The sequence below is a fragment of the Amphiura filiformis genome, chromosome 1, assembly GCF_039555335.1.
Source record: "Amphiura filiformis chromosome 1, Afil_fr2py, whole genome shotgun sequence".
In the NCBI taxonomy this organism is placed as follows: Eukaryota; Metazoa; Echinodermata; class Ophiuroidea; order Amphilepidida; family Amphiuridae; genus Amphiura; species Amphiura filiformis.
The window spans coordinates 2,881,980-3,026,158 of NC_092628.1; the positions used below are offsets into that span (position 1 = coordinate 2,881,980).

The following is a 144,179-nucleotide window of genomic DNA, read 5'->3' on the forward strand; positions in this document are numbered from 1 at the left end:
ATTTGACCTTAGTTGCTTTTGTTTACATTATTAATATAAAGCATTTAAAACTTCTAGGGGCTGGATTCGACTACACTTGTTTTACTAACTACCCAAGGACTAACGCACAGGATCATAACGACCAAAATATTGGTGGATGGAAAGGTGGTGCCGAAACTGACGCAACAGTGAATTTTACTCGGGCGATAAACGTTGGTACGGGTGATGGGTTACCGACAGGTTCTTCACAAAAGGATCATCATCTGCACAGCAGTAAAGTGAGAATACTTGATATGCCTTTGGCAGGTGGTATTGAGAGGATTGGAGCATTCAACTGTGAAGCTGAAAAGAACGGCCATATGCATAGTATTACTTCCATCATCACACACACTGCAGGTAATACCATAGATGAACTCCTGGATGGGGCAGCTTTAATTAGCATGAGGCCGCATTGATATGTAAATAGCGTATTGTTATTTAAATTTGTGCCCAGACGTATTGAGGGCGACAGTCATGTTATCCAGACGGAGAATGGCTGCATAAGCCGGGCATGTCAAATTGCTGAGTGAAGGCTGATAATCACCTTTCTGTATAGGTAATAAGCTGGTATATTTCATGTACCAATTGGTTATAACAAAAAATGAGTATCATATTAAATATATTAAGTGTATAAACTTTGACATTAACATGAATTTGAAGAGCAGAGCTTCGAAATCTAGCTAAGTCAGGTGGTGTGAAATTCTGCTACGTGACCCCCTCTGCGTGGTAGAATTATATTCATAAAACATTGAATTTAACACAGATATCATGGGCAGCCAACCACGATTTATCAGCATTTAAAATATATGTTAATTAACAAAGATAAATAATAAAGAGTACAAATGGCAATTAACTAATAAACAAGCCTGAAATCTTAAAATGCTGCCACGTGATTTCCCGAACACATGATATGTCAACATGTGACCACTATTCAGATTCACCGTAAATATTTGGAGTTTCGCCATACTGCATTCTAGAAACGCTTGCTGTTAGAATAAGAAAAATTTTAATGCTGATTTATTGCACATTCTAGGGAAGCGTGGTAACCTTTTTAAAATAACCGAGTGAGAGGGTTTTCAAGAAAATATTGTTCCTGTCAAAACTTAAGCATCCTCTGTATAAAAGAAAATATGAATATTAACTGCACATCATATATAACGATTCGTGATACCCAATTGTAGCACATTTGATGTCATTTAAGAGGCAGAGAATTTTATTTCAATTCCAAAATATTTTTTTAATTGAGCAAGAATAAGGATAGAAAAAACGTTGAAAATTCTATGTGAATATTACATTAGACCCAACCAAAGATTACTGTTTCGTTTTTATGGTAATCTAATCTTTAATTTCCTGAAAAAACATTAAGGGTCTAATGTCGATTATTCACATACTTGATCAAAACATCGAACGTTTATACAAGAAAAATGGTAGGTTCCTCTATAGTATTTTACTGACCATGGAAATGTACTGACACACGAGCACGTGTCAAAATCGATTTAATGTATCTTTGAACAAGTTCATCTGGATTGTTGTTAAAATGGTTTTGAAGGTTCATTATATCAAATCCAGTAGTAAAAGATGGTATATTTACTCACGTATTCAGTGACGTTTCTATGATAATCTATCATCTTCTTCAGACTGGCAACCCATACCACTGCTCACTGTCCTTTTGGCGAACGCCATAGGGGGCGTGGTGATGAGTTGGTCGCGGTTGAAAAAGCTTGTTGGAAACTGCCCAAATCTGAAGCAGAGCAACTCCGCGCGGAAATCGTAGGAACACTTAAATCTTGCAAACCACCTCCCTCTAACATCAGCAAGGATGAAAGGCAAGCCATTAAACAACTTCAGGAGGAAGATTCCATTATTGTTCTTGGTGCCGACAAAGGCAGGGCTACTGTCATCATGGACAAACATGAATATGATGAAAAAATGCAAGCTCTCCTCAGTGATGAAAAAACATATGCAAAGTTGGACAAAGACCCTACGTCTAAACACAAGAAGGAACTGATTTCTATTCTTCAAAGACTTGAGAAAGAAAATAAGATCAGGAAGGAAGACAAAAGTTCTTGTATCCAACTACAGAAAATGTACCTCGCATGTACGGCAGTCCCAAGATACATAAAGAGGGGACCCCTCTGCGTCCTATAGTTGACTTCACTGGGTCGATCGGTTACAATGTTGCCAAGTCACTTGCTGACATTCTCGCCCCTTTAGTTGGAAACTCTGAACATCACGTTCTTAACTCCAAAAGCTTAGCTGATGATCTTAAAGATATCACCATCGAGGAGGATGAGATTCTGAACTCTCATGACGTTGTTGCTCTATTCACCAACACCCCAATTCACCTTACCCTCCAGATTATTCGTGAGAGGCTCGCTCAGGACAAAGATCTAAAAAACAGAACTCTGCTTACCATCGATGATATAATAGATATCAAATAAACTGACAGAGTTCAGTTTAGTTTCCGTCGCATATTTCAGCTATGGTGGTCAGATCTTTCGCCAATGTTTTGGTATGGCTATGGGGAGCCCTCTGAGTCCAATAGGCTGCAACATCTTCATGGAATGGCTTGAAGAAAAGGCCATTTCAACAGCTCCCATATCTTGCCGTCCCCGCATGTGGAAGAGATACGTCGATGACGTCCTAGAAATTATTCGCAAGGGTGAAGTTGACAATCTCACTGATCATCTTAATAAGACAGATCCCTCCAGCAGCATCAAATTTACATATGAACAGGAAAACGAAGGAAAATACCCTTTCTTGACACTCTCATAATAAGGAAACCTGACGGTTCGGTTAAACTCTGCATTTACAGGAAAAGTACTCATACTGACCAGTATCTACAGTTCACTTCCCATCACCCGCTCCACCAGAAACTTGGTGTTATCAGGACCTTGTTAGATAGAAGTGATACCATTGTCACAGAGGAGGATGACAAAGCGCATGAAGAGCAACATATCCACAAAGCCTTGTCAATGTGTGGCTACCCCGACTGGGCTGTGAAAAAAGTCAAACATGACAAAAAGAATCCAAAACCTAAGAAAACCACCAAGACCAACGAAGCTGATAAGTCCAAAGGCCTTGTTGTGGTCCCTTATGTTGCGGGACTTACAGAACGCGTATCACGTGTTTTTCGGAAACACGGTTTCTCAACAGCCAGCAAACCACATAGAACATTACGCAATATGTTAGTCCACCCAAAGGACAAATTAGACCCCCTTCAAAAAGCTGAAGCAGTTTACGAAATCCCATGTGCGGATTGCCCAAAATCATACATTGGTGAAATGGGACGCTCATTTGGTGTAAGACTCCAGGAACATCAAAAGGAGGTGCAAAAGTTTGAACTTAAGCAATACACCAGGGCGACTCGCAAATCCTCCATCGCGGATCAACACAAATCTGCTATCACCGACCATGTGGTGGGCACCAACCACAACATTGAATGGGATCAGGCAAAAGTTATAGACAGAGAGTCGGACAAAACTACTAGATGGCTTAAGGAAGCTATCTGGATTAGGAGGAGAGGTGACAATATTCTCAATAAAGACGAGGGGGCCTACAAGTTACATAACATCTTTGACCAACTCATCACCACGCCCCCTATGGCGTTCGCCAAAAGGACAGTGAGCAGTGGTATGGGTTGCCAGTCTGAAGAAGATGATAGATTATCATAGAAACGTCACTGAATACGTGAGTAAATATACCATCTTTTACTACTGGATTTGATATAATGAACCTTCAAAACCGATTTAATGTATTGTCCATATAGACGCCCATTTATCATGTTTATTGTTGGATTTTTTTTTGTATAGGCCTATAGAACACGCATCAGTTAACAACAATTGAGCGCTAATAATACACATTAATGTTTTTAGGTAAATAAAATTCCAAAATATGGTATGTTTTCTGCCTTTGCTTGTCACGTGGTAGGCCTATATTGAAGTTGCGATTATATCTTCAAATAAGTTTCAAATGGATTGCAACAAGACAAGTGGCCGAGTGGTCTAAGGCGCTGGGTTCATAGTGTGTCCAAAGTAGTGCGCCGTGAGTTCGAACCCCGCCAAACTTTAATGAAGTAAAATAAAAATAAAAATGTTACTTTAAAAAAATTTCATATTTGGGAAATGTGACTGGCAGAATTTATGTATGGCGTGGAGTGGTGTGATTTGGAGTATTGTTGCACGGCTTGCACATACACTGTGCATTTCTTTACCTCCGTAATAATCAATAATTCATGCTGGGAGCCAAGTAACATTCTGTCTGCTTAGTGCAGATTGGTATTTTATTTTACTTGAGAGCATAATAGAAATACATAAGACGAATAAGGCGCCATGATGGAAGGTCAGTTCGGGTATCAAAGGTTATCGTAACTTCAAATACTACTTGTATTTCACACCTTGCCTCTGTCACATATTTCCTTCATATTAATGACAGTCCTAATTTTGACTTTGCTATTGCAAAATATCATTTCATATCAAATTAGTAGACTTTCTTTGAAAAAACATATCACTGGTGCCTGATGGGAATACCCGTCCGCCATTTCATTAAACTGGATCGTTTTCGCCTGGTTTGTGCCCAGATGTATTGGGGGCGCGCTATACTTTCATTGAACAGGCAAAGTTCGCAAAACGAACAACGTTGTTATTTGCCAATATCAATTAACATGATCCAAGTGGTCGAACATGAATTATTCATAACGGATCGATAACTGGCCTCACTTTCTATCTAGTAAACCAGCGGAATTTTTCATAGGTTTTGTGTTGCTAATAGAACAACCGTGAATTTAGTGTCACCCCCTTGGTAATACGTTCCCCTGGCTTTTGTTATTTTATTCTAAACGTCATACATTATATATGTTATATTTGGTACAAACGTATAGCTATGGGTCTCTTCTATTCAGTGATACCAAAATAAGTGCAAACATTCCCCACATAATGTCGCTATGACGTCATAATGCGAGGGCGCCATTGCAAATTTGGGAAATTCTGGCGAAATGAAAATCATTGGGGCTCAACCCCCCCACTCTATGGCCATTTTGATGGCCGGTCCTACAGTTTAAGGTGCTGGGGTATACATTTTATCTCTAAAATGAGCGCAAAGGATGGATCTACGTTTAGCTTAGGTCGTATGGGCGTAAACGCGTGCAATTTTATGTCGGATAAAAAATATAAGGGCGTGGGGGTAGTTCTAGGGTTAAATTTAATTACAGTGTGTCCTAAAACTAGCCATAGTGCAGTTATAGTTATGCTGCACAGTAAACACGATTCGACCTTTGTAGTACTTAAACCTGTTTAACAGGACATTACTCCAGCAAAATCAATCGATAAAGTCTAGCCCATCCTCCACATTGAATGGTGGACTGCACTTATGCCCAAATATGGCTCTTACCAATCAATAATCACCCACTTGAAATCCCCTGACTCGCTCCACTGACCAAAGTTATGGACAGATATGGGAGTTGTTTTTGCTGTTATCTGTCATTTACATATCAGGGAGGTACGAACATTTGCAGATTCCCCACCTACTCAGTTTTTAGCCTACATGTAATATATACATTATTCTTGCAAGTTAGATTTAAACTGTCATTCAACACAACATATATTGAGATAGTTACCTCAATATTTCGATGTGTACAACACACATCCTCATCAGGAAGACTCCAATGATGAACTGATGGAGTTGAATGTCCTGCTCTCGACCTTTGATGTCTTTTCTATTGATCGGATTAGGGCATTATATAATGAAAAACGCTGTGGCTGCATATACCAGATTAACTGCACCGAATGCACAAAATCTTACATCGGACAGTCTGGAAGACAACTGGGACAGAGACTTAAAGAACATAAGTCCACTGCTCCCAGCAGGACACCATCTGCCGTGTCTGAACACAGTACAGATACTCATAGACGTTCGCCTTTTGCATCTCTTTCCTTGTTGGAAAGGTATAACGTTGTGGAGATAGGAACATGTACGACCATCCGGGACCTACTCTGCCATGTTTGGCTGAGTAACGGTAGATGAACACGGTCTTTTGTGCCTGTGTAAAATATCCTCTGACAGGTATTGTCATAGATGAACTCCTGGATGGGGCAGCTTTAATTAGCATGAGGCCGCATTGATATGTAAATAGCGTATTGTTATTTAAATTTGTGCCCAGACGTATTGAGGGCGACAGTCATGTAATCCAGACGGAGAATGGCTGCATATGCCGGGCATGTCAATTTGCTGAGTGAAGGCTGATACTCACCTTTCTGTATAGGTAATAAGCTAGTATATTTCGTGTACCAGTTGGTTATAACAAAAATTAGTATCACATTAAATATATTAAATGTATAAACTTTGAAAGTTACATGAATTTGAAGAGCAGAGCTTCGAAATCTAGCTAAGTCAGGTGATGTGAAATTCTGCTGCGTGACCCCCTCTGCGTGGTAGAATTATATTCATAAAACATTGAATTGAACAGATATCATGGGCAGCCAACCACGATTTATCAGCATTTAAAATATATGTCAATTAACAAAGATAAATAATAAAGAGTACAAATGGCAATTAATTAGTAAACAAGCCTGAAATCTTAAAATGTTGCCACGTGATTTCCCGAACACATGATATGTTAACATGTGACCACTATTCAGATTTACCGTAAATATTTGGAGTATGCTTGCACATCATGCACATACACTGTGCATTTCTTTACCTCCGTATAAAATGAATAATTCATGCTGGGAGCCAAGTAACATTGTCTGCTCAGTGCAGATTGGTATGTTATTTTACTTGAGAGCATAATAGAAATACATAAGACGAATCATGGCGCCATGATGGAAGGTCAGGTCGGGTATCAAAGGTTATTATAACTTAAATACTACTTGTATTTCCCACCTTGCCTCTGTCACATATTTCCTTCATATTATTGACAGCAAGTCCTAATTTTGACTTTGCTATTGCAAAATGTCATTTCATATCAAATTAGTAGACTTTCTTTGAAAAACATATCACTGGTGCCTGATGGGAATACCCGTCCGCCATTTCATTAAACCGGATCGTTTTCGCCTGGTTTGTGCCCAGATGTATTGGGGGCGCGCTATTCTCTCATTGAACAGGCAAAGTTCGCAAAACTAACAACGTTGTTATTTGCCAAACTCAATTAACATGATCCAAGGGGTCGAACATGATTTATTCATAACGAGCTAGTAAACCAGCTGAATTTTTCATAGATTTTGTGTTGCTAATAGAACAACCGTGAATTTAGTGTCACCCCCTTGGTATTGTGTTGAGAAATGACCCCACGACTTTCACGTGCTTAGAATTGTACCATTGACATTTATCAAATTTTGACGTTCGGACAACGATCGGATCTTTCTATATATGCAGATCATATTCGTTAGCAGATCATATTCGTTGGCCTTTAAACTTACCAATATTCTTCAGAAACTTGCTCATACATCTTTACGGCATGAAATAGACGACATTTGTGTGATATTGGCAATGTCAAAGGTTACGATAATCTGGACTATTCTACTTTACGGGGGAGTCCGAAAATGAACTTTGGCAGGGGCTGAAATGCATTTTTTACTAGCGCAATCTCTGTTTGTAACTAAAGCATTTGGAGTTCCAAGACAATCCAGCGTGTATTTTTTATTCTAACGGGCGGCCGGCCGGTCGGTCATGCGTGAGTTATTCTCGTTTTCGCCAGCCCATAGGCTGGTACCTGTTTCTGAGATGGGGTTTGTGTACACTAAAGATTAGCTAAGATTATAGCCTTCTTCTATTGGTATGAATTATTTTTTTTACTTCTCGTGGTGGAAATGTTTTTGATATCTGCTAATTCGATTTGCAAGGAAAAGAAAGTATGTTTTGCCGTTTCAACGAACGAAAACGATTGAGTATTGCCAAAGTTATGTTTGAATTAATTATGACTTAAAAAGTTATCATAGGTTAGGCCTACACATATAAACATAAACTTGTTCAGCAATCAGCATATCAAAAAAAATGACATGGTCAAAGCGGGGAATGATCACGAGGTCATATCAGTGGACTACTGAGCATAGCATGATGTTTGGTTGCCTGTGAGTGCATAATTGATATGTTGATAACAGATCTAATAATGTTGTAGAATCAAAATCTTCATTGGACCACATTGAAGTCAAAGTAATTATCTATCCTATCCTGTATCGTTTTATGGATAAAATTGACTCAAAATGTTATTGATGATATTATTGCTATCTTTAACATCAGTTTTGTCTTTTCAACGGGAAAAATCTGATTGAAAATAAAGTTTTTAGGGGCTAGCTATAATATTGAACAATATATCCCATATTTTGACATGCACTTATAGAAAATAAATAAATTATTGTCTTACTTTATAAATTATAAATACTGTAAAATGACACATAACTAAAGTGAGCCCAATTTCTATCTTTTTTATTTGATTCATAAAATTACATTCAACAAAATGATTGAAGACTGAGAAAACACACAATGCAGACTATTACAGAATGGAGTAGGTTAGATGCCATGTCCATAGCTTTGCAGGAGTTTCGGACTAACAATCAACACATTCAAAAAATACAGTTTAAAAGTGAAGATTATAGTGAATGATCAGTCCTTAAAGCATGTGCTTGCCACTATCTACTTTATAGTAAACTATATACATTGCGAAATAATATAAAATTATTTTAAAATAAAATGTGCATGTAAGTTGAGTTAACATAGCGAATTAACTAACAACTGCAGTGTATTTCTTGATTTTAATAATAAGCATGCTGGGTAAAAAGCAGTAAAGACAAAAATACAGAACAATTTGGAGTAATGAATTAAAGAGTTGACAGGAGTTATAGGAGTTAATGTTTTTGCTGTTTCAGTGTGCATGTTCTCACCATTGATGGTTTGGTGAACTGTCATGTAACATGGATGTAAGCGTGATCCTAAAAATGCCTTTCACGGTGACCCAAACTATTTACAAGACCTCTTCTGCATTGAGGCTGGCCTTCCCTTTTAAAGGGAATTTTTATATACAGGTGTTTTACGTTTCATGTTAATTTACTATTCCTAATCCACTACTCCGTTATTTATTCACCCTAAAGTAAAATGGACATGACGAGCCCGGGATGAGGCGAGGCCCTCACGAGGTCAAATATATGTCAGATGCCTACCCATAATACTAAGCGTATGATGGGCTATGTATCGTATCCCAAAAGCTACCACATAAAATCTCACGTAATCATGGTAATAGACTGCAAAGCATTCTTGGTAGGGAAGATTGTTGCAAATGGAAAAATTCAAAGCGCCCTCGCCGCATCAGGTAAACAGGTCAAATGATGTCAATGATGTAAATAACTGTAGAACCAAGCAATACCCTCCAAGTAAATGCAAGCGTTTTCACAGCAAATCAACAGGGATCGTCGAATTGAAGGTACACAAATTGGTGCAATATGATTGTCAATATAGAGGTTTATTTCTATAGGTAGGGAAAGTGTGCATAAATGTGAAAACTATGTTTTTTCAAATGGAATTTTACAGCTCTTCGGTAACGGTATGACACATACCAAGTGACCCAGGAACACAATGAAAAGGTCAATTTTCATCATTTATTTGTTCTGTTGCGTTCAACCATCTCCAACAATTTTGTCAATGTAAGTTCCTCTGGCCCTAGTGGAAGTAAAAACGGATACTATGGCCAGAGTTCTAGGGCTAGATACTCATCACCAAATAGACTGGGATAATGTCAAGGTTTTGAATCGTGAAGACAGAGAATACCCCCGCCTGGTGCGGGAGGCCCTTCAAATCAGAAAACACACTCCAGCACTCGACCGTGATCAAGGACTTGAGCTCCCTTCATTATATAATACCCTAATCCGATCAATAGAAAGGACATCAAAGGTCGAGAGCAGGACATTCAACTCCGTCAGTTCATCATTGGAGTCCTCCTGATGAGGATGTGTGTTGCACACATCGAAATATTGAGGTAACTATCTCAATATATGTTGTGTTGAATGACAGTTTAAATCTAACTTGCTTGATTATCTACCAACACGTATGAGCATACACAGTGATACATTATTCTTGATTGACAGCAAGTACAAAAAATATCCGTCAAGTGGTTTAGCTTATAATGCCCTTCGGAAGAGAGCGGTCCACAAGTGAGTGATAGTCACTAAAAGTTGCATTCGCTTTACACAGGGATCTTTGCAGGCCGTGGCATGCCCTTCTTTACTAAAACGCCAAAGTGCGAATATTTCCAGACATTTCTAAAAAATTAGGACATGTTACAAAACTATATTTTCTAGAATTTCAGAGAGTACAAAAAATACTGGCCGGTTATTTTTCACACAGTGGCGTTAACTAGGCAATGCCCTATACCTCTAACATACACTGTTTGTAGAGGTCACGCGTCAATGGTGAGAGCGCTGTGTATTGTGTATAGGAAAATGAACAGTAACTGCAGTATGCGGAGAGCCGTTACGGTCGCGGGTTATAATAAACACACGAACCCTATTTGGTCAGGGGTGACGTACAGGGCTTCAAAAGTGGTCTAAGTTTCATTATGATATAGGGGGAGAGGAGGAGGTCGTTATAAAATCCTTGAACATATTATGTTGAAGCGGAGCGAAAGTAGTGTCTTTTTGTTATAGCCATTGTAGTAAAACAGACCTACAGAAAGAAGTCTTTAAATTGCTTTAAATGGCTTTGTTATTGAGAAAACGAGTAATGCAAGCAGGGTTGAACGGAAAGTGCCATTCAAGTTGGAGGAAGAGTGCTGTTATACATACGTTTTAGGCCAAGTCATCCCTTTAAAATTCAGTCTCTGAAATATTATAATTCTAAAGGTGACCCACAATCAACACAACGGACAACGACCGCAAATGTTGGTGAGAGCATAATTCTAGAAGTAACTGCCACAAGATCTGATGTTTTATGGAACAAAGATGGAACACATAATGGCAATTGGGACAACCAAAAGCAAGTTATAATAGATCCTGTCGGCGTTGGAGATGCAGGCATTTATGAATGTTATTTCCAGGGAGAAAGAAAGCTAGGGACACAGGCTATAATGCGTCTTATAGTAAGAGGTAAGATTTTATTATATTTTACACACATTTTAGAATCGTTCGGCAAAGAATTATGCTAAACATCTAATTTAATCTGAAACTTACATTTGATAATATTTAGAGTGTTCTGCAAGGCTATGGAACCCACCTGCTTGTAACCAGAGTTGTCCATATTGCTACAACGGCGGTGTATGTGATGATAAAACGGGAGTGTGCATCTGTGCTCCTGGCTTCAGTGGAACAAGTTGTGAAACTGGTAAGAGACTAGCGCTTTTGTTGAAATAATCAAATAAGAAACCCAGAACATTGTAATAAGATTGTTATAACATTGGTTTTACAGTATTTCTCTTTTGAGCTATTTATTAACAACTCTTGATTCAAGGAAAGGACAGTACTTTTTTTTTGGGGGGGGTTAGAAAAACATATCAAACTGTATTCTGAATACGAGGGATGTCCTTCTGATATCAAATAATTTTGATTTTTTGGAAATTAGCGACATAATGCAAATTTTATGGCAAATTATTAAAAATTGATTTTTTTTTTCATATTTAACAGTCCTCGAAGTAAATTTATAAATCTAATGATAAATAAATCCAATTAACGTAAACCATCCACAGTAAAGTGCTCAATCAAGAAGGGAGCTGAATTACATTTAAAATAGACTTTAGACTTGGTGGTTTATTAAAGCATTATTAAATAATGGTAATTTTTGTCCATTCAAAAAAATCAAACTTATTTGATATCAGAAGGACATTCTTCGTATTCAGAAGGTTATTCGATATGTCTGATGTGCTCTCGTGTCCCACAAAATACTGTGCAAATGTTTATATCCCAGCCCTTAAGTTAGTTCTAACTGGCAAATTCGGTATACCAACTTGCCTAGAGGGGAACAAAACGATACAGTGTGCAGAGGGGGCAGCAAGAAATAAAGAAATAAACAAATGTAAGCATAGAAGTAGGTACAGTTGAATGGACAAAACTTACCAATTCCAAAGTCACCACAAGTGAAAACGTTTTTAAACATTTTGTGTGAAAACACAATATAACAACATTTTCAAAATGTTTTCAAAATGTTTTTGTAAAATATTTTTTGCAAACATATATAGTACGTATTTTGCTAAATATTCTATCAACACTTAAATAACGTTATGTGAGAATCTTTTGCAGTAAGTAATGTTTTTGAATATTATGAAACGCTATATACCCTTTATATACACCTTATTATTCGATGAGCAAATATTGATCATGCTTACAGGAGTATAAAACCTGCAAAAACAGTATGGACAAATACAAAAGTACATTAAAGTGCATATAATCAGACAAACTATACCAAACGACGTATCGAGCACTGCTCAGATTAAGGGACAAACAACATGCTATTTAATTAAAGAGCAAACAAAAAACTACATGTTGTATTTTGTTATTTATCATATAATAACTATATCAATATCAATGTTTCCATTTGTAAATTCATGTTTAAATGTGCTATGTGCGATGCGTTATTCATCTTTCCCTGTATATATCAATATAGTTATTCACATCACAAAGATGAGAGAATTAATATTCGCATATAAGTTCATAAGTGTTTATTATTATTATTATTATTATTATTATTATTATTATTATTATTATTAGTAGTAGTAGTAGTAGTAGTATTAGTATTAGTATTAGTATTATTATTATTACTTTCCTCAGCTTGGGGTAGAAACACTTTTGGCCAGGATGGATACTATCATTGCAGTGGACAAGAACCAAATTATTCCCCAGGATGTAGGAATAAGTTACTATGTCCTCTTGATCCAGTCGGATGTCTTTGCGCATCTGGGTTTATGGGACCTGACTGCTTGGATGGTTAGTACACATAAGTTTTTGAATACATTTACACAACGTGTTACATAATCAATTAGACAAGGTCTTTTAAAAACTCTGTTGATTCAGTTGGATCCATTTGTGTGCTTTCTTGGCTGGGATAATGATGTAGTATGTAGCAACCGTTTTCTTGCCTAAACTAATATCTACTACTAGCAATTTAAGGGGAGGCGATCTTTTGTGCGTAATTATAGAGGGCCAGGGGTCACTCTATCATTATAAAAAAATATTTGAAGAAATCAAAGAGCCCTAGGAATAAAAACTGTAGTGTAATTAATGTCAGACACAATTTCTTTTGATGAAAAAATGAAATTTTGTAATCGATCAAAAACCAAACGTTTTATACCAATTTTGAATTTAGCCTGAATCCGTAAATATGGCACCTCTCGCCTTTTTTAAGGTCAAGGCTGTTTTTAACATTATGCAGCGAACCATTGTTGAAGTTATTTCACATACATGTTCAAACCATTCAAGAGAAAGAATGTGACCATATACTGCTGAAATATCTTTTGTTGATTTCGAATGATAATGTCTTTTTTAAGGTCAAATTCATAAAATCAAAACAAAACATTGCGACGCAGATATTCCCCGACTTTTCATCAGTGTGTGTATTATTTGTTTGAGGCCTTTTCCAAAGGTTCGTGCTATTTATGCATAAAACGGCCAATTTATCTTTACAAAATGCATCATTTTTATGTCAACAAAAGGCTAAAGATAGCATATCCTTTATTATTACAGTCCTCTGATCATCTGCCTCCGTGGCCGAGCGGTAAAAACCGGGACTGATAATCAATGATGCTTGAAATCGTTGGTTCGAGTCCCATCATTGTTTTTTTTTCCTTCAAGATTCATGATCGCATTCCGAAATGAGTAACTTGTCGGTAAATCGTGTATCGTATCCTTAATGTTTGATTTCAGTTCCTTCTATAGCAGCCAAGAGAAAAAAATGTTGAAACTATTAAATAGTTACATAATTGTTAATACAGAGTGTCCAGAGGGATCATTCGGTGCTGATTGTACTCAAACCTGTCATTGTGCATCTGGAGGTAGTGACTGCGACACAGCTACAGGTGCCTGTATTAACCATGGATGTTCACTTGGATGGACTGGAAGCAACTGCCAAGGTAATCAATGGAATATTGTAGAGCTTTCTTTAACCCTAGAACAACTGAGCCATATTTTGTAACACGGACTACGAGGGGCACCCCCCCCTAATTTTCAATTATAAACCTCATTATACCGTTATATTTGATACCAATATCTATGGGTCTACCAAAATAAGTAGAAACATGCTAAAAATTGTCTCCAATGATGTCATAATGTGATCGCGCTCATGCAAATTTCCGAAATTCTTGCTATGTACAAAAGTATAGGCAAAATTGATTTTCGGCTGAAATTCTACGACTATGTGATTTTCACCGAATTTTCTCCTAAATATAAAAGCACTATTTGAACCTAAGTACAATTAGCGAAACTGGTTTTTGTTAATTGGTGTTAGCCCCGGTATCGATCGACGTTGAGGGCGTGTGCATTGGCCGTTGTCATCACAATTTGACTCCGGAATAGTTTTGATGGCCATTCTTTCAAATGAAAAATATAGTTTGCATAAATAACCACTTCTTAGGGAGTATCAGCAAGAACTTTGTTCAACTGAAGAAAGTTTAGTATCCATGGAATAAACAGGTACAATAACAGACTGGACAGTGGTCGAAATGAACTATATCGGTGTAAATTGTCAATCGTGCAGTACTCATTTGATCATACTGCATACAGTGGACATACGAAAGCACGCACGCTATAGAGTGTATGCAATAAACCCAAGCGGAACGAGAGTTGCTAAGTAACCGCTAACCGAACCATAAACACATGCATGATCAGAGAGCGAGTCTTCAATTTCCCCATAGCTTCCCACGTTGTACACACGTCAGTCGAATTTGGCGGTGTTCGTTTGTTTGTCCTCCAAGTTATAGCATTGTTCACTTTGTGTTGAACATAGTAAGTGGGCCTCACTAATGACATAAAGGTTACTGTTATATCATGTCAAGAGGCCACTTTCATGAATAAGCTAAACAGCCTATGTGGAGGAATTGTATGCATGAGCAATCACACCAATGACGTAGTAATGAATACCCTCTATAGTGATAACCGAGTGCAGCTACATGTACCGTACTGATACACATTGCGGTCTCACGACGGCCATGGCGGCTGTACAACATGCAGCGTACGTTAGATGTACGGCTGAAGCGGACCAGTTTCACCATACTAACACGGAGAAAAAGACCAGACTCATCGGAAAATTCAAAGGCAAAACAGATAAGTATTTGTCATTAATTGGTTAATTAATTCGTTGGTTGATTGATTGAATGATAGGTTGATTGAATGATTAATTGATTAATTACCATACCATAATTGGTTTGTTGATTAATTGGTTGATTAGTTGATTAGTTGATCAATTGATTAATATATAAATATGTAAATAATTTTAGTACACATGAAAAATTATCAAAAAAAAAAAATATGCTGAGAGAAAAGCTCATTCCCGTAGTTAGGAGAGCGATATTATTACACATTTATATTAAATAAATAGTTTATGATTGCTACGCTGTGTTTCACGTCTTCTCGTTCATCAGTTAATAAAGATATAAAGATAAAAATGATATTAAAAAAAAAAAAAATTAAAAAAAAAATAATAATAAATAAATAAATAAAGAAAGAAAATAAAGAAAAATAAAGAAAATAAATAGCAAATAATGAAAATAAAGTAATTAATGTTATTAAAAGAAAATCAATCTAATCTACGAATCAATCCAATCCTATATTATTATTATCACATAATTATTATCATTATTACCAATAATAAAAATGATTAATTAATAATAAACAAAGAAAGAAACAAGTATAAAATAAATAAAAACAACAGCCAAATCTACAACACGCTATTTAACAAGTTTACAATATACAACAAAAAAAAAATAAAATAAATAAATAAATAAATAAATAAATAAATAAATAAATACATAAATAAATAAATAAATAAATAAATAAATAAATAAATAAATAAATAAATAAAACGGGTGGTAAAAATGAAATAAAAGAAAAAGTGAAAAATCATCAGAGATCTAACATACTATTTAAGAACGGCGACACTTTGAACAGCTCCAAGTAGCGCTCCAAGTAGATTTAAAAAAAAAATCAATTATTCAAACAACAACAAAACAAAAAATAAATAAATACATAAATAAATAATAAACAAATAATCAAACTATTAACCCAAACACTCAAAAATAAAATTAATTTCAACTACACCTCACATTTTTTTTCCTATCAAAAAAAAAAATAATAAAAATAATAATAATAAATAAAATAAACAATAACAACATTAAAGCTCACTATTAACACTACACATCAATTTTATCACTATTTAATAACAACTACACCTCATCCCCCCCCCAAATAAATAAATCAATCAATTGAATATATGAATACAAAAGCCACCTAAGTCCATACTTTGGCCAAATTGAGTTAAGCATGGGAAATTGTTGCTATACATAGGCCTGTCATATGCATGAAAGAACAACTCAAATTCATTCTCTGTGTCTATTGGGCATGTGAAAAATAGCATGTATGAAAGAATCACCCAATTCCATGATTTGAGTCTTGTAACACATTGATTGAAATCCAGTATGTATAAAAGTCCACTTGTAACACATTCATTGCTAGAGAATGACTTTTGAACAAAAAATGGGTTTAATAAAGGAAAGTGTGTGGTTTATATTACATGGCAGAATGCTTATCGACATTATACATACCTGTGTGCTTTATTTTGTATTATCTTACTAGTGGTAATCTCATTCTAACATTGTTGTCTTTGTATATGATTCAAAAAACCACCTAAGTCCAAAATTTAAAATGAACCCCACGAAGTCCCTGAAATGCTAATCGTCATACCTAATACAGGTTAATCCACTCATTTGCACGTAAAACTTACCATATTGACCAGGTAAATCTAACTGAAGGAATTAAAACGATACACGGGTTTTTCTCTCAAAATAACTTCGCATGGACTTAGGTGGCTTTTGTATTCATGTATTCAATTGATAAATAAACAAAGAATAAATAAACTATTAACCCCCCCCAAAAAAAAAAAAAAAAAAAAAAAGGTTTTGCCATCTGAATTTTGAATAAAGATCATGTTTATCTCACAATTATCTCACAATAACGGTGAATTTATAAATCTGAAATATATTCCATTTATGGTCGCATGTCACTAATAGGTCACTAATGGGGGAGCCGTTAAATCAAAATGCTTTCCTCACATCTCACTTTTATTCTAAAAGTATAAAACCTATTGTAGAAAGTTTGGTGTCACTGAGTAGATCATTTTTTCCTTTGTCAATACAAAAAACCTCAAGTCAATCGGACAACTACTTTGTGATGCCCCCATAGGGTTGTACACAAAATTGGGAAAATATGGCAAACTTCAAAGCTTCGTATCTTAAAAAGTACAACTCGTATGGACCACAAATTGCACATATATCATCCTGGATTATAGATATACCTAGATCAATTATAGCAAACGATGAACTAATTAATTGCTTAATTAAATGCAGATTAAGACAGTTTTTCCAATACGTTACTGTAAAAAGTGTGCACGTAATGCTGCAACATTTCTAAATGCCCTATCTCTTGCCTGAGTCACCCGGCTTATTATTAAAAACTTTCGATTGATAATGTCATAAAAATCGTAAAAATTATTTGACAATTCTTAACCACCCTGTATGTTTAACACAGGGGATACCAAGCGACAGTGGACATCCCTAGTTATATTTATAATGATATCCATGTTCATGTTTGACAGTGGACATCCCTATTTATATTATTCTATAACGATATACATGTTCATGTTTGACAGTGGACATCCCTATTTATATTTACAATGATATCCATGTTCGTGTTTGACAGTGCACATCCCTATTTATATTATTTAATAATGATATCCATGTTCATGTTTGACAGTGGACATCCCTATTTATATTTATAATGATATCCATGTTCTTGTTTGACAGTGTTAATATTTATAATGATATCCATGTTCATGTTTGACAGTGGACATCCCTATTTATATTATTCTATAACGATATACATGTTCATGTTTGACAGTGGACATCCCTATTTATATTTACAATGATATCCATGTTCGTGTTTGACAGTGCACATCCCTATTTATATTATTTAATAATGATATCCATGTTCATGTTTGACAGTGGACATCCCTATTTATATTTATAATGATATCCATGTTCTTGTTTGACAGTGGACATCCCTATTTATATTATTTTATAATGATATCCATGTTCTTGTTTGACAGTGGACATCCCTATTTATATTATTTTATAATGATATCCATGTTCATGTATGACAGTGGACATCCCTATTTATATTTATAATGATATCCATGTTCATGTTTGACAGGGGATATCCCTATTTATATTATTTTATAATGTTATACATGTTCATGTTTGACAGTGGACATCCCTATTTATATTTATAATGATGTCCATGTTCATGTTTGACAGTGGACGTCACTATTTATATTATTTTATAATAAATTAAATAAATAAAAAAAAAATAAATAAATAAATAAATAAATAAATAAATAAATAAATAAATAAATAAATAAATAAATAAATAAATAAATAAATAAAACGGGTGGTAAAAATGAAATAAAAGAAAAAGTGAAAAATCATCAGAGATCTAACATACTATTTAAGAACGGCGACACTTTGAACAGCTCCAAGTAGAGCTCCAAGTAGATTTAAAAAAAAAATCAATTATTCAAACAACAACAAAACAAAAAATAAATAAATAAATAAATAAATAATAAACAAATAATCAAACTATTAACCCAAACACTCAAAAATAAAAAAATAATAAAAATAATAATAATAAATAAAATAAACAATAACAACATTAAAGCTCACTATTAACACTACACATCAATTTTATCACTATTTAATAACAACTACACCTCATCCCCCCAAATAAATAAATAAATCAATTGAATATATGAATACAAAAGCCACCTAAGTCCATACTTTGGCCAAATTGAGTTAAGCATGGGAAATTGTTGCTATACATAGGCCTGTCATATGCATGAAAGAACAACTCAAATTCATTCTCTGTGTCTATTGGGCATGTGAAAAATAGCATGTATGAAAGAATCACCCAATTCCATGATTTGAGTCGTTAAATCAAAATGCTTTCCTCACATCTCACTTTTATTCTAAAAGTATAAAACCTATTGTAGAAAGTTTGGTGTCACTGAGTAGATCATTTTTTCCTTTGTCAATACAAAAAACCTCAAGTCAATCGGACAACTACTTTGTGATGCCCCCATAGGGTTGTACACAAAATTGGGAAAATATGGCAAACTTCAAAGCTTCGTATCTTAAAAAGTACAACTCGTATGGACCACAAATTGCACATATATCATCCTGGATTATAGATATACCTAGATCAATTATAGCAAACGATGAACTAATTAATTGCTTAATTAAATGCAGATTAAGACAGTTTTTCCAATACGTTACTGTAAAAAGTGTGCACGTAATGCTGCAACATTTCTAAATGCCCTATCTCTTGCCTGAGTCACCCGGCTTATTATTAAAAACTTTCGATTGATAATGTCATAAAAATCGTAAAAATTATTTGACAATTCTTAACCACCCTGTATGTTTAACACAGGGGATACCAAGCGACAGTGGACATCCCTAGTTATATTTATAATGATATCCATGTTCATGTTTGACAGTGGACATCCCTATTTATATTATTCTATAACGATATACATGTTCATGTTTGACAGTGGACATCCCTATTTATATTTACAATGATATCCATGTTCGTGTTTGACAGTGCACATCCCTATTTATATTATTTAATAATGATATCCATGTTCATGTTTGACAGTGGACATCCCTATTTATATTTATAATGATATCCATGTTCTTGTTTGACAGTGTTAATATTTATAATGATATCCATGTTCATGTTTGACAGTGGACATCCCTATTTATATTATTCTATAACGATATACATGTTCATGTTTGACAGTGGACATCCCTATTTATATTTACAATGATATCCATGTTCGTGTTTGACAGTGCACATCCCTATTTATATTATTTAATAATGATATCCATGTTCATGTTTGACAGTGGACATCCCTATTTATATTTATAATGATATCCATGTTCTTGTTTGACAGTGGACATCCCTATTTATATTATTTTATAATGATATCCATGTTCTTGTTTGACAGTGGACATCCCTATTTATATTATTTTATAATGATATCCATGTTCATGTATGACAGTGGACATCCCTATTTATATTTATAATGATATCCATGTTCATGTTTGACAGGGGATATCCCTATTTATATTATTTTATAATGTTATACATGTTCATGTTTGACAGTGGACATCCCTATTTATATTTATAATGATGTCCATGTTCATGTTTGACAGTGGACGTCACTATTTATATTATTTTATAATGATATCCATGTTCATGTTTGACAGTGGACATCCCTATTTATATTATTTTATAATGATATCCATGTTCATGTTTGACAATGTTATCGGATGGGAACCCTATTTTTCTCGTTTGGGTTTCCGGTTGTCGCTTCTTGGGGTACCGGTGACACCTAACTTCGGTGCGTTGGTGGGAGATGTGCGATCTTGCACTCGATTCACTAATTTCAATTTTGGTCTGATAAATTGGGGGATGAGACTGTCAGTCGGACCTTCCACTTTTCATAATCCACATTCATGCTTATTAGGACAATAGCTAATTTTCTTTTTCTTTTCTACAGATAATGTCATGCCGAAACGCAAACAAGGAAGTTCAGCAAAGAAAGACGCAAACAAAGAAGTTCAGCAAAGAAAGACGCAAACAAGGAAGTTCAGCAAAGAAAGACAGCAGCAAGCGTCCGCTCTCATGGCGTTAGCGGCGCAGTTAATAACAAACCACTAAATGCTATAACACAAATCCACCAGAAATCACAGGACAGGCGTCGTCCTTGCCTGGTGAGCTAGGGGTGGTAGTACTGGGGGAAGTACTTGGACTGAAAGCGGCCCGCAACTGCCCGGGGTTAGGGCTGGTCAGGCAGCTTCTCCCACAGAAGGTTGATCTCCCATAGGGGAGAATGCAGCAAGGCGCATCCTATGCCGTTTTTGACACATCTATCAAACATGCACGAAATCAGGATGTACCCCACTCATGATATCAGGAACCATTGCATGCGCCAAGAGTAAGTCAATGCAACAGGGGCTTGTCATTTGTCTTTACGTATGGGAATGCCTCCATTTGAACAATATTGGTCTATACGCAGTTTATACTCACCATAAGGAGAGCGATCGAGTTGTTTTTGCTAGTTCAAAGGTCTTCTTTTATTAGGACTCATGGTTTCGGCCCTTGCGGGGTTGGTGGCCGGGAATTCTAATTGCACGAATCCGGATTGGCGCACCTCGAATCCCCGGTTGGCCCCTTCGGGAACAAATAGGGGTTGGGAAAAAAACTTTTAAGCTTTTAGGGACTATTGTGATTTGCTACAAATTGTTTTATTTAGTCGTCCGTGTAGTATGGCGACAGCATAAACATTGTGTAAGTACATGTTGAAAGTATATGTTTTTATTCGTTCGCCTGTGTATCACGGTGACAGTTGGTAATTTAGAATTGTGCTCTTGTGTTTAACATTGCACAGATAGCCTGTGTATATACGGCTTTGTGTTTTATGTGTTTTTTATTCAGTATTATTGAGCCATAAAATTATTCCGTGGTCATTCCGCACAAAAGTTTGGTTGTTTTGTGTCTTTCTTCTTTGTCGTCGATATCCGGGGCTAAGTACAATTAGCGAAACTGTTTTTTGTTAATTGGTGTTAGCCCCGGTATCGATCGACGTTGAGGGCGTGTGCATTGGCCGTTGTCATCACAATTTGACTCCGGAATAGTTTTGATGGCCATTCTTTCAAATGAAAGCCCACCCTACCCGCCCTTGTTTCGTTTCGGGAAAAAAGGGGTGGGGCGTTGAGGGCCTACTTTTTGGAGCCTGAGCGGTTTTCAGATTATTCACGTTGGAGGGGACGCGCCCCCTTTGGGAACAAATAGGGGTTGGGAAAAAACTTTTAAGCTTTTAGGGACTATTGTGATTTGCTACAAATTGTTTTATTTAGTCGTCCGTGTAGTATGGCGACAGCATAAACATTGTGTAAGTACATGTTGAAAGTATATGTTTTTATTCGTTCGCCTGTGTATCACGGTGACAGTTGGTAATTCAGAATTGTGCTCTTGTGTTTAACATTGCACAGATAGCCTGTGTATATACGGCTTTGTGTTTTATGTGTTTTTTATTCAGTATTATTGAGCCATAAAATTATTCCGTGGTCATTCCGCACAAAAGTTTGGTTGTTTTGTGTCTTTCTTCTTTGTCGTCGATATCCGGGGCTAACAAGTAAAACGTCAGTAGCTGGAATAAATTTACAAGAGCGAAATGCAAATCGTGAATTTTACTGTAGACTCGAGCGGTGGGTCGGCACTGGACCCATATGGTAATTTTTGATGACCGGTCCAACCCCCGGGTAAGGTGCTGCGGTAAAATTGGTATCACTAAAATGACCGAAAAGGATGGATCTACCATTAGCTAGGTCGTTTGAGCGTAAACACGCGCATTTTTTTTTTTTTGACGGATAAAAAAAATATCTTATTGAATCAGGCAAATTAACTATATTTGTAAATAGTCAGAGCAACTGGACTATTCCAGTTGAAATCCATCATACACCCCCTATGGAAAACATCATTAGACATTATATGAATCTTCCGCACAGGGAGTGTGAATTTTAAATGTGTGACTCCATTTGAAATCTACGCCCCCTGTGTGGGACATGAAGGTCATGTATAAAATTGTGTACGTATTTTTAAGTCCCACATAGAACTTCACGTTAAATGGCCAAATAGCCAGTGGGGTTTCTGTCACTTTGCATCGAAATTTCGGCTTATAATGCACAGAAACCATTCCTGATGACAGTAATTACTATTATTATTTCAGCATTGTTATTCTTTGTCTGCCTAAAATAATAGACAATCTGTCAAGTAAGTGATTATTATCTCTTTCACGATTTTTTTTTTACTTTTTCTTCTTTTCCAATTCATCATTCTTCGGATATCACAGAGTGTGGTAAGTAATTAAATTGTATGTAACATTATAAGTAAATCAGACACTTTTTGATATATAATTTCTTTCTTGCGTTCTTTCCTTTTTTCCGACAACTATCCATTTCTTCATCTTGAACATATTGTAGAGAGGCCGCACTGGTCATTACACAGTTCTAAATATAATTTATGTTATGTTATTAATGCAGATGCTAGTATAATAAACATTAATGCGTCTGCTGTCTCGTCAACATCGCTTCAAATCTCGTGGGGGACTACAGTTATGGCGGAGACCTACATTGTAGAATACGAGCTAACCAATATAGATAATTGCAAAGATGTACAAGGAAATCGTACAGTTTTTTCAACAGGACCAGAAACGTCTGTAACAATCCACTGGATTGGAGCCATATTCCACATATAATGTATTTGTTTCCTCGTCTGAGACATGGCCTCCGTGTGCTATATCCAGTGATAATACGATTGACGAAACAGGAGAAGGAGGTCAGTATAATGCATAAATATTCCTATTGTCCAAAATAGTCAGTAGAATATTTAAAGCCATAACGTACGATTTTCATAAAATCAAATGTTTACTCAAACAGCTAACATAATAAGGCAAAAAACAAGATTACGTAAAAGAAACCACGCTGGCTATTTTGAATGTTTAACAGGAAGTTCTGGGGGGGGGGGGACTTAAAAGCCCATTCAGTAATTTGCTCATCCGGACGATCGTAAAAGTCATCAAAATTCTGATTTTGCTATCTTTGTCATTGTCAAAGATGTACTAACATAGCCTGCCAGTGGTTCAGCCGAAAGCCGTGTATTTCCCAGCAAACACAAAACGTTTTCGACATCATTCGCAAAAGGTTATAAAAGGTGGTCAGAAAACGTTTAAATGTCGGGTTATATGAAGGGTATATTAAGAGTATAAAACGTTTTCATAACCTTAAAAAACGTTTTTTGATAATCTAATGCTCAGCAAACAGAAATGATTTACAGAAAACGTTTAAATGTCGGGTTATATAGAGGGTATAAAAACGTTTTAATAACATTCCAAAAACATTCTTGAAAACTTGATACAAAACACTCTAAACAGAATGTTATTTTGGGGTTGAAAACATATTTTGCGAAAAATGTTTGCCCAAAATATTTTTCAATAACGTTATAACCCGTTATAAAAGCCCGTTTTGGGGGAACATTTTCGAGAATCTTGCGTGAGAAAACACTGCTTTGTTACATTATCGATATCTTGATTGAGGAACATTAATTTTGACATCTAACTACCAACAATATTTCTCAACTGTCCGTCAAATACTCTACCATTTGATTTTCATTCCAAATTGAAGCTACTTTTGCAAAAAAACCCGAGTTTTTTCGTCATCGATGCGTCCGACTTTGCGGGGGCAATGCGCTTGTTTATCATAACAGCCTGTATGCACTATTGAATATCATAGTCAGTTTGAGACTCCATGGAAAGAAGTATGATATACGGTTGTTAAGATGATGACGCATTTCATCGTAATTTCTACTGACCAGATGGCTACAAACCGTATATTTAACATGTGGAGTGCTGAGCGACGATGGCAACAAAAGATATCGCGGCATATTCAATAGATCGTATAATTAAAGTTTAAAATTTGATAAACATAATCTTGATCATTCCAGTGCATACAGGTTGAATATACTTATATGCGTAGAATTTTCATAATAAAGTAATAGAAACAGGGACGTTGTCTAGCCAGTAAAACCATATTTAAAACCTATGTTTCATTTTTTTTTCTGGCGACAGTTACCCATAGTGTTGTATATTATCATAAAGAATAAGTCTTCAAATTATCTGGAATTATTATTATTATCATCATCATCATTATTATTATTAATATCGTCGGTCGCAACACATAGTGGCGCACGTGAAGGACAAAATACGTTTTCGAGCAATCCGTTTTTGAAGGATATGTTACTAGAAACAGAGTCAATACTCCTCCACTGTTATCTCCCAGTGGCCCGGTTACATTTGAAATTGAAGTTTAAGGTTCAAACTATTAAACTTTGTCTTTAATTCTTTGTCGTTAACAAGGAATAGATATTATAGGATAATAGCTAGCTTTAAAACTATACGCCACTATGTGAAACGGAAAATTTGGAAAATCACTCTACGCCACTATGTGTTGCGACCGACGATATTATTGTTGTTCTTGTTGTTGTTCTTGTTGTTGTTGTTATCACTTTTATTATTATCTTCATTATGGATATTATTAAGCCCCCTCGAAAGTACCTGGTAATATTCTAATAACTTTCCAAGGGACGACGACGTTAACATTTGCGTGGGACGAAGTGGAATGTGGAAGTAGAGGCGGAATTCATACTTACAAATACAGTATAAATACGGCACCACCAACTACTGGGACAACGACAAGTACCAGTCAAGTGATAGACAATCTGTTACCATGCACAACGTACGAATTCCAAGTAAAAGCGTCCACGTCAGCAGGGGATGGACCACAGACCAATATCACTGCATCGACTCAAGATCAAGGTAATTTTTGAACTTAATGTGTTGAATATCGAAACGGGTGTTGATGTTACTGTGTTGGTAAAACTTGTTGTTTTTCCCCATAAATGTTACTAAATTTTCCTCTTTATTCAGGGGAGTGGGGGTATTTAAATGGCCAATCTGATGATAGTATCTTCCTTTACAACCATATAACTATCAAATCAACCTTCTTGTCACTTCATGCTTCATAAATTGGCAAAGCTGCGTTGAGGAAAGGATGGCGCCTGTCTGCCGTATCTTTGCCCCCATTAAAAAGGGAAATGGAAACGAAGGGTGGATATGGCAAAATAGAAGAGGAAAAGGTGAAAAAATAGAAACGATATTAATGGATTGCCCTTAATTGAATTGGTCTGTGATATTTTTGGGGTAAAGTCGGCATCATTTCAACACCCGTACACACACCTGGAAAGTACACTTTTTGTTAAAAGCAATAGTACATAAGTTTTAATGTTCAATATCTATCAACTTCTCAGACTATTTTGGACACCGAATACACTTTTTGACTTAAGGGCTGGGATAGCAACGTTTGCACACTATTTCTCTGTGGGACACGAGAGCACATCAGACATATTGAATTGCATTCCGAATACGAAGAATGTACTTCTGATATCAAATAATTTAGATTTTTTTTTAAATCCACGATATAATACAAATTGTATTGCAAAGTAAAATATCTAAATCTAATTATATTTACTTAAAGATAAAGTGTATATAGCTGGAAGGGAAAGCCGACGATCATTTGAAAAGATATACATTTCTTTCCCAAAAAGAACTAAAAAAGTTTTGGAACAAATCTTCAATACGAAAGGTCAAATTTTTCAAATGATCGTCGGCTTTTCCTCCCAGCTACATACAATTTAAGTACATATCATTATATTTATAAATTTTACTTCGAGGACTGTTAAATATGAAAACTAAAAAATATAAATTTTTAATAATTTGCCATAAAATTTGTATTATGTTGCCTATTTCAAAAAATCAAAACTATTTGCTATCAGAAGGACATTCCTCGTATTCAAAATGCAATTATTCCATATGTCTGATGTGCTCTCACGTCCCACAAAAATACTGTGCAAACGTTACTATCTGATTTAGAGTATTTGTTGGTTAATATCCCCGTTAGAGATCCCATGCGTTTTTTTTTTATTATTTGACACTGGAGTACACTCTTTTGGGTTACGCAATACGAGTGTAAAATATTTGTAGCAAATGGCCTCAACTGGCCCTTCAATTTTGTCATTATTTGCTTATGCTGTTAACACCCGTACTCTTTTTGTTCAAAACAAAGCAACTAGTTCCACGTAATTGACTTTTTAATTTCAAACTAAGTGTGTGTGATAGTGGTGTAAAAATGTTCCACAAAATGACCTTTAGACAGCCCATGCATCTCACAAGAGTGACGCGATGGTGTCAATTTTTTATAAATGCTGCCTATGCCCATGCAAAAACACGTACTGATAAATAGGTAAAACAAAGCAATATTGATCTGATTACTATTAATTGTGCAGTGCCAGAGGTGTTAGGATTAATTGTATCCCAGGTTTCAGATGAATCAGGCAAACTTGACGTCAGTTGGGATCCAGATCCTTGTGCTGAGCAATACTCTGTTTACTACCAGCTTATCAACCGTGACCAATGTGACAACCAATATGTACCAATGGAACAGTATTGGGGTGGCAGCGAAACGTCGATTATTATCGATGGTTTACTAGCTTACTCTACTTATGATGTTATTGTACGCGCTATCAATAGTATGGGCTACAGTGAAAGTACGGCAATGGATACAACGTATATCACAGGTATTATAAGGTTTTGTGAGATTTTATGCTTAACTTAAGTCTTTAGAAACCACACATCCTATCTCCGGGCACGTTACCGCATCTGGAACTGGTATCTAATCTGATACTTCTAACTCTTTAAGCTTCGCTTCAATAAACCGAGTTTTATTCAAGTGAAATATTTCAAATATATTAAAATAAAAAAATTCAAATATTTTAACCTCACGATAAATTTGTGCGGAATGTACAAAACAAAAGAAAATCTTTTACTAGACACTAACACCCCGCCGCCAACGGCCAATACGCGTAGCGAGCTAGGAACAAAATCGGGTAATTCTGATGATATATGGCATTGTACAGAGAATTTCCCATATGACTTTGTCATGAGATAGCAAGATAACGGGGCGGTCATTAGCTCAAATAACCGGATATACATGAAGATAGATTATTAAAAAGCTTCGATATTGGCTATTGCCATATTAAATTTATACACAAAAATCTATAATAAATGATAAAGACGAACAAGAAAAAACTGGTTGTGGTGAGTGGTAGGCCTATATAATATGAAAACTAATGTCACAAATTAGTATCGGAACGTGTACTAGTGGAGCTTGGCAGTGCGAATGCTCTCGGGTTTTTTTCACAAAGCAGCATAAAGGGGACGATATTTGATATTAATATGTAATTTTAAAGACAATCCATATCAAAAACTAATAGTTTTGCCTTCATTTAAATGGAGTGTTTTGAACAATTTTATTCCCTTTAGAGAATTTATTATTGCTAATATAAATATGTAAACATTACTTTATCTTCATTTTCTATGGGGTGTGTGAGCCTGGGGGTGGGGTGGTCGTGGGGGGGGTGGTGCTGCATATCAAACCTAATACCCTTGAACATAGGCGCCATGGCTACAGAGCTATTATGTGCTCTGTAAGCAGGCGCACCTGTACGCCCTAATAACCCCAAACCAAGTCATGTAGTCACAACAGGCTCAAAAACCATTGCACATCTGGATTTGCCTGTGCTGTTATCAAAAAGTGCATCAAATGTACTTTGTACAGAGCAGTATTTCTTATATTATTTTTTTGGCCTTTATTCAACTCGTATCTCAAAATCTAGAACAGTTTATAAAATGACTCTTGAAGTCATGATGTCGATTGAGTTCAACCGGTTTTGTATTACTAAGTAACGCAAGATCTCAAGTTGCCTCTGCGAAGTAAACTTGACAAAGTTAGAAAACGTCGATGGATCCAAACAATTACATGTAACGGCGTCATCCTTACCGATACACAAGAATAACAAGACTAAACATTTTGTTTTTCAGCCCCCTCTGGGCCACCGGCAGATGTTCGGAACTCATCAAGAACGAACACGTCACTTTCATTTGAATGGGATAGGGTCCTGTGTGGTAAACGAGGAGGCCCAAACATCTTCCTGTATGAATTGAGGGATGTCAACAGTAATCCTATCAACTCTGGGTCCACGCCGGATATATACGTTACATTTATGGACTTAGATTCGTGTACGGAGTACCAATTTAGAGTGAAGGCTTCAAACGACGTTGGTGACGGTTTATTTTCAAATTATGTTATCTGGGAAACTGATAATGGCGGTAAGATGAATAACTAGACCTACTGTGGCTCAAGAACCACGAATATCAGGTGGTGACTTCTGACCTCATTTGGCCTTTAACATCATCTTGACGTTTTCATGTTCCCCTCACATCAAGGATAATTTTCACCAAGTTTAAGCACCTCATATCAAGGATTCTTTGCACCAAGTTTCGGGCCCATTTCAACATTTGACATCATTTAACCTTTGACCTCGGGTAACTTCATAACTTGAAAAGTACAAACATGATATTGCTATGGCGTAATATAGGCCAATTTTGTTATTTCTAGTTTAAAATCCTCGATTTCAACCGGATTTGTTGCTAAATATTACAGGGATGACTAATTATAACTTATACCAAGTTTAGAATATACAGCCGTAGGACAACCAGTAATTTCTACATAAAATCCACAAATCAATGATGAAGGCTATGGTTTACACGTTGTTGTGTACGTATTAGATCCCGCATATAACTCTTTATGTAGCGGTTAACACTTTTTGGATTTAGTCAAACAGCTGTAAATATATACCTGTTTTGAGGGATATATCGATTGTTTCAGAACATGCAAGTATTGTAAATAATTGGTAATGAAATGGTACCAGGATTTTCAAACGCCGTTTACTCATCACAGCAATATTGCGTATTCGGCACCCTGCCGTGTTAATAACGACATGTATAAAATCAACAATCTAATATTGTGGCAATGTTGAATTTATCAGGATCTAAATAAAGCACGTGCAAATTTTATGCTTCAACGCAAGGAAAGTGGGTCAACGATTGAAATACGTGATTATGTAGAATGTATTTGGATACATGTACTTATAATAATGATAATAAACACAGCCAAATTAAAAAGTCGCAACTAGTTCCATCCCCATTTAATCAGAGTGGTGACTTTTTTAATTTGGCTGTGTTTATTATCATTATTATAAGTACATGTATCCAATTACATTCTGCATAATCACGTATTTCAATCGTTGACCCACTCAAATGTATATGCATGTACATTCACCCGAACTGTCATTACTTCATTCCAATTCCAGTTCTTGAACCAGTACAAAATCTCCAGACAAGCGCGATAACATCAGGTACATGGACTCTATTGTGGGATGCAGACATTGGGAGCAAATGCAAAGCAGATGAATACTTTATAGAGTACGCACTGATTAACATGGACCAATGCGAGACCTACACGGATCCAATGCGAACTTCATTCGGAAGGGTCCCAGATACAACGGTAGAAATAGATGGACTGCAATCACATTCTACTTACCAAGTATACGTGTATCCTATGAATGATTTTGGGACTGGGGAAGAAAGACAATTGGAAGACTCTACCAAGGATTCAGGTAATATATAATACATCGAATATCAAATGCTCTAATAATTATATGTTTGATTTACGGACTAAAATGACCTTCGCATACGTAATCCTTTAAACGAGAAAGTGATTTCTACACCTATCCTTTATTTGAACCCAACGAGGGCGACAACCACCTAGCGAACTTAAAGTAAAATAAACTAATTTACTGTTACTTTTACCATTATGCACGCACATTTCAGCAAGTCTTCTATTTATTGATTAAAATATTATTATTCTCTGGTTACATTTAGACCACTTTCCAGACTATCTACTTATCTGTGTTGTCTACATCTCGTCTAATATCGGAAGCAATAATATGAACTATTGAAAGTAATACACAGTGCCTAAATATGGTTTTGAATCGAGAAGGTTTATTCCTTTGTTAAAGCTAATTCAATTTTGACGGCATTCTAATATTTCCAACAACATAAAATGAAGATACCTCAAAAACTACAATATCAATTCTTTACATGCCTCAACACTTTGCAAGAAAGAAAGAAAATATACAAAGCAACAAATTTCATATTTTGTCTGATCCTATCAAACATAATTATTCATATTAATCTCGCTTATGTTCCAGCTCCATCTGGAAAGCCCGAAAAATTAACTGTTGTGGAAATTGGAAAGACTTTCTTATCATACGAATGGGATCAACCACAATGCGGTTCTCGCAATGGAATTATCAGTCTGTATAAATATACACTTACACCTGGTGAGGAAGGATCCATAGATGAAACTTCTGTTAATATGACAAACTTGACTCCGTGTACTTTGTTCACATTTAGCATTTTGGCTATCAACGATCAGGGTGAAGGTCCGTCCCGTTCCGTCGAAAGAGCAACTAAGAGTGATGGTATGTTGACGTAGTTATTGTATTGTTTCTGCTGCTCTTGATTTGTTTAGTTCAATTAACCCTAACCGCCTAAGGGCTTTTTTGGCGACGGGAAGGGAAAGAAGGAAGGAATAAAGAGAGAAAAGAAGGAAAGAAGTTGTTTGCTCTGGTGGGATTCGAACCCGAGACCCCTCGCATGCCAGGCACCGGGGTCGGCGACACTTTGCCACGGGTCTTGGGCTTTGCTGGCCAGCGAAACCGTGCCTATATATCACTTAGGGCGATTGCGTCATCACACCACGTGGGATGCATGCACGAACAGCGCATATATCAAGTAGTATTTTGTAGTATACCGTCCTGTTAGGGTTAAGGAAGCCTATATTGAGTTTCGGTAGTGGTAACCTAACCCTAAACGCCTAAGGGCTTTTGGGCGACGGGAAGGGAAAGAAGGAAGGAATAAAGAGAGAAAAGAAGGAAAGATGTTGTTTGCTCTGGGTGGGATTCGAACCCGAGACCCCTCGCATGCCAGGCACCGGGGTCGGCGACACTTTGCCACGGGTCTTGGGCTTCGCTGGCCAGCAAAACCGTGCCTATATATCACTTAGGGCGATTACGTCATCACACCACGTGTGATGCATGCACGAACAGCGCATATATCAAGTAGTATTTTGTAGTATACCGTCCTGTTAGGGTTAAAGAAGCCTATATTGAGTTTCGATAGTGGTAACCTAACCCTAACCGCCTAAGGGCTTTTTGGCGACGCTTTGCCACGGGTCTTGGGCTTCGCTGGCCAGCAACACCGTGCCTATATATCACTTAGGGCGATTACGTCGTCACACCACGTGTGATGCATGCACGAACAGCGCATCAAGTAGTATTTTGTAGTATACCGTCCTGTTAGGGTTAAAGAGAAATGTAAAGAGTTCATCATCATAACTTATAAGCAACTCTTCAAAAAACTTTGGAAACTTTAAAAAAAGGGTTAGATATCAGATATTTTTGAAATCTATCTCCATATTGCTTCATATCAGTGAAAACGTTGTTCTTTCTTGTCAATAATGACACCACATTTGTGACGATACCCAGCAAACACAAAAACGTTTTAAAAACGTTTTAAATAAGTTATATTTTGGATTTTGGTTTAGGTAAAAACGTTTTAATAACATTATAATGTCGGGTTATATAAAGGTCATGATAACGTTTTAAAACGTTTTGTATGAAAACACACTACAACAATATTTTTTAATGTTTTCAAAAAATGTTATTGTAAACTATTTTAACAAACATTTTGCCAAATATTGTGTCAATACTTAAATAACATTATGTTAAAATGTTTGAACCCAGCAAACACAGAAATGTTCTTAAAATGTTTTTTCAAAACCTTTTAATAACATTTAAATGTCGGGTTATACAAAGGTCATGAAAACGTTTTAAAAACGTTATTGAATATATTTTGGGCAAACATTTTCGCAAAATATTTTTCAACTCCCAAAATAACATTCTGTTTAGAATGTTTTGTATCAAGTTTTCAAGAATGTTTTTGGAATGTTATTAAAACGTTTTTATACCCTTTATATAACCCGATATTTAAACGTTTTCTGTAAAACATTTTTTGTTTGCTGAGCAGTAGATTATCATAAAATGTTTTTTAAGGTTATAAAAACGTTTTATACTCTCAATATACCCTTTATATAACCCGACATTTAAACGTTTTCTGACAACCTTTTATAACCTTTTGCGAATGATGTCGAAAACGTTTTGTGTTTGCTGGGTAACTTATTCCACGGCTGAGTAGCGTTCTTTGAAAGACAGAGAGGTCTCAACGAAAATGTGCCAAACTGACACTTACCTGCACTAATCTCATTGCTTTGAATGAATGAATAAATGAATGAATGAATAAATGAATGAATGAATGAATGAATGAATGAATGAATGAATGAATGAATGAATGAATGAATGGGTTAATGCATGAAAAGTCGTTTGCAGAATATCATTTATGCAAATCCTTGGACCGACCCTGTTCTACATGATGATAACGCTCGACCACACAAGGCCTATAAATGACTTCCTGCAAGAAGAAGGAATTGGAGTGGCCAGCCAATAATCCGGACTTAAATCCTAAAGAACATCTCTGTGGCCAACTTGGCCGGGTTGTGCGCATGAGTGACAGATCAAATCACCTTGGCTGGTTTAACACAGACCTTGTTTGAAGAGTGGAATGCCATCCCTCAAGAGCGTGTAACCAGGTTGATAAGAAGCATGAGAAGAAGACGTAATGCTGTTGTGAGCGCATATGGGTTCTCTACTCGTTACTGACTTTGTTTTAATAAAACAGTGTGATATTCCTTATTCATGTTTACTGATACAAATGGCGCAGACAATGGCAGTTTTGGCACGTTTTCTTTGAGACCTCCTTGTCTTTCAAAGAAAGTTACTCAACCATGGAATAAGTTATGGTGACAAATTTGGTGTCACCTTTAACTAGTCTCCACAGCAGCCAGTTTGGTTCCGCTCCCTCCACACAAACAGTCTGCCAATGATCACGAACTGGTCCTTTTTGATTCGCTAACGGTTTTCTGCCGACGTCATCCAGCTTGACGTCAAACAAACCTTTCAATTGGTCGATCGGCTAGACGGCTACTTTATTATTCATGAGCAAGTTTGACCCGCCATCTCGCCAGCTGACTGAGGTCAATCAAGTTCCCGTATGTACAGCTCTACGGCTACATTCGTGTAGCCAATCAGAAACGGCGTTATAAGTGGCAATTGGCAGACTGTTTGTGTGGAGGGAGCGTAACCAAACTGGCTGCGGAGGAGACTAACCTTTAACAGGAAAGAACAATGTTTGTATTGATATGAAACAATATGGAATTAGGTTTCAAATATTTCTGATATATAGCAGTTTTGGAAAGTTCCAAACCTTTTTGAGGAGTTTATATGCAATGGCATATTCCGTCAGTAGTATTGTGTTAATCGTGCAGTGCCCTACGCGAATCCCTGATCACGGGCAACGATAATTACTCAACCGGTTTGCACTACAAAAACAGTCGATAACGTCATCCTCTATTAGGCCTAATTATTGAAATAAATGGTAGACTATTTGTTGCGTAATATCATAAACCATAGGGATAACAACGTATAGTGGGCATCTCAAATCTCAACGCACTTGCCTTAAAGTCCCTATCAGTGATAAGCTAAATCAGACAATCATAAAAATCACCAGATTTTTGTATATTTCGTTTTGAGGAACAATGGTGTGCTAACATACGGATAAAATCAGAGTACAATGTCATATTTTGGTCAATGTTTGGCATGTTTTACGAGTTTATCCATACGGACACATGAACCTTAACATTTATCAGTAAAACATTTCTCCTAATTTTTGCTGATTTTATCATAATAAAATTAAACCATCATGACAATTGTATTACCTATCCTTCGCCACTATTATAGATTCTCCTACATTATTTGTTTAAATTTTCACGTTTTCGCTTTGATCACTGATAGTGTCCTAGGGCCACGTATGGATTTGTGTACACTCTAAACACCATTGCATTCTATTGAAAAACCATTACAGTTCCTGACATCCCAACTGACTTAAAACAAGAGGTGCAGATGCTGGAAGAAATGACAGTGACTTGGAACTTACCGTCGCCTGAATATTGTGAAATAACGAAGTTTACGGTATGTGGTGTTTTCACAATATAAAACTATTGCTTAATAGTTTGTACGTTTCAATCCAGATAGTATAACATCATGACAATTTTTGTTTACACAACGTTTTATTGTTTTTTGTGAGAAAGGTGACAAGACGAACATTTAACAAACCATACGACGAGAATTTTGAGCCTAACCCACTACCAGAAGAGGAAATAAGCGTCTTCGCGGATGTACAAAGTTATAGGTTTGTTGACCTACTGCCCTCAACGGAATACGAGATACAGGTTGCTGCGCATACTGAAACAGGCATGGGCGGGTTCATGAAGGAGAGATTTTACACGGCACCAGCAGATAACCCCGATTGTGAGTACACCATTTCCTACCATTTACACAACCATCTTACGTAATTCTTTACGCATAACTCTGACACTATTATATATTGTTTGGTTGTTAAATTTAATTTTTCCATAGACCCTCGATGTTTGGTCGGTCCTTCCTTTTTATATAATCAATTAATAATGAATATATGAATACAAAAGCCACCTAAGTCCATACTTTGGCCAAATTGAGTTAAGCATGGGAAATTGTTGCCTGTCATATGCATGAAAGAACAACTCAAATTCATTCTCTGTGTCTATTGGGCATGTGAAAAATAGCATGTATGAAAGAATCACCCAATTCCATGATTTGGGTCTTGTAACACATTGATTGAAATCCAGTATGTATAAAAGTCCACTTGTAACACATTCATTGCTAGAGAATGACTTTTGAACAAAAATGGGTTTAATAAAGGAAAGTGTGTGGTTTATATTACATGGCAGAATGCTTATCAACATTATACATACCTGTGTGCTTTATTTTGTATTATCTTACTAGTGGTAATCTCATTCTAACATTGTTGTCTTTGTATATTTTAAAATGAACCCCACGAAGTCCCTGAAATGCTAATCGTCATACCTAATACAGGTTAATCCACTCATTTGCACGTAAAACTTACCATATTGACCAGGTAAATCTAACTGAAGGAATTAAAATGATACACGGGTTTTTCTCTCAAAATAACTTCGCATGGACTTAGGTGGCTTTTGTATTCATGTATTCAATTGGCTGTTGTTATTGTGTATTATAACATATGAATCTTTGCATGTAATATTATTGACCAATACTTACCATTAATTTGGATTAATTAGTTAAAATTATTTGTGGTGCTTTACTTTGGTTGACGTTATTTAATTCTACATAATTGTGTCAGAGTGGGAATTAAACTATATTATGAATACAAACACAAACCCCCTAAAACCATTGGTTCAGAACTACAGGCTGAGTCAAAAAGAAGTAAACTCATGTTTGAGGGGCTGTAACTCGAGATCTGTAATACCACTGGAAAGAACAAATGCTACACGTCTAAATACAAAAAGAATTGTTGCAATTGCTCACAGCAAACTCAAGTTATACTCATTTGAATACAACCACCCATTTTTGTAGCTGCACACGGTTTCACTTCACAAGTAGGGGCCTACCTATTTATATGTATTGGTAAGGGGCGATATTCAAATGCAAATAAAGTTCTGTGGCATGTGTGGTTTCGATCAATAATTCCTACATGTTAAAGGGCTCTTTTTAATATGAATTTTACCTCATTGCACTACCTTATAATAAAACGGGCCAAATGGCAACATGGCACCACAATTACCGCACGGGAGCGCACGTTTCTGTCGACGAAGTATCATGAAACTAAGAGTCCCACTGAAGTTCAGCGTCTTTTTCGTGTCCAATTTCATATAGCTAACCGGGTTTCATGTAAGGGAGCTTTATATAAGAATGTGAACAAGCTCAATGTGTATGGGACACTAAGGAACAGACTGCCGGAAGCTTCAGCCAAACCACGAACTGCTAGATCACAAGTGAACATTACTAGAGTTAGACATGCGTTACAGCAAGACCAAAGATCAGCTCAATCCTTTACCCAACATTCCCCAATCAAGCTTCTGCCGTTTCGTTCGTAAAGACTTGAATTGGTATCCCTACAAACTATAGTACCGTCATGGACTTTCTTGTATATTAATTAAAAGCAAGAGTTGTCTTTTCAACAATAAATCCCGTTAGCACTTTGCTGATTCGTCGAAATTGAAATGGATGAAAATCAATCAGCCGTGTGCAGCTACAAAAATGGGTGGTTGTATTCAAATGAGTATAACTTTAGTTTGCTGTGAGCAATTGCAACAATTCTTTTATTTATTTAGACGTGTAAAATTCGCTCTTTCCAGTGGTATTTTCATTTTTAGCAGATTCTTTGTAGATCTCGAGTTACGGCCCCTCAAACATGAGTTTACTTCTTTTTGACTCAGCCTGTATAGGCCGGTTGCCTTTCTTGTTATTAAAAGTTTTGGCAAAGATTCCGCCAATATTGAGAACGCTTGCTCACAACAATCAATAGCTGACAAAATTAACGATTTAGGACAATAATTAAACTAAAACATTGTTTTACAGATTTGGGTGAACCACTGAAGAAACCGGAATCCTCGCGATACACTGCCATATCGGTGACAATCATTATACCACAACTGCCAGATCCAAAACCTACCTATTTGACGTATGTAAAGGCTTAAGAAATTGTCAATGAAATTTGATATTATAAATTTGAGTCACTTGGTCGTGATGGAGAGGATCGTGGAATTTCTGGTACATTTTGCGACAAATCTAGAAGAGCTATCGTAACAAAATAATACCATGTTGTAGCTGAGATTAACTAATGAAAGGGGACAAACATACAAAGAGGAGCAAGCCCTATCGTCTATATTGCACTTACCCTGATAACTAGTATCGTCTTCTCATTGTTGACGAAAACGGTGACTTTAATGTCATACTTCGTTCCATTCCTGCCCTTTTATCTCCTCCGATGTTGTCGTTAGATGTCTTACCTCTTCTACCTTTTCGCCCCTAATAACTTCCTTTCCAATTATATTTCTTCCTCATAATAAAACAAAATACTGCAGCTGTCTAGCTCTGACGTAATTTTTCAGTACCAATCCAGATCAAATTTCAATTTTTAATTTTGATGGATACATTTTGAGTTATTATCTAATAATCATGATAATAGAGTGCGTAATGAGTTTTTGGTAGATGTTTACTTATCTAGTATTCGTCAGTATATACTATTTTTCTCAAATAAATAAAATTAAAACACATTTGTTTTGCTATATTTAGAGAATATCAAATTCTTGTTGAGGAACCCGGCAAACCAGCATCAATCTACAGCCAAGACTTCAATCACAGAACCTACGCTGCTGGTAAGGTTGATACCAACGAGGTAGCTTCTGGGCCAGTAGAATTCACTGTTGGAGACGGATCAGAAGACAGCCAAAATCCACCTTTGAGAAATGGTGTCAAATACCTTATTTACATCGGCAGTTGTAGCGCAATAAGTGAAACGGTACGAGAAAGCGACGATTGCATTATTAACATGTATTGGACAAGTCTGGATATGCCAAAATAAAAACCACACTTTTCAGGAATGTCATTAGCATATTTAAAGGTGGCTGCGCTTAACCCCAAGCTCTAACTTAATACATGCGCAACATTAATTGCGCAAAACAACTCGTATTCATTCTTTAAGAACGTCATTTTCACATTCTTACTATTATTGTTTGTATTCTCCTACAGAAAGCTGGGTGTGTTTACTCTGAGTCACTGCGGCATCCACCAAATGGTAATACACGCTGCGACAATTATATGGTCATTAGTTGTACGCTAAATTATCATGAATTCTGCATTACATGCTGACAAACACGATATGCAGATTTTGATTCCTTATTTGATTAAAAAAGTAGAACACTTGAGAGCAGGAAAAACAACAAGCGCCATCTGTTTCATGAATTCATCTATAAATGTTTGACATTCTATAGTACTATTTTTTTCTCTGAATCTACTGTTTCTACTTATTATGTTATTTTGTTGTTTACCCTAATATTTAAGACAACAAATCTAATGATGATACTGCTTTGATTGTTGCTGTGGCGGTGTTGGCTGTCATTGTTGTCATCTGTGTGTCCGGTTTTATTGTGTTGTATATGAGGAAAAGGACAGCAGCTATCCCTGATGAAAATTTGAATCTTCAACAAAGAAACCAAAGTCAGGTAAATATTGAAAGTGTTATTATTATTTGCTGGGGATAGCAAAACATAATGTCCGGATAAAATATCATTTTATGCTAAAAAAGCAAAAGCAGGTTCTTGGTCATGATTTACACAAATAGCACTAGCGGAAATACGCCACATACCATCTACATGATCTAAGAATTAGTAGATACATTTAAATAATAGATCTTTTAACTATTATATATCCCACCATGCACTATTCCAGTGGGTCACATCTCCACGTGCGAGTGTCAACGCAATGTACGACTTTAGAACACGGAAATGAGAATATGACCTTCAATATTGCATTGTGGTATATAGGGAAAAGGTCTAACGAGTCATTAATGGTTGTAGGATATAACCAAGGATCCTTACACAAATCTTGGAATTGTAGACGAGGCTGTACCGTATGATGACGTATGCACACAAAATGTAGCATCGGAAAGTTTGAAATGGAAGATTCAGTGGACTGACTTAGATTTATCTGATACAATTCTGGGAAAGGGACATTTCGGGGAAGTCAGGAAAGGAGTATATAAAGGAGATGATAAGCACATACATGTTGCTGTTAAAACTCTTAAAAGTAAGTACAATAATTGAAATAACTGGTAAAACATGCTGCCCAGGCAAAAATAATTCATGGGTATTCCCAAAATTCGCTACTGGTTCCTATGCAAATCATGCCATAAACATGGCATGTTCATGCCATGAACATGGCAAGACATTCTGATTCTTTTGTTTTGCATATGGCATGAAAATCCTCTATCAAGGATTCATGAGTCGTTAATTTTGAACCCATTAAAATTGTAATTGACGCCCTTGACTAAAAATTAATGGGCATGGAAGTAGAGAAAATTTGACATTGCCCATGATTCATGCCATGAGTTACCCATGAATAAGGAACTTATGGGCATGAAAGTAGAGAGAATTTGTCATTGACCGCGATTCATGCCCATAAGTTGCCAATGAACATGCCCTGAACATGTCAAGGCTTTGACTACACGCGCGCATGACAAAAAAGCATGCAAGGGCATGAATATTAGCTAATATTCATGGGTGAGCATGAATGACCCATCAAAATTTCCCAAATTCATGAAAATTCATGCCCGTTGCTAGCGAAAATAAGGCATGTTCTTGGCATGTTCATGGCAAGATCTTGGCATGTTCATGGGCATGACTCATGCCTAAATTTTTGCCTGGGTGTATTTGATTAGATAACAATAATTATTAGTTAATTAGTTAAAAGTTCTGTGAAAATTGATGAATAGCATAACCCTGTTGCTGTACAATAAGTTGAAATATTAAAAGAGGTTTATAAAGCTTGGTCTGAGATATGTATTAAAAACGAGGATTGGCATACTAAAAGGATTCAAACAGTTAAAGTCATAATGTACGATCTTATAATATGAATTTGGTTATTTTTTTTCAAACCTGATTTTTTTGCATATTTCGTCGGCTGTATTCCATAGTGGCGTATAGTGATTTTTGGTAATTTTTTTGAAAATTGGCACATATGTTTTTAATGATGTTCTCTTTCATTTTTTCTAAGTCTCATCAGTCATAATTAGCTAATTAATTAGTAATTAATTAATTAAATGTGGCGTATAGTTACAAAGTGACATTTTTTGTATTCCATAGTGGCGTATCGACCATACGCCACTTTTTATACACATTTTATAATTATGAAATATCGCCAAAATGAAAAACATCGTACGTCATAGTGGCGTACACGTATCGGACCTATACGCCACTATGGAATACGAACGACGAAAAGTAACGCCATAGGGATTACACGGCGACCGAGGTGGCGTACGGTTAACGTTAGGTTAGGGTATTGCGTTTTGTTTGTTTTCCATAGTGACGTATAGTTTTATTTTCAGTTTGCCAGCAATAGTATGTATTTATTTCTTTTGAAAAATATATAACAATAAAATCTATTTAGTTTACTACAGAAATTTCACATCATTTACAAAATATAATGAATGTCTGATTTACACAACTCGATTTTAAATTGGCATTTCTTCAAACCCGATTTTCTCGAAAAGTTGTTTATTCGCGGCGCCCCACTGTACGCCACTATGGAATACAGACGACGATTTGTAATGTTTACACATGTCACAACTTGCACCTCAACGGAATCAGCCAAATTTGTTGTGTTTGTAGGTAAACAGAGCAAAGTTCGATATAAAGTCATAATTCAAGAAATTATGACTTTATGTCCGCCCATAGTGTTAAACAGCCAAAATAACAAGCAGTGTTTCTTTCACGTTACCTCGTTATTTTAACTCAAAATGGACAGAAACCATTCCCAATCATTATTACTAGTATTATTTCAGCATTTTGAGTATATAATGACACATTTAAAATTTGAAGGAAATCGTACATTAAGCCTTTAAATATGTGTTACATCTACATCAAAAAACAGGGCGTTATAATTTGTTCAGCTGATAATCGACTTTTGTAACTCTGCAATAATAGTTCCTAACTTCTCGCGTAATCTCACATAATCGCACGCCAGTCAGGCATCGTGCTGCGTCCATCTGCGTGCGCACTATTCCATGTCTATACACGATGCTATGAATCTCATATTTTTCGCCTATTATAATCCGAACAAACTGTACTAAAGTCATTTTACACCCAACAGGTAAGGCTACTTTGGAAGATAAGGCTGATTTCAATGCTGAACTTGAAACAATGAAACGAATAGGTCGGCATCATAACGTAGTTAGTCTGATCGGAGCATGCGGACACGAAGGTGAGTTCCTTTGCTTTCAATATTTATTTCATTTCAGTACGACAGGACACAAGCTTGTTAGACAAAATATGGTCCAACAAAATAAAGATGTATAAATGTCTTACCAACCTGACACTTAATTACTCTCAGATCAAACATTACCAGCATCTTAAAATGGAAGACTGACAGTACTGCAACTTACGGCCAGTGATCATTTTCTTATTCAGCACCCAAACTATGAAATCAACTTTATAAGTGTCTTAATCATATCAAGAGTTCACTAAAACTCATATTGAACTGAAGGCCTATAGATAATAGTATCACTGCTCTTCTCCATCTGACTTATTAGCTCAGTTTTCACTGGCTGTCATTTATGTATGTGTTGACTTGACTTAAAAACCTTGCTCATATAAAACTCATATTGCTAACATTTGCTGTGTATTGTGTTTGTGTAATTTAAAGTTGTATTTTAAGATTCTGTACAGCTATTTGGGTTCAGTTGTAGGCCATTCCTCTTCTCCTTCTTCATATGGCGTATTAAGCATGAGTTTATTAAAATTGTGTACCGAGCGCTTGGAAATATCGTATAGTTCCTGTAATAAGCTTCAATGATTGTATTTATCATTACAAGGAACGCTTTACGTAGCGTTGGAGTTTGTTACCTTTGGAGATCTACGCACGTATTTAAGAACAACTCGTCGACGAGACCAAAGCGGTGCAACACATCGGCTTCAACCAACAAGATTAATGAGCTTTGCTTTGGATGTTGCGAAAGGAATGGATCATCTTTCAAAACTAGGGGTATGGTTTTATAGACCAATGCTTATGGATATTAAAAATTGGTTACTGAGTAGTTTATTATCGACCAGTATTATGGCATACCGTGAGTTGGGATGACGCTTGTGTTTTTAACACCATTTAAAGTAAACACATGTCTTGCCCAAAACTATAATAGAAAACTATTAACTTTCTTCACACGTCAACTTCAAAATTTCAGTTTAATTAGAGGATAATAACTGAGCATCGGTTATTTGGAGGGCATTGTGAAAAATCTAAACATTTTGCCTTTGGAACCGAGGGATATTCCGAGGTCCAAAGCAAAATGTTTAGATTTTTCACAATGCCCGACATATTACCGATGTAAAGTTATTATTCTCATTCATAACCGTCACTTTGTTCTTTTCACTTTACAAAATAACACAAAATTGTGTATTGTTTATAAAAATAGATGATTTTTACATCTTCCCTTTCCAAAAATCGATCAGGCTAAAACAGGAAGACCAATAACAAAAGTGCGTATCACAATCTGTGCAAATATGGTAGCGCGCAATCCGAATACGGCAGCCAGTGCGCGAGTAGTTTGTTCGACGCACAATATGGCGCTCGCGGAGGTTACTAATATTTACTTTCGAACAATTACGCATTTTGCGGTCAATTGTGAGATATTAATGACCTCGATATGCGTTCGCGTTTTCACAAATAGTTAAATGTGATTGGATCGCACGCATCGCGTTTATTAATGAGGTTATGAATTGGGGTTAAAGGGACGAGGCTGTAAATAGTGTCACCCTATTGTTAAAGTTCTTAGATGGAAAACTGATTTACAAATCTGTACCAACATTTCAATCTGGTACGGTTACTCAAATGATGAAAAACACGAATTAATTTGTATTCCAAACGGATTTCATTGTTTCCCTTGATTAAGATATTGAATTTTTAAATGCCCAGTGTTACTGAAGTTCTCTTTGACACAACTCTAAAAGTGATTGTTATTGTTGTCATCATTTCATAGATTATCCATCGTGACTTGGCAGCCAGAAATGTTTTGTTAGATGATGATCTCGTAGCTAAAGTGTCAGATTTCGGAATGTCACGTGGTGAAGACGTATACGTCAAAACTTCAAAGGTACGAATCTAGTTGATTTAGTCCTTCCAAAAATAAAAGAATTATAGTTTTAATGTAATATGATTAAAATGATTTAGGAAAACAATCTCAAAAACAGCTTAAAAATCACGATAAGAAGTATTTTTGTCAAATATCATTAATATCAAATTATCATAATCATTCAAAGCCTTTGGTGAAAATTATTATAAATACAGAGGATAAATAATAAGAATAATAAGAATAATTGTGATATTTTGTTTTCTTAACCAAGCAACGTGTTCCTACCCGTTGGCTGGCGATTGAATCCTTGTGTTACAGCACATATACAACTAAGAGTGACGTGTAAGTATATGACTACATGTTTATTTAATTCATTATATCGTAGATATTTATGGGGAGGGATCTAATGAGGCATATGTGACCCGGCAGCACAAATGAGCCGGAAATTCCCTAAATTGTATTCTGAGTTACGGTGTAAAATGTGTACGAAGGTCGTATTCATCGGTAACTTAAGCTGGCCCGACATCTGTCTCATTTTGATAGTCAAAAACTAATCAATAATCCTATTGTTGAAATGGATAATAAGCTTCTACCTTAGATGGCTATAGAACTTTTAATAGCTCTGGTCTTTGTTTGCTTTTGCTAAATCCTGTTCAAGTGGTGGGTTACCAGGCATTGTATTTTGTACAGGTATGCATAACCAACAATTAACAATGAGAGAACTTTCTTAAACCTCGTTGACTAGTGGATGATTTGAAATGACCGCCATTTATGACTGTTTGATATTTATTGCCAGCAATGTGGAAAAAGAGACACATGTAAAAACGTAAAAAGCTATAATTTTGTTGAAGGAGCAAATTTTAACAAACCATAACCCCGCTTCTGAAAATCGTTTGAAATCAAATGATATACCATTTTAAAGTTTATGATGTTTATTTTTTAAACACGAAATAAAACAAAATTGACCGGGTGAGGAATTTACGGCTCATTCGCCGTGAACGGTCACATATATTGTCGCGAATTTAAAGTTATTTATCCCGGATGATTATTTTGATCACATCTGTGAATACATCGGCAAGGGTATTAAACCCTCTATTTTAACACTAGAATTAAGTTTTATCATATTGTGTTTTGTAAATCACATCGAATCATGAACAAAAAAAAAATCTGACTCTAAAGTTTGAAGTTTGATATTGAAGCTTGAACGTATTTCATGTTCCCTTCATAAAAAGGAGCACATCTTTCTCCTGATACCAATATCTCTATCTCGCAGGGATATATCTAGTCACATACCTTTAATGCCTTTGACTGCGTGCCCTTTATAGGCTAGTAAAAGTAAATTATTATTATTATTATTATTATTATTATTATTATTATTATTATTATTATTATTATTATTATTATAATTATTATTATTATAATTATTATTATTAGTGTTATTATTATTATTATTATTATTATTATTATTATTATTATTATTATTATTATTATTATTATTATTACAGACTTGACATTTAATATAGAATACTTTTTCGCAAAATTCCAAGCCTGGTCTGGTAGAGGTCTGCATAAACGACACGGGTTTTAAAATACTAATCAAGGTGTGTCGGGAGAAGGTGTAAAATAATTGTTTGACAGAAAATGTGCTTTCCATTAGTTAAATAATTTTATTTTTGAGGGGTAAAATGTCTGAATTTGAGCAACATTTATTCCGATATTATCAAATTTATAGAGGCTCTCAAAAGTGGTACGCACACAGAAAGTTTGAATGGTCCCCTGGGGCCGGCCCCTGGGGCTAAATGTTATAAACTTACTCTACACAAAGAAACAATGTGAGTTCATTGGACAACTAGGAATGCGCATCCGTAAGTTTATGACATTTGACTCTGGGGGTAGGCATTCAAACTTTCTGAGTACGTATAGTTTATAAGATCCCTCATTTTAAGCTCCTCCCTTGTTCAAAAACTTGGTACATTGTAAATGTATTTCAGCTGTGATGAATGCCAGTTGCTGACGAAGAAATATCATCTCAAACCCCTATAAATTTGATAATAATAGAACCACATTACATAAAGTCCGAAACTGTGTCCCCATAAAGCTCAAATTCAGCCTCATCATCATTGCTATTATTCCAATTAAATTATTATTATTATTTTTAATATTATTTTTATTATTTCAGCTGGTCTTACGCCGTTTTACTGTGGGAAATTGCAACCATTGGTATGTTTTTTTGAAGAATTATATAAAATAGTAAAACAAAAATAACTTGTTCGATTGAAAATTTTGTTGACACGCATTATCTACAGACTCATAGCCTATTCATGCCCAGTGGTTCTAATCCCGCAGGTGTTCTGATGAATGGGTTATCACACATGAATGAAGAGATTGGTGATTTCAAGACTCTCAAAAATTAGTATCCCCTTATAGGAGGATGGTTAAGCAGAATCACTATGTGCATCCACTTTCTGTCTGACCAGAATAGGGCAATTGTAATCGGGCACTTGGATTATAATCGAGCACCCGATATCTGGAAAACGTGCATTATATTCGAGTACTGAGGTTATTTTTTTGCAACTTCTGAATTAGTCAATTCTTTTAAATGTGTGCTCATTCAAGCATGAAGTCAACTACAAATATGAAATCGGTGCTGTTGATGCTATGAGTCTGCTGATGTTGCCAAAAATTGTTCAATTGAAGAAATACTTTTTGAAATATATATAGAAACAAATCCAAATGGGTAGTTTGAGGATTATAACGAATTCATAAGTACAATAGTTTCACTTAATTAAACCTGAAACGTTTTCTTGTTAACAGGTGCAACGCCATATTCAGGCATGGCAACCCGGGATTTAGCACACGAGCTATTGGAAGGCTACCGTATGTCAAAACCTGCAAGTCTTGACAACGCAGTGTATGTACCTTTATTTGTTAAAAGACGTCCAAACACAGGGCGTAATTCTTAGTACGTTATTATGTTTTGTTTCAAATATGCTCAAATCTGAACTGTTAGCTGGTAGTAGGCGTTTGGTTCCATTTCATAATAATACCAAAACCTGCGTCTGACACAGCGAGTATCATCTCCACAACTCCTGATTGACTGCATATATAATTTACATATCGGAATAATGAGCGAATCATCTTAGTTTCTCAAAGTTTAGGTTTTACTTTTATCTTTAAGGATTCACACAACTTCCAAGATGGGAATAAAGTAAGTTGGCGTAGGCCATAAATAGCATGCCCGTGATATTGACATATCTACATAGTATTGTTATAATATACTTTTTTTAATATGAAAATAAAGTAGATTAGCATTGCAGAACACACTATTAGTAAAGAATGAGGGCATAATGATAGATACAATAATGCATCTTGTTATAACGAATGATTACATAATATATTGACAGGTATCAGATCATGACAGAATGTTGGAATGAGAATCCTGAAGAGCGACCCTCATTTACACATATCACTGCTAAGTTCAATGACATGATCTCAGTAAAGGAGGTATGGTTATACACTAAACACATTCAGCAGACGACTGCTACTACATTATACTACATCACTTCTACTACTTTTTCTTTAAATCACCACCATATTCTTAGAAAACCCACACACCAAATTTCTGCTTTTCGGTTCCCAAATGTATTTTCACACTTTCAATTCATTTCAATAACGCTGTTTTTTGTTGTTGTTGCTGTTGTTGTTGTTCTTTTGTTTTTATTATTGGTATTAACCCATTGTTTTATGTTTTGTATCATTTTTATAGCACACATATATGGATACTGGTGTCTACGCTAATGTTCAATTCCCAACAATCGAGCCAGAGAAAGACGACTACTAAGCACTAAGCGATAACTAAAAGTCGTCCTAATGTAACCTGTGGAGCGCCTTTCGTGATTCGCCAAAGAAAGCGAACTTTATAAAAAATATATTCTTAGGTGATCTAGATGTTTACTTAAAATAAAAGTGATATGGATTATTCCATAAATCTTAGGTATAATTAGATTTGCTACCCAGTTAGCTCATGCCTCGCAGGAAGAATTGTTTCATAATACAAATGCTTTTTGTCTCTGTCCTCGTAGTTGATGTTAGTATGAAGAGAAAAACAATTATTTAGCAAAAGTTAGAGCACAATTTGTAACGCAAAGCATGCTATATAATATCGCATTTTTCTAATATTCAGATATTTTGAGGCAATAAGAGTGCCACATGTGTATATGTGTTATGTAGTGTATATGTACTTGAATGTTTATCCGAATATGGCTTATATGTAAATTAGTTGACTAATCAATAATTAGTATTATGGTTTATATGTAAACTCCTCAACAAAAGTTTTTTCAAGCACCCATATTTCAGATTATTTTTGACATGTTCACATCGTGTTGTATGTCAATGGATAGATACTTTATTTTCCTTTACAATGACACTGCATTTGAAACAATCAGTCTTCTTACGGTTTAGTACACGTCTTGCGATCTCAAGCAGAACGTGCCAAATAGACCATTATTCTGTGCTCAAACAGCAGTAGCCACTAACCTCAATAGCGGGTGGAAAAAACCATTCGCAGCCACAGCAGCCTGGCACGTCCTCCTCATGATGCTCAACAGCCTGGTCATACGTTGCTGTGGGATGGCATTTCATTCTTCAACCATGATTCGTCACAGGTCATTCAATGTGGTTGCATTGGCTAGTCTGGCACACACAGCACTGTTAAGCTGGTCCCGTACTTTCAATCGTGTTGAGGTATGGGCTGGTGGCAGGCATTTCCATTATCTCCCATATATTCTGTAGGTACTAGTCGTTGACTACCCTGGCTCATACCCTGGATTTGTCATAAAGCTGAATAGCTGTAAATACCCGTTTTCGTAGCTATATGTACAGGGTGATTTAAAATGAACTGTACCCAACTTCAAAAATTAAAATTAAATACTTACCGACATTTAAATAAGTTGTGCTTGTAAGCTGTAACAGGATATTATGTTTTGTATTATTGGTGAAAAAATCATATATTTAATTCTAATGGTTTTGAAGAAATAAACACTCTTAGAAAACACACCAAAAACGATGTTGCACACGGATGAGTATTCTATTCAAACTACCTGTTCTACGGCATTCTGCTCATTCAAACACTTTTAGTTCAACATAAATTGCGCGTGTTTATTTAGAAATGAAAATAAGATGAATTGTAATAAGTAAATACAATTAAAATTAAAAAGTTACCGACATTTTATATTACAAGCTGTAAGAGGGTAGTAGTCATGTTTCCTATCATTGGTGAAAAAAATCTCAATTACGAGTGTATGGCTATTGCACCAGCACCATTTCTATTTGAATTGAAATTCCCCTCTACAATTTCAAGTCAACGGGTCCTTTGTTCTCAATGTATTATTTAACATGTAATCTTTGCAAACCTGATATTGTAATTGAATATCAATTTTATTGATTTAATAATGCGAAATAAGATTTGTCTTGGTTTTGCTGTACATGTACGTAGTCATGGTAGTTGCAGTTTGTTACTGCAGTAAAGAACACGGATAAACCTAGTTCTGTGTGTTGGTCTAAAAATGGGATGATAACTTTGAAATGCAATATCTTCTGACTAAAACCACTTATTATCAAAATTCAAAATTTCTACTACAGCACACTTATCACTGCTCTCCACGATAGTTTTTTGATATGTACAATCTCCGCAAATAATGTAAAACAATTGGGTGAAGTTGGGTACAGTTCATTTTAAATCACCCTGTATATCAATTGTTTTAAATCATGAAAGTGTTGTAAATAAATACCGCTCAAATTCTACAATATAATGTGATGTGATGTGAAATCAGTAAAATCAAGCAAAATCAGTGGAAAGTTAGATAATTATGTTGATTTTTGGAAATACTTCAACTATTCCTATCTTTGGAACTAAATGTGCAATTAAAATGGGGTTTTCAGCAAAATGTAGCTTTGCAAATGATTAATGCAATCACGAAAAAAACCCTGAACATTGATTTTGCCTGACTGCAGACTAATTTTGCTTGATCACAGCACATATATTTCATAAATGTTTTCTATTGGTATTTGTATGGTATGGAATGGCACTACAATTTTTCAAAGGCCGTTCACTCAGAACAGCGATATTGCATATTGACAATCTGTCAAACTCACACCGAATTTTAACTACAGTAAGCCAAAAATTAAGGTACCAGTTGTGTTCACCCCTGTTTATCCTAAATAAAAAACAAGTATGTCAAAATTAAAAACAAGCAGCCAATACCTGTACTTTTTTGCTCTGATTTAAGACCTTATTTGTTGAAATTGGTTGAGAATTAAAGAAACGGTGATCTAAAACCTAATGAAGAAAGTTGAAGAAAGCACTTTTGTGCACTAATCAATAAAAGCATGCCGCTAGTTTCCACGTGCTAATCAATGGAAGTACGGCGCTAGTTCTCTTGTTCGCGAACGCTTTGTGTACAAATCAATAGGGCATGCAATGGCGCAAACTGCAACTTTTAAATTGGAGTCTTTCTTGGGTATTTGGATCGTCGTGTTTTTATTTTTAGAACAATTTCAACAAATGAGGTCTTAAATTCGAGCTAAAAGATGCAGCTATTGGCTGCTGATTCCAATTATGACATTTCTGTCTTTGTTTAGGATATACAGGGGGTGAACATAACTGGTACCTTATTTTTTTGGCTTACTGTATAACTGTTGTAGATAAGACAAATCTTACAATATTGCAAACCTTGTAATTATAACCATTATAACCCATTTACAAATAATTCGATGTACATTTTAAAGAATCGGACCAATTTAAAACCCCAAAATTTGACTTTAACCCCTTGTACGACGAAGTCCCGTGTTGATGCAACATTATGGAGACCCGGTGTGGAGAATCACAGGAGTAATTTGGTATTACTATAGAGCCTAATGATACCTTAGTAATGTAACAGTTTAAATCAAGTAATTATAGAAAGTCCAAGTCCAGATGGTGTTGCACCACTTCCACTTACTTCGTTGGCTGTGTTATAAACAATCATTTCGCAAGATGAACGCTAATAAAGATGTAATGAACATTTGATTAAGTACTAGGAAATTGTGTAGATTATTATGGATATCAAGCTGGTTTGATTCCTTGTGTCGTCTGTTCAGTGTGTTCATAGTGTTAAATTATGTTTGATGTTAAATTCTAAAACGGATAATTATAAACATCTCAAAAAGTAACTACCCCCCTTAAATAATGTTCATTATTCATAAACGGGCGATTGTATTGCAAATCTTGCGTTGGAAGCAAAATTTATTTCTGCGCATTTTGACACCTCATTTGTAGCAATTGTCTAACTATTGACGTCACAGCGTACAATCTAAATCAATGTAACCCAAGATTTCAAAGTTGCAGTAAATTCTATTGATTTGTATTCAGTATAATGGAAGGAAATCTTTGTAATGATATCTGAGTGTTTTTGTATTGTCGTAAGTGCAACTTTCAAATACGGACCTCACTACATTAAATTGACCGGTGTTTTATTGTTTACTGGGCTATCATATCAAATGAGGTATCAAAACGCACAGAAATAAATTCTGCTTCCAACGCATTTTACAGATTTGTAATACAATAGCCCGTTTTTGAATCATGGCCATTATTTAAGGGGGTTAGTTACTTTTTTTGGGGAAGTTTATAATTAGCCGTTTTTAGAATTTAACATCAAATATAATTTAACACTATGAACAAACTGAACAGACGACACAAGGAATCAAACCAGCTTGATATCGCAGGTGGCACGAGTATACCGTATTATCCCAGCAAACACAAAACGTTTTCGACATCATTCGCAACAGGTTATAAAAGATTGTCAGAAAACGTATTTCGGGATAAATAAAGGGTTATAACATTAAAAAACATTTTACGTGTTGGCAAAATATTTGGCAAAAATGTTTGCAAAAATAGATTACAATTATATTTTGAAAACATCTTACAAAATCGTTGCAGTGTGTTTTTATACAAAACGTTCTTAAAACGTTTTCATGGCCTTTGTTATAACCCAACATTTAATGTTATTAAAACGTTTTTATCTCAAACAAAATTGAAAACGTTTTTAAAATCTAGGTGTGTTTGCTATGATAGTATATTCATTCCTAGACATGTCTGATGTGGTCACATGTCCCACAAAAAATACTCAATCCAGATCCCTTAAGATAAGAATAAACTGTGTTGCATAACACTAGAACTAAGAACCAACCCCCCTAAGATTTACACCCAAACGACTTAAGCTAATCGTAGATTCATTCTTTGCGCTCATTTTAGTGAGAACATTTTTACCCCAGGACCTTGAGGGTAGGACTGGCCCTCAAAGATCACCATAGAGGATGGGGTTGATGAGGCCCTTAATTGGTTTCTACAGTAAAATCAATGATTTTCATATCACTCCTTTGAAATTATTCCAAGAGCTACTGACTTTGTACTTGCTAGTTATAGTCATTCCCTCTTATATTGAGGGAAAATTAGTTTAAAATCGTATTTTTGTAGAATGTTTAGCCGAAAACCAATTTTATGTTATGTGGGGCATGTTTGTAACTATTTTGGTATCACTGGATAGAGGAGACCCATATCTATATATTGGTACTAAAGATATAACGGCATAAGACGTTTATAAGCAACCCCCCTGTCAGTGTTACACAATATGGCTCAGTAGTTCTAGGGTTAAACAGCAATGACCGAACATTGCAACAAGGCAATTCAGTGCATATTATCTCAGGACTTTGTGACTGTAAAGAACCATGTGCACTCTTTGCAGGTAATCTTCAGGCAAATGGTTCCAATCAGATATCAATTAACGTTCAGTTTAGATTTCCTCATATCCGCCGTATTAAATTTTCCCCCTAAGAACCCGGTTTATATCAGTTTATCCTGACATACCAACGTACACTGAAAATGTAAGTGAAGATGTAGGTTTGGTAACGCTTTACACTTTTGCATTATTGCCATAGTAAAGCCCTGTTTAAAGGGCTTTACAATGGCAATGTGCAAGTGTAGCGCACGAAATGTTTACACTATTTTGGTGAAATGTGTTGTAAAGTATCTAAATGTAGGCAAAGAACCCTAATAATTGCGAAAATTGTTAAAGTAAGCCGAAATGAGGACAATTGTGTCTTAAACCGGGCAAAAGGAAGATGAATGTTTCACTGCTTTTGTCGATGTCGTCCCGCTATTTCGAGCCGGAGGGTAACTTCCCCTGCCCCGGCCGGTATGCCTCTGGGCCTAAGGCGAATCCTGTCATTACAATAACGTAGCCAGCATTTACCTTCGACAATTTATATTGTACACTAAAGGTCCTTGGTATTCATTGTTTAGTTTAATCACGGAGTTGATTTTTGTACTTTTATTTTTATAATGACCGATGGAATGGTACAAAGATTTTCAAACGCTTTTTACTCAGAACAGCCATTTTGCGCATTCGGCACTCTGCCGTGTTCGTAACGAGTTATTATCTTAAGGGCTGGGGTAGCAACGTTGACACAGTATTTATTTTGGGACCTGAGAGCACATCAGACACATCAAATTGCATTCTTAATATGAAGAATGTCCTTCTGATATCAAATAATTTTGATTTTTTGAAATTGGCGCTATAATACAAATTTTATGGCAAATTATTAAAAATTTATATTTTTAACATTTCCAAACGTTTTTGCTAAAAATCATTACTGCCGGCAGTAAATATGAACATTTTTTTCCGAAGAGCTTACAATTTTTATGCCTTTTGGGAAACTTTATTCATATCTTCAATACGGAGACTTACCTAGTTTTGGTGAAAATGTGCATTTTTGACATGACACTCGGGGCCGAATACAGCGAGAATATGATTAGTAAATATAACAGCTGAATGCTGAGAAGTTTGCACCCCGTCACTTTCACACCCAACCATTTACACATCCTGTCACACCCGGCGCTTTCGCGTATTAGTCATAACTCATTATGGCAGCAAACACCGCTGGGAGTGGAATGCACAGCATGGGGCCAAAAATATCTCACGTTTGTTTTGCTGGTGTGCACAGTTGTCTTTAAGAAATTGGCTAATTATTGTTTTTTTCTTTAGGCCTACAAAAATATTGGTAAAAGATGGGATGTTAAAAGAATTTTGTTGGAACTATAAATAGGCCTATGCCTACCAGATAACAATTGATTTAAATTTGTGACAATATTTCTCTAACAGAGTATCTTCTCTGATATAATACTCGTAATTATGTTTATAGGACTATCAATAACATTGTAAATAAGAAATCAGATTCAGAACTCATAATCGACCCAGGCCCCACAGCTGAAAGGCACCAAGCCGTGCCAAAAAGAAATAACAATTATCATAGTTGGCTCAGTGATGGTCTCCCGTAGAATACTATAGGCCCCATACAAAAATTGTGTTGAAAGTAATGTAGGCATATTTTGCACTTTCACTCTATACCTAGGTAGTGCACCCTCGTTCAAGTGCACATTTCGCTATATGGATATTAGGCTATGGGAATGTAGAATTAGTAGGAACCTATATTGAACTAATTTAAAATATATTTCCAGGGAAACAGCCCTTATTTATAATTTAAAATCTTCATTCATGAAAGCATACCTGCAATTTGAAATTAAGTGCAGAAAGATTTTAACATAAATAAATATAATTATAATGCTATGGAACTGAAAAAGATTTAATTTCCACATTATTATTTAGCATTATAAATTATATCACTAATGCTTTTAATTTCATTTATTTTTCATGAAAATGTAATGTGATCAATGGTCTATGCAACGAGTGTGTATTAAATAAACTGAAGTTATATGTGCATCGTATCATTATATCCACATACCGCAGTTAGTCCGTGCACATCGTGCATTAGGCCTACTATGTTTATGAATATGAATGTTCTTCATTCGAAGCACATCGTCCCGGAGCACATTATACATGTAGGCCTACCGGACATATAATCAAACCGGAGAGCACCATCAGCATTATAATAGGTCTGCCACTTGTTTATTAATACACACCTGGGCCGGGCTTCAAGCAATCGATCATGCCGCTACCCGCAATATAAAAAGGGGTGAAAAGTACACAGGAGTGTGTAATTGAATGGGAGTGAAATTGCGAAGGTCCGCATAGACTGCACGGTGTAATTACGAGTTACCAAAAATAGAGCGTACAGTGCAAAGTGAGTTCACGGGGTCACGTCGGAAAACTTGGATTTATTTATTTTATACTTTGAAACACTATATGTACTTTATAGATAGTTAATATAAGAAAAAACTTTTTTTGGGGAAGTTTATAATTAGCCGTTTTTAGAATTTAACATCAAATATAATTTAACACTATGAACAAACTGAACAGACGACACAAGGAATCAAACCAGCTTGATATCGCAGGTGGCACGAGTATACCGTATTATCCCAGCAAACACAAAACGTTTTCGACATCATTCGCAACAGGTTATAAAAGATTGTCAGAAAACGTATTTCGGGATAAATAAAGGGTTATAACATTAAAAACATTTTACGTGTTGGCAAAATATTTGGCAAAAATGTTTGCAAAAATAGATTACAATTATATTTTGAAAACATCTTACAAAATCGTTGCAGTGTGTTTTTATACAAAACGTTCTTAAAACGTTTTCATGGCCTTTGTTATAACCCAACATTTAATGTTATTAAAAACGTTTTTATCTCAAACAAAATTGAAAACGTTTTTAAAATCTAGGTGTGTTTGCTATGATAGTATATTCATTCCTAGACATGTCTGATGTGGTCACATGTCCCACAAAAAATACTCAATCCAGATCCCTTAAGATAAGAATAAACTGTGTTGCATAACACTAGAACTAAGAACCAACCCCCCTAAGATTTACACCCAAACGACTTAAGCTAATCGTAGATTCATTCTTTGCGCTCATTTTAGTGAGAACATTTTTACCCCAGGACCTTGAGGGTAGGACTGGCCCTCAAAGATCACCATAGAGGATGGGGTTGATGAGGCCCTTAATTGGTTTCTACAGTAAAATCAATGATTTTCATATCACTCCTTTGAAATTATTCCAAGAGCTACTGACTTTGTACTTGCTAGTTATAGTCATTCCCTCTTATATTGAGGAAAATTAGTTTAAAATCGTATTTTTGTAGAATGTTTAGCCGAAAACCAATTTTATGTTATGTGGGGCATGTTTGTAACTATTTTGGTATCACTGGATAGAGGAGACCCATATCTATATATTGGTACTAAAGATATAACGGCATAAGACGTTTATAAGCAACCCCCCTGTCAGTGTTACACAATATGGCTCAGTAGTTCTAGGGTTAAACAGCAATGACCGAACATTGCAACAAGGCAATTCAGTGCATATTATCTCAGGACTTTGTGACTGTAAAGAACCATGTGCACTCTTTGCAGGTAATCTTCAGGCAAATGGTTCCAATCAGATATCAATTAACGTTCAGTTTAGATTTCCTCATATCCGCCGTATTAAATTTCCCCTAAGAACCCGGTTTATATCAGTTTATCCTGACATACCAACGTACACTGAAAATGTAAGTGAAGATGTAGGCCTAAGTAACGCTTTACACTTGCACATTGCCATAGTAAAGCCCTGTTTAAAGGGCTTTACAATGGCAATGTGCAAGTGTAGCGCACGAAATGTTTACACTATTTTGGTGAAATGTGTTGTAAAGTATCTAAATGTAGGCAAAGAACCCTAATAATTGCGAAAATTGTTAAAGTAAGCCGAAATGAGGACAATTGTGTCTTAAACCGGGCAAAAGGAAGATGAATGTTTCACTGCTTTTGTCGATGTCGTCCCGCTATTTCGAGCCGGAGGGTAACTTCCCCTGCCCCGGCCGGTATGCCTCTGGGCCTAAGGCGAATCCTGTCATTACAATAACGTAGCCAGCATTTACCTTCGACAATTTATATTGTACACTAAAGGTCCTTGGTATTCATTGTTTAGTTTAATCACGGAGTTGATTTTTGTACTTTTATTTTTATAATGACCGATGGAATGGTACAAAGATTTTCAAACGCTTTTTACTCAGAACAGCCATTTTGCGCATTCGGCACTCTGCCGTGTTCGTAACGAGTTATTATCTTAAGGGCTGGGGTAGCAACGTTGACACAGTATTTATTTTGGGACCTGAGAGCACATCAGACACATCAAATTGCATTCTTAATATGAAGAATGTCCTTCTGATATCAAATAATTTTGATTTTTTGAAATTGGCGCTATAATACAAATTTTATGGCAAATTATTAAAAATTTATATTTTTAACATTTCCAAACGTTTTTGCTAAAAATCATTACTGCCGGCAGTAAATATGAACATTTTTTTTCTTAGAGCTTACAATTTTTATGCCTTTTGGGAAACTTTATTCATATCTTCAATACGGAGACTTACCTAGTTTTGGTGAAAATGTGCATTTTTGACATGACACTCGGGGCCGAATACAGCGAGAATATGATTAGTAAATATAACAGCTGAATGCTGAGAAGTTTGCACCCCGTCACTTTCACACCCAACCATTTACACATCCTGTCACACCCGGCGCTTTCGCGTATTAGTCATAACTCATTATGGCAGCAAACACCGCTGGGAGTGGAATGCACAGCATGGGGCCAAAAATATCTCACGTTTGTTTTGCTGGTGTGCACAGTTGTCTTTAAGAAATTGGCTAATTATTGTTTTTTTCTTTAGGCCTACAAAAATATTGGTAAAAGATGGGATGTTAAAAGAATTTTGTTGGAACTATAAATAGGCCTATGCCTACCAGATAACAATTGATTTAAATGTGTGACAATATTTCTCTAACAGAGTATCTTCTCTGATATAATACTCGTAATTATGTTTATAGGACTATCAATAACATTGTAAATAAGAAATCAGATTCAGAACTCATAATCGACCCAGGCCCCACAGCTGAAAGGCACCAAGCCGTGCCAAAAAGAAATAACAATTATCATAGTTGGCTCAGTGATGGTCTCCCGTAGAATACTATAGGCCCCATACAAAAATTGTGTTGAAAGTAATGTAGGCATATTTTGCACTTTCACTCTATACCTAGGTAGTGAACCCTCGTTCAAGTGCACATTTCGCTATATGGATATTAGGCTATGGGAATGTAGAATTAGTAGGAACCTATATTGAACTAATTTAAAATATATTTCCAGGGAAACAGCCCTTATTTATAATTTAAAATCTTCATTCATGAAAGCATACCTGCAATTTGAAATTAAGTGCAGAAAGATTTTAACATAAATAAATATAATTATAATGCTATGGAACTGAAAAAGATTTAATTTCCACATTATTATTTAGCATTATAAATTATATCACTAATGCTTTTAATTTCATTTATTTTTCATGAAAATGTAATGTGATCAATGGTCTATGCAACGAGTGTGTATTAAATAAACTGAAGTTATATGTGCATCGTATCATTATATCCACATACCGCAGTTAGTCCGTGCACATCGTGCATTAGGCCTACTATGTTTATGAATATGAATGTTCTTCATTCGAAGCACATCGTCCCGGAGCATATTATACATGTAGGCCTACCGGACATATAATCAAACCGGAGAGCACCATCAGCATTATAATAGGTCTGCCACTTGTTTATTAATACACACCTGGGCCGGGCTTCAAGCAATCGATCATGCCGCTACCCGCAATATAAAAAGGGTGAAAAGTACACAGGAGTGTGTAATTGAATGGGAGTGAAATTGCGAAGGTCCGCATAGACTGCACGGTGTAATTACGAGTTACCAAAAATAGAGCGTACAGTGCAAAGTGAGTTCACGGGGTCACGTCGGAAAACTTGGATTTATTTATTTTATACTTTGAAACACTATATGTACTTTATAGATAGTTAATATATTATTTACTGATATAATACGGATTATACGGTACTTCTATTTGATTTGGCATCGTAAATTGCTGGATTTTCGATCCAACAGTATTGATCACTTTTGCTAAGATTATTGTATAATTAAATCGCTGTCAATTCTGCGTGACGGTGTATAGTGTAGTGGTTTGATCGCTTGCATGTTGATGCAGGAGTCCCGGGCTCGATTCCCACCAGCGGCTTATTGAAAATAATGATTACTTCATCTTTTTTCAATTACGAAAAGGAAAAATTATATTGTAAATCATGATGTGTGATTTTTTATTAGCCTATTTTGCGCTCACTTTTAGTTCATACTCTTCTGTGGCTATTCCATTTAAAGACAACCCTCCCTCTGGAATCTACCGGCGGATGCGTACATTCTACTGCCCTTAAGACTTTGTATAAAGAACCATGTTTACTATTAGCAGGTAATCTCCAGGCAAATGATTCTAATCAGATATCAATCAACATTCAGTTTTGATTTGCTCATACCCGCCGTCTTAAATTTTCCCCTTATATTTATTTGAGTTAGATTACGATATTGGGGCCAGGTTTATATCAGTTTATCTTGACAAACTATGCTTACACTGTAATTAACTTTAGGGCTCGGATAGCAACGTTTTTACGTGTTATTTGTGGGACCAGAGACCACATCAAACATATCGAACTGCATTTTGAATACGAGGAATGTCCCAGCAAACAAATAAACGTTTTAAAAATGTTTTAAACATGTTATATTTTGGGTTTTGGTTTAGTTAAAAACGTTTTAATATCATTAAATGTCGGGATATATAAAGGTCATGAAAACATTTAAAACGTTTCGTATGTAAACACACTGCAACAATATTTTTCAAATTTTATTGTAAAATATTTTTTGCGAATATTTTTCGCCAAATATTTTGTCAACACCTATGTTAGAATATTTGCAGGGGATCATCAAATGTTTTTGAATGTTATAAAAAAGTTTTATACCCTTTACATGTCCTTTATATAACCCGATATTTAAACGTTTTCTGACAAACCTTTCTAACCTTTTGTGAATGAACTTGAAAACGCTTTGTGTCTGCTGGGGTCCTTTTAATATCAAAGAAATTTTGATTTTTAAAATTTCCGATATAATACACCGATATAATATTTTATGGCAAATTATTAAAAATTGATATTTTTGAAATTTAATTGTACGTTTACTCCGTATATAACAATTTGGCATGAAGCAAGGTCCTTGTATTGAAAGTGAGAGACAAAGAACTTATAACAAGTACATTATATTCATTAATTGTAGATTTAAGTCTATTTCTTTGATCTTATCTTTTTATCTTCGATTTTTTCTGGTTTCATTATTTCTTCACATCCGGGTCGTTAATTCCATCGAAAGCAACCTGTCGTTATCCAATGTGTCAGTGAAAGGTTAATATTAATCTGCGATAAACGATTTCTATATTTTGCCTATTCATTGCTATATCATATATCTTGGACATAACGGAAGAAAGAAAACATTTACAATACGATGGCTGACTACGAGACATTGCTTTTTATTTTCATAGTGGTTTGGAATACTTGTCGTATTCAAGGTAGGTAAAAAGTCTCAAATTAAAGGAAGATGGCCTGATATAACATAAAATGTCATCCCTTTCAAGCACTCATGCAAAAAGAACATTTAAATGTTTTTTGTAAATGTGACTAATTCCTAATAGGATTACCGACATTTATACAGCGTGATATTGGTAGTCTACATCATGATCATGTAATATATGGATTTCAAGTGAACGGTCCTATTTTTCTCATAAACATATTGAAATTAGAAGTTCCAACTCAGTGTATTTCCAAAGATATCATCATAAAACTGCCTAATTAGTCTCAAATGTGGTATACCATATTTGAGACTAATTCGACAGTTTTTTGATGATTTCTTCGGAAATATACCGATTTGGAACGCCAAATTTCAATATGTTTATGAAAAAAAATATGAACTTTCATCTGATACCAAAATCAGCAATTTGATGTAGTAAATTGGGGGGGGGGGTTGAGATTGTCAATCAGGTTACCCACCTTTGAGAATGATTTTTCTTCACAGGATGATTTGGCACGCTAAGTTATAGTAAAGAAATAGTTTGTTTTTGGATTTTATTATGAAAAGACACGAATTGTCCTTTTCAGTATAATGTCAAATATGTTATTTGTTTACGAACTTTCATATAATGAGACCCTCTAAACCGATGTTGGGCACCCAATTAATTGAAGTTTGAGGTTATATACTGAACCTAAATACCAATAAGTTTTGATCAGAACTGAAATGCACTTGTAATGCACCAGTTTTGAATGTGGGGTGAGCTTTTGAAATAAATTCTCTTAAAAGTGGTACATACTCAAACAGTTTGAATGGCTCCTTGGGGCAAGTATTATAATAAACTCACTGTACACAAATAAACAGCGTAAGTTCATTGAACAACCAGGAATCCGCGCATTTGTTTTTGTACCGTAAGTTTATACATTTGAGAGATATTCACATTTTCTGAGTACGTACCACTTTTAAGAGCCGTATTTCAAGCTTGGTACATTGCAAGTGCATTTCAGCTCTGGAAAATGCCAATTGCTTAAGAAGTTTAGGAAATATCACCTCAAACCCCAATTAAATTGATAATAACAAAACAGTGTTGCATAAAGTCCGATATTGTACCTTCCCCCAATGCTAAAATCAGCCTCAGGCAAATGCACTACATTATGAGTAAACTTATTGAAAGCACAATTTCTATCAAACAATTATTTTACCCCATCTCCCGACACATCTCAATTAATATCTAGGCCGTGTGGTTTACACATACCCCTTCCAGACTAGTATTGGCAAGTCAAGTGTGTATGTTAACTAATGTAGAACAGCGATTATTTCGGACATTTCTCTTTAATAAAACATGTGCAGATTCCAGATTTTTCACAAATTTGCCCCGAACGAGATATAAGCTTGTAACCGACTATTGTATTGTGTTGTATTGCACATACATCATAACACATCAAAACTACATAGCTAATCAAATGGGGCATTATATATTAATAATTAAAACAGATTTTTGAGCTTAACTCAGAATAAAATGAAAATATTGCACATTGATTTCATCCTCGAGCAGTGAAGCAACATAAATATAATACTGAGATGCTGACAAAGTCAATAAAAGCTCAATCCCCCCCCCCCTCTGCAACACATGCGGGGTACATAAGGCTGAGTGAGCTCACACAGGAGTATACTGCATACGGCACACGTCACCCGCCACACGACACACACCCACCCGATCAGGCCGAGCTCACATAGGAGTATAATAGTCTCGGATACTATGTGAACTCAGCCAGATCGAACGGACACACATCGCACAGCGAACATCGTACACAGCACACAGCACAATCCCATGTGAACTCAGCCAAAACATCAGACTCCAAAGACTATCCAGCAGGCGCTCACAACTCTGCACCAAATTTGCTGTTTACATCAAAATTTGAACTTATTAATCCTTATTATTTAAAAGCCTGCACATGAATGGAATGGGGCTATCCCCATATCTTTTGGTTCTTGATCTGAATTCCTGATAGACTTTTGTTCGTCTTAGTCTCATACTATGGCTACTCCTGTTCATGGGGAACCAATCAGAGTATCTTTCTGATTCAGAACACTCAACAGCAAACTTGGTACAAAGCTGCAAACGCCTGCTGGACAGTCTTTGGAGTCCAGTAAGTTCCAAAGCTTCTGTGTAGGAATCATATCTGATACCCAGAATAATTCGGCATGCACGTTTCTGGATATTCTCCAGCCTGTCAAATTGCTCGGCAGTCAGACTACTATGCCAGACTGGGGTGGCATATTCAACCACTGGGCGCACATAAGAAACAAACACAGAAACTAGGTCCTCAACTGGAAGTCCAAATCGTTTCAAACGATTGAGCATATATAGCCTACGGCTACCTTTGCTGATCATTTTGTTAACCTGAATATCCCAACCCAGATTTGATTGGATGCTAAGACCCAGAATTTTGGTCTCAGTAACCACCTCAAGCTCCTTCCCACCAATCTTGAGAACAGGTGGACTAGGTGGGCAGCGCTTAAAGGTGATCTGCATCGCTTTGCACTTTGAAGGGTTAAGCTTGAGGTAGTTACTGTTAGCCCAATCATCAAGGTCCCGAACATCCATATCAATCTTGCTTGGCTGATTGGTGGTACGGATCTCTGCAAGGCTCATGTCATCAACATATTTGAAACTGTGGGTCCTGGCATTCACAGCAGCGCTGTTGATCATACCGATGAATGTGATAGGCCCGAACTTCGTACCCTGGGGTACTCCACAGGAAAGAGTTTGCCAATCTGATGTGGCAGAGTGATAGCGGACTCTTTGCCTCCTTGATGTGAGGAAGTCTGCAATCCAGGGAATTATTTCACCTCTCACACCAAGATCACACAGGCTTTGGATGGCAAGGGTATGGTCGACGCAATCAAAAGCCATGGAGAAATCAATGACCACCAAACAGCCAATGCTATTGCACTTATCGGTACCTTTGTAAAAAATATCAAGTAATTCAATCAAGCAATGGGTGGTAGAAGAGCCCTTGATACTGCCATACTGATGGCGATCAATAGAATGAAACATATCATCAAGTGCCCATTCAGAAACAAATTCTTCACACACTTTAGCTAAATTGGCAGTCAAAGAGATAGGCCTCAGTTTAGAGATCGTGGCAGGCATTTCTTTGGGAATAGGGGCTATGGTAGCATCCTTCCAGACTTGTGGGATCTTACCCTCTTTGAGAGATGAATTGAATATGTCTGTAACTGGTATGCTAAACTCACAAGCGAATTCTTTCAAGAGTCTACAGGGGAGGTCATCAGGGCCTGGTGATTTGCTGGCATTGAGTTTGCTTAACTTACCAAACATATCCCAAACATGAATTTGAGGAGAGGAGGTCTGGAAGGCAAAAATGCAGGAAGATCTTTGTGTGAAAGCTGGGGTCTGCTTTGAGAGACAGAAACAAAGCTTTTGTTAATGGCTTCTGCAATACCTGTTTCATCATTCTGTGAAATACCAGTAGCAGCAATTAATGGTGACTGCTTTTTTTTGTTTGTGATTAATTGAATACCCTTATGCCAACCAGCAGGGTCACATGTTTTGAGTTTCTGGAGGCGGTCCTTGTAATCGAACTTCTTTGCACAATCAATAAGGCGGTCAACTTTATTCCGCAGAAAACGCCATAAATACATCTTCTTTTCTGCGAATGCAACCTGCCGTTTCTTGATAAGATTTTTAATTTCAGGTGTTATCCACGGCTTATATGATGTATGCAATTTGACAACTTTTGTGGGGAAGTGCCGTTCAATGGCTTCATGAACAGTGGAATAAAAGGCATCAGTCTTATCCTGTGTACTGTTAGCATTCAGAACCTCATCCCATGTGTGACTTGTAATCCACCTACCAAACTCATGGATGTCTGGTTTCAGTAATGGCCTAACTGTTCTTTTAATTACACGACCTGGGGTTCTTACAGCACCTGAGGGTGACCAATAGATAGTGTTATGGTCACCTTTTCCCAAAGGGGAGCACACATTAGGGATATCATACTGATTCTTCAAGTTTGTGATAACTAGATCAAGAATTGCATTTTTGCGTGTTGGAACTGTCACAACCTGATTCAATGAATGAGCTCTACATAGATAGCTTATATCAGTTCTATTAAAGTCACCCATCACCACAATACCCAAATCGGCATGTTTTGTTTTCAATTTATCTAGAGACATGACATGTTTAATCAGAGTTTGTTGATGTTCAGAGTCCGGTGGTATATACACTGCACAGACAGCCATCCCTGCAACACTACGAGGTAATCGTTGAGGACGAACCCAAAGCCAAATGCACTCAAGTTCTTCTGGAACAGCAATCTCTGTGAGTTCACGAGCAGGAATGTTATCTTTCACATACACCGCAACTCCGCCGCCTTTCTTCTCTGATCGTATTTTTGTAAACAGGTTAAAGCCATCGATGTCAATAAATTCATCTGCTATTTGGTCAGTTTGCCAAGTGTCTGTGATAGCAGCAACATCAACGGGCGGAGAGTCGGTGGGGTATAATACAACAGATAACTCATCATATTGGTTCATTAAAGACCGAGCGTTGGTCAAGAAGAAATTTGGAAGCTGAGTTTTTCTGTCAGGTTCAGCATTTTGTGTAACCGTTTGGATTGTGTTACTACATGGGATACTCTTCAGTACAGTTGCGGGGCGGGGCCAGGGAACGTGATTTTCTGCAGGTCTGTTCCCAATTACAACTTGAATTTGTCTTTGAATTTTTCTGCCAGCACGCTTTCCTCTTTTTGCCATGGCTCGATAGATACCAAGTTGCTTAAGTCTTTCATTTACATCGAAGGGGATCTGCAAATTTGTTTGCTGCAAGTTTCTCAAAGTATTAGAGTCATATTTGATGGTCATATTGCACTTTAAGTTCGAGGACAGGTTAGGACCTTAGGTAAATGTATATTGCACACAGTTAACGGATATCGTAATTCCGATGTTAAGCTTAACTCAAATGTCACTCAAAAGTCACTTACTGAGAGAAGTTGATCTTATATGATTATTCTAAATTGGACAGAAACAAGTCAATTTTTTTGAGATGAAGATATTGATATTGCTCTAGATGTAAAAAAATGTATTAAGGCGATACCGATTCACTACAGCCCTGCCGGGCTTGCGGTCTGTGTGTTTTTAACGTGTAATTTTAATATGGTTACCTGATAACGCAGACAGTGATACTTAAAAAAAAACCTTCGAACTAGAGAGTTGTCACGGGGTAAAGGGGTAGAAAAACTATATTCATAATAGCCCGACCTGAATCCACCACTCTTTCATTGCAGCTGAATTAATTACAGGGGAGGGGGTAACTGGATCTGAATCAACCACACCAGCTGAATCAACTACAGAAGAGGAGGTAACACAACCTATTTCCACCATTCCTGTCAGTTCTACTAAATCAACAACACAAGAAACATCTCCAATGAAAGGTATGCAACACATTATTATATATTTTTTGAAATTTACTTCTTTTGTTTTATTCTATTATATTTTCAAAAGGGATGCCAATTGCCAATAATAAAATAATAAAGCACCCAACGCAAACTGTTTCTAGGAGCTTTACACAGCAAATTTACCTTGGGCACAAAATATTAAAATACAAGAAGTTACTTTGACCAGACTCATTCACTCGTTTCAAATATTTAGTTCTTGAGTGACGTCATTACCGATTTCTTTGTTTGTACCCTTTGTTAGAAATTTAAAATATGTATCAAGGAGTTTTGGTTTTCATTTCAGGTTGTTACATAATCGTGTGAACAGCATAGTCGCTTGGTTTGAAGTATACATAAGTATAATGAAGTGTTTAAATTTCGTGCTTTAGAAGATCCAATAAGCTATTTTGACTGTAAAAAAACTTAGACCATCAAAATGTTGGCTCTCGATATTACAAAAGAGTGACTCGAATGATATAAACAACATCTATCCAATAATTCAGGTGCTTTATAACACATGCAAGAGGATCGATAGAAAGCTGTATGACTTCCAATATACAGGGTGTCCCAGAAAAAAATACCGGGCAAATAAACTTGAACATAAGTCGAGAAATAGACATCAGAATCCAAAAATCTAAAAATTAGCATGTAGCCCATTTTATTCTGCATCTTATACGCTAAATTTACTGGAATCGGTTTACTGATTGCGAAGAAATGAGCGATTACATAACGCATGCGTCAATTCACTTCATTCCAAGTTTGAAAGAAAGATCATTCAACACAATGCGCACTAGTTAACTGTCAATGGGCTTCATATTTTGTTCTGTGAAATCCTTTTCGTTCTTTTTAAATAACTAGTGCACCTGCTGCTGTAATAGCCCTGTAGCTATAAGGGCACCATGTGCATGATAGAGATACTTTTTGACTCCAGATGATGATAGAGATACTTTTTGACCCCAGATGACCTTTGAACTCAGATGGCCTCAATGTAATTTTTTCATGCTCCCTCATATCAAGTTTAAGCACAATAGGGCAGTTAAAATTTAGCCCCTAGAGGACCTTTGACCTCGGTTAACCTCAATTTTGTTTCGCACATATATTCCCCTCATATCAAGGATTCCACCCACCAAGTTTGAGCCCGATAGGACACAGTTTGAAATCCATGACCTTTGACCTTGGATGACCTCCATATAATGTTTTCATGCTCCCCCCATACGAAGGATTCCACCCACCAAGTTTGAGCATGATCGGGCAAAGTTTGAAATTTGACCCCTCCATAATGACCTTTGACCTCGGTGGGCCTCGATTTTATTTCGGGCATATATTTCGCTCGTATCAAGGATTCCACCCACAAAGTTTGAGCCCGATCGGACAAAGTTTGAAATTTGACCCCTCCGTAATGACCTTTGACCTGGGTCGACCTCGATTTTATTTCGGGCATATATTCCCCTCGTATCAAGGATCCCACCCACCAAGTTTGGGGCCGATAGGACAAAGTTTGAAATTTTGACCTTTGACCTTGACCTCCGATGACCTTCAAAACCACGCGGTCAACATGCTTTTCGCGGCACCTACTCATGGCCCAAATATCGGATTGATGCTTCGAAGCGCGGCGAAACGCATAGCCGGACAGACTGACAGACAATGATTATGATTATTATAGTCTAGATTTCAGCAATGAATGCTGGGAAGACATTACAGAAAAGCCTGGAATCAATGAATGAATGACCTTGTTCACCCGCTTGGGCAGCTTGAAACTTGTTGTAGATTGTCTATTGGATTTTTTTTATCCACTAGCTGCTTTGTATCGACGTGGGGTATTTTCCCCCTATGACCTTTGACCTTGACCTCCGATGACCTTGAAAACCACCCGGTCAACATGCTTTTCCCGGCACCTACCCATGTCCCAAATATCGGATCGATGCGTCGCAGCGCGGCGGAACGCATAGCCGGACAGACAGATAGACAGACAGATAGAGACCGCTTATTATTTTATTAGTATAGATAATAATAATAATAATGTACACTTAATAAAGCGCCGGTATCCGTCGAGAGACGCTCATGGCGCTTTGCAAAAAACAACCAATGTACAATGATACAAACATACTATAACAATTAATAACAAAAACAGTTCATCGGTGTTGTATAGTTCATGATATGCAAAGAGTCAATTAAAAGCACTTTGGAACAAATGTGTTTTCACATTTGTTTTGAAACTACACAAGCTCTTGGCAGAGCGAACCGAAAATGGCAGATTGTTCCAAATGTTTGCAGCTGAAACATGAAATGATCTGCTGCCCCACTGGTTTCTGGCAACTGTTTCTTGAAGAAGTCCTTTTGTAGTAGAACGGAGGTAACGAATTGGTGAATACATTTCTACAAGTTCATTTAAATATGCTGGAGCTGATATATACAAGATCTTGTAGACAAACAAGGCTATTTTAAATTGGATTCTTTGTTCAACTGGTAGCCAATGCAAGGCATGTAAAACAGGTGTAATGTGCTCACGTGGTTTTGTGTATGTTATAAGTCTGGCAGCAATGTTTTGAATTCTCTGTAGTCGGTGCAGTTGGGTCTTTGTGATGCCATGCAACAGAGAGTTGCCAATGTCTATCTTGGATGTTATAAAGGCATGTACCATCATTTCGGCAGTCTCCTGTTTACATGTCTACGAATACGACCTATATTTCTAATATAAATAATCTGTTTCTTGCAAAACATGTAATTAGGGTTTGCTCAAATTTGAAAACTTGCATGATTATTGAAAATGAAATGTTGCATGTAAGATGATGCTCAGTATTTGTCTCGTTAATGTTGATATAAATGGTGCAAAAAGAATTATTGATTGCATAAAGAATTCCATCTGGCTTAAAAAAAATTCTCACACACATTAATGTTTTTGGAATATTTCCAGTATTGCAAAGATTAAATATTTTAAAACGTCAACATTAATGTTGCATGGTATAAAAAAAATCACACGTAAAGCTGTAAGCGCTTATTTATTGTCATTCTTGGCTCAAATGTTCTTTGGAAAGTTAAAATATAACATATTTGCACAACCTAAAGAATTAAAGTTGGAAAGCTTCCAATTGCAGAAATCAAAGTTTTCTCGGACAAAATTTTATTCATCAATATTCACCAAGCATGAATAACATAACACCGTCGGATTATAAAATAGATAATGTGGACTAAATTTAATGAGATACATTTACTTTAGGAAGCGGTGAGCGAGTATGAGAAAAACGCCTTTTTGATCAAACTTGGAATGAACTGCATTGATGCGCGCATTACGTAATTGTTAATTTCTTCGCAACCACTCAAGCGAATCAAATAAAATTGTTGTATGTGATGCACAGTAAAATAGGCTATGCGCTACAGTTTTAATTTTTTGATTCTGATGTCTAGTTTTCGACTTACGTTCAATTTTATTCTCACTCTATACCTAGGGACACCCTGTACAGTATAGGCTTTTATTTGACTTTTATTCAAGTAAGAGAGAGGGGTGTGTGTGTGGGATGGGGGATGTGGTAAGGGGAGAAAGAAAAAAGAAACAGATGGGTAGGGAGAGGAGATGTCGAATGTGGGGGTAGGCGGTGGAAGCCCACCAAACACAAAAATGTTTTTAAAATGTTTTATACAGGTTATATTTTGGGTTTGAGTTTGGATAAAAACTTTTTAATAACATTAAAATGTCGGGTTATATAAAGGTTATTGTAACGTTTTGAAACGCTTTGTATAGAAACACAATACAACACTATTATTAAATGTTTTCAAATTGTTATTACAAAATATTTTTTGCAAACATTTTTGCCAAATATTTTTTAAACACTTAAATAACATTCTGTTAGAATATTTGCATTAGGTTAACAACTAATGTTTTGGAATGTTATGAAAAGTTTTATACCTTTTTATGTTCTTTATATAACCCGACATTTAAATGTTTTCTGTCAACCTTTTCTAACCTTTTGCGAATGATGTCGAAAATGCTTTGTGTTTGCTGGGAGGGAACACTGGGGAGAGGGAAGAAGAGGATATATAGTTGTGTTTATGCTTACCGGGGACAATAAACTAATTCATAATCAAATCATCTCCATCATGCATTGTTTATGTTTCCTACAAACAAAAGGGGTTTACGACACTTATACATCCAGCACCCATGCCACAGTCCTGTTACTGTCCACGTGTGATTGATATCCGATCCATATTTTCATTCAATATAAACACAGCCGGATATATGTCCGATATTTGCTTAGCACAATCATGACAATAGTCTGAATAAAGTTATTATATGCTTATGGTCTTCCCTACACTAAAGTTGAAATGATTACTCTATCACTAAGCAAAACGCGGATGGTATTTTACCAATGAGGTAGTAGCGCTTTTCCCAACGTAATAAAAAGCGCTCTACCTCATTGGGCCAATCGCTGTCGCTCAGCTATGTAGTATAAATTTAACTTTAGTTGTTATGATTGCAGACAAGTTCTGCCCCTCTTTTTAATCCGAAACCAAAACTTATCATTTGAACGAGGCATTTGAACTATAGGGGGAACCAGGTGAGTCAGTATGCAAATCCAATCAAGTAGTGGAGAACTTGTGGCCGAGTGGATAAGGCGCCCGACTCTCCATAGGTTGCGAGTTCGAGGCCCGCTTGTGTCAACGTGTTGTGTCCTTGAGCAAGGCATTTTATCCTCATTACCTACGAGGGAATAGGTGGGGTTTGATGTTTGCATAGTTGTTTGTTTCAATGTTGCAATATTGGCGCTGATTTAGCCGCTGCCTGCAAATTGCATTGTGTCTGTTCAGGTGTGTTTACTGTAAATTCTAACAATGTGACATACGGGGTTAACCATCTTTCAGAGTCAATAGCATCTCTTTTTTTGTGAGAGCCTAACTGTATGGTGTAAATGTGGCCGGGCACATTTTATCGTTGTTAATAACTAAATTTATACTAGTTTTATCTGCTGTATTGTATGTATGGTGTGAGTCGTAAATATGACCCCTCATCAGTGTAAGATATTACGTGTCTGCCGCCCTCTGTCTAGACGATCTACTTTCTTGAGAACGTGATTTAGTCAGTAAATATAAACGAAAATAAATTTGTAGGAAAGGTGATCGTCTAGACAGAGGGCGGCAGATATGCAACATCTTATAACGTCGTTTCTTGTTGCTTTCTCTGGTATCAAGATAATGAACCACATGGTGATACTGCTTTGATTGTTGCTGTGGTGGTGTTGACAGTGATTGTTGTAGTCTGCGTGTTTTTTCTTATTGTATTGTATAAGAGGAAAAGGACCGCCCCTGTCTCCGATGAAAGTTTTAATCTTCAACAGCGAAGCCAAAGTCAGGTAATATTAAAAACGTTATAAATTATTTCTGGGATGACAAAAATAAATATTTTCTCGTTTTTTAAATTTATTGGAACATAATGTGACAAAGAGGCGTATCAATAAAAGTTGAGCTACAGTACCTCAAATATTCCGTCGTGTCAAAGACCTTTTTAACCTATCATACCATTACGTGTTCAACCATAATGCATAAAAATCCCAGAGAAAAACACGGAGATAAGAATATTACTACTTTTGAATGTTGCAATTATTGTTTTAGGATATAGCAAAGAATTGTTACACATATCGTGTAGTTGTAGACGAGGCGGCAACGTATGAGGATGTAGGCACACAAAATGTAGCTTCAGGAAGTTTCAAATGGGAGATTCAGTGGAATGACCTAGATTTATCTGATACAATTCTGGGAAAGGGACAGTTTGGGGAAGTCAGGAAAGGAGTGTATAAAGGAGAAGATAAGCACATACCTGTTGCTATTAAAACTCTAAAAAGTAAGTTTAATTGAAAGATTTAAATAATCTTATTGATGGTGCTATAGCCAAAGTCCATGACCAAATCTCATTAATATACCATATAATCTGTATAATAGTAGAAAATGTATTTTACCCCTCCGTGACATTTGACCCTAAATGGATCATGTCCCATGTAAAGAAGAAGAAGAAGAAGAAGAAGTAGAAGAAGAAGAATATTATAGATGTTCGCTGTACACTCGCCACTCGCTGTCAAAAGAAGGTTGAATATCTTATCTCAAATACATCTCTATATTCAGGTTGAAATGTTAATGCCTTTATAATGCAAACGCTCTTGTATTTCTAGTAAAGTCATTTTATTCGCAACAGGTAAGGCTACTGTGGAAGACAAGGATGATTTCAATGCTGAACTTGAAACAATGAAACGAATAGGTCATCATCGTAACGTTGTAAGTTTGATCGGTGCATGCGAACATGCAGGTGAGAGCCTTTTCCGTTCATTAGTATTTAAATAGAGTATGACCGGCCGGGACGACCGGGCCCAGAGGGTAGAATAAAATCTGGTTCATCAAAACATAAAAGCATATCGAAATAAGGCATGAGTTAATGAAGCGCTCAAAAATCATTTAGGTCAAAAATCATACTTTTGCACCAAAACACTCATCTAATTCAAGTTTGAACAATCTGCATTATGTGTTTTGGACCTTCTGTTTCTTCCTCATTTTTAGTAAAATGTGATTCGAAGTATACTTGTTCTGGTAATACCTTTCAACGTTTATGTTTATCCTGTTACAAGGACAACTTTACGTAGCGTTGGAGTTTGTTACCTTTGGAGATCTGCGCACCTATTTGAGAACAACTCGTCGACGGGACAAAAGCGGTGCAACACATCGGCTTCAACCAACAAGATTGATGAGCTTTGCTTTGGATGTTGCGAAAGGAATGGATCATCTTTCCAAACTCGGCGTAAGGTTTTATAGGCATTAAGGCATATAATAGGCATTAATGTTTATAGAAAGAAGAAAGCCTATGCTGGCCAAGCAATGGTCAAAAGATACAAACAAATATTTATGATAGAACACATGTACGTGGCACATTACCATTTGGAAATAGGCTACCTTTGAATACCATCTAAAAGAAACAACAATATCTGGCCTAAAATTGCACCAGAAAAAATGCGAGCAGTTTGTTACATTTGGGATGAGACTATTTGCGATAACTTTTTTTTCATATCCCAAAATCTCAATTTTATCGGGGATATGGGGGATGAGGCTGTAATACTTTTCAGCCACTTTTAAGGCTCATACCAGATGGAAAACTGATTTACAGATCGTCACCAGCAATCCAGTCTGATACGGTTACTCAAATGATATAAAAACTCCAATAAACTTGTATTCCCAGAGAATATCATTACCCCTTAATTACTATAACATTGCATTTTTAAATGTCTAGTCTCGGCATATCATGCATGAATCATACTTACTAAACTTCTGTTTCACAAAGCCCTGACTCTTAAAATTGATCATGGTTCATTATTTTATTATTATTATTATTATTATTATTATTATTATTATTATTATTATTATTATTATTATTATTATTATTATTATTATTATTATTATTATTATTATTATTATATAGATTATTCATCGTGACTTGGCGGCAAGAAATGTTTTGTTAGATGATGATCTCGTAGCTAAAGTGTCAGATTTCGGGATGTCACGTGGTGAAGACGTATACGTCAAAACTTCAAAGGTACTCGTACGAATCTAGTGGGTTACTTCTACCACATACACAAAAGTATAATCGTAGCTTTCATGTAATATGATTTAAATGGTTTAGGAACAACCTTTAAAAACAAGAAAAGAAATGACCGTAAACAGTCAAAGCATTGATAAAAAGTATTATTATACTGAGGATAACTCATAAGAATAATTGCGATATTTTGTTTCCTCAAACAAGCAACGTGTTCCTACCCGTTGGTTAGCGATTGAATCCTTGTGTTACAGCACATATTCAACTAAGAGTGACGTGTAAGTATGTGACTGTCTTAGTTGTTTCATTCATTATTGGAATTGCGTTACTCACGGGGAGGGATCCAATGAGCCATTTTTGTCTCGAAAACAAAGTTATTGTTCCCCGATGCTTATTTTGGTAATATCCGTGAATACATAACGGACAAGGGTAGTTTAATACGTTGGTGGTCATTTTTTTTCACCAAAAATAATCCTTTTCAAAAATTTGAAGTTAAATAATACAGCAATACGCTCAAAAATTTATCAATTTATTATTATTATTATTATTATTATTGTTATTGTTATTGTTATTGTTATTGTTATTATTATTATTATTATTATTATTTCAGATGGTCATACGCCGTTTTACTGTGGGAGATTGCAACGCTTGGTAGGAATTTTAATGACGAATTACGTATCTTAATATGTATCATCTATTCTCTTATACGATTCTAGTACAATTCATATTAAGTGCATTAGTCTCTTCTGATTAAGTCGGAAATGTTTTCTTCTTAATAGGTGCAACGCCATATTCAGGCATGGTAACCCGGAATTTAGCACACGAGCTATCGGAAGGCTACCGTATGCCAAAACCTGCAAGTCTTGACAACGCAGTGTACGTAGTTATATTTGTTTGATTTCATGCAATCGCAGGACGTAATTCGCAATACGTAATTATGTTTTGTTTTAAATAGGCTATTATTTTATTGATCAATTGCTATACCAAGAAGTAGTTGGCGTTTCTAGAGCAATTAGATGAGTGCATGAATTGGGTCCACATCATAATAACACAACATCCCACGTTAATCGCACCAATAAACATCTCTGAATGCTAGGTACATAATTAAATGACGGAATGAAGAGCGAATTATCTTATCCTTGTAGTTTATGTTGTATCTTTATCTTTAAGGAATCACACAACTGCCAAGTTAGAAATAAAGTACTAAAATGTAGCTCTATACTGGAAGACAGAGATAAAAAAAAGACTAGTATGCGTCTGACGTCATATGTCAATCAAACTCGAGCACGGTTTGTTTACAAGTGTCGTGATGATATGAGTTGCCGAACGCGGCGATAAAAGCGGGCGCCTTATTGTTAATTTTGCACCTACAAACATACAAACCATCTCAAAAGTTAAGTCTTTATAGTACGAAACTTTCTTATGCGAAGGCACCATGTCAACAATACCTAGAAAAGTTGCTTTTTACCTTGTAAAAGTACGTATAAATCGACCTTCCTTTTACGCGTTATTAACCAATCAAGGATCGTAAGGAATTTGATTGCCAATGACGTCAGACGCAAACTAGTCTTTTTATCTCTGTCTTCAATTATACGGTGTAGCTCATAAATAGTACCGCCTCGTATAATAGTTCCCTATTCCCCTGGTATTTGTTTTTTTTAATAATAGGCACAATATTGGTAAAGAATGAGGGCATAATGCTATATAAAATTTCGCATCTTGTTATAACCAATGGTTACTTATGTTTCCAGATATCACCTCATGACAGAATGTTGGAATAAGAATCCTGAGGAGCGACCCTCATTTGCACATATTGCGGCTACGTTCAATGATATGATCTCTGAAATAGAGGTACGATATACAATAAACAGTTGCTGCTATAGCTACTATTACTAGTACCATAACACAATTTAAAACACTAACACAATTTGAACCGTTTTAGAAACGAACGCATCTTCTACTTTTCTGGTACATTCCAATTTCCATTCTGACTTTTCCTTTTTTAATTCATTTCAAATAGTTTAATATAATAGTTCTTTTCTTTTACTACTAATATTGTTATTTACAGCATACATACATGGATACCGGTGTCTATGCAAATGTTCAGTTTCCAGCAATCGAGCCGGAGAAAGACGACTACTAATACCTGACAAGATATCATCGTGATTTTCACATAAGGACAGATCCGAGTTTAGTATAAACCAGTCCTCTATATATTATATCCCGTGAAGTTCCTTATGCGTTTCGCCGTGTGCGGATAGCAAACATATACAAAACGGTGTTCGACTGTTAATAATCAACATCGGTTGCCCTCTGTAGTAAAAATACATGTATCATAAAGTCCTTCGGAAGCGAAATGTTTATTGCCAGTAAACGGTAAATCACGACATCATAAATTCTCTGCGCATTCGAAGAGTGCATTGGGAGATGGAGAAATGTAAATATAAATCAAATTAATGTTAGTTTTCCATGTGAAATGATTTTGTAGAAAATATAAGTACGATGTAGCATGAACGAGGGAGTTTGTATCCCGGCGTCTCGAATTTGGTCAAGTTCATAATGAACTAGTGGGAAGGGATTACTATACTGTGACAAAATCACAACATTTCAGTGAGTCGGCAAATAACTGTTGTATGTCTATAAAAACTTATAGTGAAGGATACAGAGCAATTTGTGTTTCTTTTATCATCTTGCATGTCGAAGCGAGTAAGATTTGCGATTTATATCAAGATTCATTTTGCAAATATGAATGGTATTCTTGCGCGATGATACAAAAAGAAAGCGGTAACGATCCGATAATAATAATATTATTATTTATTTCAATTGTCATAAATTACAAACATGAAAAAACACCAAAAGCAATTTAAATGACAATCCATGAAAGACGAAATAGACTAAACAGTCCAAACACAATGCATATGTAAATTTATATCCTAATGACTACGGTTAAAGCTCATGCTCGAAACGTCATCAAACTATTGTGAAATTACGACACATTTCCACAAATCCCTTCACGGACTTGCTCCACCATATCTTGCCGATCTTCTTACTATATATCAACCAACTCGCTCGCTTCGTTCTGCTACTCAATTTCTTCTGGACCCGCTTCGTCGTATTGCAACATCTTACTATGGTGAGCGGGCCTTCTCCACTTCTGCACCCATGCTTTGGAATAGCTTGCCACAGTCCATCAGGAAAGCCGCGTCTCTTGCCATCGTCAAAAAACGCTTGAAAATTCATCTCTTTAATTATCCAATTGTGTAGTCTATTTATGCTACTTGCCAAGTTAATTATCTTTGATTATATTGAGTGAGATGCCGACCATCACATTAATTTTTGTTTGCTCGTTCCGTGTTTGCTTGGTTTTTTTTCTGCGTGGTCCGCATCTCACTCGTTGCAATATCTGCTGATTATGAGGTCTGATGTGTTTTTATCATATTCGTTACCGTGATTTTCCCACGGATTAAAGTGTTTCTTGTTATTATAACTGCTTTGCTTTTTATGTTAAGATTTAGGGAGGACATTTTTTATGGTCTACTGAGCTCAGCAATGCTTTGCTGTCTTCGATAGCGCATTGTATCGGAGAGGTACCTGGCTTTTATCAAAGCCCGAACCTATTAAAGCCTGTAGCAAACTCTTTTAGGCTCCGCTCAATTGACAACTCTGCTCCGATACAAAGCATTGACCAAAATATCGATCGAATCAATTTTACGACCATGCTTGAATTAACAACCCTTGAAACCTATTTACACCACTTTATGTAAACATAAACTTACACATATTATTTACTTTCTATTGAGCGCAGACACGGAAATATTGATTTTGAGATATAGCCAAACAAAAACAATTTCCTTTCGTTTTCTTTTGTTTTGATTGCTTTAATTGCTCATACAAGGTGTCCCAGAATGATTTATACCGTGTTTGAACAAAATATCAGAAATATATAGTCAACAGTGTATCCAACTCTAATAAGTGCAATACAATGCCATACATATCTCCTACTTATTCTGTGAATTTCATGGAAATAGCTTGATTCGTTTTCGCGTGACATTGCTATTACTGAAAATGGACGAAAACTGCATTTGTGTAATGTACAGTGCAAAGGCATCATAACATATGGATCCTTTATCACCATCGTCCAGCCGCACTGTGCAATATATTGGAGAAATCCTACATTCTTTTATAGGAAATGGGCACAGATGTAGAGCTTACAATGCAAAATAATTCTTGATATGGGAATAAGTGAAACATTTCAATAAATGTCATTATTACCGAGGATATAACTTCCTCAAGGATCATCTGCAGTAAATTTTAATCTTCTTCGTCACGGAGCTGTGGGTTTGCCAATATAATGTGTACATAAATGTATGCTGTGACACTAAGGACGAACTCTATACTTTTATGAAAAATCCATCTCTGCCGGCATTTCAAATGATGACACTCACACACCGCAATAATTGGCTTCAAAACTGCCTCCAAAGAAAGAATAGTTAAGGTCACTCAAGCCTAGCAAATCCTTTATTCCATACAAGGATTGCTTCGTAACATCATAAATAAACGGTAGATATCGACTATTTAGTAGAAGTAAGAACAGGACACAACAAATGTACTGCATAACATTTTCCAATTAACTTTGTGCTGAACGGTTAGTAATTTTACATATTTTCAAAATAGGTTGCTTTGTCAAATTTACCATTTTTACGCAATCCTCTCTAACTTCTACTAGAAACGTCCAATTTTAAAATCTAAAAATCTGAGGAAGCTAAATATATGTTGAACTTAAAATGCGAAACAATATAACCAATGGAAATGTGACCCCTCGGCACAACTGAGCCCGGATGTCGCCAGTGCCACTATTGAGATATGCTCCATCGAACTTAACAATAAACAATAGGAAACAAAGGATTTATTGACTGTTTTATTGATTTTTCACTACTTAAATGTCAAGTACTATAGACATGATATACATCATTTTAAAGCTAATTTCAAGCAAAATATTTTGGTTGAATTTGGTTCAATTGTCATAAATTACAAACATGAAAAAACACCAAAAGCAATTTAAATGACAATCCATGAAAGACGAAATAGACTAAACAGTCCAAACACAATGCATATGTAAATTTATATCCTAATGACTACGGTTAAAGCTCATGCTCGAAACGTCATCAAACTATTGTGAAATTACGACACATTTCCACAAATCCCTTCACGGACTTGCTCCACCATATCTTGCCGATCTTCTTACTATATATCAACCAACTCGCTCGCTTCGTTCTGCTACTCAATTTCTTCTGGACCCGCTTCGTCGTATTGCAACATCTTACTATGGTGAGCGGGCCTTCTCCACTTCTGCACCCATGCTTTGGAATAGCTTGCCACAGTCCATCAGGAAAGCCGCGTCTCTTGCCATCGTCAAAAAACGCTTGAAAATTCATCTCTTTAATTATCCAATTGTGTAGTCTATTTATGCTACTTGCCAAGTTAATTATCTTTGATTATATTGAGTGAGATGCCGACCATCACATTAATTTTTGTTTGCTCGTTCCGTGTTTGCTTGGTTTTTTTTCTGCGTGGTCCGCATCTCACTCGTTGCAATATCTGCTGATTATGAGGTCTGATGTGTTTTTATTATATTCGTTACCGTGATTTTCCCACGGATTAAAGTGTTTCTTGTTATTATAACTGCTTTGCTTTTTATGTTAAGATTTAGGGAGGACATTTTTTATGGTCTACTGAGCTCAGCAATGCTTTGCTGTCTTCGATAGCGCATTGTATCGGAGAGGTACCTGGCTTTTATCAAAGCCCGAACCTATTAAAGCCTGTAGCAAACTCTTTTAGGCTCCGCTCAATTGACAACTCTGCTCCGATACAAAGCATTGACCAAAATATCGATCGAATCAATTTTACGACCATGCTTGAATTAACAACCCCTTGAAACCTATTTACACCACTTTATGTAAACATAAACTTACACATATTATTTACTTTCTATTGAGCGCAGACACGGAAATATTGATTTTGAGATATAGCCAAACAAAAACAATTTCCTTTCGTTTTCTTTTGTTTTGATTGCTTTAATTGCTCATACAAGGTGTCCCAGAATGATTTATACCGTGTTTGAACAAAATATCAGAAATATATAGTCAACAGTGTATCCAACTCTAATAAGTGCAATACAATGCCATACATATCTCCTACTTATTCTGTGAATTTCATGGAAATAGCTTGATTCGTTTTCGCGTGACATTGCTATTACTGAAAATGGACGAAAACTGCATTTGTGTAATGTACAGTGCAAAGGCATCATAACATATGGATCCTTTATCACCATCGTCCAGCCGCACTGTGCAATATATTGGAGAAATCCTACATTCTTTTATAGGAAATGGGCACAGATGTAGAGCTTACAATGCAAAATAATTCTTGATATGGGAATAAGTGAAACATTTCAATAAATGTCATTATTACCGAGGATATAACTTCCTCAAGGATCATCTGCAGTAAATTTTAATCTTCTTCGTCACGGAGCTGTGGGTTTGCCAATATAATGTGTACATAAATGTATGCTGTGACACTAAGGACGAACTCTATACTTTTATGAAAAATCCATCTCTGCCGGCATTTCAAATGATGACACTCACACACCGCAATAATTGGCTTCAAAACTGCCTCCAAAGAAAGAATAGTTAAGGTCACTCAAGCCTAGCAAATCCTTTATTCCATACAAGGATTGCTTCGTAACATCATAAATAAACGGTAGATATCGACTATTTAGTAGAAGTAAGAACAGGACACAACAAATGTACTGCATAACATTTTCCAATTAACTTTGTGCTGAACGGTTAGTAATTTTACATATTTTCAAAATAGGTTGCTTTGTCAAATTTACCATTTTTACGCAATCCTCTCTAACTTCTACTAGAAACGTCCAATTTTTAAAATCTAAAAAATCTGAGGAAGCTAAATATATGTTGAACTTAAAATGCGAAACAATATAACCAATGGAAATGTGACCCCTCGGCACAACTGAGCCCGGATGTCGCCAGTGCCACTATTGAGATATGCTCCATCGAACTTAACAATAAACAATAGGAAACAAAGGATTTATTGACTGTTTTATTGATTTTTCACTACTTAAATGTCAAGTACTATAGACATGATATACATCATTTTAAAGCTAATTTCAAGCAAAATATTTTGGTTGAATATCTCAAAAATGATGATTGGCGACTTCAGGGCTCAGTTGTGCCGAGGGGTCACAAATGGTGTTCATACCTATAAATCATTCTGGGACACCCTGTATCTTTGGAAGTGATTATTCAATGTCAATGTGGCTTTCTGCAAAATGCAGCTTCATAAATGCCTTTTACTATCCTATAAGAAACTTAAAATTTGATATTTCCGAGTTCCGACTTAATTTTGTTTGATCGCATCACATATTTCAAAAGGAACATTAGTCAGCCAAGGGGTCGACGAAACCCTAATATACATACTATCAAGCTATAGATATATAAATACAATTACGAAATAAGTAGTTTCTATTCTGACAAGCGCGATTCCAATCCAGGGTATCATATTGCTAGTTTCATTTTATGTTGCTACAATGTTTTCATAGACATTGCCGGATGCGTCCAAAATGTCTTCCATTACTTCATAAACAAATCTGTAGAGCCTCTGTAAAATATATTAAAATATTAATTGGAACATTACATTAATATAATAAAATGAATATTAAATCTGTTCATCTGGACTTACTATTTTAGATAGCGACAGTATCGCTATTACATTAATATGTTAATATTTTACCAATATTATTCATTTAGATATGCAATATCATTTGTTTGCTCGTTTGTAACAGTAATTATTGGTATTAATTTATTTAAATTGATAAATTGATAAAATGTATGTTGAATTACATAATATTAAGATCAACATCTCCTTTTTATGGCATGTTTCAAGTAGATGTCCACGAAAAAAAATCATATTCCCACAATTTCAGTCGATTCTAATTTTGCGTTAGTGAGTTATGCGTGACTATGTGTATTACTTTGCTTCATTGGCCATTCTATTGTAATTCGTTCTGTTAACAGAACGTAAATACAAAGTTGACGGTTCAGGTTGGCTTTGGTATAAAAATTTCAACTCAGACTACAACTACAACGTGCCTTAGTTGAAACAGATATAGCATTGCACATGCGCAGTCGTTTCACCGTTTGGAAGATGTCCACACTGTTTTCAGCGTCATATCGTTCTAATGCTGATACAATTGCGACAAATGTACTACTCACACTCATACCGTCACTAACAAACAATAATGTGAGATGAAAAACAAAAATTGCTTACGTTACGCAAAGGTTCATCATCAAAATTAATATAACAGGATTTTGTCGGATGTATCAAGCTCGGGTGATCAAGCAATCATCAAGTTGATCTGACCTAGAAAATAGTGTAGCTGAAGTTTTCACTTCAATGTAGGAAGTGATGTATTTATGTGTCAATAAATACGATATGTCTATAACTTGGTACACTTTTGCGTGATTTCCGGAATTTTCCAATTTCACAGGCGCGCACTCACATTATTAACCCACAGCAATATCATGTGGGGAATGTTCGTACTTATTTTTGGTATCACTGAATAGAAGATACCTACAGCTATACGTTGGTATCAAATATATTAGTATACGACATGTAATATTATAGTTTCCCGCTATACAATACTATAGATCAGGATGATTTGTACAGCTAAGTATACGTACAATTCGTCTCTCTGCCGAATTCATTTATTGCACTTTGCGATTAGTCCAAATCAAAATTTCAATAACTACGTCGGTGAGTAAGATTTACCATTAATTTTTGGTGGAAATAAAAGATAACCTGAAACGTAATCAGAAGCATACAAAAACTCAATTTGCTCAAAATTCTCGATTCGTCACTCTGCCGAATTCATAACGAATTATGGTGTGTAACAGGTGGTGTATGACGTGCATTCCCTAAATTCAGTAAATGTTCATCGTCAACCGTGTAATTGAATGGGATTATTTTGAAATTTTAAAACGCTTGAAATATCACAAACAAATAGCCCTATGTTGATAAATAATATAAATACAAGCTAAAACCGTTGGGGTTCGATAATGAACCCCACAAAACTAACCGAGTATATTGAAAATGCCATACGGCCGGGCGGTTTCACGAGTTGCCGGCGCGATCATGTCATCCGCCGCCTGGTGTGTAACAAGTAAATTGAGTTAAACATAAACAAATAGAAAGAATTATAATTATAAGATAATGAAAGACATGATCTCCCAATCTAGTTTTCCATCTGTTGTTGTTTCGTCTGTATAATTATTATCTCTATCTCTTTAATTTCACTTCACAATTTGGTCTACCCTTAAGGCGAATCAAACATCTTCAGGTCATATTTTTCCAGTTTTTGTTATGTTGAACATTGATTTCATAGGAAATGAGTCAAGAAAGCCACTGGTAACATTTAAATTTGACATGTATTACATCTATTGAGTTATGCAAATACTAAATGACAAATGATAAGTCTAAACGAAAGCTATTTCCTCCCTCTCAGTAAAAATCAAGCACATGGGGAAATACAACCAATTACAATGAGCCTTTGGGATCTCACGTATCAAACCATACCTTTTCCTAGGAATGTGAGCTTTATTGTTCTCAAAATTTGAGCATAAGCCCCGCTAGGTTAGGCACCGCTCCGACCCGCCTGAAGGTTTTCGCTATTTCACATGCATCATTGCGTTACAAACGATAACAGGGTACGTGTTCATATGTGCAAGTTAGCTCGTCCTGCGGCGTTTGGATATCAACTGAGTTATCACTATTGAATATCACATCTGTGATACACTTATATTCTATTAACGGTAAGTGAGAATGTCTATCTTTAGTCACACATAGGTCAAAGCCTCAGACCAGTAGAACACAGGCATATAATGAGGCCAGAATTCTTAAAACTAAACCAAAATGGAGATAAGAAGCTTCTTGACAAGAAATGCTACGACAATCTGGCCATGGATGTGACAAAACGAATGTAGAAGTAGATGCTTGACATCAAGGTCAAAGGAGCAGTCCTAGCTTTCAAATATCGTTTGTTTCAGTCATTTTGGTTTCGGCAATCCATAGATCTGCGTCACTAAACACAAATGTATGAAAACCATTTTGTGTCACCTTTTAGAAAATTGAAGAATGTTATATCCAAATACCTGTACAGTACAGATAATAAAATAACATTTATTTGTAGGATTAGAAATGATTATGTAACAATTAATATGGAAATATGTCGTTGACATGATTTTAATTTTACAACATTGTGCAACATTTGTTCGTCTTTTAACATGTCTTGAGTGACAAAGAGAACAGTATTTACCATGATAAAATCATTGACATGTATTTAATTTTACAGCAGAATGTAAAATGTCTATTTATCTTTTAATCTGTTTCAAGTGGAAAAGGGGAATCATTATATCTGTATCTTGATAAAACAGTAAAAAAAATTGTATTGCTGTGTAATCGATGCATTCTTTTGATTTCATGAAGGAACTCTTGATAAACTTGATGCTATCATTGATTTACATGTACGGACCTCTTCCATAGCAAAGGTGGCACAATAGTGATTTTATCCTTTCGTTGTTAACTGAACATATCTCGAGATTAAACCAAGCAAATTGAACAGAACTTCAACGGCATTTAAAACCTACACAGCACTTTCTCAAATTGAATGACCAGTTTTGACGTATGTTGCTTCCTGTTGGTAGATGACGCAGGTGGCGCTGTTAGTAACTGGTCATAGATGTCATTGTGTCGTTACTAGATACCAGTGTAATCATTGTTAAAATTTCATTGTTGTTTCAAAATGAAAGGAAGTACATATTTTCGTCCCATGAGAAAAGGAGGGATCTAGAAGGATACTCATTTACCCCTCATTTTACTTAGAATTTGATCAGCTATAAATAATGCCATTTCTAAATACATTTAACAAACTAGTTATGTTACCTCTGCCCCTTACTTTTTACTATTTTCAGCCTTTTTGGGCATGTACAATCAAATAGGGACCAGAATTGACAATTTTGCATTTTTGACATCCTATCCTTATTCTCATGTTCTTCAACTTTGATTTCACACGGTGATAAGATCACAACCATTTCTGTAGATGTTTTATTCTAATCGAAACTAAATTTTCTTAGTTTCCAAACAGCTCATAACATTAACATCAACCATTTATGAAACTTGTTGAATATATAAACCATATTAAGTTCTTTTTATATTTAATCAAAACTAAACCTGAATCGAATAGCAACTATTACTTGGAATCAAACTCGTATGTCATGAAGAAATTATGCTGGGGATGGGATTGTCCTTCCGCTGTAGCAAGCATGTGTTGCTCCACTGATATTCTCTCTCAACTATTGACCAAATATGGGCACATAAAGTGAAGGAAAGTCAGCTTTTGATTTGATTGGTGAATTGAAGTGTCTACTTGTACATGCATTTGCACATCATAGACATATTTGGTAATGTAAACATAAATATTTGGTAATGTTATAGATATAACATGCACACCCATTTGTATGGTATCATATCTTGATATATACATTTTCAGCTTAAATTCTTTTGACTAGCATCAGCCTGCAAGCTATAGCAACAATTTATCCAAACGCGGTTTAGTTATTTACAACTGCAACTGATTTTACTTCAAATCTTGAATTGATTTTATTTACTTTTCAAGACAGTTTGTCTAATACTTCACAGTTATATATCCTACGTTTCTTCATTAAACATGATTAAAGAGTCGCCGGGGTGTGAAATATGATTACTATTTTCCAATTTGAGACATTTTGGTCATTGTTAAATTATTGCTCTCTCTCTCTCTCTCTCTAATGCAGATCCCCCATGCAGTCATGCGGATATTATTTTCTTGGACCCTTTTGCTGCTGATATGCAGCTGCAACAAAGGTAAATTTAATCTTTAATTTATCAAAAACAGTCGGGACTCTCAAGTATTAAAGGTAGAGCTACTCTTATACAGTATAGTCCAAAATGGTGTTAGTCCAATTCATTGCTAAGATATGCAGTTAGTGTAATTGACCACGTTTCGTACTATATTTCTACTAAGAACATAGATGGTATTTTCAGATAATGACTAGCTTAGGTTCTTCAGCCCAGATGAGTTCTCAACAAAGCTGTGACCACAACCTATCCATATCGTGGTATTTTTAATAGACCGATGCAACTGAAAATGACTGATAATATTATGATTTTTATGCTCATAGCACCTAAAACAATTTCGCTCTGGATTTTCGGGGTCCTAGTATAATTAAATATGGGATTCTGTAGGCAAACCAAACTGGATTGGTGCATGTTATGATCATATTCTTTAGCATTAAAGTCATAATGTACGATCTTATAATATGAATTTGGTTAATTTTTTTCAAACCTGATTTTTTGGCATATTTGTAATGTTTACACATGTCACAACTTGCACCTAAATGGAATCAGCCAAATTTGTTTGTAGGTAAACAGAGTAAAGTTCGACATAAAGTCATAATTCAAGAAATTATGACTTTATGTCCACCCATAGAACTGCGTGTTAAACGGCCCAAATAACAAGCAGTGTTTCTTTCACGTAACCTCATTATTTCAGCTCAAAATGGACAAAAACCATTCCCGATCATTATTACTAGTATTATTTCAGCATTTTGAGTATAAAGACAAATTTAAAATTTGAAGGAAATCGTGCATTAATTTTTTTTCTGCCCCGAACATGGGACAATAATTAAGGTAAAGATAGGGGGAAACCAGTGGCGTAGATTCCTTTTTGACATGGGGGGGGGGGGGGTTGGAAAAAAATTCTTGAAGTATAGTGAATCCAGCACCTTTTGTCGACAGAGTAAGCTTATGATACTAATGAGCGCAAAGGGCGCAAAATTTGCTCTTTTAGGCTAAAATGGCCAAGTATGAGGTTAATTTGGTCAGAAACCCACAAACAGGCATCAGCATTGGGTGGAGAAGGATTGTATAGACCACCCCTCTGTCAATATATTGAAGCGGATCTACGTCCTGGATCTACGTCCATGGGGAAAACTAGAGTGTTCTAAAGATTGATCACAGTGTCATGAAGGAGGAATGGTCTAATCTTTATAACGATGTCATAATATTTGGTAATAGTTCATGTGTGTGATTTTTACGACAGGTCGTCATCTATAACAATGCCAAAAAAATAGTATCTCCTATTATACATTATACAGTGAATTTCATTGATATGTCTTTATTGTGAACCCAGATTTGCCTGATAGGCTATTGTAGGATACAATATAAATTACAAATTGTTTACAATATTTTTGATTGTGTTACTTTAAAGCTGTTTCAGTCCGTCTTGTCGGTGGCAGAAATTCAGGTGAAGGTAGATTGGAAGTATTTTATAATGGTGCTTGGGGTACAGTGTGTGATGACTCATGGGATAACGATGATGCAATGGTAGTTTGTCGTCAACTTGGCTTCACTTCTGCTATAAATGCAAAAGCTGTTAGGGATGCTCAGTTTGGAGTGGGAACCGGAGAAATATGGCTGGATGGTGTAAGCTGTTCAGGATTAGAAAACGGATTAGATGAATGCAGTCATAATGGATGGGGAATAAACAATTGTAACCACAGTGAAGATGCAGGAGTCGTTTGTAACCTAGGTATGTACTAAATGTTAATTGAGGTCATACTGAATCCAACAATTTTGTCATAGTTTTAGAAATGTGTAAAATTTATGAAATTCAAATATCCCTCATAAAAGAATCTATTTTCTAGTTTGGGAAAAGAAAAACAAACAATATTTAACCATCCTTGCTTCCTGCCAAAGTAAATTTAAAAAAAAAACCAACAACACTGTACTTGGATCCCAATATTGGCAACCACCAGGTGAAAGCCTCTTTATAACTTTTAATGTATATGACATCCTCATAGCAGCTCAAAGTTAATTAACGATCTGTCAACCTGTTTCAGTCCGTCTTGTCGGTGGCAGAATTTCAAGTGAAGGTAGAGTAGAAGTATTTTACAATGGTTCTTGGGGAACAGTGTGTGATGACTCATGGGATAATAATGCTGCAATGGTAGTTTGTCGTCAACTAGGCTTTACATCTGGTGATGCAGAAGCTGTTTGGAATGCTCAGTTTGGAGTGGGAACTGGGGAAATATGGCTGGATGATGTAAACTGTTCAGGATTAGAAAATGGTTTAGATGAATGCAGGCATAATGGATGGGGAATAAACAAGTGTGATCACAATAAAGTTGCAGGAGTCATTTGCAACCTAGGTATGTACTAATTATTAATTGGGGTCATGCTGAATCCTACAACCTTGTCATAGCTTCAGAAATGTATGAAATTTATGAAAAAAAAAGGTTCATTGAATTCAAATATCTCTCACAAAAGAATATGGAGCTTTCTAAAACTGACCTACTCTCTAGTTTAGGAAAAGGAAAAAATAATATTTAAGAACCACCCTTACTTCCTGTAAAAATAAATTGAAATAACAGCATACAATTTGGTAACATGAAGTGGAAGCCCTTGCTATACCCTTTCATTTGTTGATTTTATGATGATCATAACACCTACAATGATTTGGTCCTGTATTTTAAAGGTCCTGATATAATTAAATAGTTTGATGTGTTGGCAAGCTATAAGCTGGATTGGTGAATGTTCTGATAGTTTTCTTTGGCATTAAAAAATGTATGGATTTGGGAATTGTTTTTTTTTAGGAATAGTACGTCTAACCTTTATAATAATGCCATAATATTCCAAGACAATTTTTAATGTTTAATTTTCATGACCAGTCGTCATCTATTACGATGCCAAGAAATTTAGTATATCCTACTATAAATAGTAAATATGATTGACATATCCTTATTGTGAACCAAAAGTTGTATGATAACCTTAATGTAGGGTACATCTTAATACTAATCACAAAGTGTCCGTCCGTCCGCGCGCTATCGCGTTCTCACGGTGCGATATCGCGTTCGCGCGGTGTGATATTGCGTACGCGCGGTGCGATATCGCGTGCTCGCGGTGTGCTATCGCGGAGTATCAACGGGGTGTGCGCAGAGTACCGCATCGTACAGTGTGACCACTAACAGGTGCATCTCATCGGACCAATAGGCCTACCGTAAACCCGTCTACAAGCATATAGAGTGCTTCTGATGAAAGCTTCATTGAACCAGGCACCATTATGGAGTTCGAACAAATAAATTACGGATCAAGCATATGCAAACAAGTATTATTTTAAGACCAATCTATTGTATTGGTATATTTACGCTTGTTAATACTAATCACAGAGTGTCCGTCCGTCCGTCCGCGCGCTATCTCGTTCTCACGGTGCGATATCGCGTTCGCGCGGTGTGATATTGCGTACACGCGGTGTGATATCGCGTGCTCGCGGTGTGCTAACGCGGAGTATCAACGGGGTGTGCGCAGAGTACCGCATCGTAAAGTGTGACCACTAACAGGTGCATCTCATCGGACCAATAGGCCTACCGTAAAACCCCGTCTACAAGCATATAGAGTGCTTCTGATGAAAGCTACATTAATCCAGGCACCATTATGGAGTTCGAACAAATACATTACGGATCAAGCATATGCAAACAAGTATTATTTTAAGACCAATCTATTGTATTGGTATATTTACACTTGCTTCGAATTAATTTAGCTTTCATAAAAAACACTATATATGCTTGTAGACGGGGTTTTACGGTATTTTAAAGACATGATTAACATAAAAAAATCATCAGTTATGGTAAGGCCTATATAACCCGTTTGCGTTCACATTCCTCGGCGATTGAATTGACGGCCTACATCCAGACACTACTAGAATTCCGGGGTATTTTTGGGTCCTCTGATGTGGTAGCAGGACAGGGCTTGGAAGAGGCGAACGATGGGTTTCAGATTATGGGTATACCAAAGTAAGCGTCACAGCTACAAAACAGAGTTGATTAAGTTGTGTCTTAATCATTGAGATAATTATCGTAGTAGTTTGAAAGGTCAGGACAAGTATTATGGGTAACGGGTGTTGGGTAATTAGAGATAGGCCTATCACGAGAACCGCCCAACCCGAGAACCGCGAAATCTAGTTATCTTATAAATTACAAACGAAATTTGTTTACTAAGTTAAATGTGTTACTCTAAAGCTGTTTCAGTACGCCTTGTCGGTGGCCAAAATTCAGGTGAAGGCAGAGTGGAAGTATTTTACAATGGTCTTTGGGGTACAGTGTGTGATGACTTCTGGGATAATAATGATGCAATGGTAGTTTGTCGTCAACTTGGCTTTCCATCTGCTAACGCTGTTGAGAATGCTCAGTTTGGAGCTGGAATCGGAAAAATATGGCTGGATGATGTACGCTGTTTAGGATTTGAAAATGGATTAGATGAATGTCATCATAATACATGGGGAATAAACAACTGTGACCACAGTGAAGATGCCGGCGTCATTTGCAACCTTGGTATGTACTAATTATTAATTTAGGCCATGCTGATTCCTACAACATTGTCATAGGTTTCGAAATGTATGAAATTTAGGAAATTTCAGGAAATTATTCATTGAATTCAAATATCCGTCACAAAAGAATCTGCAACTTTCCAAAACTGGCCTACTCTCAAGTTTGGGAAAAAGAACAAAATAGTATTCAAGAACCATCCTTACTTCCTGCGACAGTATAAGTCATCAGCCCTCATTTGATGTATGTCACATCCTCATAGCAGCCCAAATTTAAGAAACACCAAATTAGACATAAAATTTCAAATTTGGTCAACACCAGGTGGAAGCCCTTGTTATAAGGATTAATAGGATTTAATACATTTGAAAGGTCAGCTCTCCTATTATTTACAATACCCAACATCTCATTTAATTGATCTGATGATGACAATCGATAGAGCATGGACATTTCAGTCCTTTCACCAACCCCTCCCCGAAAAAAAAAAAAACTTGCTCCTTACATGTTTTATTTTGAACCTCGTTTAGTGCGTCTTGTCGGTGGCAGAAATTCAAGTGCAGGTAGAGTGGAAGTATTTTACAATGATACGTGGGGTACAGTGTGTGATGACTCTAGTGTTGCACAATCTGTTGGGAATGCTAGCTTTGGAGTAGGGGTAGGAGAAATCTGGCTGGATGATGTAACCTGTTCAGGATTAGACAATAATTTAGATGAATGCCGTCATAATGGATGGGGAGTAAACAACTGTGACCACAGTAAAGATGCAGGAGTCATTTGCTCACCAAAAGGTATGTATAGTCCGGTGGTAAAGCAGGTAGGGTGACTTTGTCAGCTAATGTGGATGGAATGAAATTATCTCACTTCAAGTCGTAATATAGGTAAATCTGGTGATCTTAGTTTATTTTTGAATAGTGATGCTTTAGAAAACGTAAGTAAATGTATATACTTAGTAGGCCAATAGTATTAGCTCATATATCATAAAAAGGTTAACATTTCTCATAACAAGCTGGATAGGTCCAGGAATATGTATAGAATCAAATTCCAAAAGTCCCCGAGAATCCCCCTTGTGCTTCCTTCAAAATCCAAGATGGCGTTCAAAATGGCCGCCATTTTCAGTTTTTATCATAATGTTGCCCCCAGACATGTTAAAAGCACAAACAAAGCATCTAAATATATGTTTTGAGGTACAAGAAATGTTTTAAAAACATTTGCAAGAGGTTTCAATGATCCTAAGTAGCCAAAATCCAAGATGACGTCCAAAATGGCCGCCATTTTCAGTTTTTATCATAACTTTGCACCCAGACATGTTAAAATCACAAACAAAGCATCTAAATATATATTTGAGGTACAAGGAATGTTTTAAAAAACATTTGCAAGAGGTTTCAATGATCCCAAGTAGCCAAATTCGAATATGGCGGCCAAAATGGCTGCCATTTTAGTAAGTAAAATTAGTTTTCAACCAGATATACAAAATATCTCACATAGGTTTGAGGTACAATGGATATATTCAAAATGTACTCGAAGGATTTCAATACCTAGATATAAAGCCAAAATACAAGATGGCGTCCAAAATGACCGCCTAAGAAGTGTTTAAGATGTGTTAATTGGCATTGGAGAAAGTTCAAAACTCATGATTTGTAAGCAGACTTTAATGCACATCATCCAAATTCACTAGTCACTACCATTATTACCATCATTATTTTACAATATTGATTTAGTGCTTTTACCATGTGTACAATACAATAGTTACCATTATTTTCTATTTGCCTCCAAAAGAGCTGAGCTCATGCCAAGATGACTTAAGCCTATGTTCACATCGGTATTCATGTGATGTAATGCAATCAAATGGTATACCTTAATCAACTTGCACTGTGTCTTCTGCATTAATGTTCTGCAATGTTGGTTCGGTCTCCTCCTCATTGTCCCCAACTAGTACAGGTGCTGTGTTGCTGCAAGACTGACCACAGCATTTGCTGCACATCAATGTACAGAAGAGTCTCAAGTTTCTTGCAGCTGCATGTCATGTTGTTGCATCTTGTTTGCATCCACATGTTACCATGTTGAGCAATGTGTCTGGTGCAACAGCGAGTTCTGTTTCTACTTGAACAAGAATTCCATCTTGTGATCTCCATCCCCAGTCAGTTGGACTTAGGTTGTTCCCCATCCATTCTTGAACTGTGAGGAAAGTGCGGAATGAGTGCTGTTTTGCAGCAGCACAAGTTTGGGGGTAAACTCATGAGCTCAAATGAAGAGCTAAGGAACTGCGACCAATTGCCCGTTTGTATACAGTGTGGCGGTATTCATTCAATGAACCATTGCTAGCCCCATACATCTTCAGGATGAAGCTCTCCCCTGCTCTCTGTACCTCATCATGCATGCTGCTGGCATTTGTAAAGGTATCTAACAAGTCATATTCATGTTTCTTGTTCAGGGTTTGCGCTTTCCTCAACGATAAATGGCTGAGACTGTGTCACAGCCTGTAATAGCGTGAAGAGACATCAAAGCAGGTGAAAGCAGAATTGGGAAGCTGTGGGTGCAATACATCAGACAAGTGGCCCTTATTCGGCATTTCATTAGAGCTGAAAGAACAGGGAATTGGAAGCTCCACCTCTACTGCATAAGAGAGATGATGCCTCACTTCCACGCTGCAGGGCATCTCCACTATGCCAAATCTGCAAGGTTGTATTTACAACAGATGGAGTCTTTGGGGAAAAACATGCCCGCAGATGAGTACCAACTGTTCACAGACAAGGGATATTTCACCATCCGACGTCTAGATTTTTTCTGGGGTGGAAACTTCTCTGACCAAACCATTGAGCAGTTTTTGTTGTGGACTTTGAAGACATCAAGGGGAATGACACATGGTCGCCTAATCACAGACAGTACATTAACCAAGTGAGTCCACGCACTTTCACGATGTGCCCCAGATTGTGATGCTTTAGGGCAGTTCACGGATGTTCATACGTGAACATAAGGGATCGTAAAGTTTTTGTTGGTTGGTTGAAGGCACATCCCCCCTTTGCTGGGTATGGACCGGATCGTCTGGTATCTGTGTCAACTGGGACTGTAGCAGATTCATCCGCTAACTGTGATAGAGCGGTGGAAGTTGGCACAAAGTCAGCAATAGAAATAACGGGTACGAAGTTTACAAACATTGCCTTACGCCGAAATGACAAAGTTACTATGATTGGAGCAAAGGGCAAGATGGTGCGAGTTAGGGGACAACAAGTAGAAGTGAATCCGACTCTATTATTTAATAGAATCACATGTGTACTGAACAACAGCTCTGAGATAGCGTCGTTCTTTACGTACGAACTAGGTCCTCAGCCACCTTCTCTCTTTGAAGATGACCTTATGCGTAAACCGCCAAAGAGTTCCCTGGGCCTTCTGTTGAAATATAATTGTCTCTTTGTAGTAGATGGTGGTTACCTACTTCGACATGCCATTTGGCCACATCCCTCCACCTATGCAGGCATATGTCAGAATTACACATCACACATGCTAAAGCATTATGGAGCACACCCGATTGTTGCATTTGATGGATATGGCACTTTTCTCACGGTTCAAGAATGGATGGGGAACAACCTAAGTCCAACTGACTGGGGATGGAGATCACAAGATGGAATTCTTGTTCCAGTAGAAACAGAACTCGCTGTTGCACCAGACACATTGCTCAACATGTGGATGCAAACAAGATGGCTGCAACAACATGACATGCAGCTGCAAGAAACTTGAGACTCTTCTGTACATTGATGTGCAGCAAATGCTGTGGTCAGTCTTGCAGCAACACAGCACCTGTACTAGTTGGGGACAATGAGGAGGAGACCAAACCAGCATTGAAGAACATTAATGCCGAAAACACAGTGCAAGTTGATTAAGTTTAAGGTGTACCATTTGATTGCATTACATCACGGGGATACCAATGTGAACATAGGCTTAAGCCATCTTGGCATGAGCTCAGCTCTTTTGGAGGCAAATAGAAAATAATGGTAACTATTGTATTGTACACATGATAAAAGCACTGAATCAATATTGTAAAATAATGATGGTAATAATGGTAGTGAATTTGGATGATGTGCATTATAAGTCTGCTTTATACAAATCATGAGTTTTGAACTTTCTCCAATCCCAATTAACACATCTTAAACACATGTCTGGTTGAAAACTAATTTTACTTACCAAAAAGGTGGCCATTTTGTCCACCATATTAGAATTTGGCTACTTAGGATCATTGAAACCTCTTGCAAATGTTTTTAAAACATTCCTTTGTTTGTGATTTTAACATGTCTGGGGGCAAAGTTATGATAAAAACTGAAAATGGCGGCCATTTTGGACGCCATCTTTGATTTTGGCTACTTAGGATTATTGAAACCTCTTGCAAATGTTTTTAAAACATTCCTTGTACCTCAAAACATATATTTAGATGCTTTGTTTGTGATTTTAACATGTCTGGGGGCAAAGTTATGATAAAAACTGAAAATGGCGGCCATTTTGGACGCCATCTTGGAATTTGAAGGAAGCACAAGGGGGATTTTCGGGGACTTTTGGAATTTGATTCTACACATGTTCCTGGACCTATCCTGAACAAATCAGCTTGTTATGAGAAATGTTGGGGTTATAGCTAATACTAGAGAGATTGCGAAATTTACGTGAAACGTGACACGGGAACGCGAACAGCAAGCTACATTAGTCGAAAATCGGTTATTATGCCCTCTAGAGGGTGAAATCTATTGTGAATTGGTCAATCGTGGAATTACCGTAAGGCGATTACGTTGCGGTTGGTAGCAAAAAATGACGTTCCAAAATGACAAAAAAACGCATTATAAAATGCAGAAAAATAGTATGTTTATCATGTTATGAAACGAATCAAAGTATCCTAATAGAACAAGTAGAGTCCGACATGTAATAAAATCCATTTTTGGGGTTAAAATTTGATCTCGTATAGACAAGAAGAAGTGAACAAATTTCGATTTTTTTCGACGCGAATTCGAACGGGAAGATTGCCTATTCAGTTGTGTGTGGAAAATGCCGTCCAAAAATCAGCTTGCGAAGAGGCGTTTTAGGCAAGATTGTGCCGTGTTACGCCATAAATGCGGTATAATTGTCTGTTTGGGACGGGAAACAGAAGTTCGTGCAACGCTATTTTTCGCCTTGCTTTTACGTTGTGCATTAAACAGCTGTCAAAGTGTTTTGCCTATGGATACTATTCAGCAAACTCCAAAATGTTTTTAAAACATGATAATGCATGTGTTTTTGGGTTTAGTTAAAACGTTTTGATAACATATCGATTTATGTTTAAATAAAGATCATGAAAACTCGTGTTACACTAACATTTCAAGCCAAAATTCGAAATGCTATAGTAAAATATCATTTGGCAAACATATTTTTAAATATGTTTGCCAAATGACACTTAAAAGTGTCTATTGTGTTAGAACGTTTATCAGCAACTTTAGAACAAAGGGTTTTTTGAATGTTATTAAAACTTTTAATGCCCTTGACCCTCACATAACCTTTAACCCGACAGTTAACGTTTTCTGTAATATATTTGTGTTTGCTGGGTAGTAACTACTAACTAGGCATATTAGATTATCTATTTTCATTTTGCTTTAGAAAGTAAACAGGGTATTATTTATATGATAATGGAGTTTGTTTCTTGTTATTCGAATAATATACACCAAGACTTCCTAGGCATCCAACACCAAACTCTGTTTAGATTATTTAGACAAATAGCATACACGTGTGAACATAGGCCTATACTCATTTTCCAATAGCCCGCAAAACTCAAATATCGCTAATCTGGACTGAATGCTTAGAGCATTATACATTTTTGTAGATACAGCCAGTCGTATTTGCATATCAATACCTAGGAAAGTAGTTCGATGAAAGAAGATAATCTTCTCTGGTTCGATGCACCCAAGGTGAATCAATGGGTGCTTCCTATTACCTTTAGATTATTTGTCTCAGCATAGCGCCATCATGATTGCAATTGCGTTTACACGTAGTCTTGGTTCAGACTCTATGCGGCTATCACGGACATACTAGGAACGACGAGCGTTAGGACCGACACAAACTGGCTGTATAGGAGGCTAGTTTGGATGTGAACGGGACTATGACGTTCTACCGCAAAATGCAGAAATCCGTAACCCGTATGGCGTTTGCAGTGAACGCCTCTCCGCAATCTCTCTACTATTGGCCTATAGCCCTCACGCTGGATCACAAAATGTGTTGGGAGCCTCACATAAATCAAATTTGTAGCAATGTCTCAAAATATATTGGTCTCCTGTATAGAGTCAGAGAGTGGCGTTCACCTGACAATTTGAAAACAATATTTATACAGCTCTTGTGCTTCCGAGACTCAGTTATTGTGACATTGTATATTTTACACTCCAGAACAGGATAGAGCGTCTTCTATCCTGGGAGAGCTATTCTCTGGGAGAGCTATCCTCAGGGTTCCTGTTCGCGCACCTTCTTCATTTATTAGGGACTGGCTTGGCTGGAAGCGCCTAAGTGATCGTAGACATGACAACTTATGTATCACTGTCTTGAAATGCCTAGCTGGGCTTGTTCCTAAAGGCCTATATTGTAGTCTTATAAGAAACAATCATGGCACTAATACAAGAGGTAGCTCACACGGTAATATAGCTCTCAATTTTAATCATAGAAATGAAGCTGGAAGACGTTCTTTCCTGTTCGGGGGGGCAAAACATGGAAAAGTCTGCAATCTGATCTGAAATATCCAATGGCCTTTTAATATGCTTGTATTTGGTCAATGTTGAAATCAAAATTTTAGATTTCAAATGTGTATATTTAAACATCGAAAACTGTGGGACATCTTAGTATCAATGGAATTCCCAACATGTGCGGTAGGACTTTTTAGGACATGCACTTTATGATGATCAGCAATTGGTTCAAAACCGAGCACGGTTGTTTGATTGCATGTAGAAGTGTATTCGTTTTTAAGCAAAGTTGAACACTGATGGCGCTATTTATCTTAAATCTTTGCATCTTTACAAGGGATTAGACATTTGAATAATGGCATTAAAACATCATTAAAATGAGTAACGTATAACGAGGACATTTTCAAGCTACTTTTGATCATGGTATGAAAGGAATAACTTAATTTATTGGGCTTAATTAAATTAACAATTTATAGAATAAAAATGACCACAAAAAGGCAGAAAAAGATGAAAAATTGATATAAAAAAAGAAAATCTAAGCTTAGAATAGATAAAAAATATATGTGTATATTATTAGTGTGATGCCTGTTGGTATTTTTAAGGTCTAGAAATTTTGTTTTGTTATAGTTTTGTTAGACACATTATTTTGTAAATGATCACATCAAACAACCGTGCCAGCAAGGGAGGAGACAAGGGTGCATTTTGTCTCCTCATCTGTTTAATGCGTATACAGAGTACATCTTGCGAATGACCCTCGAGACCTGCAGTACTGGAATATCTGTTAGAGGCAGAACCATTGCAGCTCAAATTTAAAAACACCAAATTGGGTATACAATCCACAATTTGGTAACACGAAGTGGAAGCCCTTGCTATAAGCGTTTATTTGATGTTGGTTCTCCTAAGATCATAGCACCCACAATAATTTGGTACTGGATTTAAGTGTCCTGATAGAATTAAATAAAGGAGTGTGTGGGCATTTGGGAATTGTTTTTGTTTGCCCAGATCATGGTGTAGTAATGCAGGTAAGGGGAAAACTAGAGTGTTTGAATGATTGATCAAATACTTTGACATGGTTGAAACCGTTATGAAGGAGAAAAAGCCAAACTTTTATAATGATGACATGATTTATAATTGCAAGACAATTTTGGTAATATGTTTTATAATTAGGGAATTTGATTGACGTGTCCTTATTGTGATCCCAGATTTGCCTGATGGCTCTATTGTATGTAGGCTACAGTATTACATTACAAAGTAAACTTGCTTTCTGAGCTAAATGTGTTCAACCTGTTTCAGTCCGTCTTGTCGGTGGCCGAAATTCAGGTGAAGGCAGAGTGGAAGTATTTTACAATGGTCTTTGGGGTACAGTGTGTGATGACTCATGGGATAACGATGATGCAATGGTAGTTTGTCGTCAACTTGGATTTCCATCTGCTAACGCTCAAGCTGTTAGGAATGCTCACTTTGAAATGGGAACTGGGGAAATCTGGCTGGGTGATGTAAGCTGTTCAGGATTAGAAAATGGTTTAGATGAATGCCGTCATAATGGATGGGGAGTAAACAACTGTGACCACAGTAAAGATGCAGGAGTCATATGCAACCTAGGTATGTACCAATTATTATTTGGGGTCATACTGATTCCTACATGTCTCTAGTTTAGGAAAAGGGAAACTATACTACAGTGGGTCTACTCTGAAGTACAAAGTACCGACGCGGACGCATACCCTGTGCCGACTTTGAAGGCACGCATACCTGCAGTGCATGAATGCAGACGCAGCACACTACGCGCTGTATACACGCGTGTTGTCACTCTGTACTTCAGAGTGGACAAATTGTATTCAAGGACCACCCTTTCTTCCTGCAAGAGTAATAATTAGGGACCGTTCACTAACACTTGTAAGGGGGGCTGATGCAAAAAGGGGGCCATGAAAATTTTTTAACCCTCCTAAGGGGGGCCTGAAAAAAATGACCACAAATTTTCTTGGAAAAATTGAGTTTATGTGCTTTTCTATGGGGTTGACCCATAATTTTCATGTCAAAAAGGGGGCCCTGAAATTTTCGAGGTCTGTAAAGGGGGGCCCCGAACGATTTTCGCGATGAAATTGTTTTGCATCAGGCCCCCCCCTTACAAGTGTTTGTGAACGGTCCCTTAGGGTGATTAGCAATGACATACAAAAAAACATCAAGTGGGTAAGAAACATCGTACACTACGCATACACCATTATACACGACACAATATTCAACAATGATCCTACTAATACAATAATAATTGACTGGTCCCTAATTGTAGATAGTTTTGGGTTCAACACCGTTCAAGCTAATGAAGCGGGTTAGGAATGGTATAAATAGAGTGTGATGTAAATAAAGTATGAGAGAAATAACAGTTTCTATTTTAAAACTGTGAAGCAAATTAAAAAAGTAGATGATTTTCCCCACAAATTGCTCAGACAATCAAGCCAAAAAAGGAAGCGAAAGAAACTATTCATTGCAAGCTGCGCTGCCCCATCTCCTCTCTCTCTGAGTTCCCTCTCTCCCCTCTCTCTCCTCTCTCTCTGTCTCTCTCTCTCTCTCTCTCTCTCTCTCTCTCTCTCTCTCTCTCTCTCTCTCTCTCTCTCTCTCTCTCTCTCTCTCTCTTAGGGATCGAAAGGTGGTCTTCCCCACACCACCTGACGACGACTCTGACTGACACTATCTGGGATTCTATGGACATTTGTATTGGAATTGAAACCGATTCGATGGAGCGATCTGTGACCTATTGACTGTCTATAGATGTGAAAGCTTCAGAGGACAAGGATACCTATTCATGAAGTGCAACTGTATTGATACGTACAGGACGCATAACATTTTTGGTAAGTTAACATAATGTAAAACACATAAATCTAAAACATTTTTACATCATAACATTTACATTGAATAAAAATTCATTACTTTAATAAATAAAAAATCTTCTTAACTAATTTACGATTTATCTCTGATTTTTAATTAATGTTTTCATAATTTCAAATGGTAGTTAACTCTTTTGCATTAACTTGAGTTATTGAACATTATAACAATGTTTTGTTAAAAAAATTATTAAAAGATCACATCAAACAACCGTGTACCCCCCCAAGCGTCTAGAGCCACCCCATGTCCAGGGGCACAGCGTGGAAGATCAGCGTCATCGTCGACAAGAAGATGGAATATACCAACATCAGGTGGGATTGGTTTAAATTTGTGAGTAGTTTCCCCAAAGAGATCCAGGCTGTTTGTTCTCTGTCGATGTGACGGAGTGCGTTCACAACCATGGACCTCCTATTAGCGATTAAGATCCTTCTCACGAACTTTTAAAAGAAATAACTAGTTATTATAATCTGCTAAAAACATTGCTTTTGTTGCTATTCCGTGCCTATGTCATGCCATTGAGGAACCTCCATTCTTTGTTTGTTGTCATTTTGATGATTAATCAAAAACGTTATGATATTATTATTCAACGTTTGATATGCATAACGAAAAAAAGAGTGGTCCAATGATTGAACCTTGTGGAAAACCACAAACGCTTTCGGCAGGATCTGAAATGATACCATTTACAACCGTGAGTGATTTCTCACAGTCAGGTAGTTTTCAAATCATTTCACACCACTCTAGTGGATGCTGTAGGCCTTTTAAAGTTGACCAATTAACATCAGTATTTTTTTACTATACTAGTACAGGTTTAACACACTTATGTGCAGACGTTTAGATAACTGTTAAACGTTTTGCTACTGTTGATGTGATGATCGTTGAACAGCTGTTGCTGATCGCTGCTTGGCAACATAGATTTCTTCATCAACAAATATGACTCACATTATATTGGCCCTTGCTTTCTGATGATGAGAGCCTCCTTTATCCATCTTGTATACCTATCACTCCTCCCAACATAATCAGAAATAAATAACGCAACCGCCAAGTAAGAAATAAAGTACGAAAATGTAGTTCTAGAGTACTATGGTGTAGCTCTTCTAGCGCTCGGTATAGTTCCTTATTCACCTGGTATTTTTTATAATAGAAACAATATTGGTCAATAATGCGAGGTTTAATGCTTGGTACACGTTATAACTAACCCATTAGTTTCCAGGTATCATATCATAATATTGCAACCTCAAAATAACATTCTGTTTAGAATGTTTTGTAATACGTTTTGAAAAATGATTTTGGAATGTTATTGAAACATTTTTATACCCTTTATTTAACCCGACATTTAAACGTTCTCTGTAAAATATGTTGTGTTTGCTGGTATATATCGTTAAGTATTGTAAAATGCCGAATAACGGTTTACCATCAACCGTCTCTATAAATAAACCCGTGAAGAATCACCGAGTGCAAATAGCGACAATGGCAAAACTTTCTTTGCACCGTTAAAATATCAATAACGTTGCCATTTTGTGGTATAATATAATATATATTCAAAAGGAAGATTAGTCAGCCAAGGGGTCGAGGAAATCTTAATGTAGATACAGTCAAGCTATAGTTATATAAATACAATTACGAAACAGGAGTTTTTAAGTAGTTTTTATTCCGGTAAGCACGTTTCCAATCCAGGGTATCATTTTTCTAGTTTCATTTTATGTTGCTGCAATGTTTTCATAGGCATTGCCGGATGCATCCAAAATGTCTTCCATTACTTCATACACAAATCTGTAGAGCCTCTGTAAAATATATTAAAATATTAATGAGAACATTACATTAAATTGTTAATATTTTACCAATAATTCATTTTGATGTACAATATCATTTGTTTGCTCGTTTGTGACAGTAACTATTGGTAATGGTATTGGTATGAATTTATTTAAATTGATAAATTGATTAAATGTATGGTGAACTACATATTATTAAGAGAGTATTTCATGTTTCTAACATCTCCTTTTTATGGCATGTTTCAAGTAGATGTCCACGAAAAAAATCCTGTTGCCACAATTTTATATTTTTGGTATAAAAGTGAGGAGATGAGGAAATGGATAACGTAATGCACCTTAACATGGTGTAAACATGTGGCTTTAATCAAATCATAATAATATAAAATATCATGACGAAAATGTTGTCCTTTCCTTTTAAATGTAATGTGTCAATTTCTATACCAGACTACAACTATAACTTGCCTTAGTTGAAACAGATCTAGCATTGCACATGCGCAGTCGTCTCACCGTTTGGAAGATGTCCACACTGTTTTCGGCGTCATATCGTTCTAATGCTGATACAATTGCGACAAATGTACTACTCACACTCATACCGTCACTAAAACAATAATGTAGGATGAAGAACAAAACAATGCTTACGTTACGCAAAGGTACGTCATCAAAATTAATATTGGATATAATACGTTTTTTGTCGGATGTATCAAGCTCGGGGTATCAAGCAATCATCAAGTTGACCTGACCTAGAAAAAGGCGTAGCTGAAGTTTTGACTTCAAAGAAAGTAGAATGTGATATGTATTTCTGACTTTTGCGTAGTCCACTTGCCCATTCTGCATACTCTGGCTATTACATTTATACATAAAATTCCTGTGCGCAATTGATAGATTTTCCACATCTGATCTTGACAGTCACCGTACTCGCTCTGTTTTCTGTGTGCTAGCTCTCCACGCGATTTTTACTCGAGATTTCGCGATCAATAAACTACTAGACCCCAAAATCATAATTCTTCAATAAATGAACCCTCATTATAATTATGCCAAGATGTTGCATTCGATAACATACGTTTGTATAAACTCCTCTATAATTTCGAGTTCAACTGAATCCGTTCATCATGATTAAAGGTATACGAGATTTTCATTATCTGAATCATAGGTATTACTGAAAAATAACACTTTGATGTTTTTCAAAAGTTCATTCTACAAATCATATACTTTGAACACGTGCTTAATTTATTGTTAATGATTTATGTACGTTTTACAAAAGTGCTGTTGATTCAGCCCTCCTTACAACATAACTCAAGAACCACAGGACCTACAAAAGTATATCTGTGATATTTTAATTCTTTAGACGCTCGCTATGAATTGAGCAATGCAATTTTTGCTAAAGCTTACTACCATTCGCAAAATGCTGTGAACTACTTTTTTCTGCTGCTTCGAGCAACATTACATCGTATACCCTTAATAACATAGTTTTCCTACATCAAAAATCGACTATGGCATAGTGTAATAACTAGGAAAAGATGTTAACTCACATGCAGTGGACCGCCACACGCTCGTCACTTTTATTCTTCATTCCATCTTTAACCCTCATAGCCAGGTTTCCTATACATTTCTTGTTGGGAAGCTTTTTGCCATCGTTAGACCAGTTGTTTAAAGCAAATTGAGTTATCTTACGTTCTTCCTACAAGGCAAATGTATAATGATAGAAACATCAGTAAAAACGTAAGATGCTGCATAGAGAATTCGAAATAGAAGAACAAGGAATAGAGAAAAAAATTCGTACATAAAAGAGTGAAAGGCAACATTTGCACGCACAAGTAATAATTATGATTAGTGTTCTTTTCTAAATATACCTATTGCGTTTTGGCTGTAATTATATAATTATATTGCTTACATAATGAAAAGATGTATTAATAAAGTAATGTCGAATCCTACCTGTGTCTCATTTTTCAGTACAAATTCTCTCGTGATGGTATCTTTGTCCAATTTGTATTGAAGCGTACATTCAACGGTCAATGGTCCGAATGTCATAGAGTGTCCTTTGTTTGGCCAATATTGACCAAGTGTCTACAAGAGAAACATCAGTCCAATCTATCTTTCCATCTATTGTTGTTTCGAATGCTATCGTAGATGGCAGATTATCTCTGTCTAAAGGGTGCATGTCTTTGCCATCTAAGATAGCATTCGAAACAGCAATAGATGGAATGATAGATTGGACTTAAATCACATTAAATGTCTTTCATGTTCTGTATATAATGTTACTGGTCTGTTGTTCTAATGGGGCTGGAAATCAACACAATCAACGGAAAGCCAATTATTTTCTAAAAATATAACTTTCGTCAACAAATGGACATGAGGCAGTGTTACACCGATCCCTGTGGTTATGTAGGTACCTTATCTGCAGAATCCATCTGGTTTAGCATGACGATGGTATTGCACTTGTAGTCGTAAACCATTCTCCACATGTCACATACAGTATTAGGTAGAGGCATCTGAGTGGTGAGGAAGACGTCCTTGGTACGGTAACTCTGTTGATGAAATAGCAACATAATATCATAAACTGGTAATTAGGAAAAAAACAATTCATGTTCACACAAGATAGCAGAAGGAACAATATTTAAGGCCACACAAAGAGCCAGAGAAGTGATATATAGAATGTTAGAATAGAGCAATGTAACAGTGAGTGCGTCCTGATTTTCCCATAATGACGAACACCATATTACTATAAACAGTTGCTCTACGAAATTAGTTGATTGAGTAGCGATAATGACAAAACGGCTTTGAACAGAAAAAAGTCGATGAAGTTGCCTTTTAGCCATTATGAGGAACGGTTTATTAATATTTAGAATTCGTCATTATGCGGTGGTAATGACGAGGATTGGCATGCCATGCAGTATCCATGCTACATAATTAGGCTATTCCATTTGATATCCATGATACATCCCTATGTAAGACTTGCCCTTAATCTTCCAAACAGGGAGTATGTATTGCAATTTCAGTTACCACCACCTGTGCGAACGATTAAGGTTATGTCTTACAGAGAGGGTGTTTGGATTTCAACTGGAATAGCCCAATTATCAAACATTGACACAATCGTGAGTGTAAATTGATATTTACATGAATAAATGTTGCGTTGATGTAATCAGTACTGTTGTCACCACCTACTGTCATCAATGATGGTCTATTTTCATCAGCTGCAATCAAAATAGTACAGGTAAAAAAACATAATGAGGGAGAGAGTGACGAAAGAAAGACAACATAAGTATTACAAAGAGTGTTCTTCAGTAGCCATTGTTGTGTATTCATCTGCCAAATCATAGACCATGTTTTAAATGGTCTATGGCCAAATAGTGGCGGTTTTTTACAATTACAATAATTAATGCACATACAATTGTAACTCACTTACAATGCTACTTTGTAGCGTTTGTTTTATTGCAAGGGAATACAATAGCCATGATCAGAATATCGTAAGTAACTTGTGGATAAGATCGTGGTGGACAGTAAGCTCGTGGGTAATGCCGATGTAGACGCACTCGCTATTATAGTCACGACGATTTACCTATGCAACATTCATTGTACTTAAGGCATATCTACAAAAGGTCTCCTCCGTCGCCAGTTCGATTTCGCTCACTTCACACAAATTGTGGAAAGCGAGCGGAATTAAACTGGCGGCAGAGGAGACAACAATCTTATCGTAATAGCGTTAATATTATAGAATCCAGGTTCCATTGAGTTTGTAATTAAACCTTTTTAACTATTTCGATCCTGAGGTAAAGCTAAATTCACAATTAGAGGCTGGCAACGAATCAGAAAATTATCATAGAACAAACGTACCTGGTATTATACTTCTAAATCTATTTTTGTTAATGTTCTCATCAGTTGCTCCTGCCTTGCATTCTTCTGGTTTCGGTAACAAGCTTACGTCTTCTAGATTCTATTGATATAACAAAACAAATGGGCTATACCAGATCAACTCTACTCCTGTGGAAGATAGCTTCCACAAGAGAGTATAAATTTCAAATAAAATGAACACGTTAGGCAGCTCCATTTGAAATTATACACTTTCTAACCAAATGTCAAACTGGATCTTCCTCAGAGGGAGGGCGAGTTTCAAATTGGGATGGTTAATCTGCTAATTCTGTTTGACATTCATACTCCCCTCTGTAAGATCTGTCCAAAATCACTCAGGGAGTGTGGACTTTAAATGGATTTGTCCTAATCCATCAGATTATTTATAACTGTGAAATATTGTTAATGTTACTGGATAAATCAGTATATGTATTGAATTATCTGGCTTAAACAAAATCTCTGGGAGAAAACTCTTTTGAGCATTATTATGCTTCTGAATTTTATGCGTTAAAATTGCTCCTAAAACAAAACTCGATCTCCATATTGCGAAAATACAGATAGAAATGTTTGTTTTTATGGAATGATGTGGGGCCGTATTGGTCAGCGACAACCTGTAAAGTGTCATGAGGCTTGTGGGTCAAACGTCTAGGCGTCTTACCTGTGCATAGCGCACTATATATCACGTTTACTATCATTTATCGTGTTATATGTATTAGGTGTGATAGTTAGATCCAGCATTTGATGGTGGCGGATGCCGGCGCAGAACTTTACCAGATTGCGAATACTGCGATCGGGTTCGCGTGATACGCTCTACAACGCGCTATATAGGCGCGCATCGATCGACAAGTGTGTTCCGCGACGACGCGGCCAATATTGTGTCATAGACGACATCAATGCTAAACCACGCCCATGGACTAAGAAAACTTATTGTGAGGCATCTACTGGGCTACCCATACCCCGGAATGGTGGCATGTTGCCTGTGGTGTCGACGCTAAGTCAGATTTGCGTGATGTAAGCGAACTCAAAAATGGCGCAAATAGCGCGAGCGTACACAAAAGAAACTTTGCCTATATAAGATGGCCGATGTCGCCAAGTCTGAACGTTGTTACGGTATCCGCTGAATTCAAGTACGCTTAGAGATCACAGGCATGGAATATACCAATCTATGTGTTATTAATCAATGGGGCTATCGCATTTCAATTGAAAACAACACCAACTGCATGGGGAATAAGGTCTTGTATTCCTTAAGTGGTATAAGGATTTCAACTGAAATAGCCCATCGGTGTCCAACGGATAAAGGCTTAACGTTCTCGATGAATTGCACATAATCGTAGTTATGATCCTTACCTTGAATTGAATGTCGAATCCAGATTGGTTCGTTTCGGAATCACCAATCTTGAGTTGCCTGAATGTTTCATGGAATCCAGATACAGGTATTGAAGTATCGCCAAACATAACGTATTCAACAAGTGCCTCAAAGATAAACTGGTATTGCTCCTGGAACATTGGAACAGTGTTACGACATATTTTAGTGATTTTAGTTTTACATTTTGTATTAAGAATGTGGTCAATTGGTGTGATCCCACAGTTACAACTGGTATTGTTTTTCATATCTTATTTAACCAATAGAATGAATATGCCATATTAATATTTTGCGGGATTCCACAAACTTACAGAAGTTTGAATCATCTGCATTCGATTATTTCTCATATCAGACACGAACTTAAATACGTCAATCTGCTTCTCGTCATTTGCTTGTTTCATTAAGGACTCTATGGCAATAAAAGTACCTGTACGTCCAACACCAGCACTGAAAAAAGAAAAAAAATTGTCTTATTTGGCATGATTGGGGTTGTAGAAAGTTAAACATCATATTGATGTTGTTTTAAGGGAATAATTAAGACTGGGAAGTCAGGGCAGCAGACTTTTGCAGTAATATAGCTACAACCAGACGCGTACAATTACTGTTCGCTCTGCTGGCTAGAATTGATATGTCCCATGAGTCTGCTGAATTTGTGTAGCTTGCTCCTTTCCTCCTTGCCTTTGTTTTGTCTTTTTTTTTCAGGCATCATTTTTGATCTTTTTGTGTTACCCCATTAAAATTAAGTCTACGCTGGAAGGTAAACTTTATGGGTCATCCTAGCAATTCGGTATTTTGGTGTCAATTTTGATGAATGTATAACTTTTTATTGTGTTGATATATTTTTGTTCTATTGTTTTGATTTGTGCCTAATAAATAAGAATGAATATGAATAAATGAATACATTAATAAAAGAATGAATGAAAGAATGAATGAATGAATGAATGAATGAATGAATGAATGAATGAATGGATGAATGGATGAATGAATGAATGAATGAATAAATGAATGAATGAATGAATAAATGCTGATCGCGTAGTACGCTGTTCCTATATGACTCCATAACGTGTAAAATATACACTACAAGATTCGTATTGTGAACGCCTGCACAGGTACACCGTCGCCAAGGTACCTGACTGGTACACACAGAGTACCAACACAGTACCAATGCTACTACTGCAAAGGAACTGCACAGTACCAGCCAAGTACCTTACCGACCATGTAAATGTGCAGGCGACCCAATAGGAATCTTGTCGTGTAACCAACCACGTTCAGATAGGGCTACGGTTTTATTTGTTTTTATAACAAACCTGCAGTGTACTATTGTTGGTTGCATATCTTCAATTCTGTAGTTGTTAACGATTTTGACAAAGTTGAGAAATGCGGAGCCATTATCTGGAACCGAGAAATCTGGCCACGTTGTATAATGAAATTGACAGACTTCGAGTGTTTGAGATTCATCACCAGAATTCTATTGAAAAAGTATTCAACGAAAGATAAAAATTTAGGTTTTCAGAAATCGGCTATGTTGTGTCATCTATTTATTATTATATCACTTGAATGATAAAGATATACTTTGGATTTTAAAGCAGCATTTGTAGTATAATTAGTCTAGAACGTGGTTTCCAGTGTATTTCGGGAGAAACATCATTTGTATTTGCTGATGAAAGATGGAGTACCATCTGAAAATTCCGAGGTAGGAATTATTTCCTTGTGTTTGGATCAAAGGTTTAAAACAAAATCATCATTTGTATTTGGTAACCACTTACTCAATTTGTCTTAGCTCATGAACTATAGATACGCTGTAGTCGTTAGAGATGATACATTATAAGGGATCCCATATCATGCATATTGTTATTAAATTAAATTGTTATTAAAAGTGAAAATGATAAGCTAAACGCACACAATCGTGTAACCGTGAAGTTGAGTACTAATGGCATTTTTGCTTCAAGCATCAGAGGAGTGTGTGTAGATTCAGAGTCATACCACTCTTCGCCATACATACATTCTCCCATTTTTGCAGAGGCGCCGGCGGGGTTCGAACCCACGCTGCGCGCTGCACTGAGCAGTACTATACAATATTGACATAACACCAGCGCCTTAGACCACTCGTCCGTAAAGGCTTGGTGTCATGATGAAAATTTTAAAATATAATCGCAACTTCATTACTTCAACATACCACGTGACAAGCAAAGACAGAAAACGTACCATATTTTGGAATTTTATTTGTTTAAAAACATTAATGTGTATTAATAGCGCTCAATTGTTGATAATATACAATAAATGAGCCTACGCACAATAGTTTTTTCATACATTATATCGATTTTGACTCGCACGTGCGTGCTCGCCGTAAGTATGTCGGTGTGGCGTGGCCTACCATTTTTCTTGTACACGTCGATGTTTTCATCATTTATACAATAAATCCACATTCGACCCCTAATTTTATTTCAGGAAATAAAACATTAGATTACCATAAAAACGAAACAGTAATCATTGGTTGGGTCTAATGTCATTCTTACATGGAATTTTCAAGGTTTTTTCTATCGTCATTCTCGCTCAATTAAAAAAATATTTTGGCGTATATAAAATTGAAATAAAATTCTCTGCCTCATAAACGACATCAAATGTGCCAAAATTGGGTATCACGAATCGTTATATATGATGTGCAGTTAATATTCAAAACGGTAACCACGCTTCCCTAGAATGTGCAAAAATTAGCATTAAAATTTTTCTTATTCTAACAGCAAGCGTTTCTAGAATGTTGTATGGCGAAATGTGGTGTAATTCAGAGTCTACAAATTGAACAAGTTTAATTATTGAGGTCAAAGGCCACACGGGGGATTAAATTTGAAAATGCTTTGATCAAGCTATGAATTACCAAAAGTTGTTTGTCTGGTCCTAAGGAATAACAAAGTCAATGCCCATGTATCTCCAGGATGCGTAATGTATAATTTGAGATATCAGAAGTCATCATATTCTCGAATCATGTGCCCAAGTTCAACATCCCTATGTAACATTGACAGTTCATAGATCATAACATTAAATCTAGACTTCGTAGATATAGTATACTATACATTTTCTTTTGTCAAGATAGATAAGTTGAGACTATTTTAAGTGTAATTGGATCATTTTGGAAATGTTACCTTGTAGGCCTACAATTTTGATTTTACCCTTTGACCTAATTTGGCCAATACCTTTAATTAGGCATTCTAGAGATATATGACCCTCGACTTTATTACTCCTTGGAATTAACGGAATAACTTGTGATATTGCATAACTTGATTATGCATTTTAAAATTTAATCCCCATTCGAATTCGGAATCCGCATACCCCTGGTCGCTACTTAGGGTAACAAAAAACGTTAATATGCAACTTCACGTGCATACGGTCACTTTCGAAGTGATACGAAATAATGGGCGACGTTACGTGAGGTTAAAACCGCATCACTCCCGGGATGCGCATAAATATTATTCTACATGACAATCGGATCCGCTTCTGGAAAATGATCGCGTAGTGTGCGAATATGGCTCACATGTCACGATGCGTCTGCGCGCACAAGAGTAATTAATCCGCATCTTAGATGTTCGTATTAATGCGGATCTCCCATCCCGTGTGAAATTGTTTATCACCTGTGAAATCCTCTTCAATTAACCCAACCATCGTATTACTTACAGCAACCATCGTAAAATATCGAAGTGTGTAGTCGACGAACACCTCCTGCTTTTGAAAGGTGACCAAAATATCACCGTACTTCTCTGTCTTGTCCGGCCAATATTTATGACATTTTATCTAAAAAAGGAAGAATATGTTAGAATGGCGGTACACAGAAACTTGTTTGCTGTTTTATTTCTTCTTTGACCTGGGACACTCCATCATTTAAAAACACAATTAATCATCTGTTCTTCTTTTACGTACATGCAACTTATGTTATTGCGTTAGACAGTAAACCTTTTTAGTACATGCGCACATTGAACATTGTTTAATTGCGCAGTAAAGATGTGCGATGATGACACCATCTAACACCATAAACGCTGTAGAATTTACCACAAAGGTCAATACAAAGACAAAAAAGACTGAGACCAGTTAGATTTTAGATGCTTTCAAGTTTACTTACTTTACCACTTTCTGTCAAGTTTGTTACCATGACGATTTTACATATTGTGTGTTCCCAGACCATCCTCCAGAAATCCGCTATTGAGACTGAATTGGGACCTGAGTGAGAGGTTATTAGATATGGAGTCAGAACAGTGTGAAAAGGGGACAGTAAGTGAAATCTGATTAAATGATTTTAAATTAGTATGAACCGTCCTCGATGGTGCTTTCTGTTCCGTATCTTAAGCTAACTGAACATTCTAGAAGATGCAAAAACATTATCATATTGGAAGCATTCTACTAGAATTTGTATAAACATATGAAATGCATTTGACCAATTTTATAATATAATTGATCAACAAATAATCTGTGATCTGAAATTTCCATTATGATTTAGTACTATAAAGTATCACGTACAGTATAATCTGAACTTAATTTATTATTTTTGATAAAGTTAATTTACTATCAAAGCAAAATGGTCTAATAACATCTGTAGGGGATAAATAAATATACCTTGACTTGCTATGTACTTCTGCGGCTGCTTGTATCCCTGCATTCAACAACATAATAATTTAATTATTGTCATTGTTTTCTTAGTACTCAAGTTATGATGTTATTATAAGTCTTTTATTTTTCTCGTAACACTTATGGTGCTGCTGCTGCTGCTGCTGCTGATGATGATGATGGTGATGATGATGATGATGATGATGATGATGATGATGATGATGATGATGATGATTTTTAGAGTGAAAAACCTTGAATTACATAATTCGACATTATGCCAAATCATTGACGATGAGTTATTTTTCTCAATATGCTAATACAAATGACACAAAAATGACAAAACACCTTCATTCGTCTAAACTTACATCAATATAGCTTGCATTAATATAATCTGAATCCGGATCATCACCCTGGACCGTTAATTTCACACGTGAATGGTCATCTGCAAAATTCAGAAAATAAATTGACAGCTGAGAATAAGTTGAACACTGAGTGAATAAAACTGCAATATTTGTTTTGAAAAAATAAATAACATTACCTACTTTAAATTGCATTAGTAGTCTTTTAATGCCTAAGTCATATTTTGAGTGCTTTTTTTTAGATGACAAAACTCTAGGACTTGAATATATATATATATATATATATATATATATATATATATATATATATATATATATATATATGTCCTTTACACTAAATATAATTTCTTTAGATTAACATTTAAGAAATTCTTAAAAATAAAAAAATAATAATAACAGCGAAAACCTTAAAATAAAATTTAGAACTGAAGGAGTATGTATGGGTGTGTTGTGATTGGGAGAGGTATATATGTGGGGTGATGGAGGAAGGTGTTTTGGGGTGTTGCATATCTAGCTAGTCATTCTTTAAGCACATCCACGAAGACAACAAATTAAATGGCCAAATTTAGATTCAACCAAAACAGTGATCTTTCTTACATGTGACGATATTTGTGTAGCGGTTCTTTTACGGTTTTTCGGTTTCTGGGAGGCTTCATACGGAAACAAAATTCCTTGTGGCAGCATCTAAAATAAACAAATTAAAAACATTTACCATTACGCTACTGAAATACAAAAGGTATTCTAAGTTCAATAACAATCATTTTTTATTTTTATAAATATGCTGGACTCATTCAGTCATACACCGACTAAAAACTGTTTCTAACATAACACGTGTCACCAGGTTGTCTGAGGCAAAGGACAATCTCTGAAAAGCAGGACTAGTCAATGTTATGATTTAAACGACTCTAGACATCGTACTGGGTCATATACTGTCCGAGGGGCAAACCTGATTTGGTGTCATTCAAAAAGTAATTTTATGAAGAGTGCCCAACTCTTATTTGGCGCAAGAATATTTTTTCGGTTTTCTTACCGTATAATCATTCTTAAAGGTATAATCTTCCTTCTCCTTCTTACGTCTGACATATTCCTTTAGTTCTGTAATGTTAGTAGGTCCAGGAGTGTCAGCCCGTTTACGTGAAGCGTCGTCTCTACTTGTTGGTTCAGTTAAATGTTCAGGAATCGATGTCAAACCTTCAGCACAAATAATGTAAAACGATCAATAATCTAGTTTAAACCCCAAATTACACTCATTAACTATGAAATAGTTAGTCTGCAAGATATATTGTTGGGATTGAGTATAAAATTTAAAATCGTGTTTGCTATGGGGCCCAATGCACTTAATAGATAGGTCAAGTAAAGATGGAACGAGCATGCGATGAAAAATAATCTTCTTTAAATAAGAAAAGCTGTATTATTTATAAGTATTTCTTGAGTTCTCTGTCATATCTGACCATACAGCTCGAATGAGCCGTAAATTCCGTAAAACTGTATTTTGAGTTACAGTGTAAAATGTGTACGAAGGTCGTATGCATTGGTAACTTAAGCCGGCGCGATATCTGTCTCATTTTGATAGTCACAACACCAATCAATAATCCTATTATTGAAAAGGATAATAAGCTTCTACCTTAGATGGCAATAGAATTTTTAATAGCACTGGTCTTTGTTTGCTTTGGCTAAATCCTGTTCAAATGGTGGGTTACCAGGCATTGTATTTTGTATAGTATGTATAACCAACAATTAACAATGAGAGAACTTTCTTGAACCTCGTTGACTTGATATGGCTGCCAATCACGACTGTTTGATATTTATTGCCAGCAATGTGGAAAAAGAGACACACGTAGAAACGAAAAAAGCTACCATTTTGTTGAGGAGCAAAGTTCAACAAACCATAACCCCGCTACTGGATATCGTTTGAAGTCAAATAATATACCATTTTAAAGCTTATGATGTATATTTTCTAAATACGAAATAAAACCATTTTGACCGGGGATGAATTTACGGCTCATTGGCCGTGACAGGTCACAATAGTTTCGATTTCCGAAAGAACTTGAGTGATTATTGCTCTATTTCGATGCTTGAGAGCAAAAAAGCCTTAACTCCTTTGTCTGGTTCTCAACCTGGCTGTTGCTCTTATTTGCATTGTTTTTTATTGTTTGTAATGTTGTGGTTAATGTTTCAGAGAGTGCTGGTGGTACATGTAAAGATTTGCAGATGTGAATTTTGACATAACGACTGCTTACCATCCACCATTGTTGAGTTATAATGTAGTACAATATCGTCTGTAGGTGGGTCTACAAATTTAAGAGTACCGGTACGCCTGTTGAGAAGAAGAATTTTGAATAGTTTTAAATATAACATGATAATATATCGATTTCATTTAGTCCATTCTAAATAACGGACAATTTTACAAGATAAGCTAACTTTTTATGTTATCTTCTCAACTGTCTTGATCTTTGGACACGGTCAGTTCCCTGTCGTCGTCTATGACATTTTTCGACATCAAAAGCTTTCTGCCAAGCGGACTGTTTACCCTCTGAATTAACATTTAAACCATGAATGTTCATTATTTTTGACTACTTCAAGTAGTAAAACCTTCTCACCTTCTGTTAAGAAACACAAGTAGCAGAATGACGATTATGACAGCTGCAATGATCGGTATAATGTATATCCATGGATCAATGGTGTCCTTCTTCCCTGTTCAACAACCAATCATAAAAGAACTGTGTTAAAAAACGAGTAATATTATTTCTATTCTTTACTTTGCTTATTTTATTTAAAAAACAAAAAATAAACAAAACTTCTTTGATGTTTAGTGTATAGCCTGATGCAAATACAGTATTTAAAAAAGAAAAATATATATTCATATAAGTATAGTTTAGGGATAAAGAAATCATACCAACAGACAACCCTGCGGACCAAATACACCCAGCTTCCTGTGGACAACAAAATGAAAAAGTTCAAAATAAATGTACATTTACAGATGGGCATATTTTATTATCTGGTTCACTTAACTGTAAAAATTGCAAATGGAGTCAACCATTCAAGTAACCCCATTTGTTATTCACTCTCGCTGTGTGGAAGATTATAAGGTCATGTCATCCATACTTATAACAACGATTCCCTCCTTCTCACCTTTCCCAAAACTCTTTAAAATAATTTAATTAAAAATAAATGCAAAGCTATATTTTTGCAGCGATTTTAGTTTACGTCATAAAATTCAACTCACCGTTTCATTTATGGCGCTGCAGCTGGCGATGTATATTAGGTATTTGACACCACTTTCTAAAGGTGGGTTAGAGCTATCTTCATCTCCGCCTCCGACTGTAAAGTCTATATCATTGTCTTTTACATCATTAATGTCAACTTTGCCAGCAATGTATGTTTTATGACGGAAATCGGGACCAAGGATACTAGCGTCTGCGTCTGGTTGCTCAACAAGAATTTGGTATTCACTGAAAATAAAATGAAAGAGGTTATTTTCTTTATTTTTTTACAGTGAAACCCCATTTTTGCTTTGGTCGCTACTCGCGCTCAGCGCATCGCCACCTCACGGGTTACATCGGGTTGGTTTATAGTAATATTTTATTCGACATTATGCAAATTTACGACGCTATCCAAAGTGAAGTTTCATCTTATAAATATTTCAACATTAACGTTATTTGTTATCATACGTGAGGTACGTTGCCGGGTTCGCATTCATAGGTATTATGATCGTCACGGTGGTACTACTTGATCCTGAGGTCAGTGGCATATCTAATGGTAGACCCAAGTCTGTGAAGTATTAATGAGATATAAAATGAGTGTTAATCATATAATAAAATGAAACATTTAATCAAACTAATACAATTTAGGCCTATGATGCAAAGGTTTTAGACAAACTCTGTATTTGTAAGGAGTGGCATAGTAACTCCTATAACAAAAGTGCTTCACTATTTTCCGATCTTAAGAGGACTAATTATATGACAAAACATAAGAATACAATGGGACAATGTTGTGTAATAAGGGCCTTCATACAATCTCAATTTGAAATAATTCAACAACCATAAACAGTGCAGGCTTAGTATAATAACCACACCAAGGCAAATGGGAAACGTAATCTTTTACAATTACTCGTCTTGTTTCTTTGAATAAGTGATTGGAAAAGTTCATGGCTACTGCTATGCTTAGCAATACTTCATTTCTTACATTCTTCGTTATTTGCCGGTTTCGTGTAAAATTTCTGCGCCGCAAATTCGCCCTTCCCAGCATCAGTATACGCGCACACTTGAATTTCATATTCAGTAGACGGTTGCAGACCAACAAATTTATACTGGTTTTCATTCGGTGTCAAATCAAAGGTCTCCTCTGGATCGGGACTAGGTTGAAACTCGTCATCATATGGTTTGTGTACAGCTCGTCTTGTTACCTAAAAGCAAATAGTTTTGAATCAATGATGTTTATGCCGTCGCTGGGCAGGGAACACCAAATGTGTATTTGACCATGACCTTTCAAAACCTACTACAAAATGTTTCAAAATTGCCTTAACACGTAAAAGTGTTCATGCAAGGAAGACATTCGGAAGTGAATTCGAGTCTCGTCTATAATATACCCGTCTTGATTTAGATAAATTTCAAATTCAGCGTGAACCAGTGTTTTGTCAAAATATTTTTAGTTTCAAATGTCATTGTACATAAGAGGGCTTTTCCTGCCTAACGAAAACAAAGAACGCGCCATTCATTGCACTTTTTATATTTTAAACAAAAACATTAGCTTAATTGACATAAAACTTGAAAGGTTATCAACATCTAATAAAATATATTTTTCGAGAATACAAAAGCGAAATGGGTTATATGCACCTGAGCATACCATGTATTTAGTTATCTCGCAATAAACTGGAGTTGGTTCGTTCCATCTGACTTTCATTTCCTCCAGTAACTGATCTTCTTGTCTCAAATCGTTTGGTGCATACGGAACTAGAGAAAAATAATGTAATATGAGGACGAGAAGGAGGAGATCGACATAGTTACTTTTAAATGTTATTTGCTGTGCACATGAGGTTATATTTAGACGCGATGAAGATGCGCAAGTTTTATAACTTTAAAATGAAAGAAAAACTTTATAAGAAAAAGCAAAAAAATTATTTTAAAGTCGATCAAAACAAACCTTCATTCCCTGTTGTATCTACCACAAAGTCAAAAGGCCCTGTTCCTGCATCAGTAGCAGCAGCAATGGTAAGGTTATATTCTGTGCATGGATTTAAACCTTCAAATGTGTGAGAGGTTGACTCTGTTGATTCTGATTTTCCAGATGAATGCGTGTAAAAGTAACGAAGAATGACTCCATTCCGGGATCCACACTGTGGCTGTTCCCATGAGTATGTTATAGAATCCTTGCTGATTATTGTAGCTTCTATATTTTGTGGCGGTTTAGATGGTGCTAGTTAATAATACAATAGAAAAAAAATGTTTTGTTAAAATTAGATGATGTTTTTTTTTGTTATTACTTGCAGAATGCGAAATGAGGTTTGCGCATGATTCGTATCACAATCAAATGTGTAAATAATCAAATGGCTATTTAAATATTCTCGTCATATGTAGATTTGGCACGATATTTAGTACTTGGTAATGTTAAAGAAAGGAACTTTTAACAATTCTACAGCGTATCCCCAAAAGGTACGTACCCTTTTTGTAACACTTCATTTACATGCTGCCATTGTAAACAAATAAATCTTACCCGATTCATCGGTATTTTCCATTAACGCTGATTCATCACCGTCACCGAAATCATTTACAGGATACACGAATACTTGATACGTAGAGTGAGGATGTAAGCCAGTGATTGTAATGCTAGTTGCAGGGAAACTACCAAACACAATGCGGTCTGGGTCAGGTAGCGTTTCACATTGGTCTCTCACCAATAACTCATACTCAGTTGTATAAGTATTCGCTTGGCACGCACTTTCATTCTGAGGCTCCCATGACAAGCTAAGAGAGTCTGGTGCAATACTTTGAATGGCGAGACTCTTTACTGGTCCTAGGGCTAAAAATGGAAAGGAAAAGTGCATATGAAATATTGCATTATTAAATATATAAAGAAGAAAAATGGTTCACCATGCAATTTCTTGTTACCAAATTGGTAAAATTGTGGGCGTTGTAAAGAATGCCCATCATGTTTGGCATTATTGGTATAGTATATAGGTAACCACCCATTTCTTATTAATCTTATTTCTAACCTAATTACATAAAGCTTAGGTGTTGATTTTATTAATACAAACGTTAATAATCGCGTATTATATAATACCTCCAACGTCAGTTTCCACATTAATAGGCGACGAATAATTCCCATCTCCAGCATCATTAGAAGCCTTTACCACAAAGCTGTATTTCGCGCAGGGCTCCAAATCTGAGAATGAAGACACCATATCTGATGTAGATCCGGTGTGCACAGGATTGCCTTGTTCATCACTGAGTTCATATTTGAAAACGTTTGGTCCTCCTCTATGTCCACATGGCACATTGTCCCATTCAAATGCTAGAGAGGTGTTTGTATTATGAGAATTGCGTACATTCTGTGGTGTTTCTGATGGAACTGAAAGACAAGGTTTTTTTTATATACATCACTATTACTGCATTCTCTGGGATGTCACAGACGTTACCAGTTTCAACTTAAACCCTGTTATAAACTACAAGGTTTAACAAAATGTATTTTAGATTTGGAATAATTGATTTGTCCATTAATGAAATAGGGTCGATGTGATAACGTTTCTGAAACTCATAGATTATTTTTTATAATTTTTATAATTTTTATAATTAAGAATAGAAAGGGTTTAGGCATAAAGTAAATACCTGCAATAAATGTGGTCTGGGTTGCTCTACTCGTCCCTTGGCCGAGAAAATTGTTTGACAAGACAATAATTTCATAAGTTGAGTAAGCTTGTAAACCATATATGATAATCGATGTATCGGTTCCTTCCCAAAATGTTATCACTGGTCCACTTTCATCGTCACATTGATCAAATGAGATTGACATGTATTGCACTGTATAGTTCTCTGCACATATGACGGAATTCCATTCAACTGTAAGTTGATCAGATTGGTTTTCAACTTGGGTGACTGAAAGACCCGGTACGTTATCTGGAACTACAAAAGTTGTAATGTAATGTTAGGATGATGATGAGTATTGCCGCATGAATAGCGTAGGTGTAATGAAACACATTACATTATGACAAGCCAAAAAGCAACATTTTTATCAGTCGGTTACTAGCCCTTACAATAAAGACTAAAACTTCTTTTTCAAATGGCATAAAAGAAATATGGCGCGACTAACAACATAATACAAATGCTTTTACTTACCAAAACTTATCAGCGGCGTATCGGGCCAAATTTCCAAAGGGAACACAATTTCTAATTCGTCCCGTCCGCTGACGGGTTCCCAGAATGACTTTGGTCAAATGCACGCGACCCCGTTTGGAAGAGGCCGTGAGCCCAAAATTGTCGCGATACACGGTTTGGGAACCGCAACACTAACAAATGCCAACGTTGATATAATTTTATAATGTAATTCATTATTTTAACCTATCATGCCACCACAAAGTTATGACCTATCAAATTTTCGGTCAAGACTTTGATTGTTCTCAGACGACGGTGTGTAAGGAATCTGTTTTAATGATCTTTGAGTCTCACCAATATAAAATACAACCTCAATCCTTGATCGGGACGTGCATTACTTTGAAATGGTTGTGAGAGAGTCAATATACATCATAGTCAGTTAACCGCTACGAGGGCTAATACAAGTTACCAAGCGCGTGCGATTAGGTTTTAGGGTCAAATGTCCAAATGGTCACTATTCCCTGACTTGGGTTGTCAGTCTCAAGATGAAGGTCATTGTTTAGACAAATTTGACTTACGGCATAATTGTGTGTTGATATCATAGGTTTAAATAATAATTAATTATGAGGTTTACCAAGATATATAAACTTCGATGCTAATTTAAGGGTGCTTTGCATTTGGGTCGCTTTAGTTTGAGGACTGGAACATAATCCTTGTTGAAGAAATAAAACACTGGGATTGCTTACCTTGATAGAGCGTTGTTCCATTAATAATACTTTCAGGTCCATTTCCAGCTGAGGTAAAAGCTTTCACTTTGAACTCATAGCTTGTACAAGGTGATAGATCTTTAATTTCTTGTTGTGTCTGATACGTTGTTCCGTCCTTAGGTGGAGTCGTATTGATTGCATAATTGTATGCGAGACTTCCACCTCTGCTACCACACTCAATTACGTCCCAGTCAAACGTCAATGCCGTTGTCTGCCGATTTTGAATTTGTAGATTACCTGGCTCTTTTGATGGGGCTATATAAATTATCATAACAAAAAAGAATGTTTTGTGTTACATCTTGCTCGTCTTTATGATTATCGTGATCATGATTATTATTGTGATCATCATCATCATCATCATCATCATCATCATCATCATCATCATCATCGTCGTCGTCGTCGTCGTTGTTGTCGTTGTCGTCGTCGTCGTTTTCGTCATTACATAAGACTAGTGTAGGCATTATTTTTTGTGATGTTCACATCAAAAAATTAAGATCTCTTCATAATTAACTCTTTTACAAAATTACCCAGATATTTTTGCATGTCAATTCAAAACATGCATCTATAACATTTGAACGGACGTTCAGTATTGTTCATTATAATCATTCATAAACATTAAAATGAAAAACACTCACCATTTTCTAATGTAGTTATTTCCATTTCATCATTACTCTTCGCACATGGAGGCCAAGCACCGACCGATGAGACAAATATATTATACGTAGAATGTGACGTTAACCCAGAAATTGTAACTGTTTTCTCGGGTCCAATATTAGCAACCTCACGTGGGCCATTTTCTGTCCTACATTGATCCGTTCTAAGTAATTTATATTCTACAGTGAAGTTATCAACATCAACATAAGAATCCCAAGTAACCGTTACAGATGACTTCGTTGGTGCTATATTCAGGCTATTGATGCTGGAAACTGAAGACATGTAAACAATATGTAATCTCAATTAAAATGTTGATGACATTTTAAATTGCACACAATTTAACTTTCAAACGTCGTGTATTTAAACGACGTTTGTTACCCATACCTTTTTTACAGGTGTGCATTTCGTCAATTGTTTCCCGATATATTTTAAAAAGTATTTAGGTGGGAATTTATAAGTTGTGAACCCTACCTAGAACAGCCCAAAGTCTTTTCCCCTATTATATATTGGACAAGACAATTATGTTGATAACACCAAGAATAACCTTGAAACATGACTTTAAAAAAACTAGAACCAAAAGCAAGCAGTAATTTCCCAATGATAATTTAATTGTTCATACAGGATGTCCCAGAAAAAAAAAATACCGAGTGAATAAAATTGAACGTAAGTCGAGAAGTAGACATCAGAATCAAACAATTTAAAATGTAGTGCATAGCCTATTTTATTTTGCATTACGTACACAAATTTTATTTTATTCGTTTGACTGGTTGCGAAGAAATTAACGATTACGTAATGCGCACATCAATGCAGTTCATCCCAAGTTTGATCACAGGTGCTTTTTTCATACTCGCTCACTGCTTCCTATAGTTTGTGTATCTCAATAAATTTAGTCCACGTAATCTATTTTATAATATTAAAGTGTTATGTTATTCATGCTTTCACTGAAGATGAATGACAGTTTGTCCGAGTAAACTTTGATATCTGCAAACTTTCCAACTTTAACTCTTAAGGTTGTGCAAATAATGTTATATTTTAACTTTCCAAAGAACATTTGACAAGAATGACAAAGATCAAGGGCTTACAGTTTACGTGTGATTTTTGATACCATGCAACGTACATTAATGTTGAAATTTTAAAAAGATTTAAAAGCATTATAATTTCTGCGAAATATTCCAAAGACTTTAACGTGTGTAAGAATTTTTAAGCCAGCTGGAATTCTTTTATGCAATAATTCCTTATGCAACATTTTTATCAACATTAACAAAAAAAAGATATTTGCAAGTACCGAGCATCATCTTACATGCAATCTTTCATTTTCAATATCGTGCAGGTTTTCAGATTTGAACAAAACCTAATTAAATGTTTTGCAAGAAACTGTAACAGATTGTTTAAAAATAAACACGATTAAGCCCATTAACAGTTTCATACCACTATGGTGCGCATTGTGTTAAAATGAGCTTTCTTTCAAACTGGGAATGAAGTGAACTGACGCATGCGTTGTGTAATCGGACTTCGCTGTACATAAATTAAATGCCAAATATCTCCACTCTGCCGCAAATAAAGCTTTTTTCTCTGCCTGCTCCTTTACTGCGGAACAATTTACCCATCACCATTCGTACTGCAAAGTCATTGCCAGTCTTCAAGAAGTTACTGAAGTCATATCTCTTCCAAAAAAGTTGACTGTTTTTATTGCTCTCTTTGTTTGTTATATTGTGTTTATACTTTGAATTTGTTTATGCGCTGTGGTCTAGATGTAACGGCGCGTTATAAAAGAATTGTGTATGTATGTATATATGTATGTATCGTTCATTTCTTTGCAATCAGTGGTCCGATTCCCATAAAATTGACGTATATGATGCAGAATACTATGGGCACACGGTATTTTTTTTCTTTGTACACCCTGTAGATACTCTATGTATTCAGTTACATAAAACTTACCGCATTCTGCAGAGGTATTTGATGAGAGTTTGCGAGGATAAGAAGAAAATATAAGAATAAACAACGTAATTGTAATATAAACAGGCGTGTTGATACTAGTATAAATAACGATTCTGGAATACAATGTTAATATAGAATAGGATTCGATCTTGAATATTCATGAACGGACGCGCAGATCGTCGGTGGTAGATTTGCATAAATTAGCGAGAAACTAAATAACCATGACAAATAAAGAAATATGAGTTTCTCACTTTCTCTATGAGAGCGACTTTTGGAAAAAAAAAGGCTTCTTTAAAACAAAATGCTTTTCGTAACGTACACTCGTGTTTTAGAACCAGTAGCCTTTATAGGTAAATGTTTTGCGTGCGTCCTGCTGTCAGTCCGCAAGAAAACTATTATACACTATTTACTAATATTAATACCACAAAAAATGTACCTTGACAATTTTGACCACTCCACCCAGTTGAACATCCACCAGTTGAGCAAGTACCAATGCCTTCATCACAAACGCTATTTCCGTTTGCACAACGACAGGTTTGTTTGCAATCTGCACCAAATGATCCTTTCGCACAGCCTGTAGTACAAATAAAAAACCTATAAGATATTATATATCGTCTTGATGTTCGCATAATGACGAATACAATGTTATTATAAACCGTCTCTAAATAACCTATGAAGTTATCTGCGTTGTACGCAACAGAAATGGCAAAAACGACATTGGACCGCAAAAAACTAATAATGTTGACTTTCTCTGTGGTCGTTATGATACAAAAGGTCCTGCTATAGTTCGACAGTATTCTGCAATTGCAGATTAATATGTCGGTGCAATAGGAATACTATTAAATTAAATAGTCGTGGTCCGATTTCCATGTTCTGTTTATTTTTATCTTACATTAAAGCCTACTTTTGAATGGTATAGCAGCAGCGGTTTTGATATGTGGAGCAAAAACGTGTATAACAATGTCCAAAAGAATAGTACACATACTTCATGTGTGGTTACTACAATTCGCCAATTTTTGCTCACACTATTTAAACGAAAGGGTCACGGGCGTTATATTTACTGGCGTAATGAAAAAAATGAGATTTCTTCTGATACCACAAGAATAAACTGTTTGTTTGATCATTAAATATGATGCCGCGTCAAAATTCAGAAGTAAGCTCAATTAACGTACCTGAATTACAATCACGTCCAAAGAAACCAGCAGCGCAGGAACAGCCAAAGGGATCAAGAGGACAGATTAACTGACCTACACATCCCTCTGCATCGTTTTCACCAGCACCACTTCCTTTACAGAATTTTTGGCCATCTTGGCCAAAACGATTTCTTCCATGAACTAATACATAAAAGTAGAATAACAGAATTGAAGAACATAATCAATATGAAGATGACCAAATATCATCATCTTTAATAATAATCCTTACATTGTTTTGAACAACTCCTCGGTTAATACCTTAGTTTCTTACAGTATAGTTTTAGCGTTGTGTGGTTAACGAATATATATACAACAATAATATATTCATGAAGACCTAATACTTCCGAACACCAAACAAATATAAAGCGTACACGCCCCTTCTTATTGTATTGATTATATTGTCTTTTGCAGATATCGAATAAAATGTATTTTTGTATGTTAAAAAAAACGTCTAGACGTTGATCCACAAGCCCCAGCACACTTTACAGGTTAACGTTGATTTGTTTTCGCAAAGCCGTTTTTTTTGTTCGCTGCTACGTGTTCTACGTACGTGTTTGACATGTAGAACCGCTGAATCCTGGACCACATATACATTCCCCTGTCTCAGCATGACAAATACCGCCATTATAACAAAATTGACAGTCTTTGTCACACGTTGGTGGGTCCCATCGTCTTCCTTCACACTCTAGACCAAACGATAATCAGAATAACACGCACTTTTAGACAATAATAATTGAATATAAAAACAGGAAAAATTTAAAGAAACTGCGATTTACTAAGATGAAGTAATGAGAGTTTATATGTATGACACTCTATCGTGTGACTCTTGTTTTGTGTCTAAAATAAGAGACATTAGAGACCTTGCGATTTTTAAACGTAGGTAGCGATATTGTACACTCACGAATCTTTTTAAAATCACTGCCATGTGACGGGATTTTGAATAGATGCACGGGCGTATGATACGTACATTTGGTAATCGCAAGCTCTCTATTGACTGACCTCTGACGATAACTCGTATTATGGCCTGTTTTCCCTCGTGTCTTTTATTCGCCAAGTAGCACTCATATATTCCGGCGTCTGTGACATCAAGTTGATTTATTGTCACCGTTTTCTGATTTGACCATTCAGGAATGATAGAACCATCTTTGTTCCAATGAAAATTGCCACTGGAAGCTACGTCTACTTCTAATGCTAAACTGTCGCCAATGCTGCCAATAACTGTTCTTTGAATAGACGTGGGGTCACCTACATAATAATTAGTGGAGTAAATGTTATCAATTATATATTCTGATCTTGCAAAAGGCAAACAATATAAATTTGAGTACAAATTAGAATGAGATTCTTAAAAACATTCAATTTTAGGAAGTGATAAATGTGGCAGACCTATTATGGAGTGCACTGGTGCAAAGATACTTGCAAGCACTAGTCTTTCTTAGGTGGATGCCGTACGTTATTTAAATGTCAATCTTAATGATACCTAAACCAAATGTAATGAACCATTACAAGACTAAGACAGACAATCCTTGTGGATATAACACTTAAAGCAATAATGTGTGATTTGCATACAGGATAGATTCCTATTTAAATGTTTGTTTTCACTGATCACATTATCCCCTTATATACGTCTAGCCCTTTTCTATTCACAGATTATACATTGTATTCCTTTTGTTTCAGGTTCGTTGCCTCGACCATTACCTAGAGTAATAGAGGTAGCTGGCTGCCCAGAGACCATTATCAACACAATAGCTCAAGATAACGGTCTCGGGCAGCGAGCTAAACAAATTCTAGACATTCTAGAAACACTATGGAAAAGATCACAACATACATGTAGAATCTGAGTTGGTTATTAGTCCCAGATAGAATTACAGAACAAATGCATTTACCGCTTGATTTAAATGCAAATGTTACATGACAAGAGAACAAATATAGAGGACTCCTGCAGTCCGTATAACAGTAATTCATATAACACCGTTGGTGCTCAGTTAAATTTATGCAAATTAAATTTTACATAGCATATTAAACGAAGTAAATATTCATAAATAAAAAGTAACCGTTTCGTTGAATGTATACTCAATACATGTATATAAACTTGCCATTGGTTTTTAGAAGGGATTATGTCTTTATCCTTACCCAACCCAAAAACGCTTAACTGTCCATGCAAATTAGCTACTAGGCAAGAACCCCCGGGCCTGGATACTACCCGACCAGGGGAGCTTCGCAAACTAACCTGCGGTACTCATTGGAAGTCAAGAGGCTGGGGTGCAAAGCCTTACTGTGACCTACCCATAATGGGGAGCACCATTGGACACAACGTTACTTGGTTTTTCAAATATCTGCTTATACACACATTTTTCTAAGATATAAATTTCATGGTGTTGAAACAGATCGTAGTCCAAACGTTGCCAAATCTATACAATTTACATTATTCATTAATCATTTGAATAATAATGGTCACGGGGTGAACACACTCCAGCGGATTAATGATGCACGTGAATAAACTACCAAAGCACTTCAAATACTAAGATGTCAATTGAGATCAATTCTGTATTGATTTGATTAAATCACTTGCATTTGTCATTAAATAGACTCGTAGACTCGCACGCAGGACACATGAGAAGAATATTTCACTATCTCGGGGTGTTTTTATTTTGGGAAAAACCCACAACGAGGTTCTTAAATTCCACGTACGTAAAGCTATACCCGTCAAGTATTTGTGATCGTTTCAAAACATTAGCCAGCAGTATTAAGTGAACTCAGTGCATGACACGTGATGTCAGTTTTGCGATAAGAGTGCTAATTTGTTGCAGCAACTTTACAGTGATCCCGGCACATGAGATCATATCTTATCCGTTATACATATTACCTTGGTAATGATGAACAATGATTGTTACATTCTGCATTTGGCTGTCCTTCTCTGCTTCACAATTGAACGCACCAATTCTTCCTTTTCCCCCATCAATTGGCATCTTTAGTTGTCTTGCTCCATTGCTAGGATGCTCCTCCTGCGTAGACCCTGTTGGTAACTGGAGTCCATTTCCATTCTCCAGATCTATCACTCGACTAAAATCAACATTTGCATCTAAATCATCTCCACTTCTGTAACCACCGATAAAGGCATCATTATTACCCTCTGGGTCAAGAAGAGGAACATTTGACAAGCAGGTGAAGTCCAAAAGAGCACCTGAGGAAAATATAACACAATTGATTTCAATACTCTTGGTACACGTCACGCTGCTAACCAGTTTTCTTTATCATGTTTATAATTATTAGGTCTGCTAATTGCCAGCTGCTATTAACGAGGCATTTCTCCGTTGCACTGAAACTCGAAGGCAAGTGACCAAATGATTATGCAATCGAATGTCATTTCAAGGTCGGACTCTTTCAAATTAACTTGACATAATAAATTGAAACTTCAAGTGTATGTTAGTATTGCCTTTATCCAATTAAAAAAAGCAGAAAATTGTCTCAATATTAGCCATATTTATATTCTCCGTTTGAAAAAGTATCAGATAGTAAAACGAGATCAGCTTTGTTTTATAAATAAGTTACACGAGGTGTATATGCAAACATCCAGAGCAGAAGATTTGTAAAACACCTTCATGTTTAGTCAATTCGCTCATAAATATGTCAATATAATATATATGCGTGATTGTAATCCTAAATGAGTCACTTGTCAGTCAATCATGTATCGGTACCCATAACTACTGCATACTTATATACTTCTGTTTGTATGAATTAAAGCACTAACTCTCACCTCAGCAATACAAGGTGCCTCGATTATTCGATGTGATCTCCTTAGCATTATAGTACACATGAAATTGTTAGCTCTAAATTATTTTATTAGAAAACAAGTGTATTGTTTGCATGCTTACCGTTATTAAGTTGACATTGAAGTAAAATTACGATGAACAAAATTTGTGAAGTAATAGCCATTTTTACCATTGACAAAATATTGATTTGTCAGGCGAAGCGATAGAAAGAAGAAAATAGAAACTCAAAGTCCAGTTATAGTTGGTCCACCATTAGATTACCTCTAGCACTTTACTATTTACTCTTTTGATAGTTGATATGTCAACAATTAAAGTAATAGTATAATCAGCCCTTATCTGTTTTTAAACTCTTGTATAAATTGTATATTCTTCACGTTATGTATGTGTGAGCATATCGGAAAGAATTTCAAAGACGGACACCTCAAGTTATCCGAGTTATACACTAAGACCACAGATGGAAATTGTCTTGGATTATCAGTTGATTTCCACATGTCTTGGGGAGTTTCTTGAGAGAGGGGTGTGAAATATGGCCGTGAGGCGGGTATCTCGTCGCGCTTGCGCGACTCAGGGGAGTGTTTGGGGGGGGGGGGGTATGTTCCTTTCAGTCATTTGAAAAGTTTACAAACTTTTTACACTATTGTTGTGTAAAACAAATGTTAGTTTTAAAAACTTGTGTCATTTGATGGCAAGTTTTGGACAAAAACGTTGTCATTAGGTAGCTCAATATTTGGGCGGTTCAAAAACAACTTTATCCAATGTCAAAGGTTAATAATTTCTCAAAGTGTATTTAAAATTGAAATTAAAAGTGCAATAATGATTGAAAAAGAACTGAAATTTAAAATATGGGGCTAGTTTGAAGTTAAATGGTCAAAATGTTTGTTCACACGTAAGTATTTCTTTAATATATGTATGATATTGGGGAGGTGAATTATGAATTTTACCGTAGTTTACCGTAAGAATTTTACAGTAGTTTACCGTAAGCCGACCCACACAGATCATTAAAGCAGTTTGGGTCGCACCACCCACTCGTCACAAACCCGGGGTCATACGCACTCTCCACTATCGCGCAGAAACAATCATAAGCGAAGAAAGCAACGTTCCGCATGAGAAAGATCACATTGAAGGAGCCTTAAGGAAGTGCGGTTACCCGAACCGGGCCTTTGAGCAGGCCAAAATAAAAATAGACGCAAAAAAAGCCTCAGTAACCCCCAATGAAGATTCTGAACAAGCCACTCACAAAACACTGATAACTATCCCCTATGCTGGTGTCTCTGAAAGAGTAAAGAACATCTATAATCTCTTCGTCATCACAACCGCGTTTAAACCGGTAAACAAATTGCGCGGAAAACTAGTCCATGTTAAAGATAAGCTCCCCAGAGACAAGCAGTCAAACCTTGTTTACGGTTATAAGTGTGAAGATCCGGACTGCACAGAAGCGTATGTAGGAGAAACAAAGCAATCCCTCAAAGCTCGTCTTGGACACCATAGACGTCCTAGTTCTACTGACCGGCAACCGGATTCTGCTATATACGCTCATGCCAAAACTTTCGGACACCAAATTGATACGGAGGATGTTATCATTCTAGATCGTGAGGAGAGGTGGTTTGAGCGGGGAGTTTGAGAAGCGATTTGTGAACGAGTGGAGAAGCCATCCCTCAACAAACGAGGGGGCCTGACTTTCACACGCATGGGATTCATCGATTGCCAATATTCCTTGCCAATTGACACGTGACCAGCCTCCGATTACGATCAATACCGGAGCATCTTTGCAGTTGCCAGATGAAGTCCAATGAGATTGGATGAAAATTCGCGAAATTCGTAAGTTATTCCAGTATTTTATTCATAATTCACCTCTGTTTCTACTACTGGATGAATCTACATTATGTATGATATTAGCAGCACATCTAACAGGCTACGTAATTTTTACTCAAAATCATTAATGTAAGTTATATGACGCTGATATGGCGTGTAGGCAAACTTAATGTTGACCCTTTTACTTAAAACTGGTCTACAGTTTTAATTTAATAGTTTTTTATTCATGTTTTTACAATATTCGAGAAATTAGTTCAATATTAATAGACACATTACACATGATTCCATGTGAATACCGGGTTTTTTAGCATTTTAGCATACAGTGTGCTTTACACAAATGTATTGGTTAAACTTAAAACAAGTAAAAAGAAGGATTAACAATAAATAGGATACTGTAAAAAGTTTATGCGAATTAAATGATAACGTCTTTATTTTCGAGAGGTATTACAATATTTTGTATATATTAACTATAAAAGAAGGCGTAAGAAAATGTTGTGTCCCTCCTACACCGAGACCACGCTATTATGTAACTCAAAAATGGAAACATTAGCTCATCTTGATATGACTGAAACTATAGGGCACTCTATTTGTCATGACTTGATGTAGGTTAAAGAAAATCGTTTTGAATACAGGACGTTTTTGAAGTGCTATACAGGCACTCTTATTTGTATCACTAGAAATCTATGTACTATAATGTGTGGATTTATATGGACAGATATTGAGACGAATACAAGAAATGAAATGATCCAAGAGTATGGGACAAGTAGAGGTGAGAATGGTTGATGTCCACAAACTTAAAACGTTTTGTATGACTACAAAAATATATGTTCAAAATGTTCTATTAGTATAAAAATCTTCTGATATAAATGGAGTTTGTCAACAAAATAGTCTCGCCCAAGTTATAACTCCATCTCATTATTTGTAAACTATATATTTTAACGATCATCTCGTTCGGTGTTGATTGGTGCCAGTTTCACATTTCCATACACTTCTACGGTCATGTAAGCCTGTGTGCAAAAATACAAATATAACAATAATGATTACATAAACGTCATATCAATTTCTACGACCTCTTTAAGCAAAGTCATTGTTCATTGAATTTACACCTGTATGACAAAACAGGCGAAAATAGAAAATTTGCACAAGACTTGTAATTTAAAGAGAACTGGCACATTGCTCATTCAATGCATCTAATATGTGACCCGGCAGCACAAATTAGCTGTAAATTCCCTAAATTGTATTCTGAGTTACGGTGTAAAATATGTACGAAGGTCGTATTCATCGGTAACTTAAGCTGGCCCGACATCGATCTCATTTTGATAGTGAAATACTAATCAATTATCCTATTGTTGAAGTGGATAATAAGCTTCTACCTTAGATGGCTATAGAACTTTTAATAGCTCTGGTCTTTGTTTGCTTTTGCTAAATCCTGTTCAAGTGGTGGGTTACCAGGCATTGAATTTTGTATAGGTATGCATATTATGCATATTATGCATTGCATAACCAACAATTAACAATGAGAGAACTTTCTTAAACCTCGTTGACTTGGGGATGATTTGAAATGACCGCCAATTATGACTGTTAGATATTTATTGCCAGCAATGTGAAAAAAGAGACACATGTAGAAACGAAAAAAGCTATAATTTTGTTGAAGGAGCCAAGTTTAACAAACCATAACCCCGCTTCTGGATATCGTTTGAAGTCAATTGATATACCATTTTTAAGTTTATGATGTTTATTTTTAAACACGAAATAAAACAAAATTGACTGGGGAGGAATTTACGGCTCATTCGCCGTGAACGGTCATATATATGGACAATATAAGTGTGCACTTTCATTTAATGACATAAAATCAAATCAAATTATTGCAAAGATCAACCGGGGTTTTGACTTTCAAAATGTACATCTTAGTCAAAAAGTGTGCGTGAATAGGCCGTTTTTAACAGATTGCGCTTGATATTAAAACTTTTCTGATTGGATGAAGGAAACTATCGGGGACAAAACCAATCACATATGCCGTATTTTCCACTAGTCACCAGCTAGAATCTCACACAGTTCACATGATGTAATGCACTCAACCGCGTAGTGTAAACACAGACTGTGTAGAGATAAGGCATTGCTAGGCTCACTGAGTTCGGACAAATTTGTGTACTCCGGTGTATCAAGGTGGAGACTGTGCATTGTTTTGTAGACAAACCTTCTGATATGGTACAGAACGGGTTGAACAAATGACACACATACACGCTCACCTCACAAACTCAAAATCTCACAAGAATCCTGCCCATTTTCTTCAGCAACTTCGTAATCGTCCACATTGTTTTCAGGATGGGCGGAGGATTCGTCAACAGCTGATGGTGATGCTCCACGGGAAACTAATTCTCCAAGACCCTGGTCGTGACTGGTAGTCACCATTGTTGGGTCGTGGTATTTTGTTGTCGATTTGGAGTCCTAATGAGGATAATTTATTGGCATTAATGTGATCATCATTGTAAATGAATGAATTTAAACGGTTTTCAAAAGGATGCCAGTTTTGTTAAATAACGTACCATTTCTACTGTTTCTAGTGCGTCATTATCCTTTCCATGGTGTGTATCCTGTGTTTTTATTCCAGGTTGTCCACGTTGCCTTCGTCTCCAAAGCAAATACACAGCCACCGCAATTATACAATATAATAATTATATATATCAACATGGCTACCGTCACACCAACTGCAATGTCCATATGTTCTGAAAAACTTGCGGGTGCTGTGATTAGATATGCATTTTATTTACATTTTTAAACATGTATAAGAAGAATCACCCTCCTAATACCATGTATTTGTATTTTATACCTTATAAAGGTCTAATTCTTCTTATTCGAATATAATATGTATTGAGCACAAAAAGAGCGCCCATATGATTAGTCGGGAGATTTTCCGTAATTAGGCAAGTTGTGCAGAAAGTCGGGCTCCAGCAAAACATTGAGGGTAACCTTTTCTATTTCGGAGTCCGATCGTGTCCAGCAGGAAAAGATTAGTCGGAACGCTTTATCTGACCTGCCCATTGATGAAATCCTGAGCATACCATGTGTTTGTTTCAATTTATATATTCTAAATTAATAATAGGCTAAAAACTGATAATGGATATCACAATTTGTGATTTCAGGCAGCTATAAACCCGTCTTTTTGACTTATAATGAGCATCGAAATTATGGCGTTTTAATAAGGCAAAGTCGTTTTTGTCATTGTCGCTACCCGCACTCAACTCAACTTGGCTCTTCACGGGTTATATAGGTTCCGTTATCTTTATCTGGTATTCGTCAATATGCAGAAATAACGGTTAATATAGAGCAACATTACTTACGATTGGTCGTAACAATATCTATCACAGGACTTGAGACTGATTCAACCTAAAAATGAACAATGTAATTTACATTCGCAGTAAAATAGTTTAATATGGATTATGGTTTGTACTAAGATAGAGAACATAAAACAATGAGGAAGAAAATAAGAATTAATTGTATATCCGTGAATATAGTCAGTTTCAAGATGTCCTTATAAATATAACGTCCATCATTCGTAAATAATAACGTCTTTACGTCCTTTAGTTTTCAGGAAGGATTCAGTAATGTTTCTATAGTGCGTATTTTGCCTGGCATTTTCATATAGTTTGGTTGGTGTTGTTCTGTTCATTGATAACCATTGTTAGCAATAATAAAATCTTCATCATTATTAAATTCGATTTCTCTCATTAACATTCGCGGAGGAAAACAAAAGACAGAGTATATATAAAATAACATCTTCATTTTAACATTCGCTGTCGAAAACAAAAGATAAAGTGTTTAGAAAAGGAACTAACCTGTCCATTGCCAGTAGGTATGTATGCCCTAGTAAATGTTGTGTATGATGTACCAGACTGTAGCTGACCATTATATGCTACACGTTCCTCAGCAGCTGCTCGACGTCTTCTGCTATTTCCTGGTATTAGAGCATCCTCATCATTGCATGTTGTCTCACGTTTGTCACCAATGACGATTTGTCCTTTCAGTTCTGTTAATTGGCTCCTTGAGTGTATGAATTCAGAATATCAAATAATAGCAAAATTTGGTTCTCTTCAATTTTGCTCATGCTCATTACACGAATACCTACTTTTTATTAATCTGTTGCTATTTCAGAATGGTATAGCATTTCTTGATAATCTTGAAGGAAATAATAAATCATAAAAAGTCGACAAACTTACTCATTCAAAACGATGGCAGTATAAGCACAACCAGGCTTAGCTTTGCAAGTGTTCCAGTCAGTAACATCTTCAGGAGGGAACATGTCAGGTCCTGATGGTAATTCTTGACCTTTTTCTAGTCCTATTACCACTACCTCATAGCACCTGATAGAATGAAATCAATAGTATCTATTATTGATCATAAATTATAAATTTGATGATTCCAAAATACAATTAAAATGTCCACGTTTTAGAGGACTGTTATGGCATTACAATGTGTACATTACAAACATACTTTCGTATTCTAAGCATTGATTCCCCCTAAGTATGGTTCAGATGAGATATCAATTAGACAATTATAAGGCTTTTCTTTTATGCGCGAGATTACGCCCGCATTTGCATCCACGTTTTTACAAGTATTAAATTAGGGATTCAATCATGTTTCACCGTTGTTCATCACCGACATCACCGATTAACAATGATGCGTCCGCGTCGTCTGTGTGGTTTACTTCGCGAGGGCAGCTTTAGCTGCCGAGCAAAGTAAACCACTCAGACGCGCCGGACAACGAAAACAAGCTAAAGATCGTATAATTCACATGATTATTTCATGAGGAATGCCATGAATCATTGGCAGTCAGCCTTACAAAAAGGTCGGTGATTTCTGTTGATATCAGCTTGAATAAAACTGAATAATACGGCAATCTTTATCCGATACTGAATTCAACTTGTAATCGTGATACGCACACAGATTCCAGACATGACGAATTTTACGTGATCACGCGTAACGCGGATGTGCGCTGGCGTTCGCGTATACGCTTACTGTAAAAGTGTGGATTCATCACGGATTAACATGGGTTGACTCCTGTGCAAAAGTATAGGAAGAGTTGTTGAATAAAATTGAATCACACGCACTGCGTGCAGAAACAAACTATCGTTTGGTTCTTTCATTACTGATTTAAACTGAAATATACTGGAACGTCGAAAATGAGAAGTCATTGATGGTATTATTCACAAACGGCATGCGCACGATCATTAAAAGTAGACTTTCGTGTTGCACTGCATTTTTTCAAATTGTAAGTAAAAATAAATGCAAAACGAAAACAAAATAATTATTAAAACAGACATTTTGAGTTGGTGCCCAGCAAACACAAAACCTTTTCGACATCATTCGCAAAATGTTATTAAAGGTTGTCAGAAAACGTTTAAATGTCGGGTTATATAAAGGGTACATTAATGGTATAAAACGTTATCATAACATTAAATAACATTTGTTGGCAATTTACCTCACAGCAAACACAATGTCTTACAGAAAACATTTAAATGTTGGGTTATATAAAGGGTATGAAAACATTTTAATAACATTCCAAAAACATTGAAAACTTGGTACAAATCATATTTGTATATAAAAAATATTTACAATAATGTTTTTAAAATGTTTTCATGACCTATATATAACCCGACATTTAAATGTTATTAGAACGTTTTGTAAAAAACATTTTTAAGAACATTTCTGTGTTTGCTGGGTGCAAATATTTTAACATAATGTTATTTTAATGTTGACAAAATATTTGGCCAAAAATGTTTGCAAAAATAGTTTACAATGACATTTCGAAAACATTTTAAAAATATTGTGTATATAGTGTGTTCTCATACAGGGTGAGTCAAAAAAGTGCAATAGAGCAAAGAATCGATATTTATGTAAGAACCAAGTTTAACTTTCTCATTATTGAAAGTTTCTATAAATGCCACACTCAATAGTCACCTTCTGTGAAAAAATGAAGTGACCCGCTTCTACCGTTTAATTTTTATGAGTCATTTTACTTTGATACCCAATTTCATTATTTGTCCACGAGATAAAATGGATTTTAAATGGGAGCACACAATGCACGATAAATGCACCAGCTCTGAAAGTGACTTTAACTTAAATAAGGTTGATTTTTGCGTTATTTTCATTTCTTTTTTTTCTGTTCAAACAAACTTTCTAACATTACTTTAAGTCCGTCATACCTCACTCGACTCCTACTCCAGTTGTTTTTAATCCAATATGTGCAACTTACTGGATGTTTTGTAATTCACTCCACTCCAATTTGCGCGCATTTCATTTCGACATTTGGAAAACCCGCCTACACATTTATATGGTTTTGATAGAAAATAAACATCTTTAAAATAAAGGGAAAATGAAAATAACAACAAATACTGCTTCTTCTCCTTAAACAAGACCAAGGGCAATAACACTTTGGGTGCTCAATGCCAATGAGGTTAACAAACTGGCAGTAGTTCCAAATCTACATTACACAGAGTGGGCTGACATTCAAATTTTAGGTGTCTCTTGGACAAACATTAAAATTGGGTATCGCTATAAAATGTGTCATAAAAACAAAACGGTAAATGCTAATTCCTTGAATTTTTCACACAAGATCACTAATGAATATGTTATTTATAAAATGTTTTAAAACCGAAAAGGTTTAACTCGGTTCTTAAGTAAAAATGAATTATTCTCTCTATTGCACCTTTTTTGACTCACCCTGTATATACAAAACGTTTTAAAACGATTTCATGACCTTTATATAACCCGACATTTTAATGTTATTAAAACGTTTTACCTAAACCAAAACCCAAAATATAACTTATTTAAAACGTTTTAAAAACGTTTTTGTGTTTGCTGGGTGAGTAATGTCACTTTATAATCACTATTTTCATGCATGCACATACTGACACGGGAAAGGGTCTCAAATGTAGGCCGACTTTGTCCATGTTATCGTTTCCATGAATCTCATGTAGAAATAACATAACTACAGACGGTTTGAGACCCCCCCCACACACACACACAACTTACCCAACGTTTCCATATCTATTTGAGACTGTTTGAATGATCATTTGGAAAGTAGAGGCAGTTACACTCTTGGGATCATTTGGGTCTGGACCAGTAGCAGGTGGTGCTGTAGCACCATCAGGAACTGATATAACAAGAATACAAAAAGTGAAAAACCAATGCAACATAAATTCATAACATAAATGTAATGATCATGAAAGCTCATCTGTGTTGCTATAAATCATGTTTTTGATTTAAACTTTTTATCCAAACACAAAGAAATAAGCTGAAATAATTCCTACCTCGGAATTTTCAGATGGTACTCCATCTTTTATCAGCGAGTGAGTGACTGTATCAGGTCGTGATCTTTTCGACCTTGACCAGATTACAGACTCGTAGACTCCTGGAAGTTTGAACATTTCGTGGACTTGGACAAAGTTCACATACTCGACAGGAATAGTAGGTGATTCCAACGTGGCTGTTCATATTAAAGCCAACCAACCATCTCTCAACAAAGACGGGGGCCGGTTCAAACTTCCAGGAGTCTACGAGTGTGTTATCAGGTCAAAGGTCAATAAGATCACGACCTGATACACTCACTCACTCGCTGATGAAAGATGGAATACCATTTGAAAATTCCGAGGTAGGAATTGTTTTTTTGTGTTTGGATCAAAATCAGAAATGTAATGATGTTGTTGTTTTGGGTTTTTTTTGCTGAACCATGAAATGGATGAGATATTAGTGTATGTTACTCAGTAACTTACTTATTATCTTACTTATTGACTCGCCTTTTGATCTGAAATGGGCATATCTCAAAATGCCACTAAGGTTTAAACCCCAAAATGGTGAAAGACGAAAAAGACAAAAAGTAAAGAATAATTATAATAAAAATATTTCCCCATCCAGGGGTGACACACAGCATAAGATCCGGCTCAATATTCACATGGGTCCTTTTTATATCTCAAAAAATACCAAGACGGTATGGCCCCCTTCCCCTCCCGAGTGGCGTCAAATGAAAGAAAATAGTAAAGAATATAAACAATATTTGGTCTCATTTGAAAGCTTGTTCCTTCCAAACATTACTGCAAACATAATACCTGTATTATGGGCAGGCACTCTTGCTGCATAAAAGTAAAACTTACTTGTTTCACAAGTATCGCCTTCATACCCAGTTCCATCACAAAGACAGGTGAATCTGTCAATTTCATCTTGACATGTACCTCCATTCAGACAAGGGCTACTAATACACTCATCAATATCTGTAAATACAAAGATAACACATGTGTAAGGTACTGTGTGTTAATTGCGTCTTTACTTAAGGGGTGGGGTATGAACGTTTGGACAGTATTTATTGTGGGACATTAGAGCACATCAGACTTATCGAATTTCATTCTGAATACGAAGAATGGCCTTCTGATATCAAATAATTTTGATTTTTGAAATTCGCAATGTAATACACATTTTATGGCAAATCATTAAAAATTGATATTTTTATATTTAACAGTACTCGAAGTAAACTTTATAAATCTGATGATTTATACTTAAAGTGTATGGAGGCGGGATGAAAAGCCGACGATCAATTGAACATTTTGACCTTTGGTATGGAAGATGTGGATTTTTTCCCAAAACACCAACAAAAATTAGGTCTTTTGTGAAAAAAAAATCCATATCTTGAATATGAAATGTCAACATTTTCAATTGATCGTCGGCTTTTCCTCCCAGCTACATACACTTTAAGAATATGTCATTAGATTTTTAAAATCCACTTTGAGGACTGTTATAATTATATCAAAAATGTGTAAAATATCAAATTTTAATAATTTGTCATAAAATTTGCATTCTATCGTGAATTTCAAAAAATTAAAATTATTTGATATCAGAAAGACATTCTTCGTATTCAGAAAGCAATTCGATATGTCTGATGTGCTCTCATGTCCCCTCTGGATAGGAAAGTGACTCGACTCACTTCCAGATTTATTTTCATTTATTTCATACAATAATTTTGTACCTCACTTGTTTTCACTTAAGCATGTTTTTTGTTAATTAATCTGGATACCTAAATAGAAGAGTTTTATATTAAAATAATAATATGATATTAAACAGACATATTTTGATTTGATTTGTTCGGGTTATTATTATTATTTTTTTTTTGACAACCCTGGATAACCCAAGAAAGCCTCTATTGAAACTGGCTGCGAGATACATGTACAGGTATGGCTCTCTGCACATGGGACCGACGCACAGTGGGCCAGGTCAAAGTCAAAGTGTGCCAAAACCCTACTTTAGTGACTTTCAATGTTCGAATTTTTTTTATGTGATTTGGAAAGATAATGAACCTAAGAATATTTTCTGAAAATATTTCACCACTGGTTTGTTCTTAAAGCTGGTATTTTTTATAATAAACACTCGAAATCGCCACAATCTGCTTCTTATTAGAAAAATCATGATTTGGGGGTAAAATTCTATCATTTTGTTTTGACATTTCTGATTCATTTGTGCTTTCACAGCTATTTGAGAAACTATTTGTAGAATATAACAATAGGATATGAAGAATGTGAAAACCTTCAGGGAATTAAATATTTTGGCTTAAACGTCCTCGAAACTAAGGAAATATTACATTTTAACAAATTTGATCTCGAAAGATTAGATTCCGTCGATTCCCGCCTTAAAACTTATACAGGCACATTCAGAAAAGTTTCATCTTTGTGGTGGTACCAAATTCAGTTGCAGCTTTTTGCAGTCTTCTGCAGTGGAGTCAGTTTTATGAGGCCCTGTGCCAGTAAAAGTGGCCACAAAATCGTAAATTCAGGTGAAAAGAGATGTACCGCGCTGCAGCGTGTACAAACATCTGGAGATGCACAGTGTTCTATTAATAGCTTGGCGGGAGACAAAACTCCGTACAACCTCCGTATAGAGATGGATAAAGTTTAACAAACTTACACTAGTAGGCCTAGAATTTAATATTTAATTCGCAAATTTAACATTGAATTCACCGATTTAATATTAAATCTGCGAATTAAATATCAAATCTGCGAATTTTAAATTTATAATTAATTAATTCACAGATTTAATATTAAATTGGCAGATTTAAAATTTATTTTGCAAATGTTATATTTAATTCGAAATTTTCATATTTAATTCTTGAATTTAATATTTAATTCGCAGATTTAATATTTAATTCGCAGATTTAATATTTAATTCGCAAATTGAATATTTAATTCGCAAATTGAATATTTAATTCGCAAATTGAATATTAAATTCGCAAATATTAAATTTGCAGATGAAATATATAATTCGCAGATTTAATATCAAATCTGCGAATTTAATATTAAATTCAAGAATTAAATATAACATTTGTAAATTAAATATCAAATCTGCGAATTAAATATAAAATCCGCGAATTTAATATAAATTTCGCGAATTAGATTTCAAATCTGTGAATTCAATGTTATATCTGTGAATTTAATATTAAATAAATTAAATATTAAATCTACGAATTTAATATTCTGCGAATTATATATTATATTAGATTCGTTAATTAAATATTAAATTCGTGAATTAAATTAATAAGTTTTAACATCCAGGATGGGGTCTCCCATTGCCATGGTATACGTATATGACTTGCCTTTTGGGGTGCTTTTCGCCCATTTTTGTAAAGCGATGGGTGGGTTTTCACCACAGACGAAAGCGCCCAGTAGGCCTACATTGTGTATTTTTAGAAACATGTTGGTAAAAGTACCCAATTTGGGCAAAATTGGTTGCTTTTTCAAGGAAATTGGTATACAGTGATGGGTTGAAAAATTAAGGCCAAAATTACGTTTAAGATAATGGCGACGTTTTGGAGTCCGACAGGAAGAATCACGTACAAATTTTGGAAGAGAAACCACCCATCTAGTCTGGTTGGTTGTTTGTTTGCCTGCTTATATTAGACAATTAAAATGTCCGCATTAATATTGATGTCATACGTATTAGAAAATGCAGGTATATTCGTCTCAGGTATAACCTTGAATATGCTATTTGCTAATACTTTTCCAATCGGACATTTGAATTACTATTGTAAGAGTAATTAGCCAATCACGGTTCGGTATTTTAATGACGTCATATGCCTTGGAAAATGGCTCTATTGGATTCCACAGTCCTTAAAACCCCCGATTTGAAAGTTTTTATAATAATTATTACACAGGCATTTGAATAACTGTGGGAGGAATAATTGACCAATCACATATCAGCATGTTAATGACGTCATACGCTTTCCAAAATGTCATCACTGAATTTTGCACCCCTTGGAACCCCTATTTTGCTTTTTCAATTAAAATTTTTACATATGTCATTTGAAATACTGTTGTAAAAATAATCGACCAATCACCGTTCAGCATTTTGATGACGTCATACATTTTTGAAAATGCCTCCATTGAATTCTGCAGCCTCAAAAACCCCTAATATAGTCATTTTACCGTGTTTTTATGCGTTTGATTGCCCGTTTATAATTTTGGCACACTTTGAGGCGATTCTGGCCCACTGTGCGACGGCTTAACGTCCCCTCCGAAGGACGGAGCACTTTCATGATTCATTTATCCCATTCTAAATGAACCATGGGGAGAGCGGAAGTCTGAATTTAATCTACAGATGTTGCCAATTAAATTCAGACTTTTTTTCCAAGTCAATATCCCAGCAAATCGCCACCGCCGGGAATTGAACCCGGGACCTCATGCACCAAAGGCAAGTACCCTATCCATTGCGCCACGCTCTCCACTCCATTCATAACTTATGTGAGAAAACCACGTGATTTACAATCCCACACTAAATGAAAACGTGCATTCAACTTCAAGAATATCTTGCTGTGTAACTAACATAAAAATGATTTTAAAAACATTATATTAAAGAAATTATTATATGTTTAGAAAACCACAAATAATCTTGTCATGCAACCTGGTATAAGCACATGCAATCAAAAGCTTATAACACCATTAAGTGAAATGATAACACCAAATTAAAATTTGATGTCATTCCAGTTATTCCAGTTGTGAAATAAATGCTTTTTGAATGAGATTAAAATGAATAATCAAAGTTGCAAAACATTTCCACCGCATTTCTATTATGAACCAATTTATGAAAGCTTCTTCCACGATATTGTGACAGTGTATTATTGCTGCATAAAAGTATAACTTACTTGTTTCACAAGTATCCCCATCATACCCAGTTCCACCACACAGACAGGTGAATCTGTTGATTTCATCTTGACATGTTCCTCCATTCTGACACGGGTTATGAGCACACTCATCAATAGCTGTAAATACAAAGATAACACATACAGTATATATAAGGTACTGTGCGTTACGTCTTTACGTAAAATATCAAACAGTCATAATTGGCGGTCACTTCAAATCATCCCCAAGTCAATTGTTGATTATACATACCTATACAAAATACAATACTTTATAACCACTTGAATTGTATTTAGCCAAAGCAAAAAAAGACTAGAGCTATTTAAGGATTCTATAGAAATAGGTAGAAGACTATTATCCTCTTCAGCAATAGGATTGATTGGTTTATACTATCAAATGAGAAACACGTCGCACCAAATTGAGGTACCTATGAATACGACCTTAACGCACATTTTACACTATAACTCAGAATACAGTTTGTCGACTGTACGGCTCATTCGTAGTGTACGGTCACAAATTGCAACACCAAGTCAATTAGCAGGAAATCAATAGGTGATTGGATAACTAATTCTTTAGCAGTTTTCATCCAGTGATGACAAAGATATCAGAGTGGTAATCGAAACGTACACGTAAGCGCAATTTATAAGATCATACAATTATTATTATTATTATTGCTGCTTTTAACTTTTCTGTAAGCGTATTGAGGTTCCTTGTAGTATTATAATATGCGCCTATCATTATTATTATTATTATTATTATTATTATTATTATTATTATTAGTAGTAGTAGTAGTAGTAGTAGTAGTAGTAGTAGTAGTAGTAGTAATAGTAATAGTAGTAATAGTAGTACCGTAAAATGGGGTAACTTTGGGCACTTTTCAGAGTTTTTAAACCACTGCTTCCAAACAAAACCAGTTCTATTTCTAATTATATCTTTTTTATGACATTAGGATTCCCTTCTACACCTTGAAGTTGAAAAAAATTAAATAATTTTATAAGGGTGCCCTAGGGGTTAAAAATAGCCTGACCAAAGTTACCCCGCATTTGGGGCAACTTTGGTCAGAGTATTACATCCCATGTAAAAAAATGCTCATTTTTGGTCAAAAATCCAGATTTTTTCGTAAATTCCGAGGAAATTGGACATGATCGACTATTATTTCTTCCAAATATATTTCTTAACAAATTGACACCAAATATGACTAAAAACAATATTGCTGTATGAAAATATGACCATTTAAAAAAATATATTTGACCGACCAAAGTTACCCCGCTGACCGAAGTTACCCCATTTTACGGTAGTAGTAGTAGTAGTAGTAGTAGTAGTAGTAGTAGTAGTAGTAGTAGTAATAATATTATTATTAATGTTATTATTATCATTATCAATATTAGTGTTGTTGTTGTTGTTGTTGTTGTTGTTGTTGGTGTTATTATTATTATTTATTATTATCATTATTAATATTATTACCTGTGCAGGTTTCTCCATCTCCACTGTACCCGGTTTTACATGTGCACATGAAGGAACCATCGGTATCTGTGCAAGTAGCATCTGTGTGACAGTTGTGAGCACTTGAGGTACATTCATTAATATCTGTACAAAAATGAATCAAATAAGATTTTTCCTTTAAAATGGGCTATCCAAAAATGAAAAAAAAAATAAGTTCGTGAAAAATTAAAGTCAATACGTTAACTACTAACGGGAGCCACCAATGTTTTGGATCAAATAATTAGAAATTAAAGAGAAATCTTAACAAATTTTGACAACAGAAGCCAATACATTACTTCTTGCTGTAGTAACTATAGAATACCCCTATCGGGGAGGGGGTAATTTTATAGATTGCAGCATGTTTCTATGCATGGGAATTGGTGTTTTGTGGGTGAGTGGGGTATTTTGTTTAATGTTTTGTGTATGATATATGTATTGTGATTGTGCTGCTCTAGAGACAAAGTATAGGTCTTGTTTTTTTGTCGGCGCAGTCGGCGCAGACGCAGTTGAAAATCAGAATTGATGTTTGGCATGGACGCAGTTAAAACTGGCAGTAAAAGGTAGTTTGACTCGCGTATAGCTACAATTAATTTGAAATAAATAGAATGATGGTATAAGATAGACTAACCTCTGCATGTTACTCCATTTCCACTATAACCGTCATTGCATTCACATGTGAAAGAACCAACGGTATTGGCGCAAGCAGCATTTATGTCACAGTTATCAGCATTTGAAGTACATTCATTAATATCTGTACAAAATATATTAAAATAAGATATTTTTTGAAATCGACTATTAAATTTTTTTTATGAAGAATTACTACTTTTTGGTGTATACAAAATGATGAATTACGCGATGTGAAACAAATTATATGGACAGTGGTAATATTTTGGAAATATCATAAGTGTGTGTTTATACTACCCTTTATATTATAATAGTAAGTCCAGTTGACTAGATTTTAATTAAATCAACTTGATACCCTTTATATTATTAGACGAAGTCATAACTTAGGTAGAAAACAAACTCTGAGTTGTGATCAAAAGAAAATTCCATATGTTTCATGTACTCTGAAACTGTCTATATGATAACATGATGTATCATTAATTTTTGATTTTTCCAATTACAAATTTTGGCATCGAAACGAAATTATTATTATTATTATTACCGTATTATTATTATTATTATTATTATTATTATTATTATTATTATTATTATTATTATTATTATTATCTGTGCAGGTTTCTCCTTCTCCACTGTAACCGGTTTTACATTTGCACATGAAGGAACCATCGGTATTGCTGCAAGTAGCATATGTGTTACAGTTGTGAGCACTTGAGGTACATTCATTAATATCTGTACAAAAATATATCAAATAAGATTTTTTTTTCTCTTCAAAATGGACTATTCAAAAATGGAAAACAAAAAAGTGAAAACATAAAATCGTGAAAATAAAAGTCAATACATGAATTCCTTCTGCCTAGACAACAATGAGCCTAGGACATTGGAAACTACTAAAGGAAACTACCAATGTCTTGGACCAAAAATGAGAAATTAAAGTGAAATCTTTAAGCAAATTTTAAAACGGAAGCCAATACATCAATTCTGTACTATAGAATACCCCTCTCAGGGGTATAGTTTTATAAGTTGTCGCATGTTTCTATCCATCGAAATTAGTGTTTTGCGGGTGAGTGGGGTATTTTGTTTTAATGTTTTGTGTATAATATTATGTATTGCGATTGTGCTGCTCTGGCTTTTTTTGGTCGACGCAGACGCAGTTGAAAATCAACAGAGTTGTTGTTTAGCGTGGACGCAGTTTAAACTGGCGGTAAAATAAATGGAGCGTAGACGCATTGTGCCCGATGTCGTCGATAGAAAAAAAAACCCATTGTTTTGTGTGTAATATTGTGTGACTTTTATG

At 35.9% G+C, this 144,179-nt stretch overlaps 6 protein-coding genes and 2 long non-coding RNA genes across 8 annotated transcripts; 5 read left to right on the forward strand and 3 right to left on the reverse strand.

The window, feature by feature from the left end:
• The first annotated feature begins 9,240 nt into the window (after positions 1–9,240).
• Positions 9,241–31,324, forward strand: LOC140169180 (receptor-type tyrosine-protein phosphatase F-like). Its single transcript, XM_072192441.1, has 10 exons — positions 9,241–9,319; positions 10,845–11,087; positions 11,188–11,322; positions 12,762–12,917; positions 13,922–14,059; positions 25,453–25,686; positions 27,213–27,503; positions 28,807–29,094; positions 30,138–30,443; positions 31,038–31,324. The coding sequence occupies exons 1-10, from the start codon at positions 9,241–9,243 to the stop codon at positions 31,322–31,324; spliced, it is 2,157 nt and encodes a 718-aa protein (XP_072048542.1).
• A 3,943-nt stretch (positions 31,325–35,267) lies between these two features.
• LOC140169585 (uncharacterized) lies at positions 35,268–38,188 on the forward strand. The gene is made up of 3 exons (XR_011861368.1): positions 35,268–35,312; positions 37,440–37,542; positions 38,157–38,188. It is a non-coding gene; the product is annotated as an uncharacterized lncRNA (long non-coding RNA).
• Positions 38,189–39,019: 831 nt separating this feature from the next.
• Positions 39,020–47,545, forward strand: LOC140169190 (angiopoietin-1 receptor-like). The gene is made up of 10 exons (XM_072192451.1): positions 39,020–39,085; positions 39,440–39,668; positions 41,730–41,840; positions 42,451–42,620; positions 43,612–43,725; positions 43,976–44,046; positions 45,884–45,924; positions 46,519–46,615; positions 47,109–47,208; positions 47,471–47,545. The coding sequence occupies exons 1-10, from the start codon at positions 39,020–39,022 to the stop codon at positions 47,543–47,545; spliced, it is 1,074 nt and encodes a 357-aa protein (XP_072048552.1).
• A 14,544-nt stretch (positions 47,546–62,089) lies between these two features.
• LOC140169200 (uncharacterized) lies at positions 62,090–65,052 on the reverse strand. The gene is made up of 2 exons (XM_072192460.1): positions 63,502–65,052; positions 62,090–63,196 (listed from the first exon to the last, which is right to left on the reverse strand). The coding sequence occupies exons 1-2, from the start codon at positions 65,050–65,052 to the stop codon at positions 62,090–62,092; spliced, it is 2,658 nt and encodes an 885-aa protein (XP_072048561.1).
• Positions 65,053–69,139: 4,087 nt separating this feature from the next.
• Positions 69,140–75,334, forward strand: LOC140169210 (tyrosine-protein kinase receptor Tie-1-like). Its single transcript, XM_072192469.1, has 10 exons — positions 69,140–69,151; positions 71,229–71,457; positions 71,806–71,916; positions 72,233–72,402; positions 73,078–73,191; positions 73,399–73,469; positions 73,802–73,842; positions 73,971–74,067; positions 74,943–75,042; positions 75,260–75,334. The coding sequence occupies exons 1-10, from the start codon at positions 69,140–69,142 to the stop codon at positions 75,332–75,334; spliced, it is 1,020 nt and encodes a 339-aa protein (XP_072048570.1).
• A 9,775-nt stretch (positions 75,335–85,109) lies between these two features.
• Positions 85,110–98,238, forward strand: LOC140169218 (scavenger receptor cysteine-rich domain-containing protein DMBT1-like). Its single transcript, XM_072192476.1, is given in 6 exon segments — positions 85,110–85,164; positions 86,570–86,890; positions 87,201–87,513; positions 89,356–89,687; positions 90,206–90,466; positions 97,649–98,238. Coding segments are annotated over 6 exon segments (1,641 nt in total). The 3' UTR covers positions 98,008–98,238.
• Positions 98,239–104,818: 6,580 nt separating this feature from the next.
• LOC140169227 (receptor-type tyrosine-protein phosphatase epsilon-like) lies at positions 104,819–110,354 on the reverse strand. The gene is made up of 5 exons (XM_072192486.1): positions 110,325–110,354; positions 107,521–107,681; positions 106,525–106,660; positions 106,198–106,347; positions 104,819–104,935 (listed from the first exon to the last, which is right to left on the reverse strand). The coding sequence occupies exons 1-5, from the start codon at positions 110,352–110,354 to the stop codon at positions 104,819–104,821; spliced, it is 594 nt and encodes a 197-aa protein (XP_072048587.1).
• A 19,128-nt stretch (positions 110,355–129,482) lies between these two features.
• On the reverse strand, positions 129,483–131,267 carry LOC140165251 (uncharacterized). Its single transcript, XR_011860663.1, has 3 exons — positions 131,153–131,267; positions 130,856–131,054; positions 129,483–129,613 (listed from the first exon to the last, which is right to left on the reverse strand). It is a non-coding gene; the product is annotated as an uncharacterized lncRNA (long non-coding RNA).
• Positions 131,268–144,179: the final 12,912 nt, after the last annotated feature.

What these genes read in the sequence shown, in the direction of transcription:
- LOC140169180 (XM_072192441.1), top strand. Translation starts at nt 9,241, where the DNA reads ATGGTAATAGACTGCAAAGCATTCTTGGTAGGGAAGATTGTTGCAAAT. An exon ending in TGGAACAAGTTGTGAAACTG is followed by an intron (nt 11,323 to 12,761) that starts GTAAGAGACTAG and finishes TACTTTCCTCAG; the next exon opens with CTTGGGGTAGAAACACTTTT. An exon ending in GGATACAACGTATATCACAG is followed by an intron (nt 27,504 to 28,806) that starts GTATTATAAGGT and finishes TTTGTTTTTCAG; the next exon opens with CCCCCTCTGGGCCACCGGCA.
- LOC140169190 (XM_072192451.1), top strand. Translation starts at nt 39,020, where the DNA reads ATGAGGAAAAGGACAGCAGCTATCCCTGATGAAAATTTGAATCTTCAA. An exon ending in TGCTGTTAAAACTCTTAAAA is followed by an intron (nt 39,669 to 41,729) that starts GTAAGTACAATA and finishes TACACCCAACAG; the next exon opens with GTAAGGCTACTTTGGAAGAT. An exon ending in GCAAGTCTTGACAACGCAGT is followed by an intron (nt 46,616 to 47,108) that starts GTATGTACCTTT and finishes ATATATTGACAG; the next exon opens with GTATCAGATCATGACAGAAT.
- LOC140169200 (XM_072192460.1), bottom strand. Translation starts at nt 65,052, where the DNA reads ATGACCATCAAATATGACTCTAATACTTTGAGAAACTTGCAGCAAACA. An exon ending in TCATGTTTGGGATATGTTTG is followed by an intron (nt 63,197 to 63,501) that starts GTAAGTTAAGCA and finishes GATCGCCATCAG; the next exon opens with TATGGCAGTATCAAGGGCTC.
- LOC140169210 (XM_072192469.1), top strand. An exon ending in CGGTGCATGCGAACATGCAG is followed by an intron (nt 71,917 to 72,232) that starts GTGAGAGCCTTT and finishes TCCTGTTACAAG; the next exon opens with GACAACTTTACGTAGCGTTG. An exon ending in ATATGATCTCTGAAATAGAG is followed by an intron (nt 75,043 to 75,259) that starts GTACGATATACA and finishes TGTTATTTACAG; the next exon opens with CATACATACATGGATACCGG.
- LOC140169227 (XM_072192486.1), bottom strand. Translation starts at nt 110,354, where the DNA reads ATGGTAACAAACTTGACAGAAAGTGGTAAA. An exon ending in ACTTGACAGAAAGTGGTAAA is followed by an intron (nt 107,682 to 110,324) that starts GTAAGTAAACTT and finishes CTTTTTCAATAG; the next exon opens with AATTCTGGTGATGAATCTCA. An exon ending in CCAACAATAGTACACTGCAG is followed by an intron (nt 106,661 to 107,520) that starts GTTTGTTATAAA and finishes TTCTTTTTTCAG; the next exon opens with TGCTGGTGTTGGACGTACAG.